The sequence below is a fragment of the Sinohyriopsis cumingii genome, chromosome 8, assembly GCF_028554795.1.
Source record: "Sinohyriopsis cumingii isolate HCF-2022 chromosome 8, ASM2855479v2, whole genome shotgun sequence".
NCBI lineage: Eukaryota > Metazoa > Mollusca > Bivalvia > Unionida > Unionidae > Sinohyriopsis > Sinohyriopsis cumingii.
This window is the reverse complement of record NC_142968.1, coordinates 93,995,469-94,101,021: the sequence shown is the minus strand read 5'-3', so window position 1 is coordinate 94,101,021 and position 105,553 is coordinate 93,995,469. Positions and strand designations below refer to the sequence as shown.

The following is a 105,553-nucleotide window of genomic DNA, read 5'->3' as shown; positions in this document are numbered from 1 at the left end:
TACCAAGAAGAATTACTTGAGATCGTACTTGTCCCTGTACGAAGCCACCGGACAGTTAGGAACCAATACCAGTCACGGTATTACGTACGAGGATTATGCAGGAGGCTACGCTTTGTGGGCTTTCGATTTCACTCCAGACCAAGGCAGCGACGAGGGACATTTCCACCCTATAAAATCCGGCCAGATTCGTGTGGAAATTCAGTTTAAAGACCGAGACCCTGATGAAACGGTGAACGTCATCCTGTATGCAGAATTCGATAATACCATAGAAATCAACAGTTTGAGAGAAGTCATCCAAGATTACTAGAAACCATGGAAGACTGTTATCCCTCTTTACCTAGTGGAGAAACTTTTAGTGTTGGATTATTGTTAAAAATGTTAGAGTTCTTGTTGTTTAGTGTTAAGTGATTTTTGAATAAAAAATGTTGTCTTTTGAAAAAAATTGTTTGATGTTATATTGTTGGATTATTGTTAAAAATGTTAGAGTTGTTGTTTAGTGTTAAGTGCTTTTTGAATAAAAAATGTTGTGTTTTGAAAAAAAATGCCTTTGTCTTTTGTTTAGCTATAAGAATGTTGGATTGATGCTCTTTCATTTCTTACTATCCCTTTCATGACACTCACTAAACGTTGCGACTCAAAAACCGTGTGGGGGATGTTTTCCTTCACGTCCGCGCTTTAACTTTAAGAACCGGGTTGTTTCCAGTCTAACCATCCATTGTCGACTCATCCTCCTAAGAAGATGTGCTCCAAACTAGCTAAACTCAACGAAGCCTACGTGAATTTGCATAGGGTCAGACACAGTCTGATGCCGAAGCCAGAAGAAATAGAGAATGTGAGAATGTTAAAAATCACTGAAGACCTGATAGAAGGGCTCTTCAGAGAAGAAATGAACAGGGAAAAAGAAGAATGGACAGAGAAGTACAGACTTCAGAGACAGCAGCAACAACAACAACAAGAGCAGCAGCAACAGCAACCTGAACCTGACAGAGGCTTTGTCGATTGCCGTATCGACACCAAAGAGTTCTTCTTTTCTTTCCGAAGAAGCAGACCTATCGCCAGAAAGTCTATCCTCAGAGGACATCGCATTCTTAGAAACTAAAAAAAGAATGCCATAGCAAACAAAAAAAAACAGCCCTTTTCTTGGCTTCTCCAATACTCTAGAAAAGAAATAACGATCGATTTGCCAATGTGTGTAGGTAGAGTAGTGTGAAAATAAACACTAACTCTTTTTTTAAAAAATGTGAGGGTATGTGTTTGTGTGTTAGTAAGTGCTTAAGTAAGTTGGTATGAATAGTAGATTAAAATCATGGTTTTTTTTGGTGTTTGAGGTGTATATTTGGAGTTAGATTGGATTGCTTTGCGTATGTGGATAGTCTAATGAAGTGATTTATAAAAAAATTTAAAATAGTGATGGGTAGCATAAAAAAGTGAGTGAGTGTTTCTTTTAGGTCCGCGCGTTGTTGGTTTTGGTCATGATGTAGGTAACATCAATTTTATGTTTTTTAGGGGGATGTTTTCCTTCACGTCCGCGCTTTCACTATAAATTGAAACTCGCTGGGCAGTCTAGCTACCCTTGTTGATTGATCAACACCAAAAATGAACACGAGACTGTCTAAACTGTTGGAACTTCATGTGCATCTGGAATATGCCAGGCGCCTGTTGAATGAACTGGCCGCGGAAGCCATTGGGAGGAGGGAAGGATAAGAGAGGAGGAGGAAAGAAGAAAAAAAGAAGAGGAGGAGAGAAGATATAAAGAAGAAGAAGAAGAGGAAAGAAGATACAAAGAGGAGGAGAGAAGAAACAAAGAAGAGGAGGAGGAGAAGGAAAAGAAGAGAAGAAGAATAAATTTCAGAATCCCAGAGAGCGAAAATTGGGATTCTGAAGCGACATATCCTGCCTCTGCTCTCTCCCCCAAAAAAGTAAAAAGTAACTGGGGGATAAGATGTGTATGTGGCGCCAGGCCTGGAAGGTGCCACCATTAACCATGTGTCCATGAAGTTCCAAAAAAACAGCCCTTTTCAGGGCTACCCAATACTCTAGAAAAGAAATAACCATCCATTTGCCAATGTGTAGGTAGAGTAGTGTGAATATAAACACTAACTCTTTTCTAAGATAGTGTGAGGGTATGTGTTTGTGTGTTGGTGCTTGTAAGAGCTAAGGTATGTTTGTGTGAATAGTAGATTATGGGTTTCTTTATTGTTTCTTAGCGTATGTGGAGAGTATAGTTTGGGTTTTGTAACCGCTCACGTACGATTGTGTGGATAGTAGATTATGGATTTTGTTTATTGTTTCTTAGCGTATGTGGAGAGTATAGTTTGGGTTTTGTAACCGCTCACGTAGGATTGTGTGGATAGTAGATTATGGATTTTGTTTATTGTTTCTTAGCGTATGTGTTTGTGTGTTTGTGTTTGTACCCGCTCACGTACGATTGTGTGGATAGTAGATTATGGATTTGTTTATTGTTTCTTAGCGTATGTGGAGAGTATAGTTTGGGTTTTATTATATGAAATGAAAAAGTAGGGGATGTTTTCCTTCACGTCCGCGCGTTGTTTGGTCATGATCTAGGTAAGATCAATTTTACGTTTTAGGGGGATGTTTTCCTTCACGTACGCGCTTTAAGTATAAGAACCCACAGTATTCGTCCTTCAAACCATTCTGCAAAGAATAAAAAAGAAGATGGCTTCTAACCAAATGGACAAAATACAAACATTACAAGACGTTTTAGACAACTTAGGAATGATGGAGCAGATGTTGATAAGACTGGTTGAAGACCATTATTCCTATAGTCCCCATCGTGTAAAGATGGAAATTAATAACTTAAAAAAGGTAAAGGACAAGATTAGTGGTGTCATGAAAGAGATAAAGGAGGAGAAGGAGGATGAAGAGGAAAGAATAAGAATAAGCAAATGGAACGAAAAGATTGAAAAAGATGAAGAAAATGAGAAGAGGAAGAAAGAAGAGGAGGAAGAGAAGAAGAAAGAAGAGCAGGAGAAAAAAAAGAAAGAAAAGAAGAGAAAGAGTGTTGGAGATAAAAAAAGAACTTGGTGGAGAAAAAGAAGAAACTAGAAGCAGAAGAAAACCCAAAGGCCCTTTTCAGGGCCAGCCATATTTCTCGAAAAGAGATAGCCTTTCCATTGCCTACCCCTTTTCTAAATTTAAATTTAAATTTAAATTTTAAAAAAACTTTTTTAAAAAAAAAATTAAAAAAAATCCCATATTCAATTCCCCTTGTCCCTAGACAAACCCAAACTCTATTCCCATGTTAATTTCCCATTGTCCCTAGACAGTCCCAAACTCTATGTTAAATTCCCATTGTCCCTAGAGTGACCCACGATTTTTCTCCATGTTAAATTTCCATTGTCCCTAGAGTGTCCCAGGGGTCTTTTTAATGCTAAGTCCCATTGTCCCTAGGGTATCCCACTTAACTACTTATATTACAATTTAAGGTTGTCTATCAAGCGGCCAGTCGTATTTCTGTGTTACAATAATTCGAATTATAAATTATAATTTAAGGTTGTCTATCAATCGACCAGTCATATTTCTGTGTTACATTAATTCGAATTATATATTACAATTTAAGGTTGTCTATCAAGCGATCAGTCATATTTCTGTGTTACAATAATTCGAATTATATATTACAATTTAAGGTTGTCTATCAATCGACCAATTATATTTTTGTGTTACAATAATACGAATTATATATTACAATTTAAGGTTGTCTATCAATTGACCAGTTATATTTTTGTGTTACAATAATACAAATTATATATTACAATTTAAGGTTGGTTGTCTCTCAATCGACCAATTATAGTTTGTGTTACAATAATACGAATTATATATTACAATTTTAAGGAGTCTATCAAGCGACCAGTCATATTTTGTGTGTGATAATAATACGAATTTGTAGACGATCCAGTGGTGTAGCCATAACTGTAAAAACGTACACCAGCTGCACTTTGTCCATGATGAAACATTTGTGTTTTTTTATATATAAAATGATTGAATGTTAAATTCAATATGCACATTGCGGAAGTTGTACGTATTAAATTAGCCTCTAACGTGTTAAATTTGTAAACTAACTTTCACGTCAATTCAATCCAATGATATTGCCAAAGTGCACTGACCATGCTATAAGTACGTATCGGCACTGCATATCCACTTTTTTCCTGACGTTCTCTAAGTACGTACATATGTATCGTCACCACATATGCACTTTTATGCGGATGTTCTCTTAGTACGTATGTGTGTATCGGCACTACATTTACACTTTTTTGCTGACGTACTCATAAGGCTTATACATCGATATTCAAATGTAGAAAGATAAGAATGTACATGTATCAAGAAATTCAGGTCGTCGAAACGATATGATGTATACGTGTCCTATCAAAGCCATGCAACAGTGTGGGAATCAAAAGACGTGTCTCATCTGAATGTTTACATATCAAACCTTTGTTCAACAAGTTGCGATCGGTAATGGAGAAATCATTAAAGCCAACGTCTTCCTCTCAACATTCAGCAACGTCTCCGTCGTGGTTCACTGTACTAGCCGTTTTTACCTTCATCCACACGTCAGCATTTATTACGGTGACTGTGTTACAGTTCAATGAGTTGATGACGATTGATACAGAGGGAAATGACTTGAGACAGACGATTTTACATTTAGCCGCACAGTTCAATCCTAGAAGTTCTGCCAGAGAAAACATTATCCCCAGAGAAGTGGTATGTTGATTATTATGTTGATTATTTTGAAGTAGAATCTAATCTCATAAACGAAATAAGCATATATATATATATATATATATATATATATATATATATATATATATATATATATATATATATATATATATATATATATATATATATATATATTCAAAATTGGAGATATGGGTGGCTGAACAGATCAAAATATTCGGTCCAAATAAGGCTTATAACAAGGTTGGAATTACAAGGATAGGGGAGGGGCTTAAAGCGAGGGAGGCTGAACATGACAAACATTCGAGACCTTATTTCGTATAAAAAGTGATATGGTTGCAAAAGTACTTGCTAAAATATTCCTAAAGGTGAATCGACGTTTTAACGATTTAAAAAACCGAACCTCACTGGGGTAGAGAAAAAAACCACAGCGGTATTGACAGGTTGATCAAACAATGATTGTATCAAGGCCAATGCGATATCGTGTTCTTGGATCGTGTTAATGTATTGTAAGAAATCCAAATGGGGTCTTCTGAGGATTAGCAAAGACATTGTTAAACCTAATCACATCCATGTCACCGGACACAAAGTCTGATGATTATTTCACATCGTATGTGTAACAACGCCATTAAAGACAACAAAAAGATTGAAGTAATCTCTTATTACTTTAGTGATCCGAATATTTCGTTGCGCGACGTAAATGACGTCCGTTTTTTAATGCCTACCTCGTGAGAATATTATGGCTGGATTCTTCTGTTTGTCGATCATAACATCATCTTACACCAATAGATTTGTAATACTACAGTCAAGATCATCGACTGATGGTGTATCGTCGACGTCAGCGATAAATTCAACAACGTCTCCGTCACCATCATTATTGTTTTCCAGACCTTTTGCATCTTCATTGAATTACATCAGCGTTGGTCATCCACGGATGGTGCGACTAAACAAAGTTTGTCCCACTTGAGCCATCTCATTACCAGGTTAAGTAACAACTGAATTTTATCAGACCCTGATGGGTCAGTGATAATGACATGAATCGAGTTGGCAATACTTGACTGGCTCCTGTTCTCGTGTTGCTGCAAAGTCAATCACATTGATGTTCTAAGAATATGATAAGTATATGAGTTTATATCGTTTTCGATCCTAAAAAGTCACTGATATCGGTTGATTGAAAACAACAACGACACAGAATCGTCGACTAGAACTAACAGTTACGTGCGTGAAAAGTGGCACAAAAATACAAATTTGTGGCGTCTCGTGAGACGTTAATCGGTGGAGATATCGCCGCGACACTCGGAAAATTACCAGGAATTCTAAGGGCTAAATATCCTGGTGAGACACTTGATATTAGACTCGATGAAAAAATCAACCAAAAGCTGGTGATTTGCAAGTAAATGCGATTGATCAAGCGTGTCATGCTCATGACGTAGCTTATAACAACCACATTATTTCACACGCTAATGTCTATACAAAAATAAAAATATTTTGGAGTCACTTGCCATCTTGTTGATAAGATCGGTGATGAGTGGTAAATTAGCGGAGGATGGCAGGCAATTAATTGTTGGATAATTATTATAATGGAACCAATTTAGTATAGTCCAAGAGGAAACTGGAAAGGCAGATCAGCGATCAGCAAACTCGCTGAAGTTTCAGCAGACTGGTTGTCCATACAAGCAATATAGCTAATTTATCTGCCGCCAACTAAAGCGGTTCAATATGGACGGTATGATGTTAGCACTCCCAGAAAAGGTCATGAGGCAGATATTTTGTTTTTACAACATGACACTATTATAACTGGTACATAACATAAACAACAGGTAAGGAAATACGTATAGGCGTTGACGGTCGTATATGTTGTGAGAAGATACAAAGAACCGGAACCATTACCAACTAAAACAGCAACTGAAGTTTCGGCCGCGTTTAAACGAATTTATTAACGTGGATATTTACGATGGCCGCAATTGCTACCGGTTGATCATGGCAAAGAATTTCTTGGTGCAGTATCTTTGCTGTTGCATCAAAATCAGACGTGGACACACCGCAATATTTCGTGATCAGGTAACCGTTGAGTGATTTGATCAAACTCTTCCTGAGCGATTGTTTCGATATCAATATGCTAAGGAATTACTTCCCACTAGTACTTGATCTCGTGAGTGGGTTGCAAGAATACCATGCGTAATACTCGCAATGAAACCCATCGAATCAATCGAAGAAACACGTCCAGGTTAAGCGGCGCTAATCTCCCCAACATAAACCATTACTCGGTAATGTGACGCTAAGGTATTTAAATTTTCCAGCTGAACTTGTAGGTAGTAAAACAATGAACAACTGATCCTATTTGGAGTGTAACAACACAAAATTTCCAGTGTAGTAAGATCTACGGGTAGGCGTGCAATCTACAGAGTAGATGCAACGGCTTCCCAGCGTGGAATTGTCCGTGAACAATTACAAGTAATTCCTGCACTGGCATGGATTCACTAGCAAATCAAGCCACTAGTGTCACTACGTCTGTTACAGTCAAGACAGATAAGCATCACATTCACAAGTGTATGGCCCAAACTACTATTGATTCTGTCCACCGTAAATTGTTGAGGGTCATTAGGAAAATATTGCCATGACATTATAGCGCTACAAATCGCGCAATGACTGTTTTGTTGTTGTTTCAACTACATGATGAATTCAGGATCAAGATCAAACTCATTAGGGCTGCACATATCCAGAAATCACTACGCATTACCTCACATTAAATCTTTTTGGATTTAAGTTTCATCCTTGCTTTTAGCTTCTCCAATGATTCATCCTTGGTTCTATGGTCCTCTAACATTTCCTCCTAAGCGTCGACATATTTTGTAGCCATGGTTATTCTCTTGTGAACGGGCGAGGTTGACGTGATCGACGCAGATGATAATCACTGTTGATTTTGTCGATAAAATAATTAAGAAACATTTTAAAATTATCTTTAGATGATGATCTTAAGAGTATGTTTCTCGCCCATTCGTTTTGGAGTCTATGCATCACCACGCCGTCGAAAGAAATTGTGATAAGTATGAGATTTATCACCTCTTTCTCTCATTTCACAATCAAGTATGTCCGTTTGGGTTAGCACCACCATGTCGGTGGTGTTTCTAGGGATCGACATAACAATCTTAATGCACGAGTAGTTTTACCAGAACCGCCAGTAACATTAAGATCAACCGTTTAACGCCTCGATACAGGGTCATTAAATGATGATGCTGGTAACAGCTACGACAATGGTTCATTTTTGTACTAATGAGAAAGAGGTTTATAATCTGATGACTCAGAATAATTACATATTATCTCAGTTTTACTCGCAAGTACCCCCATAGAACTTCGTCTACACATGTTAGCAGTTCATCTAGCAGGCTATGTTTGACTCGCTGTTTTAAAGTTAATATGTGGAGACTCTAACAGTGTTCTTAGTAAATCGATTAATCATCGATAACAGGTTTACTGATGTGCAAGCGAGCATTGAAGATCTCAAATGAGCAAACTGTGGCCAATCACCATCACCAGAGCTGAAAATAATACATAGCATACGTCCATTTGGTATGTTGGCACACTCCCTAGTTGCTAATACACTTTTTGCCCTATAAGCAATTTTACAATCGAGTTCTAACTCGTGTTTGATAAATCTTGAACAACAGAGATAATTGTCAGATGTGTAAATTTACCGGTAATTTTTTTCAGTCAGACCTCGTACTGAGGTCTATATAAAATAATTGCTTCACTCACAGTAAGCGATGACAATATCATCTTGTCGTGCATATATATCAATAGCACTATTTGAGACTAAACCCAGTTTATTGTTTACGCAGTTGTCCATGAGATTTATCTCCGGATTTGGTTTGTTAAAATGACGACCAAACCAAGCATGAATTACCGTATGAACATTCTCAGCAAATTACAATCATTCAGTACTGGCATTTCCTGATCAAAATCCGGTCTTTTAACGCAACTCGAGTAATTTCATCTGTCGGATGCCCCAGTCTCTCAAAATAAGGCTGATATTCATCCATTCTCAGAAAGCTCACTGAATACCATGCAACCATGTCAGTCAAAATAACGTCCTTGGAATCATATTTATTATTCCAGGGACCTCCATGTCCATATTCAGCATCTTTAAGAAAGTATTTGGGGATTGGTCGTAATAAATTTTTCTGCTGTCAAAAGTGAGCAACAAAAGATGAGATATTAAAACTATTATTCAGTAATTCATTTACTAGATCTTTATCATTTGTGAATTTAGTGCAACGTGCGTCATTTTCTCATGAAAAGATTCCGTATGATAAAGTTCACCAGACGGTAACACAAATTGATCCAATATATGTCCCTCTCTCCCTGGCGAGACCTCACGAGATTCGTCATCTGGTTCACTCTGAAACAACCAGGCCGACACTGTTTCTTCTTTACTGATATTATTTTCTTCAAAAATATCACGGTAGTAAAATCTAACATTTTTTCTGGGTGGAAACTTTACTATGTTCTTGGTCTATGCGTGGGTGTTGTGGTCAATTACTACTACTGGGGAACCTTACGTTTGACAATTGGCTGTACACAAGATCTCACTGATTATTGTCTTTACTTATATCAAGAATTTTTCAAAAACGTAACTCAGCAATATCTTTAATTCTAACTCCATTCTCTCTGACATCTTCGGCCCAGTTGTGTATTGTTCAGCCCGGCAGATCTGTAGGGCCGTTTCCTAGTAATGTGTTCAAGAAATGTGTGATTCTTTGGGCTACACAATTTGGAATAGCATAATCGATGGTACTGTTCGCAGTCCGCAACGGTGATAGACCATCAATATTAGGTTCATTTAACTGATAAATCGCGAAAACAACGGCTGTCACAGGATATAATCTTTCATAATGTGGCTTGTCGATACCCGTCGTCTCCCCAGGTCTAGAAATTTTACCTAACGTGACAACATGCTGATTTTGTTGTGATTCCCGAATAGGTTGCATTTATCACATAATATCAATATTGTGTCATCGTCACCGATGTCTGCAACGATAAATTTGATTATAGAAAAGTATACTCGTTCGTCAAGATAATCAATGATCGTCCTTGCTCTCTGGTCGTTCATTGTAGTATTGGCGGGAATATCGTCTTGATAAATCCGAAACGTTGAACAAATGTGCACTGCTTCATCGTCTTTAAACTCCTACTTGGCCTCATGGATACAATTGCGTAATTGCAAATTTAATTGTGTGGGGTGTTTTTCTTTATCGATTATTCTGTTAAAATCGAACCTAGCCTGGGAAGGTTTGATCTTAGCTAATCTTGCAAACTCCTCCACTGATAAAGTGCTCCCTTCTGTCATTATATAATTAAGGCAAATTTATCTTCTAATTAAAGATCATCATAGATTAATATATGATGAGCAAAATATAGCTCCAAATGGCTGATGATTGTGACAAAACCTTTCGTAAATCGCGATATTGGAGTTAAATGTAAGTCTGAGCTTTGTGTTTCATGCGGTGGCCAAACAAATTCAGAGCTTTGAAACGGTACTATGATAAAAAGAACGATGGCCAGGCTAAAGATGCTGATGGTTATATCGATAGCAAGCCCGTGATTAGAAATCAATGGAGCAAGGAAACGTTGATGAATTCAGAAGATATCCAATATCCGATACTTAAGAGACAGCTCGCCTTGGTGTAATAAGACACTGTAGACTGCGAATACCTCTCATCGCTGTCATTAATACCGGTTATCTCATGACCTGTGCTGGGATAACAAAGTATCTATGTCACAGATTTGTTTATGAGTGTTTTAATTGCTTCATCAATAATGGTTTTGTTATTGATCACATCAGCGGCGATAAAATGGACAATCGTATAGAAAATCGTCAGGCCATTGCACAAAGCGGAATAACAAACGGAGAGGTACTGTAAGTTACAAATAATTTGCGCGATTCAATAAATTCAGAAACCAATGAAAGACAAGAATTTCCAACAATATCCGCAGCTGGAAAATATTTTGATATTTTTTCCAGTTTCAGATGACAAAACCAATTCAGCGCTATCGAAGCGATATGATAAGAAAAATAAGATTTCAGTAATACCAAAAATCATGGAATCCTTCGATTCCAAAGAATCCTCTTAGTGCAAGCACTCAAAATGTGAATCACTCCATCGCTAGCGTTCCATGCAAGCATATCCCTATCGTCAGTAACGGATTTTTTCCTGCTGAAATCTATATACCGGGACCAGCCCTGAATGCGTGTTGCAATCCAATCATATTTAAAAATAGCACAGATCAAAAGTTTAGTCGGGTTGATGAATGAAGAGGAATAAAGACGTTTGATTTTTGTGTGTCTGTGTGTGGTGGTTTTCACACACGCACACTCGGGAGATAATCCAGTGCTGGGTTGTTTTACGAATTTGTGCTTGTAAAACGTTTAATTTCTGTGTGCCTGTCTTTTGCGATTTTCACGCACTCCCAGGAGGAAATTAAACTCAGAAGGCAGCGCACTTCGTGGTCATAAAAGAACCCTATTTTCACATTCATTATTCTGATTGTTTGGCTTTAATAGCCATGAAAGCAATATCCAAGCACATATTGGATAAACACAACATAAATATATATTAAGCCCGGGCTAGCTAAACGTCGGTAGCTGATCTCTGGTGATCTTAAAGTGATCGAAAAATAACTCCGAATATGACTTGACTTGAATTAACCGAAGTAGCCTGTGTCGCGACGGTGAATTACGATATATACGATACATTGACGTATATATTCAGCGTCGGATCTTACGTGGCTCGGGTTTTAAATTGCTGCTATGATTTGATCGGTTAGATAATCCTTCGTATAAACATTTAAATGGATGGAGAACCAGTCGCAGATTGTCACATAAACTATTGTATTTGGAAGTGACGTCATCTAAAATTGGTTTCATGTTTGCTTCGTCAAAGGTAACAATACTATGTTTCAGCGACTACGGCGAATATGGCGTATACAACATTGTCGATGACGACGATGCGTCTACCATATTTGAGTTTTGTTTTGTAGTGTACTTATCTATGGTATTGTCTATGGTATTTCAGCGATGCCTGTCACACACATGATTGATCATACCTGAAGGACTATGTGAGAGTATGAACGGTATTGTGGCGATTCATTATTTGAATACTAAGTAATCAGTTGAGGCGTTCTTGCGACGAATTCCAAACACCTCCAGTAGGTCGTTTCGATTAATTCTTTGTCTTCGGTATCCAAAATGAATATTTCCTCGGTATTTTAATTTAGAATACTGACACGGTTCCACAAAATCTGTCGGTTGAATGACGCCATAGATACCTTCGTAAATATTCTAAATTTCGCAGAGCTGAACAGTGAGAGCCTTTATACTTTGGGTACCTCAGAAGTATGTTTGATTTTGTTATTTTGTTTTGACCATGTTGCTGATCCAGAATAAACCGAGTTGATGAAAGAGGTCGTATGAATTACACACGATTCAATGTTTCTGAATCTATGTTGGTGTTTGGACCGAGACAAGGAAATCACAGTCAAGTGGTTACATTATTTGGGAGAAATATTCACTAGTATAATATAGTTCACGTCTAAACGTTTACATTCAGCTCATTAATACAGATAGGTTAATGAGGGCTGTGGTGTGACCGTTGCAGTCGATGTACACAGTTTATACGGGTGAGCAAAGAAAAATAACAACATGAAACGTCTCAAAGTAATGAGGTATGATCACGTTTAATATATCAATGATATATGAAATTAACAATAAATAATTAATATTTATTACAAGAAAATGTTTCATTTTCATCAGTTTCAATTTTGAAAAGTTATGTTGTTAATATTAAATCGATACTGTGTACACATCTCTACTAAAGTTACACTTAGTACAAATTGTAACGAAGAGTAACATGTTACATTAGATTATTCATGTGTAATTAGAGATCTGTGTCACTATCGTCTATAGCTCTCCTTTTCTTTGGAGGAAGTGAAACTGTTTGTGACATACGTGCGCTAATTAATATCAATTGTAAAATCACCCCGTGTATGAAAGACACACCCAATACGGACCCTACCGGAAAAACATGTGCTGAACTATCACTGACTCTTTGAAAGTTTATTTTTCTGTCTTGGAAATATGGCAAGTACTACAGTGAAATTTGCGTATGGATTAATGTGTGGAAGGATAAATGATTCTTTCTGGCTGGTAAGTGCATTATTTGTCATTAAAGATTGTAGGTATATTTTGGATTCAGCAGGGGCACCATGGAGATGCTTAACAAAATTAGAAGAAAGCATGCTTGACATGACACATTTCTGTCTCTTACTAAGGTTTATGTAGTTGATGAGAGAGTTGGGATTTTTGTGGCCGATAATGTGTATAGCCTGAGTGTCCCTTTATGAATAGAATCTTTGTTTAGATTTTGGACCAAGACAAGGAAATTTCAGTCATGGGTGTTATATTATTTGTCTCTCCGCGAGGCTATGAAGTGTATAGCTAAGTCTATGTGCATAGATCACTCCACACAGCATTGAAAAGTTTATCCTATCTGTAGCGCAGTCAATTTTCAGGTCAGCGTCATTAAATGTAGCTATGAATATATAATTTGTTTCACACGAAGTATTTATAACTAGTTAGGTAGCTTTAGCTACATTTAATATCGCTGACCTAAAAATGTACTAAGTTACACCTGCATATGGAATAAAATTGACCATGCTGTGTGAAACTAACTAGCAAAATACCAAAGAGTTCGACATCGTGTGCGTGTGTATGTGTCTCTCGAAAAATGTTTTGTATGGTGTGCTCTCAAGGATAGATTGACCTTAAGCAACTATGATTTTTTGTTATATATTTGATGTTGTTATTATTATTTTTTTAAAACAACTATGTCATGCCACATGAGCCTGACGTTTTCTCAATAAAGAACGACAAAATCTCTGACAACATGAAATTAAATAGTATCGATAAGGGGATTTCATGATGTCAGAAATTTCGTCGTACTTTATTGGTCAAACGTCAGACTCCTGTGGTCAGGCATAACAGAAGACAAGAAGGTTTTCTTCTTTTAAAAGTAGTCCTGAGCGCGTGGACACCTTGACTGAGACGACTGGTCTGATATAACTAGACTGAGATAAGAAAAGTAAGGCAAAAACACAACAGCTAGATTTCTCTGTCGCATGGGTGAGAAAAGTTGTTATCAGTCGTGGTGTCGCTGTTGCTCACGCATTTCTACTGTACAGCCGTCATCGTCAGACGCTGATTCGCTCAGAAGAACAATTATAATTCCGTTCATGTTGAGTTCACCGGTCATTGTTTCGCCGGATTTAGAAAACACGTCTATTGATCTCATTTCTGATCGTTGCGAGTGATACGTTTGATTCCCTGATTTTCACTGTTTCAGTAAATACATTAAAACTCGACGGATAATATCAATCAACCTAATTTTGCTTGCCTTTAGCCGTCCATAGTGCTTTTAAAAAACATAAACTTCATTCTAGTCAACCCCGGCAAGGTTCACAAGATCAGCAAACTCATCTAGTGTCGCATATTTTGACAAATCAATGTCACCAGGACCAGCTTTGGTAACTCTAGATATTCCATAAATGTCTACCATTATAAACTCGGAAGATGTTTAAAACGACGGACGTTACGACGTCGGATCGTTATAGCATCCACTGGTATATTCATGAACGACTTTATGCGGTGGTGTGGTACAAGTGGTTTCCTTTTATTCATTTGGAGGTGCTGATCCATACGAAGCAAAAGTGGTTGGAACCCGGCAGAGTCATACCAAAGACTTAAAATAAGTACTAACACCTTCCTTGCTAGGCGCTCAGCATTAAGAGGTTAAAGTTCGGGCTGGTCGGCCTGGTGTCAGGATAATGTGACTGGGTTGGATATCATACTACATGTCTGCGGCATGATGCCCCAGCGCTAGATATTCTATTAACTACCACACTGCAGACATCGTAGCGATATGACTGAATTTTTTAAAGCTACTTAAAAATCCAAATCACAAGCACACACAAACATACGCGCACACACACGCGCACACACACAATCACACACGCAAACACACACACACACACACACACACACACACACACACACACACACACACACAACAGGGCGAGAACTTCCATCGAAATTAATGATACCAGTTTCGACGTGATTTTGTTGTATTGGGTTTCAGTAATTGATCGCGCATGAAAACCCCTCTTTTGTTTCTAAAGCTTAATTAACGAGCAGCATCAAGTATATCAAAATTTGACAGGGTATGCTTGCTTAGCGAAATGTTCCACGTAGTTCTAGACCCTGACAGTACTTTGAAGGGATTATTCCTGGCAGTCGTAGACCCCGTACCCTTTCTTCTTTTCAATTTGAGGTTCCTAGACCCTGCTCCCTCGCTTTTTCAATGCCATCCCGGCAGCAGTTCCAACGGCACCAAGTACGATTACCTTTGCAACTGAAGCGACAAATAATGCTGATATAGCTGCAAGAAGTGGAAATATACCACTATTCTTTGCTATATCATTAATGGGAACCGCAGAACGATTAAGTCTAATACCGGTCGGTCTTTGATTTCCTGGCGTCATTGAAGTGCCTGAGCTGACGTTCTGTCAGTGGTAATCAATTTGGGCCCTGCGACGCTGTTGATTTCAGTAATATTTGCTATTCCAGAGTTCTTTTCCAACGCTGATTTCAGCGTTTTAATCTGACCAGGTGTCAAAGTAATATTGACGTGCTGATATGAAATTTATACAACGTTATGTATGACTTAATTGCGAATTGATGGTGATCAAATTACATGTTTTCCACAGGTGCATCAACGAACCTCATTCGTTCACCAACATCTTCAAGCTGCATTGTTTTATCTGATAATATCACACATATAGTTCTGTAATTAGAATTAACAGCTGGTACAATAGCTCGAAAATGTATGTCGGCGACGGACTATCTAAACGCATCTATGTATTCCAGTGTGAAATACAAATCAGATATAATATTTTTAAATCTTGCTGAGATATCTGCATACCATAATAAAATTTCTGATCACTCCTATTGAAAGTCATCAAACGATGATACAGACATGCAACATGATGGTTATCAAACGCAACAATTTTAAGTACGTTTTCGTTCCTGATATATGCAATACCTTGCTCAGTAAATTTATCAATAATATCAGTTTTAGCTTTTGGTGGTTGCGCTGGTTGAGCTTCAGGCTGTGGTTGAACTTCAGGCTGTGGTTGAACTTCAGGTTGTGGTTGAACTTCAGGTTGTGGTTGAACTTCAGGTTGTGGTTGAGCTTCAGGTTGTGGTTGAGCTTCAGGCTGTGGTTGAACTTCAGGCTGTGGTTGAACTTCAGGCTGTGGTTGAGCTTCAGGCTGTGGTTGAACTTCAGGCTGTGGTTGAACTTCAGGCTGTGGTTGAACTTCAGGCTGTGGTTGAACTTCAGGCTGTGGTTGAACTTCAGGTTATGGTTGAGGAGGTTGCCGGAGTGGTGTTCGAGTGGATCGAATACGACTAGCAATAACAGCGTGTAATATCTCAAGAACTTTTTGTGTTGCCTCAGTTGTCGGAACAATCTTTTTGACTGGTTCGACAAATGGCTTTCATAACTGGCATGTTCCTTCTGTAAATTCCACTCGAGCTTCCTGACGATGAAGTTGCTGTTTGACAGAATCAACAAAGGGGAGATATTTCTTAATGGCCTCTAGTCGTTGTCGTGCTAGTTTAGCTGAATGAGATTCGGTAGTTAACGCAGAATCATTCATTGTTATATGTCACTGCCGTGGATACCTTTTCTTTCCCCCGTGAATTATTCTGTGTTTATAATCGTCAGAACATCAATTAACCTCACATTTTTGTCTGCCATTTTTTGCAAGCGCTTTCGCAACCATATAGCGAAGTGGTCTGCGCCAACCAACCCCCACCCCGATTTTGTTATAAGCTTTATTGTTACGAAGAAAGGTCTGAAAAATTTAGCCTGTTCAGCCCTCTCCCCCACCACCTTGTATGGCCAACAGGCCAAACTTTGTTATAAACCTCATTTTTATCGAATATGTATATATATATATATATATATATATATATATATATATATATATATATATATATATATATATATATATATATATATATATATATGCATACATCCATCCATACATACATACATACATACATACATACATACATACATACATACATACATACATACATATATGACGGAATAATGCACATAATTACATGTTTTATATAGTCATACTATAAATAAGCAGTGCATTGAAAAGAAAACATTAAAATAGAAGAATTATGAGTCACCCAGAAACATCAGTTTACAATTACAAATTCATGTAATAAAATTCTTTTCGCAATATTTCTTTCTGGCAGGAAGAAACATTATCCAGCCGAGAAAGGAGCGTATATTCTAATCATTTTGGAGTCCACAAGTCAATGAGAGCCGCTAGTATATTCGCAGACATTTTAAAGGCACAGGTACGATATAAATTGATATAATACGTTTTGACACAACGGTTTTCTCGTCCAGGTTATTTTGTTGTTGACGTGTACACTTGTTCACCAGAGATGAATACACAGTTATTAGTGTGGATGCAGTCATCAGGATGGCAATAATTATGTGTGATACTCAATGTATCATGCAACAAAATACTTTGCTTAACGTTTTAAATAAAACGACAGCTTTCATAATTTTGAATATCACTGTATAACTAGTGATGTCAATGGCTTCTTTATTTGGTCTAAGTCACAGTGAACATAACCGAAAAAAACAAGTCTTTGAACGCATCGAATATGACAATTTTCTCTAGGGAAAGAAACAACATATCAGTGCTGAATTACAGAATCAAGATATGACATGTAGAAAGTTACAGGTTGCAAATTTGCCATACTGTCATCATATACTCCAACCAATCAATTCGCTTGCACATCTAAGGAATTTATCTTCTCCATGTTTATCCCGTTAGATCTTTTACTTTTCAAGACGTATATAGTACTTCCAAATTACTATTATTATATTTGACCCAACCATGCAAGGCAGATTGTGTGTTAGCTTTCTCTCGCAAGATTTTCCAGAGTTATTTCTGACAAATTATATGTAGCATTAAAGGGCGAATTTCCGTTTGTAGTCCTGCGCATTTCCTGGCTATCCACACTCACCTTTATATATTGAGAGCTGATTGCTTTCTTTTTTGAGTTTCCATTTTTATTTACACTGATTAAATCGTCATAAGACACTTACAATTTAAACATGAAAGATGGTTTTAATGAGGAACGTAGAGCACTACACACACTGAACGCTCAGCCATTCACGTACAGGCGCATGGAATAAAGTGTGGCGTTGAAACTAAGCGAAATGACGAACCAGTAAGAGGTGATTGAAATATTTAATATTTACAGTCGATCTAAGTCATTATTCGGCTTCAAATAACATTACTAGCGACCATAATCTTCTCTACGCTCGTATTTCATGGATTTTCGCCCAGAAGGGGGGGGGGGGGCTTTGGACATTCATATTTAATAAATAATAAAATAATAATCGGTTTTTACAACATTATAATAGGTTTAAGACAATAAAACATTAAATAAATTACAGTATGTGTGCCTTGTAACCAAAAATATTATCGTATTTTGTCGACAGGCTATTGCAACTTTGTATTATTGATTATATAAACGCAGTAGATTAATCCCAAGGAAAGTGTTCATATTGATATATCAACTGTGCCATATTGATATGTGTTATGAACATTTAATTTAATTCGTTTGTTCGTTTTTAATATTCTTTAAAATTTTTGTTATTTGCGTTATATGTTATGGGTAATGAAAACACTGTACCTAGTCGCTGACCTTGTTCCAAAGTCTGTGACAGTTTTGCTAAATATTAATTTAAAAAAAACAACAAAAATGTAATATCTTTCTCAGAGTAAGACTCATTAAGTTGAGTCAAGGTCATACTTGGACTATGTGATATTTATCTTGTAACCAACTTATATTTGTTCTTTTCTCCATACAAATGAACTTTTTACCTTCGTCCGGGAATCTGGTTTGCGTCTTAGTCGTAAATCATGTTATGATAAAGGATTGTCAGTTGGGCTTAAACACTTGACACTTTAAGTTGTATTATGTTGTGACCAGTTTGGGCTGAATTTTACTTTTCTTCAAATAATTGAATTAATGTGCTCTGATATTTTTTGGACAAAGACATTCATTGGATTTTATACTGAATTCAAACCGGGAATAATATTTTCTGTGATTCAACAAGAGATTGTTGATACATCTTCACTTTGTAGGTTATTACAGATGTCATCGCCTTCCATATGACTTTTCAACAGGATCTGAACTGAGGTTCACTTAGAACTTTTCATTGATAGGACTTGTGTTTTTAAATCTTGGATTAATTTTGGATTTAATTCGTAAAATTGTATATAAAAAATTTGTTCATTTTTCACTTCGTATTCTAGGGAAAAAAAATTATTTGTTAAAATTTTACAAAGATTGTTGTCTTCACTCTTTTTTAAGAGCAAAGACTCGTAACATATGGCACAATAATGACGTAATTATATCGATACAGATGAAGGACAACGACCTCTGACGCAATAATAAAATAGAGACGTATGAGGGTCAACGGCCTCTAACGCAATGTCATTATCGAGACAAGAAAAACGTTTAATTAATTACATAAGATATAGTCTGTTTATAAACAATATAAGGATTCCTCGAACCTGTGCAAGCAAACCCATATCAAAGTAGACCAAAAGATTAAAATGCAAAAATGTTCCATTTTACTTTCATGCAACGTCGGATTGGAGGCGGGTGGGATAAAATTGCCAGGTTGTTCAGCAGTTCCATAAATGGTACTAAACAATATTTCTGGATCCGCTCCCGACATTCATTCCCATGAAACTAACCCTATTCCATTTAATATTCACCAAACTCATCTGATTTAATTTTCTTCATTGACATATCGAAATACAGCTAGTGTATGGAGATTGCGTCATCTTTACATATCATTTAAGGAAAGAGTCATAGAAGATCACTGCAATCAAAGGAACAAGACATGCGTGAAAGGTAAATATAGCAAATAATCAATCTGGATATATATATATATATATATATATATATATATATATATATATATATATATATATATATATATATATATATATATATCAGTCAGATTACAATGTACAGTTGTGCATTTTATTCGTACTAAATAAAAAATTCAAAGATTCTATTATGTCGTATTTGTTTTGCTAATTTATTTGGAACCTAACGTACTGCTGACTACTTTAAATCTTGACTTCTTTTCATTTCATATCTAGCTTTCTCTCTTTAGCCCCCCCCCCCCATTACTTCATTAATTACACCGTCCATTTTATTAAATACATCAAGCTTGTTCATTCTGTAGATAGATGTAAAATATATGGCGCTATAATTCATGTTGAAAGTTTCATCGATATTAAATCTCTCTGCAGTATGCAGCGTATATAGCTCGTACATGGGCGTCATCTTGTGTGAGTTCTTTTTATATTCTTAAAAGTCCATATATTTGTTGGTGTTTATTTTTTTTAGGTGCTAAAGGTGATATGGGACATACTGGGGACCAAGGTAAATCGAAGTGTCAATTTCTTCTTTGTATTTTATCGTGTAACCAGTATTATGTTTAAGAAAGTTTATGCGAAACTTCAAAATTTGTAATGTTTCAAAACCTATTTAATTATTTATTACTCTCATCAATATTTAATATATTCAAAGAACAAATGCTCAATGGCAGATGAACTGACCGTGCACACTAAATTTGACGTCAAAACAATGGACAAAAATAAAACTGCACATAAAATCTAGTCCCAGATAATATAATCTAAAGTACGATCAAAACTTCATATCTCTTTTTATCACATAGTGGGTACAGTTTTCCTATAGTACGAGCAGCTTCATATTTTTGATATTAACACACGTTAAAATATTACATTATGTGATTCTGATTGGTCAAAATAAGCCAGTGAAGTTACTGAGCGGTATTTTCTCTATTGATGGGCTAAAGAAAACATTTTAAACACCGCCTTCAGGAATTTTTGATTTCAATGAACATTTTTGTCCGTCATTGTTCGAATTGAGTCGCGAAAGGAAATTGGGGACAATTTATCTCGTCTGCTTCAACATCACTAATTTGACCCCTCAGGTGTTTTTTATGTCATGTATAACATACCATAACATGACTGAGGACTAAAACCACAAGACGAAAACAATGAAAACCAGAAGTTAACTAGTATTGATTGTCGGGTTCATAAGCTGGTATATCTGTAGCATGGAATCCACTTTATATACAAGCGTGGTTTAAATATTAGCTTGGAGAGCTAAATAAACTCATCTTAGTTCACATAAGTATGGGGACATATACCCAACTACTGCATATTTTATTACGCGGTAAATATGTGATGCAATTTCGAGTCAAAATGAAATTTGCTTGCATTTTCTGTAGTCTACTGTTCCAAGTCAAATAGTGCAAATATATGGTCACAAATACATTACAGTAAATATAATTTCTGCATCTAGTAAACCTTCTTTCACGCGAGTATCGCATTATCAGTGTAATGTTTAGTTGTGCAAGTGACACGGGTTATGTACATATAGATTGTTAATTGTTTGTACTGATTTCCACTGAAATAAATTCTATGTAATAAAAAAAAAATCTCTAATGTGTATTGATTAAATATTGAATTAATGAAAATCATTGAATAATGTCCAAGACTCGCAAAAGCTGGACATTAAAGGCGCCTTGAACTATTCACCTCCCCCCATTGTTCCAAATAGATGTCATTTGTTTTACAAAACGATAATTTTTCCAAGCATCCTTTCACAAAAGTATAAGCTTAAGAAATAACAAATTAAACAATACCAATATATATATATATATATATATATATATATATATATATATATATATATATATATATATATATATATAGATAGATAGATAGATAGATATAGATATATAGTGAGCGTTTTCCCTATGATTATTCAATTAACTCAAAAGCAGTCAAGAAGATCGAGCTTCTGATCAGAGCTTTGCGAGATGTCATACAAAGGTTTATTTTAGAGAAGGCGACGGACTACTTCTCCTCCTTTCGAGATTAAATCAAGATACTTACTATATCTGCCAGAAGAAAAGACATTGGGCTACAGAATGTCCACAACGTCAAAGTAAGCCAGAAATAAGGAGAAGAGAGGGCCCCCCAAAATGATAAAACGTCCATCCGAAAAGAATGAAGAGCCCATCCCAGTCCAGAAGGGTAATAAAAGAAGACGAGAAAAACGTAAAGACTAAGAACAAATCTGTGACTGTGAAGAAGTTCAAAAAAATGTAAAAAGAGCAAAAGAAGAACCAAATGGACGTTTGGTGATGTGCTGTGAAATTTCTCTCGCTCACATACGTACATCATCATGTAATCATCATGGGAGAAATGAGAATTAAGTTTATACTTGATTTGGCAAACTTTGAGTAGTAGTACTTTTAAAGAGGTGGATGTTTAAAAATAAAGTGAACTGGAGGCAGTGAGCTTTCTGTGCCTTATGCCCTTGCCACAGCTAAGTCCTACTTCTTCATCTGCTACTGTGGATGATTTGGTAGTGATTGCTTCTGCTGCTAGTATCGCATAGGTAGTCAGCGTAGAGGCAGTGATGACTAGTTTGGCTCTGGAAGATCTTTGCTCGTTTGGTCATGTTAAAGAAGTCTGATACATTTGTCTCAGACACCTTAGCGCTGCCAAAATGTCTTGTAGTACCGTTACCGTTTGACTTTCACCTTCCGTTTTCTCTCCTTGGCACTTTCTCTTATCTGCTTTTTCCTCTCGTTTCCTTCTTTCCTCTTTTTCACTCTGTTGTTGTTGAATGACAAAGGCTTGCTCTGCTTATTTGTTCTGTTGTACAAATTTCTCCAATTCTTCTTTCTACATCTGTCTAAAATCCTTTACTTGATGGAAGGAAGAAGAAGGCGGTGAAGGTGTTTGTCCTAGTAAAAATTCTTGCAAAGAGGAGGAAAAATTGACTAAATCCCAATTAAAATATTTCTCTAGTGAAAGTATCACTATGTTTTCTCTGGTAATTGATAAAATTTGTCAATCCATTTCGACCCCCCCCCCCACTTAGACTATAAATACCCCTAGCTTGCCTCCTTCATTTTAATCTCTTCTCGTGACAAGATGTGGATAATGTGGAGTCGTCCACTCTCATTTAAGGGATGCTGTTCAACCTTGACGATCCTATATATGCGAAAACATCATGGGTTATCAAGAAGTTAACAGATCCAGATGTTTGGCAAAGACGCATTTACGTGAAGAGGCATAGCAATATGGAGAGAGTATTTATGTATGGTCCCGCTGTCAGACGAAGTTAGAGGAAGAGAAGAAGACCGTGCGAATGTTCCTAATGTTAATTCAATGATCATAAGAAAAGTCTCACGACCCTTTTCAGGGCCACACCATTGCCTTGAAAATATCTCCTTCCTGCCATGTTGGTTTGTTTGTTTATTTGTTGTTTTTTGGGGGTTTTTTTGTGTGTGCATGTCTGTGTTTGTCCCGATCAACCCCTTGTATACCTATAAATCCATTTCACATACCTACCTACCTAATGTAGCGGATATTGAGATCAACTCGAACACTGTTACTAAAAGCCCACCCGACTAAGGTTAGCCACTTGCAACCCTGTTGCCATTTTCCCCCTAGTGTCCAGTAACGTTGACGTCACCCATGTCCATTTCTTGTTTTGAGGCTATAGTACCCTTTTCATTTTCGTTTGAAGCAATACATTTTTGTGAGTCTCTAAATTTCCTTGCGGCTATAAATTTGTCCGCACTTTTCTCTATATAAAACCATATTAGTCCCAGTCATCCCCATCAACTACTTACAACTCATGATAACGGTTTCTTTACCCAGATTTGAAATTATACCTCGTATCACCATAAGGAAACTTTCTCATTGAGGCTGGTATGAAACTTTGTATCATGATGAAGGAAACTGAGGCTGATATGAAAACATATATCATGATAACGGCACTTTTTCACCGAGACTGATCTGAAACCTTGTATCAGATGCGCATCTGATAAAGATTTAGACTCCGCACCGTTAATGATGACGTCACCTAACAACTGTCGCGTGAAAGGTCAACTTGCTGGTAGATAGACTGAATGAAAGTTGTTGTTGTTTGTGGTTAAACTACACGAGAATAAAGTAAAAGACTAAAATCGACACAAAACTGGCCCGTTTATTATGTAATGAAGTTGTTAAGGATAATAAACACATCATCAGTTTAGTAAATTGACCTGGATTATTTGTGTGGAGTTCGATAGCAAAAGGGCATTTTATGACACTCGACCAGTCAGATCTCATGAGAAGTAATGTCCTTTCGCATTCATACTCGATATGATGCACGCACCAGATCAAATTACCGTGCTGATAACGTATATCTATTACAGTGTTTTCCTTTCCTCGTCAATAGCAGTATCTATAATTGCTTCAGATCGCATAATGAATAGTTGACTAAAACACGCATCGTGTCTAAACACCATTTGTCTCTTTAATGACTCCGAAGTGAATACAAAAATAAATTGGGTTGTTTAACGGCGTATTAGTTTCGATGTGAATATTGCAATACGCTTTCAATCAAGAGTATTAATGTCAGTAGTTACATATATTTATTTATATGTATATCATGGAACTCCCCCCCCCCACGAATTTTACCTCGAAGCATGATTCTCCCTACATCAGTAAAACTTAATAGCTGACCACTATGCGTTTGTCCCCCAGACCCGAAAATAACTTTTGCGGGCGACCCTGAACATCGCACACTCAAACATTTTATTATATCGTTAAATGATTCCACATATTTTTTATTGATGAATAGTTACACAAGTCTTTGAAGATAAACGTAAATAAACTATAAACATGGCATTGGAGGCAATGAAACTCCAATGAACATTCAATCATGTTAGTACACTGAGATCCTAACGAGAACAAAATCTGTATGTACAGTTTCAATGAATAAAATATGATAAATTATCGATCGTCACGTGTTTTAAATGGTGGTTATATTAGTTTGCAAAGGCATGATTGGACAGTGCTAGAAGCGATGGAGTTTTGGGCGTGTTTTGTAACGAAATATCCCTTTGCAATCATATTGTAATATCTGCACCGTGTTAAGTATCGTCCTTGGGTATTCATGGTGTAAAAAGTATCGCCCTTGTGTAGTCATGGTGTAAAAAGTATCGCCCTTGGGTATTCATGATGTAAAACGTATCGCCCTTGTGTATCCATGGTGTAAAAAGTATCGCCCTTGTGTATTCATTTGTAAAAAGTATCGCCCTTGTATATTTATGGTGTAAAAAGTATCGCCCTTATGTATTCATTTTTTAATAAGTATCGTCTTTATGTATTCATTTTGTAATAAGTATTGTCATTATGTATTCATTTTGTAACTAGTATCGTCATTATGTATTCATGTTGTAAAATGTATCGTCCTTATGTATTCATTTTGTAAACAGTATCGTCCTTATGCTTTCATGGTGTAAAAAGTATCGTCATTATGTATTCATTTTGTAATAAGTATCGTCATCATGTATTCATTTTGTAATAAGTATCGCCATTATGTATTCATTTTGTAATAAGTATCGTCATTATGCATTCATTTTGTAATAAGTATCGTCATTATGTATTCATTTTGTAATAAGTATCATCATTATGTATTCATTTTGTAATAAGTATCGTCCTTATGTATTCATTTTGTAATAAGTATCGTCATTATGTATTCATTTTGTAATAAGTATCGTCATCATGTATTCATTTTGTAATAAGTATCGTCATTATGTATTCATTTTGTAATAAGTATCATCATTATGTATTCATTTTGTAATAAGTATCGTCCTTATGTATTCATGTTATAATGAATATCGTCCTTATGTATTCATTTTGTAATAAGTATCGTCTTTATGTATTCATGGTGTAATAAGTATCGTCCTTATGTATTAATGTTGTAATAAGTATCGTCATTATGTATTCATGTTATGATAAGTATCGTCATTATGTATTCATGTTGAAAAAAGTATCGTCATTATGTATTCATGGTGTAAAAAGTATCGTCTTTATGTATTCATGGTGTAAAAAGTATCGTCCTTATGTACTCATTTTGTAATAAGTATCGTCATCGTGTATTCATGTTGCAAAACGTATCGTCATTATGTATTCATGTTGCAAAACGTATCGTCATTATGTATTCATGGTGTAATAAGTATCGTCATAATGTATTCATGTTGTAATAAGTATCGTCTTTTTGTATTCATGATATAATGAGTATCGTCCTTATGTATTCATTTTGTAATAAGTATCGTCTTTATGTATTCATTTTGTAATAAGTATCGTCATTATGTATTCATGTTTTAATAAGTATCTTCCTCATGTATTCATTTTATAATAAGCATTGTCATTATGTATTCATGGTTTAATAAGTATCGTCTTTATGTATTCATGTTATGATAAGTATCGTCATTATGTACTCATCTTGTAAAGTATCGTCATTGTGTATTCATGGTGTAGTAAGTATCGTCTTTATGTATTCATGTTGTAATAAGTATCGTCATTATGTATTCATGTTATGATAAGTATCGTCATTATGTATTCATGTTGAAAAAGTATCGTCATTATGTATTCATGGTTTAATAAGTATCGTCTTTATGTATTCATGATATAATAAGTATTGTCCTTATGTATTCATGTTGTAATAAGTATCGTCATTATGTATTCATGTTATGATAAGTATCGTCATTATGTATTCATGTTGAAAAAGTATCGTCTTTATGTATTCATGGTGTAATAAGTATCGTCTTTATACATTCATGGTGTAAAAAGTATCGTCCTTATGTACTCATCTTGTAAAGTATCGTCATTGTGTATTCATGGTGTAGTAAGTATCGTCTTTATGTATTCATGATATAATGAGTATCGTCCTTATGTATTCATTTTGTAATAAGTATCGTCTTTATGTATTCATGTTGTAATAAGTCTCGTCATTATGTATTCATGTTATGATAAGTATCGTCATTATGTATTCATGCTGTAAAAAGTATCGTCCTTATTTATTCATGTTGCAAAACGTACCGTCCTTATGTATTCATGGTGTAATAATTATCGTCATATTGTATTCATGGTGTAAAATGTATCGTCCTTATGTACCCATTTTGTAATAAGTATCGTCATTTTGTATTCATGTTGTAAAACGTATCGTCCTTATGTATTCATGGTGTAAAACGTATCGTCATTATGTATTCATGTTATTATGTATTCATGGTGTAATAAGTATCGTCTTTATGTATTCATGGTGTAAAAAGTATCGTCCTTATTTATTCATGTTGCAAAACGTATCGTCCTTATGTATTCATTTTGTAATAAGCATCGTCATTTTGTATTCATGTTGTAAAACGTATCGTCATTATGTATTCATTTTGTAAAACGTATCGTCATTATGTATTCATGTTGTAATGAGTATCGTCCTTATGTATTCATTTTGTAATAAGTATCGTCTTTATGTATTCATTTTGTAATAAGTATCGTCATTATGTATTCATGTTTTAATAAGTATCGTCCTCATGTATTCATTTTATAATAAGCATTGTCATTATGTATTCATGGTTTAATAAGTATCGTCTTTATGTATTCATGTTATGATAAGTATCGTCATTATGTATTCATGTTGAAAAAGTATCGTCATTATGTATTCATGGTTTAATAAGTATCGTCTTTATGTATTCATGATATAATAAGTATTGTCCTTATGTATTCATGTTGTAATAAGTATCGTCATTATGTATTCATGTTATGATAAGTATCGTCATTATGTATTCATGTTGAAAAAGTATCGTCTTTATGTATTCATGGTGTAATAAGTATCGTCTTTATACATTCATGGTGTAAAAAGTATCGTCCTTATGTACTCATCTTGTAAAGTATCGTCATTGTGTATTCATGGTGTAGTAAGTATCGTCTTTATGTATTCATGATATAATGAGTATCGTCCTTATGTATTCATTTTGTAATAAGTATCGTCTTTATGTATTCATGTTGTAATAAGTCTCGTCATTATGTATTCATGTTATGATAAGTATCGTCATTATGTATTCATGCTGTAAAAAGTATCGTCCTTATTTATTCATGTTGCAAAACGTACCGTCCTTATGTATTCATGGTGTAATAATTATCGTCATATTGTATTCATGGTGTAAAATGTATCGTCCTTATGTACCCATTTTGTAATAAGTATCGTCATTTTTTATTCATGTTGTAAAACGTATCGTCCTTATGTATTCATGGTGTAAAACGTATCGTCATTATGTATTCATGTTATTATGTATTCATGGTGTAATAAGTATCGTCTTTATGTATTCATGGTGTAAAAAGTATCGTCCTTATTTATTCATGTTGCAAAACGTATCGTCCTTATGTATTCATTTTGTAATAAGCATCGTCATTTTGTATTCATGTTGTAAAACGTATCGTCATTATGTATTCATGGTGTAAAACGTATCGTCATTATGTATTCATGTTGTAATAAGTATCGTCTTTATGTATTCATGTTGTAATAAGTATCGTCTTTATGTATTCATGTTGTAATAAGTATCGTCTTTATGTATTCATGTTGTAATAAGTATCGTCTTTATGTATTCATGTTGTAATAAGTATCGTCTTTATGTATTCATGTTGTAATAAGTATCGTCTTTATGTATTCATGGTTTAATAAGTATCGTCTTTATGTATTCATGTTGTAATAAGTATCGTCTTTATGTATTCATGTTGTAATAAGTATCGTCTTTATGTATTCATGTTGTAATAAGTATCGTCTTTATGTATTCATGTTGAAAAAAGTATCGTCATTATGTATTCATGTTATGATAAGTATCGTCATTGTGTATTCATGGTGTAATGAGTCTCGTCATTACGTATTCATGGTGTAATAGTTATCGCCCTTATGCATTCATGTTGTAATGAGTATTGTCATTATGGATTCATGTTGTAATGAGTATCGAGGAATTCAATTAGCAGCATCGGTTATATAAGGCCCGCTTGGTCAACACAAGTGGAATGAAATTGCATTGTTGGATGTTAAAATGCAATATTCATTTCCTAATTGGACCATGTGTGCCTCATGCCAGACATTCTCATGTATTACTTGAGAAAAAAATTATGTTCTCTTTCTAAAATAGGGTATGCCAAGGCCTGAGATGTAGTTTTAATATATAATTTAGTAATTTCATCCATTTGGTGCAGTGTTTTTATAGAAGCAATGTGATACAGGACCGTAAAAGAATCAATGTGCCAAACCGAAGAATGACATTTCGTCAGTCTTTTGTTACAATACTAAGTTGTATGCTCTTTTACCATGCAGAATTTGTTATTTTATTTGATATGCGAAATAGTGGAAATTTGCTAGGCATTATTTTGAACCGCATTGCGAAACATTGCATCATCATTAGGTTGCCCTGCTGCTCGATTGAAAAGGCAGATAACTCTCAGAGCGACAAATCATGAATACCGTTCTGAGCAGAAAAGAATTTCGGCATTAATATTCAATTGCAAATAATATATTTTTATAACCATAAAATCAATATTTAGTCTTGTTTAACAAAAATTTCAAAAACAAATCAACTTATTCACATGCATTTAAATAGATTTACTTCATGACTGCAAATGAATGCGACTTCCTTATTAATATTCTAACATTTTCCTCTTCAAGCACTTTCTATCTTCCACACCACCGTCCCAATACACTTTACGTTTTCATTGAGAGATGACGCTACTATGTAAAAAGTATCTAAGTCGATCGAATAAATGAACCTGATATTGTTCATTGTAAGAGCCTAACTCAGTTTAATGCCACATTTCATATTATAATGTTGACGTTTAGATAAACAATTGTATTTCTTTATTTTCAGCGGTTCATAGTGTTGTGACAAACAATGTATTAATGTAACTCACTATGCTATATTGAAATGCATGTTTATCTCTCCTTTATTATTTTATTACGTTTTAGAATCTTAAACTCTTTAACGATAAAACATAAACATTTCCAGGCGAAAAGGGACAAAAGGGGTTGAGAGGTGAAAATGGATTGAAAGGTTTGTACGGTTCTCTTGGATTGCCTGGCCTAATAGGTGACCCCGGGGAAAAGGGGCAGAAAGGGGATACCGGCTTAAGAGGCCCCATAGGTCCTCCTGGTTTAAAGGGAACACACGGTGAAGATGGACTAAAAGGACTTAAAGGGTCTCAAGGAAATAAGGGGTCAAAGGTATTAATGATAGTGTATTATGCTAGCTTTTCTATCTGAGATGCTATTTGAAAAATAACCTTTAAATCAAGGAAACGAATATCGGAATAGAGAACAGTAGTATTTTATTAGTTTTTCGGTTCAAGAACTACACGTTTTGTTCAGATCTAACATGAAGTTAGAGTGAGAAGACCTCATTCTGACATATTTCACTAAAAATGTATTTAAAATATCACAAAAAAAACCATCTAGGTTATAATACTTGAAGTAAAAGCATGCCAGTGTCTTGCCTCTCGGCAGTTAAGGCAGTACTTCGTGTCATTTACAAAGAACTTGTGGAATGATTTGTTATACCTTCATGTGACCGCGAGGGCATGCCGATTCCCTTTCTTCTTCATAATAGAACAGTCACGTAACGCTTTATTTCTTTCTCCAAGTTATGAATGAAAATTAGATTTACACAGGAAGACATAAAAAAAATCCTTGCTTTTGGAGAGGTTTCGTTACGATTCCACCGATAAATCATTATTACCACCTTAATCATTATCATCATCACTACCACTACCACCGTCACCACTTCCATCACCACCACCACCATCATCATCATCCTAATCATCAGTATCAGCAACAAAAACGACGCCAAACATTGGAAGAAGACTATTAGTGTTGAATGTAATTTCGTGCAAATGACTTGACCTTGCGTTTTGTAATGATTTGTTGAGCCTGTACAAATAATGAGCTCATTTTCTTTACTTAAGGGAGAACATGGCAATAAAGGATTAATGGGTGAAAAAGGAGCAGTTGGGAATACAGGTGACCCAGGACTGCAAGGAGTCAAAGGGGACAGAGGGGAAACTGGTTCTATGGGACATAAAGGGGCAACCGGCGAACAGGGCAGGAAAGGACTGGATGTCAAACCCATAAATGGCGATTGCGTTTGTTTACGTAATGTCACAAAGGATTTTTTATAGTGTTGAGACTTAAACACTTTGACATATGGAAATTCACTTCAACACTTGAATTAGTCTCTCTTGATTTTATTCTAAATATTACAGAATACAGAAAATATTTGGAATAACCCTAAATTTACATATAATTGTCTCAGTTGTCTCCAATGGCTCACAAGCTACGTTTACTCCGAATCACATTTAAATTTGTACCTGCAGCAACACAGCTATATAAGATTCAGCAGTTCTTTGTTCTCGTCATTGCCGTGAATCTTGCTAATTCGGGTTTTGATCAAGACATACGAAAGGGAATGAGGTGGTAGGAGGGTGCGCGTAGCCATCGTATGAAATCGTTCCCACGATTTTGGGCTTTAGATGTCAACTCTTACGGGGAAAGAAATTAATCCAGTTGTCGTAATTTTGTGCCCAAATGACAGCAATACAATGTTTCACACTTCGTTGCATAATAAAATAAAAATGGCAGACAGTGACTGCTTTCAGTACAGTTCATACATTTCTTCTTTGCTTAATACAGCCTTACTAATCTGATTACATACACTCGGACCTTATTATTGATGATCCTTCCTTCTGCCAATGTCATATATCCATCGATCCATCATCAATCAATTTGACACGCAATATCTATTTCCGCCCGAATACCCATATCCACCTTTGTGTGTTAATGATCTGTTTTTATATATTTTTGTTTTCCTCAGAAAAACCAGCTTTCGATGCCCCAAGCGCATCTGATTACGTAGTTTCACCTCTATCTCAGTCGGCCGAGTTTCCATGTAATGCGACCGGATTTCCTACCCCTTTAGTCACAATAACAAAGACTGCTTCCGCAGGAAAACATCGTGTCCAAAATGTTACGGGGTATATTTTCATCCAGAGCGAAGCTGATTATGGGACGTATACTTGTGCAGCTGAAAATGTCTTTGGAAGAGCATTGAAACAGGTCACTGTTATAAAAACTGGCGGTATGTATGTATATCTGTCTTATGTATGTATGTATGTATGTATGTATGTATGCATGCATGCATGCATGCATGTATGGATGTATATCTGTCACCTGTATGTATGTATGTATGTATGCATGTGCGCGTGTGCGCGTGCATGCGTAAGTATGTATGAATATATGTGTGTACGTCACCCGCTTGTATGTCTGATCAAGTGTCGCAGTTATGTTAAAGCACATATATGTGAGCTGCAGCGCATTACTATTGTACTAATTTATGCAGTTTATAAAACAACGAGTTAGAACCTGTGTTGTATGTGTTAGTTAAAGCTTTCTAAGATACGATTGCTACAAAACCTGATTTCCTGTAAATCCTACCATTGTATCGTTAGCATAGACTGACAACCATGGTGCGTCATATGCAAGACAATGTACATCAATTACCACGGCACTAAATAACCAACTTGTCCTGATGTGGCTTAAAACACAAAACCCAACCAAGTCAATAGTAGGACATTTTTGTTACCGGCAACAGGTAAAGGCAAGTGCCAGTGATGGGACAATTTGTCGTAACAAAAATAGACTTTTTCACTTTTTCGTTTCTGATACAATTACTGGTTGTTCTCTCCAAATAACATCTATTACAAATCCTTCTTATTTATTCCCAAATTGTGTTTTTCCAAGTGTGAAAAAATATGTGATAAACTTGAATGTAACATCTTAGCCAGTATTTGGGAATGTGAAATCATCAAATGGTCTACGGTTCTGTCACAAATAAACTACGCACATGTTACCAAAACTGACAAAGTAGAGCTTGGAAACATATGTATGGGGAAAAAAGAAAATGAAACACTCATAATATAAAATCTCAGCACTGTTTTCTTACAGCGAAACCAGTCTTCTTACGCATCCCATTCGATAACGAGTATCAACTAGGAAATAACGTGACCTATGTGTGCGATGCATCTGGCATACCTACTCCAGAAGTACACTTTTTGAAAGATGGACAGGAAGTTAATTCGACATCAAGGCTGAGCTTGATAAAAACCATCAGGCTGAATGGAACTTCCGTCACTCTGCTTTTCCAGAATCTGGACGTGTCTGATATTGGAACGTATGTCTGTACGGCAAATAACGCATTAGGAGAAATTACGTCGCAACCTTTTCATCTAAATGCGACTACAAACATGTATGGGTGATGTAATTCGAGTACAAGCTGACATTTAAGCGGCTGCGGTTGACGTGATCAATATAATTATCTTAGGTCTACTGGCCAGTCGTTGTGTAATTAAATTAACATCTCACTCGTATTTTGTTAATTCTGTATTTGTAAACTGTTGTAATCGGTCTTGTTTCACAGTTTGTACCTATTCATTAACAATCTGTAGCAATAACACCCACCTGAATCTCCTAACTGATCTTAAAAGACTCAGTAAAACATGTTAATGCACAGATATATAATGTTAAATTGAAGAGAGGTCGCTTATATTTAACGGGAAAGAATGCTGATACACTTCCTAATAATTGACACGAAGCAGACTTACCCTCAATAGTTACAAAATGTAGCGATTTTCCACTGCATGATAAGTCGGCCGTTTTGATGGGTATCACGTATTGAAAACGTGATGGTCCACATAGGAATAGACACGTCTGAGTAACGTGATAGGTCACGTGGTACCAGTGTGTGTGTGTGTGTGTGTGTGTGTGTGTGTGTGTGTGTGTGTGTACAATGTCCTCATTCGGGATCCTCATGTGTATGGTCCTCAGAGAAAGATGCCTAGAGAAGCGGTTAATCAAGAAGATAATCATTCCAAGATTCTAGACTCTAACAGTATTAAAGACGGTAACGATACTCGTATTTATCTTCTTCGCATAGGCAAGTGCAATGGCTCGACAAGATTCATCAGGCGCCGATACCAATCTCTGATAAAAACAGAGTACGAACAGCAATGGGGAAATTTCTTTACCCACATCACCTTTCACGTCACGAAACTAAAATCGAAATTAGTATGTTTTCTACCTATTCCGTTTTGTCTTACCTTTGTCTTTTTGTTAATTATTTTAGGACCAACTCAAGACAGATGGTAGAGATTTAACTGATGTCTAAGAAATTCCATTATTATAAAAGCTAATATTTTGCAGGGAAAAAAACATAAAGACACCTTCACCATAAATAGAACACTTGAGCGTCCCTTGACTATTTTCCTATCTCACCGTTTTATTAAAAACCGATTTCCCCTGGTATTTTCCCTTTATACGTCATATTTAAGAATCCCTTCAATATTGTGTCCTTTGTAGTGACTCTTCGTTCAAAACGGCAAAAGTGAACACTAACAAATACGTGAAATATTCCCGAATCCTAATCTGACAAACAAATCTCATTAACATTCGCTTTTTTTTTCCCCATCTCGATCAGGTAGTCACGGTATCTAAGTTGATAGAGTGTTGGACACTAAATGGAAATGGTGATGCGTTCGATACGTGCCTAGGCCGGTCTGATCGGCTGCTGTTCTTTGTCCTTTGCATTTAACGTCCATTTACTCGGCATATCATTGCCAATAATTGTTAAAGTACCATCAAAATCCAACGAACCAAACAACTCATCAATTATAATTCACTTAGGTTTTATCAACATCGAACGATCGAGTAATTGTTAGATATCGGATGCACGTCGACCGTGTCATGCCTTGTCAGTAGTAATCAATAGGTATGTCATCACGAATTTTGTTTTAAGAATACATGAACACGGATGAAAATACGTGACTCGGAGACAAAAGAAGAATTACTTAATTAGTCTTGTAGATCAATTACTATATTTTACCAACACTATTTCTCATGTTATCTCTCTACGCATTTTAGGCTACACCAGACAAAAATAGATTAAATCGAGGTAAAAAGTACGCTTTTATATTTCCCAACAACCGTAAACATTTTGCATGCTTTCGTTACTTTTTTTTAGAAAACATAGTATGCATCTCTATACCGACTGTCCTACCTACCAATCAACCAACAACTACTGAGGGGCCCCGAGTGGCCGAGTGGTCTAAAGCACTCTCCGTTACGGATCACTGCCATCTCACCTCTGTCTGCGTGGGTTCGAGTCTAGGATTCGGCTAAGGTGGGTATGTGAGAAAGCTTGCCAGTAGCTTCTCGTGGGTCGGTGGTTCTTTCCGAGAGTTTTCCGGGTTCTTCCTCCACCATTAAAACTGGCCGCCATGTATAGCCTATCGTGTGCTGAAAAATGGCGTTAAACCCTACAACAACAACAACTACTGACCCATCTATCTACCAACCTACTCTCTTACTTGCGTATGTACGTAGCTATCTACTTAGCTACCAATTTACCTAGCGACAATGTCACATTTAATTTAGGGCGTTCGAACTGTTGCCGCATTCAGTATTCTTTGAAAATTTAGCGAAAATTGAATGTTATGTATTTTCAGTATCTGCTGGAGATATAATAAAAAAAAGAAAAAAAAGAACGATATTGGATCTCGCTAAAAATCTCTTATCAGCGGGTGCCATGATAAATGTTCTGTGTCACATGGCTCCTACTTCCAGAAATATAAATTAGATCGTATTGTGATATTGTATAAATTAGATATCAATACTACAAAAACAAAATAGAAAGTAATAAGTTCTGATGAGCTAATACATTTTAAATCATTTATGAGCAATGTACGATATTGCAAGCGAAGCTAGTGATATATTCGTTCATCCTCTTATTTTCCCAAATGTGGAGATCTGTCTAGAAAGGAATAATAACGTTGTTTTCAGGTTTTCATGCCTAAGTTGATGGAAAAATAGGTGGGTCAAGAGTTAAATTAGTTGGTTGGTAGGTAAGTAATTCGTGTGATGATAGGTAGATCGGTAGGTAAGCTGGCAGGTAAAACGGTAGGTAGGTGGATACGTAGGGATGTGGATAGATCGGTTGGGAGAGAGAGAGAGAGAGAGAGAGAGAGAGAGAGAGAGAGAGAGAGAGAGAATAATAATCTTGTAAATAAATGTTCCATCTGTCTAACTCAAGTAAATTTTGTTGGATTATTCAAGTAATGCTGTGTCGACAATTTGTTTGCAATTAAATCTGATCTTTTCTTGTAATCGTGTTCGCATCGTGCATTGAAGTAAGTGAGATATAATGAAAGAATGTTTTCTTTTTATCGAAGGTTTTGACTCATTGCCTAATGTTTCACGAACTAATTACTCTTATGTGTGTGTGTGTGTGTGTGTGTGTGTGTGTGTAAACTCACGACTTTCTGTTTCCGAGGGATATCACTGTATATGTCTTAGCCACAGGAGTTTTAAATTAAGAGAGTAGAACATCACGGTAATACTAATGCTGTCAAAGGTACGGTACAAAATGTGTGCATAAGAAATTGGTTTTCTTCCTTCTTTTCCCCAGCTGCTATTCTCGACGTAGGCTTGTGCATGGGATTTAGGGTGGAGCTTTGTCCTTATGACATCTATAATACTAAATATGAAGGCTTCATTTATGCGTATGACTCTCCCATTACACAAATACCACAAATCGAATTGAGGGGGAAGGGGAACAATACGAGTCAATTATTTGTACCAAAGTATTTATTCTTTTTAATTAAAGAACTCTTACACGAGAGAATCCAGAGTACCCGCATAGTGCTTTCCACCTGATCCGCTACCGCTCTTTCCGCTTCGAATATAATACTATAGTTTTATGTTCAAAATATTATATGTTAGTTCTATGTTCGATCAAAGCACAGGAAATCATATCCGGTTCCGGACCAGAGTTTTGGACTTCTGTACAAATGTTAGAATTGAAAGAAAATCTATACTCCACACTTTAACCGCTGGTAATATATTATAAAAAATGGAATGTGAATATCCTAGAGACTTTCAAAAAGCACACGTTCTGCTTTTGTTTCATATTAAAGGACTGATTTGAGTTTGAGAGTACACTTCTCTAATTTCACTTCCTGAACTACAGAGGTATGTTTGATTCCTACCATCAGTCTGAGTCGCCGGCATGGTATATTCATGGATAAAGCACTTTACTCCATGTAATTCGGTGCAAAATAACTTATCTCCAATGCCGTAAAACAACACGCCAAGCCTTCAGCCCATGGAAAAACATCTGGAAGCACTTGCCATAATGGAACCACTAAACTCACATGATTATAATATGGACCTGTCCAGTGGAAGATGCAATCAGTGACGTACTGAGGGTAAATGACGCCCGGGGCGACAAAGATGGTCCGGCCAACGATTTTCATGCAATTTAATTCTTTTCAGCTGTTGGCGCCGCAACACTTCTGGCGTATGACCCCCCCCCCTCCCCGTTCCAGATTTCCGATGAATTTACAAAATCCTGAATATATTTTTCCACTGAATTACATTCAATAGGTTTTTTTATTTTAGTGTCTTGTTGCGTTTTCAGTCTGTTTCAGATGGTGATTTTTTTTTATTCACGAAGAAATGAATGTTTAGCCGAATGTTTACGTTAATATTAAATGATATACCAAGATCAAAAACTTCACAGAAACCTTCAATATTAGGGAGCGGGTAATAATTACTGCAATACTTCAAACACGATGTTCATGTTTCTCTGCTTTGAAGTAAAATGAACGATAATTATCTGATCAAATTTACCTACCTGATCGACTCATAAGCAATAGAGTGCAGATATAGGAAGTTACTTTTAGAGCATACAAATTTCTAATGTATCAATCTTTGATTTGAGTAACGAATAAGAATATGATATCATTGAGTAGCGTATAAGAGCATGATATAATTGAGTACCATATATAGTATGATGTCATTGAGTACCGTATAAGACCATGATATTATTGAGTACAATATGAGTATGATATCATAGAGTACAGTATAAGAGCATGACATCATTGAGTACCGTATAAGAGTATGACCTCAGTGAGTACCATATAAGACTATGATATCATTGAGTACCGTATAAAAGTATATCACCGAGTACCGTATAAGAGCATGATATAATTGAGTACCATATAGGAGTATGATATCACTGATTACCGTATAAGAGTATGCTAGCATTGAGTACCGTATAAGAGCATGATATAATTGAGTGCCATATAAGAGTATGATATCACTGAGTACCGTATAAGAGTATATAATTGAGTATTGTATAAGATTATGATATCACTGAATACCGTATAAGAGTATGATAGCACTGCGTATCATATATGAGTATGATATCAATGCGTACTGTATAAGAGTATGATATCACTGAGTACTGTATAAGAGTATAATAGCATTGCGTACCGTATAAGGACATGATAGCATTGCGTACCATATAATATATGATTGCTCTGAGTACCGTATAAAAGTACCATAGCACTGATTACCGTATAACAGTATCATATTACTGAGTACCGTATAACAGTATCATATCATTGATTACCGTATATAAATATCGTAGCAGTGAGAACATTTTTAATAGTATCATAAACCTTTGAGGGAGAATAATGTTAAAGGCGAACTTTACATTAAATACGTTATTTCATTGTAGATGGTCACTCTCAACCCATTTTTGTATAGTTGTTATTTCAATTCTTTGCATCATCTAATCTATTAAAAAAACTTGGATTTTACTGTATATATACATAGATACATACATAGATACATAGATACATACATACATACATACATACATACATACATACATACATGCATGCATGCATGCATACATACATACATACGTACGTACGTACATACATACATATATACATACATATTGTACCACGAAATAAATGTAGCTAAAGAAATGAATAACCATATATTTCATTACGAGAGGAAATATCATTTGCATTAGCAGTTTATTTCTAAGATTAGCTAATTCTGTTCATGGTAAATGTATGTATCATTTATTAATACACTGATGGTAATGGACAAATTTCAGACGATTGTCACATCAGAAATATGTAGTAAAATTTGTTAAATGACGAGAAGCGTATTCATTTAATAAATCAAAACACGTAACAGTTCAATACGTAAAGGTAGTCAAGTTCTACAAATCGCAGGTAAGGTGTTATGAGGACACTTTATTGAATGGAAAGATCACAGCTGATGAGAAACAAGTCTTTCAGCAACGATCAGCAAGTCAACTGCTAATAATTTTCAGACGATAATTTTGTTTCACATTAAAGAAATAAACGATGATATAAACTTGGAAAATGTAGTAATTTCCTTAATGTACAGTATCTTGTATCTGGGAATGAAATGCACTAAAAATATTTTCAACGTCAGGCGTCATCACCAGTTGCTATAGAAACCAGAGAGGTCTTCTCTTTCTCTTGCTCTTTTCTCCGGCACCTCATCTGACACTCTTTCAATGGCATCTTTGGAATTAAGGTCTTTTGGTAGTTTGTCATACCTTAATAATAATAATAATAATAATAATAATAATAATAATAATAATAATACAATAAGAGACTTCTAATTTATGTCATAATACAAAATTCGTCACATACGAAAGACATCTTCCTGTTATGATTATATTATGTATTAAGTTTGGTCAAAAATTATTTGAAACTTTTTTTATATTTGATATTTAACCATTCACAGCAACTCCATGGGTGGGAGAACAGGATGAGGCATATTACGACATAACTGAAAAGTTTCCTAAATAACCAGCCATCAGTTTTGATAGTGTGTTCGAAAGCGTATTAGTGATGATGATAATAATAATAGTAATGATGATGATTATGATGATGATGATGATGATGATGATGATGATGATAATAATAATAATAATAATAATAATGATAGCGTTTATTTGTAATATAGGCCACTGACCCATGGTACATCACGCGGTACAAAAGATCTCATAGTGCGTAACAAAAGAATATCGTATCTATTGGAAGTAATATACATGAAAGTACTAATTATTGCTTTTTCGGACATCGTTGAGGTACAAATATATACTGCAGAGTAATCAAACAAACGGATTTAAGGGTAACCCTAAAAATTTTTGTGTGGAGCAAGTTTTGTGATATTGATCTAATGTCTTGTGTAGCAGGAGTCGTTTATACAACGGTTTTTCTAACCTTTACGGATTTTATAGTAAATATTGCTAAATTAGTCATTAGAATTTTACTAGTATCACTGTGTATAAAGGACATATATTTTTTCTGAAGTTGGATTTTATTAACAAAAAATGGGTAAGTAATTTCTTCGTATCTTCCATGTAGCCGATATGCAGTAATAAAATGGAATTCTTTTTCGAAGTTAACGTTACAAATTTGACACAATCTTTCTTCATACCAAGAATATATTTACAAAAGAGTTTTTTGAAGAAAACATGAATCCTAGATACCAATAATATGATTCAATCTTTACATCTGTATTGGCATAGTACAACTTTTCGTAACTTCTGATATAGCCACCTCTGCGAAATACAATTCTTGGTTCTTTTCCTCCATATTCACCTATAGTGTAAACTTTAGGCAATATGTTTGCAACTTGTTGAGCATATTTTGCAACTGGTGATCAGTGTCAGCAGACAATTAAATCGTCTGCATACAACAGTGAAAAAAGTTCTATGGTTTCTACAGACGCTCCCCTTTTTCCTTCAGCTAAAAAGGGATTCGTATCATTGAAAAAAAGAATAATGGCGATAAAACATAACCTCGACGCACGCCCAAAGGGCAAATAAACACACTGGTAATAAGACTGTTGGATTTAGCACATGCGTTTACAACAACATAAATTACTTTAATAATTCTTAATATTTTTCCACTAATAATTTTACTAACTGGCTTTTGGTAGAGTAAACGTCTCTCTATCCTATCGAAAGCTTTTTTATAGTCAATAAATACTGCATGGAATCTATCCGTACGTTTTCTTAAATATATACAAATTAATGTAAATAATATAAATATAGTATCTGCTGTGGAATACCCCGCTCTAAATCATGCTTGCTCTTCGTCCAGTAATTAGTTTTTCTCCACCTACTCATTTATTCTGTTATTTAACATCGACGTAAACACTTGGATAGTTTATATGCACCCTCTTTCTTTAAGATTGGTATGATGATAGCCAACAATCTGGATAATACCCAATATCCAAATCGAATAGTTTATTAAATAATATTGTTAATATTGGTACCAGTATGTTGTTCGTACACATAAAGAAGTCGCTGGATAAAGCATCTATTACCCCAGCTGTGTTATGTTTCAGTTTACTCAATGTCATGCGTACCTCTTCTACAATGATTGTTCTATCTATATAAAGTCTCGGGAATTACTTGACTGTATTCAGTTTCCTGTATCTGGTCAAGAAAACTGGAAAAATTAAATAATTCCGAAAAATATTCATAATAAATGGTTGCAGACGTAATATTGTTTTGCATACCTGTTCTTGGGCTCCTTACAAGACGCCAGAAAAGTTGTGTATCTTTAGAGTATAATACAGATTAAAGGCTATTTACTTTTGTTTTAATTTATATTGATTTTGCTTGCTTCTTGTAAGAGATTTATACATATTTCTATAAAATGTCTAATCTTCAAGTAATTCACTTGTACGTTTTAATCAAATCTGTTTTATATCTATTCAGGCTTTGCTTTTCGCGTTTGTGCAATCTTTATCAAACCAAGGCTGACATTTACCAATTCTTCTTGGAAATGTCTCAGCTAGAATTTTCTTTCTATTGATTGTTTTCATTGTGCTTGCTGCACCATGGCAAATATCAGTAATTTCTTCGACGCGTTCATTAAGTTTGTTATTGTTTATATAAAATCTTGTCTATATTTTGAGATAATATATATTTGCAATTTTGGATAAAAGATAGACCTTCTTCTTTGTTCCTTATGTATTTATTTATTTCGGTACCCCCTTCCCCCAGAGACACTTATAGCTTTTTGCTCTAGTTTATCCATGTAGGCAAGTGGAAATACAATGGTCATGTGTATTGATTTTAATCTATTATCTATGCCAAAAGATGGTATATTTTTTAAAACACATACGTCGGCTAAGACATAATATGTTGTTGAGGCCTAATTGCCATGCATACATGTAAGTTTTCCTATCCCTTTATCCGATCCACATCTTCCATTGGCGATTTTCAATCCAGTCATTTGGCATAGTTGTAGAAGTTTACTCCATCGTGATTTGTCTCCCTTACGTCTTGATTAGCCCGATCTTAATTGTTTCGTCTTCTATATAATTAAAGTCTTGAAGTTGGTCAATAATACTTTATATTTGATAAAAAAATTGGCTCCTTTCCGGTATAGACATTAAAATCATCTGTAATTATTATTTTATAGTCAGCATTTTTCCTATTTAGGTGGGCTAACTCATTTTCTACCACGGTATATACATCATTTCCTTCTGAATGAAAAGAGGAGTATTCAGGTGACAAATAGACAAAACCAAAAGTTAAGTTCCACTTCAGCATGCTAAACTTAGACGAAACGACTAACCAAATAACATTTTTGAGGCACTTTTTTCTCTAGATATATTAAAATGCTTGAAGAGAGCTTCACGAACAAAAGCATAGATTCCCATCCCCCAATTTCTTTTAAATGAGTGTGATTTAATTCGTATGCTATCAAAATCTTTGTAGCCGTTAATATTAAACTGATAGATCGTTTCTGCCAATGTTTCAACAAAGCCTAGTATATCAAATGTTTCAACATAATAATAATAATAATAATAATAATAATAATAATATTAATAATAATAATGATAATAATAATAATAATAATAATAATAATAATTATTATTATTATTATTATTATTATTATTATATATTATTTTTCCATTTATGCAGTCATTTGAATACGTATTGCAGTATCCAAGGAAAAATTCGTCTCTGATATTGTGCTACTTAGTTTGCTTTAGAGAGCAGTATTAAAGCCCCAAAACGTTTTCTTAATTCAGTCTTTTCGTTTTGTATCCAGGATGACAAAGGGCATACAAATGTTTCTTAAGTCTTTTCGCTTTTCATCCAGGATGACAAAGGGCATAACAATGTTTTTGATTCTGCATTTTCGCTTTCCATCCAAGGTGACAAAAGCCATACAAATGTTTGTTATTTCAGTCTCGTCTCGTATCATTCATGATGGCAAAGGTAAAAAAATATGTTTTTAAAACAGTCTTTTCTTTTATAATCCGAAATGACAAATGTCATAAAATGTTTCTAAATGCAGTGTTTTCGCTTTTTATCCATGATGGCAAATGCCAACAAATGTTTCCTAACTCAGTCTTTTTGTTTAACATGCATTATGACAAAGGCCATTGAAATGTTTCCTAACACAGTCTCTTAGCTTCGAATGCATGATGACAAAACTGATAGGTGTGGATAAAATGGAACATTCCAAAAGCTTCATTAAATTGTGTCTAATTACAGAATGTACCACACAACTCCTATCCTGATTTTGTTTAAAACCCCAGTTATTGTTAAATTGCTGAATTGGTTTAGTCAAGTGATTGCTAAACAAATGAGTGTGCTTTGATTTAGGTCAACTTGCAGCTAATAAACTGGAGCTGGAGAATTTTTTAAAAATCTATAAGGTAATTATTTTGTTGTAGTAATACGTTAATCATGTACTAATTCTACTCGCTTACCTTTCCTCTTTATTAAGTTGATCGAGCAATTTGTCAATAAAATTCTGTATAGACACGGATGAGATATCTGAAAAGAAAACCAGAATACATGAATCATAACCTGAAGTACGTAATGTCCCACAAACCTGTAGTTGCGAGGCCCTGCTTTCAAGTTATTATCAGTTATTTTCAGTGTAACATTTCAATTCAACCTAAGCTTGAGCATATATTTTTGTCTATTTGATGTTCTTGGCAAGGGAATGTTTGGGGCTGTCTATATTCAACTTGTGTGAAGTAGATATCAAATTTAGTGTTCACTAAATTGAGTACTCTTTCGGATAAATCTTCTTCTATTTTTAAATTGTAACTGTGTGGTTCTTCTCAATGCCGGATTAAGACCTTCCAGTGCCCTATGTATTATATGTACTGAAAATAGCATGGTGCCCCCGCCCCCATGTGAAACTTTAAAAAAACCACCAATGTTTATAGCTAAAAAGGTGGGAAAATACCAGTGTTGCCATATTCCAAATCACTATACTCGTACATGCAGTAGAAAAGGTCATATAAAACTCATTCAATTTTATCATGAACAATTAGTCTGAACTTTTTTTGCTGGTGCCACAAACACGTGCATAATGTGTAACCAGGCACCGGTTCTTCTCAATATTTGTCATTTCTGTTATTGGAGATGAAAGATTATCTGTTTGGCACAAATACCTAAGAGGCTATACTAGTTTTGACTCTCAAAGACTCTTCAAGAAGAGAGTAGCTACAATATGTATGTATGTATGTATGTATGTGTGTGTGTGTGTGTGTGTGTGTGTGTGTGTTTTATGTTGACAAATCTGTTCATGTATCTTTGTCATTTATTGATTTATTTATTTACTTATTTCAAAATAACGATATTGAGTTTGGGATGCATGCATCACAAAGGGATATACATAGTAATAAATCACAATCACTATTATAGTCGTGTAAAGAAAAATAGAGTTTCCTACAAGTCATTGATGCACTGACTTTTTCCATGGACTATGTCTTAAATTAGCTGGAATTATTTCGCGTGAAATATGCATGGCACAAATAGGGAGAAATACGAAATTAGTATTGGAAATAATTAAATAATCTATACAAGAGAAGAGATCGAAAATAATTAGGATCATATTCAGTATACAATACCCTATTGAGCGGCACACATACACACACGCACACACGCGCACACACACACACACACACAGAGTGGCGCAGTAATTGTAGATAGAACTTTAAAGATCTAAAATGGCAAAGTATTTAAAATTTAATATGGTGCCATTAAAAGCTCTTAGAGCTGCTACAAATTGGTACAATATCAGAGCGTAGGAAATATCTTTGTTGGGGAAATTTGAAACAGACTGGACAAATTATTTAACCATTTCTTTTTTTAATTTTTTTTATCGCCCCTCTGCATAACATAAAGATGTTCTACAAAAAGCGCCCCGTTTAGCTATGGTGTTTTTTTAAAACTAATTTTGGGGACATTCAATGCTATATTGGAAGACCTGATTATTGATTGTAGCTATTCTGATTTAAAATCAATGCCACCTATGGAAAAGAAGGAAAGTAATAACGCACTATTTCCTAACAGATACATATTTGGCTGCTTAAGAGCATTTGTAAGTGGTGCAAATAAAGTGGAGTACGCTTGTAGTCATGATTTTATCTTTTGCAGGCTTTGGCTGATTCCAGATGTGTTCTATTTGCAGTCAAGCAATCTCTTTTGACAAACTTACAATAAACCTGGTATTCAGAAGCTCACCCTTTGCTGACACGTTTGGTAGGATTTTCATTCATAGAATTTGGTTCATATTCTAAGACAGACTAGTTTCAAAACATAAATAGACTTCATTCAACCAAACAAAAGTCATAATTGTTCTGTCTCGTGAAATGGCGGGTTAAAATATGTTGTCTGCGTTTATCGCCATCATTTTGATATTACCGCATCGAAATAAATGCACTACACATTTGTTTTGTATGCATTAATTGGTTTTAAAAATGTATTTATTATAATACTAAATGTGAACCTGCAGAAAAAAAGAATCATGATCAGTGACTTAAAGTGTGCATCGAAGGCACAATAAAAAGACCCACGGGAGTTCTACACCTAAATAACACCCATATATTCAATCAGCAACTCTATCAGACGGAAAGATGTAAAAATCGTTGCATTTTAAAATGCTAATACTGAGTCTCCAAAGAGGCCTTGAATAAGGTCAGACATTTTTATGGCCCCGGTATGTGGATACGGATCCTTTCGAACATGACTGGGATAATCAATATATGTTTATGTTTGTTCTTCTCTCAAGCGAAGGTACATACCAGCGGCTACAAATCATACAACGTTTCTGTAGATTACAGTTCGTATCGTGATGAACATGCTTAATAGTTTCTGGCAGTAGTGATTCTTTGACAAGCATAATGCGTGTCCATGTCCCATGTCAAAAATCAGGCGAGTATCATGATTGGCATGTTACGCTAAGTTTAGTATCATGGCATAATCGATATAGTCCGAGAGCATAATTTAATTTAGTCAAATAGTATAATCGAGATGACACGGAACGTTTAGTCTATTAGTGAGATACTTGAGCTGAAAATTGTCTAATAGTATTGCATGATATAACAAAAAATTCACCGCGTATCACTAGTGAAGTAACTGTAACAGATGCTTGGTGGGGTGGACACAAGGTTTAACATATTTTATAAATTGTTTGTTGTTGTTTTGGAGTTTAACGTTATTTCTACGGGCAAGATAGGCTATTTAAGGCGAACAGTATAACTGATGGAGGAAGAACCCTGGAAAACTCCTGCAAGGCCCACCGACCCACGGGAAACTACTGGCAGCTTTCTCATATACCCACACTGGCCGAATCCGAGACTCGAACTTGGACAAAGGTGACATGACAGTGATCAGTAAAGGTGTGCGCTTTAGATCACTCGCCCCCCCCCCCCCCCCCGGGACCTTTATAAATTGGTTGATGCCTACGTGATGCGGAATTTCAGTGGAACAAACGAATGTGAGAATATACTCGAAAGTTGTCGCTACATGCCCTATTAAAATCCATCACATGCTAATTAGTCAACTTTTCTTCATGCTAATTAGTCAACTTTATGTCGTTCAAATATCTGAGATAAGCAGTTTAGGCTTATACATATTGAACAACGTTATGGGTTGATAAATGCGTTATTAAAACCATGATAATGCTAGTTATCCAATAGTCTTCGATATTGATAATAAGCAGATGTTAGTCGTCTTAATTGTATACTCTAAATTAGGTTTGCGCAAATGAATCTCATATTATAGAATTATATTAAGGGCATAGTTAGCGGTTAAAAACGCGCTGTTAAAATAATCGCCGTACTATGCTTTCAGAAATTTAGATTGGTTTCATCTGTCTTTCAAAATAATTGTGAAAGGTCAACAATAACTGTAAACTGGTCTAAGTTTCCGCCATTTTTCAATTCTGTTTCAAAAATAAACCTTGCTGAAAAATTGATTGACAAAGGAATTGTTCACGAATAAATACCAAGAGAGGACAAAAGACTCCTTAAAAGTTGATAATTTTAATTACTTCCTCGTGCGTTTTGTTCGCGAAATAAGTATTAGACGCTGTAAGTTTATAATGACAATTACACTTAAGTTGCAGTTAGAGTAAAATAACAATGGCAATAGAATTGCAATTAGAGTAAAATGGCAAATGACTAAACTTGCAATAAGAATAGAATGGCAATTACAATATAATAACAATCACAATAGAGTTTCAATTAGAGTAGAATGACAGTTGCACTAGAATTGCAATTAGAGTAGAATGGCGATTACAATAGAATAAAAATTACAATAGAATTGCAATTATAGTAGAATTGCAATTACAATAGAATAACAATTGCAAAAGAATAACAATTACAATAGAAAGACAATTACAATAGAATTGCAATTAGAATAGAATGACAATTACAACTGACATCTATATAACAGAGCAGCAGTTTCCTGCCAAGTAAAAACAAAGCATTTGGTTATTTCTACATCAAAAGGACAGTTGTTTAGGAATTTTTACTTTTAAAATTGTAATACATTTTATTTCGATGCATCTGATTTATTTTCCCCAATGTTACACAGATTTGTTTACGCAGCTTAGTTTCAAACATTATATTTAATCTTCATGTGGCTGAACTACATACTAAACAAGACAGCAGGTGCTACATGAAAAATATAACATTCCTTAACATTTACTACTGAGAATCATTTGGCTTTTCTTGGCATTATATATTAAACAAGTGTATGCAAAACTATACCTAAATGTTTTATATAACTTGATGATGATATTGATTTCAAATTCCCCCAAATTGGCATAATTATGTCAAGAGAAAGACGATTCTAAAACAATTTTAAACTAAATTCAACATTTTCAAAATCGTTTGCGCTTTTGTTAATACGCTGTTCAACTATCTTGATATTTATCAGCATTATTCTAATATTTGTTTGTGAGTCCGTCGAATATTTTCAGTATCACTATACTGGAAACCAGTATTCATTCTTTCGTAATATTAGTAGCAATTTTGTTACGGTTACATTTATATATAATTTTGGACGTTCGTCAATTAGCTCTGTAGAATTATCACCCTTCGATAATCCTAATTTCTCTCTAAAGATTAAATTACACAAGATGGTTAGGTTTATGTCGGTTTCACGGTATTTGTCAGCTCATGGTAGGTATTGCCTGGGCTAGTGGGTAGGCATTGTAAGTTTGGTTGAGGAAAAACCCGAGAAGAACCACTGACTCACAGGGAGCTACTGGCAAGCTTTCTCATATCCAATTTGGCCGTACCGAGACTCGAACCTACGCGGGTAGAGATGAGATATCAGTAATTTGTAAAGACCGTAAACCAATCGATCAAAGGAGTCCCCTACACCAATTGGAGAAAGAGCATCAAATAAAGGGTGGGATTGTGAATCTATTTATACATTAGCATAGTGATTGATATGCATGACCAGCTACAAACAAATCTTCATTTAATCGATCACAAGAAAGAAAGAAAATAATATTTCGAACTGTGTATAAGCGACCACTCTGAATGCTATAAGAACAGGTTTGAAATGCAAGATTGAAACTACACACTCTTTATATCAAAGTATACATTTCAAGTTATAACATTTGGCCTATTCACAACCCCTAGAGTGGCTCAAGTGTCCCAAGATACTGATGTTATAGGTAGATTAACGTTTAGCATGTTCACTACCCACAAGAGTGGATCAGGTGTCCCAATATACTGATTTTATATATAGATTAACGTTTAGCATGTTTACTACACACAATAGTGGATCAGGTGTCCCAAGATACTGATTTTATATATAGATTAACGTTTAGCATGTGCACTACCCACCAAAGTGGATCAGGTGTCACAAGATACTGATGTGTTATATATATATATATATATATATATATATATATATATATATATATATATATATATATATATATATATATATATATATATATATATATATATATATATATATTAAAAGAGAGACAGAGAGAAATGTTAACGTTTAGCATGTTCACTACCCACCAGACTGGATCAGGTGTCCCAACATACTGATGTTTTTAGACATCGAAGAGTAGCTGCCTGCCAAATGTATGCTGAAAAGTCTCTTCATGGCGCCCCCTCTCCACTACACCCCCACCACCGTCTTGATCTTTTGGGTTTAAATACGTTACAAAAATGTGGAGAGTATTTTGTCTGCAATTCTCCTGGCTGCATGATGTTTACAGTGATGGGTTAATTTATTCCTAACCGATGTGTCATCAATGCTTGTTCTTCCGCATATATTGCCATAAGCATTTATATCATATCAGTACGGACAACATGGTATAACACGAACGATTATGCTAATCTTAAATGCATATCTACCAATAATATGTTCATATTGTCGCTGAAAACATGGGTTTTAAGTACAAAAGTGACATGCTATTGATCACGTATTATTATTTATTTGCGTAATTGTATTCATGTCCTGTCCATATTTAGCAGTGACATTTTAAAACCCTGGTTGTAACTTTTTCAGTTCCCCAAGGGATTATGTGCATTTTGTAATAAGAATCCATTTTCACAGGGTAAATACCAATTTGCGGTCTTCGCAGATACGATAACAGCTAAAATGCGAGACGGTGCGGGTTGTATCGCATTTGACTGATTAAGGCATGCCCTGTCGCAATCGACCGCACCATCGGTAGAAACGTCATATGGTCCTTCGTCGAGTGCTCGACAGCGCCTAACTTCATGGTCTAATATGAACACTTTCTGCTGCAATCTTGGCCCGAAAAGCAAATACAACTGTCACAACTCATGGCTTTTTAAATTAGTTCAAACTTCATAAATGTTTTTGCTGTTTTGTTTTTTTTAACAAAAAAAGTGTAATCAAGCTTTTTATAAGAGAAGTTACAGCTGCCAGGCAACTGTATCAAATCTTTTTCAAATAATTTTGAGAAAACGGTCTAAACTTTCGATGATGTCAAAATATTACTTAATGCCCAAGATATCTAATTATTGCTGAAACGTTATCATTGTCAAAAGAACAATTTAATTAACTGAGTAAAAGAATGTTCTAAGTACACTGACTTTTCAGAACTCAAATACTTTTCCCTGCTATGGTCAAGCCTGTCCTTTAAGAAAATGTTGAACTGCGATACATTAATAGAATCTATGTTGGGGTTTGACCTAGTCAAGGAAATACCAGGGATGGTGTTATATTATTTATCGTAGCCTCTTGGGGAGACAAATAATGTAACCCCGTGACTGTGATTTCATTGTCTTGGTTAAAAAAAACTCAACTCCTACATAGATTATTTGTATAACGCTATTTTTCCCAACTAAATAAAAATACCTTGCACCCCTGGAAATTAGTTAGCAGATTCAAAATGCAGTATTCATCAGGTACCATTATTATTTCTCACTCTATATACAGGTCATCATGTTTTGTACTCTTTTATGAAAATCTAAGTAATTATCTAAGTATAATCTAGTTATATATGCCGCTGTTAGACAAGAAAAAAATTATAATCGCAATGAGTGTATCGAGCCATGTGCTTTTGTTCATCCAAATACTCGCATTAAGACGAATATGTTAATGACGGTAATAGGATGACCTGTCGACCCGAAGTAGACAAGTTCTACGCACGAGAAAATAGAAACATAAAATCATTATATATTATTTTTGTATTATCACATTTAATCGATGGCTGTCATATGAAATGGACAATAAATAAAAAATATCTTTTTGTACGGTTAAATTTTAACTTTAATCAGTTCCAATTTGGAAAATGTTCTACAGTAAGCAATGCTACGATACCATGCAACACAGTATGCCTACTGTGTACAGTTCCAACGGAGTTTGTTGTGTAGTGACATCAGGAAATTTATAATTCATGACTTTCTTGGAAATTTATATTTTCTGTCCTGGAAATATGGCAAATGTTGATATCACTAATGCAATGATACGCTACATGGAAATCTTTTTGTAGAATGAACCATTCTGGTTGGTAAGTGCAGGATTTTTCATTTAAAATCCCGTTATTATATTTGATTCAAATGGGGCAGATTGTGGCGTTCGAAAAAGTTAGAAGAAACCAGTTTGACATTACACATTTCTGGTTTTTGCCGGCTGTGCACTTGCATTTAAGAGAGTTTGGTTTTGTGTGGCTAGTGATGTGTATTGCATGTGTGTCTGGAGTTCTACCAAATAGCTCTACTTGTGTGTGTGTGTGTGTGTGTGTGAAAATGTTTTGTATGACGTTATCAAAGTTGGGGAGACTTTACGTTGCTTTATGAGTGAATTTCCTTTTGTTATATACCTGTTGTTGTTGTTGTTGTCTTTTATAACAACTCCGTCAGGCACAGCAGAAGACACAAAGGGTTTATTTTTAGTAGTTCCTATCGCGTGGACAACATGATTGCGAAGACTGGTCTGAGATAACCAGACTGAGATAGGAAAAGTACGGTTAACAAAACAGGTAAATTTCTCTGTGGCATGGGTTAGAATACACTGTATCAGCTTCTCTAGAGCTCTTATGTGGAATAACTCTTGCAAGAATTAACTATTAATGCACCATATTTAAGTCCGAAAGGAAAATAAATTAATTCATTGATTTTACTGAAGATTTGCTTACCAGTGAAAACTATTAATTGCATTATATAGATAAAAAGAATAAAGCCTTAACAGAAACTGAAATGTATTTTTAATTCAACCTTTGAGCTGGTGACAAAAGAAAAAGAAAAGACCCCCCCCCTCCCATAACAACAAAAAGAAAACCTCTGTGTGTTTCAACCCGGTTCCAAAGAAGTCATTTGCGCTAAAACGTCCAGTCATTTCTTTTCATTCACTTCATTCAAATGCAACTATTTTCAGAAAATGCAGCAAAAATTATGTTGATTTGTGTAATACGTTGTGTCCTTCTTAGCATCTGAATTCATAATGCGTAAGAGTTTATCAAAAGTGCATATAAATTAAGGAAACATGTAAGGAACTGAATAACTGCATTGATAGACTGACATCAATAAGATACTTGTATATTATTTTGACGGTAAATTCAACTGAACTTGTTGGGCTGTGCCTAAAATATGATTCCTAAAGATTTTTTACACGCTTTCAATTCTTACCTTCTAAGCAGGTTTCTCTAATATTTCCATCTTCAATGCAGAGTGCGGACAATAGCAGGCCGACGTTACGGTTCCGCATGTCTCTGGCGAACACCATCTGAACTGCAAATATAAAAAATAAATATTTGCTATGACATGGTCCTTGTGACAAATTTTCTGTATATATTCCAATCTTCTTGTTTCTGTCCGTTTATCTTCTCTCTCTCTCTCTCTCTCTCTCTCTCTCAGAAGCCTATATAAATTAGCCCCGAACGCCTGGCATTTCTCACTTGTCAAATTAGGCGAAAGACAAGTAGAACTGAGTCATAAAGTAGATTTCTCTCTCTCTCTCTCTCTCTCTCTCTCTTTTATAGGGGACACAAATTCAGGGGAAATTTGTGGAGTGACAGAGAAAATGAATTTGAGCTGGATGAAACCATTGAACTTGAGTTCATGCGTTTTGGTTTGTCATTTCGTTTAGTCTCTATTCCCAACTGGATTCGAGGCCCGGCCGAGTCATACCAAAGACTTATAAAAATGGTACTAACAGCTTCCTCGCTATATGCACAGCATTAGGAAGTTAGTGTTAAAAGTGGTCGGCCTGGTGTCAGGATAATGTGACTTGATGGGACATCATGCTACGTGTCTGTGGCATGATGCCCCTGTGATAGACATCACTATAAACTGACACACTGCAGAAATCATAGCGATATGACTGAATAATTGTTAAAGCTACTTTAAAAATCAAAATTCACATTCAAACGCATATTCTTAACGCGTTTCAATAAAATCGCTGATGCTTGAACTGCTGCGTAGCAAGAAGCTAACAATGCAGTGTTTGTAATGTTAATCTTTCCTCGTTTAAATCAACTTTAATGTTTCAGTCATAAGTGTCTGTTTTATTTAATTTATATGAATAAAAAATAGAAGCTCAAAAAGAAAAGCAGCAGATTGTAAATTTCCAAAGAGGACTGAATTGCTGCAATAAGAGCAAACTTACAATTTCTTGCGGACACACTAGGCAGGGATGTGAAAAGTTTACTTCCACCGTCAATACACAGCTTCCTATAGTTAATCTTAACTTTGTCGGAAAGGCAAGTATGTGTATTTCTATGTGATATAAATAAAATGTATGCACAGTATGTACGTTGTATCTCTGAAAACCGACTTGTTGTATACAGTTTTAATATATTTCAGTGATACAGAATATATATATATATATATATATATATATATATATATATATATATATATATATATATATATATATATATATATAGAGAGAGAGAGAGAGAGAGAGAGAGAGAGAGAGAGAGAGAGATGACTTATGAGCTTATTGCAATCTAGACTGAGCTAGAACAACCACATTTATAATAAACTGCATCAATACGTATGTAGTGTCTGGTGGTTGAATGTAGTCTTCGACTATTGAAATAACTACAACTTTATTCTATTCTTAAGCGCATCTTTTAAAATCAGCCAGCTTCTCGTGAATAAGAGAATGAGTGAGTTCAGATATCATTTATACTGGCACGATATAAATGACGTCAGAATAGTGTGACTGTGTTCAGATATCATTTATTCTGGCACGATGTAAATGACGTCAGAATAGTCTGACTGAGTTCAGATATAATTTATACAGGCACGATGTAAATAAGTCAAATTAGTGTGACTGAGTTCAGATATCATTTATTCTGGCACGATGTAAATGACGTTAAAATAGTCTGACTGAGTTCAGATATCATTTATTCTGGCACGATGTAAATGACGTCAGAATAGTCTGACTGAGTTCAGATATCATTTATACTGGCACGATGTAAATGACGTCAGAATAGTCTGACTGAGTTCAGATATCATTTATACTGGCACGATGTAAATGACGTCAAAATAGTCTGACTGAGTTCAGATATCATTTATTCTGGCACGATGTAAATGACGTCAAAATAGTCTGACTGAGTTCAGATATCATTTATTCTGGCACGATGTAAATGACGTTAAAATAGTCTGAAGCCATCTTTGAGACTATTCAACTTAATTTCGAATTTTTGTTATTGTATGTGTGTGTGCGTATGTATGTGTGTTTGTGTGTGTGTGTGTGTGTGTGTGTGTGTGTGTTTTCTTACGAATTTAATTTCTGACATAAAAGCTGCACTCTATGCATATTTGTTCATGAAAGGATCATATAACATTGACTTTTATTTTGCACACGAAAAGATCATATAGTGTTGACTTGCATTGTGCACTGAAAAGTCAGTTATGAAATATCTGACACTGCCTTGATTCCCGTTCATCTTTGTTTAGAAAGTGCCTGATACGAATTAAGGTTTTCAACCTTCTTATTTTTAAGGACAATCAGATCTTTAGATTCTTCCTGGAAGAAAAAAAACCATACCAAATCGCACCTCACATATCTTTTCCTATCCGGCTAACATCTTCCACAATTTGCCTATTGACCTTTTGCCCCTTAGTGATAAGGATTGTTGCGTCGAAATAAACTACAAATTGTTGAACAAAGCGAGAAACCTTGCTTCTACAAACATCCATCTGCCGAAGATGTTGGGTCAGTAATGCGTGTAACTAATTCAGCGCTGCTGTTAGCAAGCGCATCGTTGTGCTAAGGTGTCCGGTTTAATGTTAGGGCAAAAGAAATTAATCAGAATTAAGTTCCCTCTCGGTACTAAGACACAACGTCTGAATGATTTTCGACGAAGTCGTTTTTTTCCCCGTCGTCTTTTGTGTTTTTGTTTGTTGGGTGATTTTAAAATCCTAATTAAGGAGACGCTTTACTATCGGCACAGCTAATAGCGGACGATGCAAACCTTATTTGTTTGGGTGAGTCTATTGGGCTGTGGTGGGTGGGGGTGGATGAAATCGGACTGAAATCTCATAACCGACTACACCTTGTCAGATTTTAGACCAGGCGCAGGTTCTATAGACTTACGAAGGGGACTGTTACTGTTTATAGTAACTTTAAATACAACATTTTTAGTTCAATGTATTTCACTATTCATTTATTCTGAAATTCCTTGCATTATATGTTTTTAATGAATAAGGTTTATGGGTTGCAGCATGCCACTAAGTTGGGTTTGTAATGTCATTCACATCCCATGGAAAATTTTGAACACAAAGCCAGCTCACAACACCACCTTCTCCGACGGTTTTTCATGCCAGATATGTACATACACACAATTATTAATGACGCAAAACACTAAACTCAAACGTCGAAGCAACATCTAGCCCAATACGTTTTTGAATAGCGGAACAGGGGAATCAACAAACAATATTTAAATAATGGAAGATATAAAGGGAAACGACGTTAAAATGGGTAAACCATGTGTCTTTTATTCGATGCCGTTAGACCAACATAGTTCTATTAAACAAATGTATGATGATCGTAAAAAGAACCAAAATAGTTTGGCCTAATTCCAGAATGGGAACAAGGGACGGAGATAGTGTGCAACGAAAATCAATGCCATGAACAAAATGTACTTTAACAAAAACGATATCCTGGTAAAGTTATGCGTGGAGGTAGTAAAGAAAATGTGTCATGAGAACGTCGCAGCCGCATACCAAAATAACGCCAGACTTGAAGTTTGATAAGATTGCATTCGGAAGGTTAGACGATTGTATTTAAGGCAAATGGACCATGTGTTTTCAATTGCAGTATAAAGTATAATTTGTTTGTGTGTTTCTACATCAGCTCACTTCAGGTAGGATTCAGTCGGTAGCGTCTCGATGGATGAATGAATACCCATTTTTATTGTAGTGATTGGCGATTTTCTCATTGATTTTGTGGCTAATGTTGCTTTTGTGATCATTCATTCGTTTTCTGAAATCATCGGTTTCGTTCACATATTGAGTGGTATAGATCTTGCATGTCAGGAGATGGATTACACTTTTGGTTCGACATCCTAAATTATGACTGATATTAAAGCTAACGTCTGTGGTTGAACTTCTGAATAATTTGCTCTCGGGTATATATCTGCAGATTAATTAACGTATGTCTTTGCAGTAGTGTGTGTCTCAATCTGTGGTGTTGTTTGAAGTTACCTTGATGCATACCAGATGACCCATGGAAGTATTGAGTCTACGGTACCAAGCCACAGAAACGTCCTGAAATGTGTTCAGAAGATTCGATCTAGTGCCAATACGTCCAAATGATTTGTTGTAAGTTGGGGGCCATGATGTGGAAAGTAAATTCAAGGAGACGAGTTTGTTTGCTTTCAAGATGGAGCCTCTGTTGAGGAGTCTAGTTGGTATAGTCTCGCCAAGGTATCGCCTTCTGTGTCTTCTTTGTCTAAGGTGCCCCTTAGCTCTCCGATTTTCTTTTTAAAGGTCCACGTAGCTGGATTGGAGTATATGCATTTGGTCCCAACGCACGGACCGTAAGGATGATTTTTTTTACGTGGTTGGGGTGCAGATCCTGGTTGAGTCAACTGGCTTAGAATCCAGGCCAGTTTCTTTTTCTCTTCCGAAGGGTAGACGGAATAAACAACACGCTTGACATGTTTCGTGACTCCGACGTAAATTTGAAATTGAGAATTCAAAATATATTTTGAAATTGTCATCCATTTCGATCTATTTCGATTACTTATCATCAAAGAACCAGCCTAGAGGTCTGTAGGGTGCCTCACTGAATAGCTTTTGCTCGAAACTTTGTGTGAAATATTGGCACACGATGGTGACATTGTATTGCCAATTACAGTTCCAATACTTTGTAGGAATGTTTGGTTGTTGAATACATAATTTGTAAACTAAAGAACATGGTTTAAAAGCTTGACCAAAGAATAGGTGGGTGGGGAGGATCAGGTCGGCCATCTCATATTTCCTCGTAGGCTATGATTCCTTCGGCATGATGTACGTTACTATATAAGGAACATACCTCTATAATGACCAGGAGAGTGTGAACCGGAAGATCTTCGGTGTCATGTTAAGGTAGACAGTGTACACCATCTTGGATGCATGAAAGCAGTTTTTCGTTGGAATGCTGAAGGAGATAATCAACGAATTCGGGGTTTGTTTTTCAGTGTATAGTTGTATAGAAAACACGGTTTCTCTTCATATTATATCTGCTTTAAAAAAAAGAATGGCTAAATTCAGTTTTCATTCCAACGCCGGGTAGGTCGTATAAAGAATACTTGCGACACTTTTTCAGATCACTTCATGATACCGTCATAGCTAATTATTATGCTGAAGTTATTTATTTTCGCCGATAATATCATGACCTCGAAATAACATACAACCTGTAGTTATACTTCGTATGATCCAGAGCGCGTAGCTATCAGATTATAAAAGCAAAGGACTTAATTGTAATTGACCATTTCCATTTTCTTCCCCCGTCTGATGCACCATTTTTTTCAAAGTGCTGGCTCTTCATCAAATTTTTCCTTAAAGATGATTTCAAAGGAGACTGTAAAGAGAACGGCCAGATAAATGACAATTTCATGTCCATAATATTACAAGCAGATACGAAATCTATCAGAGAAGGTCAAACTGAAGTCTCATAAGGTACTTGTCTACCCCCTGTCTCGGAGTAAATTTAACTACATACCGAATCCTGTTGAGACTAATCGCTCCATCATTCCCTCGCTCAAAACACCATGGAACAATGACGATGAAGTGATGCATGAACCGACGTCAACATAGCGATCACGCTATGACTCAGTTCATCACTCAGTCAAGTCATCGAAATCGCCTCATAGACATTGCTCCATCGCGATTGTTCCATCGGTGGCTATTTAAGAAATTAATACATAAATTACAGCAGGATTTTTATTTGTAATCTACTAAATAATTGTAAAACTAATCTAAGGCAAGCTATCCGTGAATTCAATTTTAATTTTGAATAGCTTCAGAGGCGAGGAAGACAATTATCTTTTGCGTTATCGCTCCATCACCATCATAGCATCATCGACATCACTCTTTTGTGTTTTTGGATATGGTGAAAGGGCGCAATTGGTGATATTTAAATGTACATATCAAAATATTCCACTTGATCATTTGCAACTTCATGAGTTTCTGTGACTCTTGTCAGTTGTACGTCAAAAAGGAGTGGGAGGGGGGCATGCGCGTCACCATTGTTCTACCATTTATGAGGGGAATGTATCTGCTGTTTTCTGAATCTGTGTATTATTCTGCATGGGAAAGAGCCGTGTCTTGGATGAATGTAACACAACGAGTATGTCATCGTCATCTCAACATCAAGAAAAATTGAATATCATAAACTTGCGACTTCGCTCAACGTGAACTGAATATACATATATGAAATCGTGACTTTTTGGAGTGAGGGAAAGAGAGGGTTGGCTTCCGAACTCCTGTTGTTACAATACGTACATTTATTCCACAAAGAAAGAGAAAGAAAAGGGGGGGGGGGAAACATGCGAACAATACTCTACATTCAGTGAGGAAGTTTTATATGAAACCGTTATATTAAAGCAATGCGTGATGAAATTCTTTTATTAAAATGTGGTAATTCTGATGAAAATGTCTTGGTAAAACATGGTTTTCTACACAAGCATGTCTGTCTGAAGTAGTATATGCATCTATAGAAAAATTCTTTGTTGGAGAAGATGCTCTTAGCTACACATATACAAATATATTTACATGTATATTAATATATTTACAAGGATATTAATATATTTACATGGATATTAATATATTTACATGGATATTAATATATTTACACGGATATTAATATATTTACATGGATATTAATATATTTACACGGATATTAATATATTTACACGGATATTAATATATTTACATGGATATTAATATCTTTACACGGATATTAATATATTTACACGTATATTAATATATTTACACGGATAATAAAAAGTAGAACAAGCCATTGCTTCAAATCAAAAACATGGAGAGACAGACAGACAGAGAGAGGGATAATAGGTTGTGAGCGTTCGCATGAGCGTTGATAATTATAAGAGAAATATTGATACAGTTGGTGTTGTTGATGATTATAATATAAATATTGATACGGCTGGTGTTGTTGATGATTATAAGAGAAATATTGATACGGCTGGTGTTGTTGATGATTATAAGAGAAATAATTATACAGTTGGTGTTGTTGATGATTATAATATAAATATTGATACGGCTGGTGTTGTTGATGATTATAAGAGAAATATTAATACGGTTGGTGTTGTTGATGATCATAAGATAAATATTGATACGGCTGGTGTTGTTGATGATTATAAGAGAAATAGTGATACGGCTGGTGTTGTTGATGATTATAAGAGAAATAATTATACAGTTGGTGTTGTTGATGATTATAATATAAATATTGATACGGCTGGTGTTGTTGATGATTATAAGAGAAATATTAATACGGTTGGTGTTGTTGATGATCATAAGATAAATATTGATACGGCTGGTGTTGTTGATGATTATAAGAGAAATAGTGATACGGCTGGTGTTGTTGATGATTATAAGAGAAATAATTATACAGTTGGTGTTGTTGATGATTATAATATAAATATTGATACGGCTGGTGTTGTTGATGATTATAAGAGAAATATTAATACGGTTGGTGTTGTTGATGATCATAAGATAAATATTGATACGGCTGGTGTTGTTGATGATTATAAGAGAAATAGTGATACGGCTGGTGTTGTTGATGATTATAAGAGAAATAATTATACAGTTGGTGTTGTTGATGATTATAATATAAATATTGATACGGCTGGTGTTGTTGATGATTATAAGAGAAATAGTGATACGGCTGGTGTTGTTGATGATTATAAGAGAAATATTGATACAGTTGGTGTTGTTGATGATTATAATATAAATATTGATACGGCTGGTGTTGTTGATGATTATAAGAGAAATATTAATACGGTTGGTGTTGTTGATGATTATAAGATAAATATTGATACGGCTGGTGTTGTTAATGATTATAAAAAATATTGATACGGCTGCTATTGTTGATGATCATAAGATAATTATTGATACGGCTGGTGTTGTTGATGATTATAAGAGAAATATTAACACGGCTGGTGTTGTTGATGATTATAAGAAAAATATTGATAGGCTGCTATTGTTGATCATAAGATAAATATTGATATGGCTGGTGTTGTTGATGATTATAAGAGAAATATTGATAGGCTGCTATTGTTGATCATAAGATAAATATTGATACGGCTGGTGTTGCTGATGATTAGAAGAGAAATATTGATACGGCTGGTGTTGTTGATGATTATAAGAGAAATATTGATACGGCTGGTGTTGTTGATGATTATAAGAGAAATATTGATAGGCTGCTATTGTTGATCATAAGATAAATATTGATACGGCTGGTGTTGTTGATGATTATAACAGAAATATTGATATGCTGCTATTGTTGTTGATGAGTATAAGAGAAATATTGATACGGCTGGTGTTGTTGATGATTATAAGAGAAATATTGATACGGTTGGTGACGTTGTTGATACCCATTATAGCTGCTCAGTAAAGCACGTGAACCAAGATCAATCATATGAAAAGTACTAGTGTATTTTGTGTATCTAAACATGAATTCTATTTACATTGTAGTTACTATGGTAATGAAGGGAACACTTAATCTCTAACAGTGTTCGAAAACCACCAAAAAAAATGCTTAGCTAGAGCTTTCAGTTCGTCATAGAAACACTGGGAGTTTTCCCCTTAAGATCCTATCTTTTGCCATGAAATATGTCAAACGCCATATAAATTTGGATATAAAACCCTAAATATTAACACACCATATTGAACGTAAAAGTATCACTATAACAATCTACACTGAAACAAATTAGGATGATATGAAGCTGTATGTAATACAAATATAATTCCCATCACCTTTAATGGCCGCAACCAACCTTTTATGAGATAATACAAAGTGTAAATATTTCCTTAACACGATAAGTTCATATTATTCAAAGTCATTGTCCAAATCTGTAATATGAGCTTCAATATATCCAAGTAGCATACAAAATAAATTTTGTGTCAAGAATTCAAGCGGTCTAAAATAATATATATAATGTTCCAGTAGAGATTCCAGTAATGAAAAAAAACATGTTCTACTAACGGCCATGATACCTCCGAAAACAAGTCTTAAGAACAAGTTCTGTTTAATTTAACAAAGCTTCGTGTTTTCAAAAGATAAATACAATCACGATAAGTTCCGTTGTCTTCTTTGAATAACCTCTTAAAGAAAAACAAATTATAAAAACTCGTAATATAACACTGCAGTTCTAAGGTTCTAAGATAAAATAAACCAAAGTAACAATAAGCAAAAAAAAAAAAAGAAAAAAAAGGAAAAGATAAAATCTGTCTTCGACTTTGTTTATGATGTAAATGAATCATTTCTTCATTGCTGCACAGGGGCATCTCAAAGAGGGTCTGAATGTGATGCCGGGAAAGGAATTTCCAATCCCACACAAGCCAAATACATCACACATTTAATATGAAAACTGACGAGAAATTTATGATCATACAAAACTGAAAACTGAAGACACATTTATAAAGATAGAAAACTGAAGACGGGAGACAAATATAATGATAGAAAACTTAAGACGGAAGACAACGTTATAAAATATATAACTGAAGACTGAAGGCAAAAACAATTATGTAAACGTGAAAACTCTTCGCTAAAATCGTGTAAGGTGTACGATTGTAACGCCACAATCATGACTTAATTCAACATTAGCGAGATAGCAGAACTTTTTTTACACACAAAGCCACAGTTTTACGACTCATTGCAGATAACCTTATTAGCCCCCTTTATAGCTTTTCGAAATTTGATTTTCACAACAAAACTACGTATAACGTCTAGAGAATTAGTGTATACCACAAAACTCGTTATAAAGTCTCGATAATTGGTTTTTACCGTAAAAATTATGTATAACTTCTCGAGAATTCGTTTCAAATTATTTTGGATAGAAATTTCATATTGACTGATCCCAAAATAGATTAGTGATAAAAATAGCAGTTTTCGTTGCGCTTATTTGATTTCCTTTCTGAACGTTTGGGTTTGGGGGGATTAGAATTTATTGAAGTGTCTAACTCAATATTCATTTGATTAAAAAAAAATAATTCACTGTTATTAATAGTAGTCTAGTTTTGTTCCAGTTACTCTGCTTGTCGTTTTACTTATTTGACTTACATTGATTGGACGTCATCGTAACAATTTATTTATTGGATTACACGTATTTCAATTGTTATTGATATTTAACAATTTGTTCGTGTATACAAAAGGTTTTATCTTAATATAGAAGGGTACATAATTTCACTAAATATGCACAAATTCTTCAAGTCCTTCATTGTGCATGAAATTGTTTCTTTCAGACAAAAATTTCAAATTTCTGAATAATAAAACTTGCAAGATAAAAAAGAACACAAATTAATGCTGATAAAATCTTACAGACTCTAAATAATAAATCATGCACTTTAACAAACAACACGAACTACCTCTTACAAAAATGTCTAACTTCTAAATAATAAAGTATATAAGATAATACATAATACAAAACAGATGTGAATTGTTAATAATAAGGCTGAAACTGGGTTATATTCATAAGATTTTCTATCATTAAAACAAACTTCATAATGTGGCATATTCCTAATATTTCCTATCCTTATAACACACTTCATACTGTGTTATATTCCTAACATTGAGTATCATTATAACACACTTCATACTGTGGTATATTCCTACCATTTCCTATCATTATAATCACACTTCATCAGTTTGTAGCTAACATTTCCTATCATTATAAAACATTTCATCCATCTGTAACATATTAATCAGACATTTTACTTCGAAATACCCACCTCCTCAAAATTATCCATATAACCTAAAACATTGTTTTAATGGCATATAACTGTGAAAAACTGTGAGGCATAAGTTCAGATTCATAAGTCATGGTCATTTTTAGTTGCCACAACAATAATTCAAACAGTGTTTGATAATTCTACTTAATTTATGAATACATGCAATCAGACAAGACGCATCATTACTTCTCTTCACAATAAGTGGGACGTCATAGGGTAATAAAGCTTCCTAAACACGCCAATGTCTCGTTTCGACTTAGTCAGTATAATACTTTTTCAAACTGAAATGCTTGGATTTCTGTAATTATTAGAAGTATGTCTGCTGGTCATAATTATCGAGAATATTATCAGCCCATGCAAAATTGTAATTACTCTTGCACGCTAGAGGTGTTTTTTTTGTTGCCTCGTGCTTCCTGCGAGGCCTCTCTCTTTGAGACGTATTGAAAAATGAGCGATTCTTATTCGATTGCAAACAAGTATACAATATGCTAATTAAAAAGTAATTATTATTGCTTTCGCTTCGAGTTATGTCTTGATTTACAGACAAACTTCGTGGAGTTTTCAAAAAAACATGTTTTTTTCTTCTACGCAATTTTCCGCCGACTTTATGTTATTAACAAACAATTTTACAAATGGTCGGATTTGATAATGTTCAGTTATGTTGGTGGTTTGAAGATATTAAGAATAACAACAATGGGGGAATGGAGCATAGTTAAAACTTCTAAGACGAGGTGATAAACAGGTCAAAGAAGTTTATGAATACTAAAACATGTTTAAAAAGAACTGAAGTTTACTTGTAAAGAAATTCACAAAATTCAGTATATTTTAAAATATTCACTGTAAACTTTTCTTCAGCATTTTGATGACACTCCACCCCAACTTCCAAGAAAAGTGGTTTTATCATTCACTTTTCATATCGATTCGTAACTTTCGAATTTTCCAATTTATAATTTGAGAGCGACTGCCAAATTTGTTTTTATTGATGATATGGGGACTGGCATTATTTGAAAATTTTGGGATTGTTTTGTTCGTTTTAAGTCAGACATATATTCCTGGTCCCTAATTAAAAATACGGATATGAACCCTATATCCGGTGCAAAAAAAAAAAACAAAAAAAAAAAACAAACATTAGTTTACTTGGATCGTATTGATATATATGTTTGAATTCTCAACATCTTTAGCTTCTTATTTATTTGAAAGAAAGACGAGAAAATGTGGAAAATAAATGTTAACTTGCCTCTAATTATATTTTTGGGCAGTCAAAAGAAAACTAGCGATATGTGGCTGCTGATTGTCATGTAAGTTAACAAATCTGCATGGATAACTACAAAGTAAATCATCTCTTCAAGCAAACTAATGCCAAGTTTTGATTGGATGATACCGGTGATGCCGTTAATGATATCATTATAGATTTACAACAACAACAAAAATTGTATTGCCGGGAAAAGAAAATATTGTGGGGGGGGGAATGTTTTATTCACCAATTCTTTCATGACAAAGGCGTGTTAGAAAGGAACCGATCGGCTGTTATCACGATCATCTTCTGATACGCGCATATGCTACTCACATAGATCGTGGCAGAGAGAAACTTATTTTTCACAACCTTTGATGATAGAAAAATCATACAAAAAGGTTTTTAATTGAAAGTTGAAAACTGAAAAATGAATTTGGAATTTGAAGGTACATGATCTACTATCGCTAATAACGGAAAAGAAAAGGAACATAAAAAAAAGTCTTCACCGTCAAGAAACCGATTTAAATAATTCAGTATGGAAGGTGCATAATTCGAGACATATTTTGCAGGTGAATTTTGCATCTTTCAATTATAGAATGTCCGTGTTTAATTATACGATATTGATGCTTATAGATAAGGTCACTAGCAGTTGGCATTAGGCCCATTTTTATCTGGACAGTGGGCATCCTGGAAGTTTCTCCAATATGTGACCACTAAAACTGACCATTTTGAAAACGGTACATTGACACAAAATCAGCTAATAAATTACAAATATAGATACTAACAGAAAACCTGATTTGGGTTATGTTTATGTAGATATGTTTTGTAACAGTATCTTGAGATTCAATGAATTTATATCAACTTCCAAACACCATACAAACTCAACGGTAACTGAAAGCATACCACAATCATTCGGGAACTATCTATTAGGCGTGCAACGATATACCCGTTTACCGGTGTATCTTGCTTTTCTGGTAATACATACCGCAATACGCATTTCTGTATCGCGATTTTTTCACGATCTTGCTTTCATCCGACAAAGCCTTGTAAACAGCAGAATTTTCCCAGATTAATTCACGAATCAATTTGTCTTTTTCTTTGAAACACGTCTAGCACGCGATTGCAAGAAAATATAAAACGAGATACCAGTACCCTTTTTCGGGCAAAGTTTAAATGGGTGGTGACAATTCAAGACCAGGGATATTTTTCCAGTTTATAAATAATACTTTATAAACTTCACTTTGCCTCAGATATTTATATCCTGTTCGTAATGACACTAAATGAATAGTACTCGAGAGTCCGTGTTCGGAATGACACTAAATGAACTGTACTCAAGAGTCAGTGTTCATAAACATATCAATTCCTCTGAAATAATTTATTTTGGTATCCAATGTGCAGAATGTATATACAACAAAGCATGCAACATCTGTTGTTATGATTGATAGTTTCGCATCAAAGAATAAATGGTAATCAAAACACTTAACAAACAGCGGCTGCATGTGATGCTTTCCTTGTTAAAAGCATGGTCGGTCAGATCAAAGTTTTTTCGTCACGTTAACTTCCCTTTCTTGTCTCCAACGATTAACGTCGACTCATTTTTCAAGTCAGCTGACATGCGTGTAGACCTCAATTTTTATTTTTAGAAATTTATTTTATTTAAAAATGGATTCTGAAATTATTCCCAACAAAGAAGCAAACAGTGCAGTGTGGGAGTTTTTCAGTTTAAAGAAAATGAAGACTAGTGGCAAGGTTGAAGAAGGTATTGCAAGAAGTGCAATACTGAAGTACGTTATAGTGGTGGAATGAGCAATATAAGTACCCATCTAACTTGACACCACAATACAACAGGGTTGACAGCATGAACATCTGGGTCAACCAGCGGAACTCTATGACCATGGTGAAAAGTTGCAACTACTTGTTTATATAAAGACACAAGTGTTCGACATAACAACATAACAAATGCCAGCGTTAGATTTATTATAAAATATCTGCAAGCTTTCAGTGTTGTTGCGAACGATTGTTTCAAAGAAATAGTTAGGGCTTTGGATCATCAATATTCTTAGCGTCGCGCACGCACTTCTCCAAAATCGCAGAGACTTGAGTAAAACAAGTTTCGTGAATGTGCCTGTAGCACTTACCACATACAGCTAGTAGAACCATCGAATATTATGTGACTATTACTTCTTCGATCTTAAATGAGGGATGTGAACTGCAGTATTTCGTTCTATAGACCAGGGAGATTCCTGAGAGTCATGCTAGCTTGAATATCGCTAAAGTATTGGTGGATGCAATGGAGGTATGGAGTCTCTTGTAATAATTCTCCCTTATTGAGGTACAATGCCATTAATATGGCCGTTGCTGCTACGTCGTATGGATGCAACCCTCGTATAGGCTGTTATGCTCACGCTCTAAACAGAGCAATGCGCAAAGCGTAAAACCTAGCAATGCGCAAAGCGTAAAACCTAGCAATGCGCAAAACGTAAAACCTAGCGATGCGCAAAACGCGTTAAATATCAACGACGTGCCAACAATTCTTGATCTTATTAGAAGGATTGTATCATTTTTTTAAATAAGCTGCTGTACTTTAAGGCAAAACTAAATTACTTTGACTTAATAAAGTAACACCGACTCACGACGTGAACATCAGGAGGAACTCCGCTTAGACATGACTGAAAGGTTCCTGGAATTGCAGCCTGCTGTTTAAGCTGCTTATGTCACTAAGGAAGAAACATGCAACGCCATCAACATCAGTTCATTGTCGGAGGAAGATATTATTATTGCCGATGGCATTATGAATGCTGCTTCCGCTTCAAGAAATTACTAAAACTGTGAACTTGGAGATGACACCTACGGTATCACTCATACTTCCATTCCAGAAAAGCTACTGTTCATTTCTTTAGTTGCCCAGGAAAATGACTCTAATATTGTCAGACAAACGAAAAAAAGTTATTTTTGGTGATTTTTTATACCAGGTAAATATACTAGAAATAACTATAATAACGATGACTTTTTAGTCGATCTAGAGATTTTACTGCACATACAGTTATAAACGGAACAAAAGAATCAAAATAGCAATTCAAATACAATTTTGTACAAAATAATTCAAATTAATTTGACTATTTTTATAAGCGACTTCAGTGATAGAGAGGAATAGTCTCGACTCCACAATGATGCTCTTCCGTCCGTTCGTATGTCATAGAATGTTAAAATTTACCCATCGGTGTAATTACCTTGACATGGACGGCATAACAAGTTGACAGTAGTCGCTGGCCACTAGAATTTCTTTTACATTTGTCATGCTGAATGCGACAAGATTTAACTGAATTAAGTATTGATACCGAGCTATATTATTGTTATGCATAGGAAGTACCAGGAGTTCTGTAGAAATGCACACTTTGAAATTCTCGATTCATGTCAGTGTGTTTGTCTGAACATGTAGCATTCAACACATGCAACCTACATGCTTTGGAATCATCTCTGGTTAACTAAGCTGCAACAAGCATGAACCTGGGATATCTTCTCAGCCACAGCTGCCTGTAGATCCATCCCTGCCAGAAATCATTGAACTTGTAAGTTATTGTATTCTGTTACTTTGTTGTTATATGTTCTGGTCCTTTTGGAATTATTTAGCCCAGATAATTCCACTGAAAATGTATTTCTAACTAGGGCACTGCTTGAGGGCGTGGTAGGCGTTGCAACTTATATTACCTCAACAGAACACGTCAATTACAATTGAATATGCCATGTTTGTTTTTTCGCTTGTGTTCTGTACTTCTGATAGAATTCAGTAGTGATATTTCAGCAGATGAGGTTACATCAAATGAACCAGTTCTTTCTGAAAGTAACAGCCCTCTCGTAACTGGACTTGCGTCGATTTTGGTGACGTTATGTTAGTCAGGGAGGACAAGCCGACCGAATCCGGCAGAGTGAACAATGGGACTGACTTGTTCAGGAATGAATATCTAATAAGGTTGGACGATGATTCTTTTAAATGGTGGAAAGCTCAACAGTACGAGTTTCCACTCCATACACAGTTAGCTAGGAAAAGGCTATGCATTCCTGGCACTTCCGTGCCCTCAGAGAGAAAGCTTTTATTACGGCAAGAGACTGTTGTCGATATGTTAAATTTTCCTGAAGTAAAATATACAGAGACTTATTTAGCGTCTTGGTAAAAAAAAATAATATAGTTCAAGTGTGTGGAGACATTTACATAAAGATCCTGTGAAGTTTAAATTAAAACACAGACAACAAACGGCGATTTGACTGCTTTCAGGTTTTGGTAGACTTGTTTCATTTTTATGTTAATTTTACGTGTTCATTTGACCACCATTTGATGTCTAACAAGGTAACATCTCTTAGACATGTATGTTTCAAGTAGTAAATGTTATAGTGATTATTTTATTGTTTTCATTAAGTGGTAACGTATCGCAATATGGGTTTGGTATAAGCAAATATATATCGCAATATGTTTTGGGGTGTATCGTTGCACCCCTTATGGCGTGGCGTATATCCTTGGACACGCCAAGGTTGATGATTCGGGCCAGTTAATTGGTAGGAATTGAATTTGCACCCTGGTCATGAGTCTGATGCCATAACCACTCAGCCACTTCAGCTTTGGACAAACGGATATTTGTTAAATTAAATATTTAAATTTTTGTCAAATTAAAAATCTTTTCCCGACGAACTGAGTTTTCTTAATCATAAAATGCAAAAATACATAGTTATAACCAAACGAACTCCTCAAGACTCTGTTGAAACTGGCTAAAATACTCAACAAATGATCAAAACTTTCAGTGTCTTTTGGAGGATGGTTTGCCTTAAAATAAATTATATTGAATCTCAATGTTTCAAATTACGAAACTAACCTCTCGATATAACACCTATCACGAATCACGTGTATGTAATAATATTGGGTCTTTGATCTCATATGTATTTTGAAGCTTTTGTGTTGCAATGATTTACTGAGCTTAACGGTATTTTAATTTCAAGATATAGATTATTTTATTATACAATAAAACTGAGCATGCTTTATGACAACTAATCTGCCGTAATTAATTTTGGTGTTGTGTTACTTTAATATCATAGATACAATTATGGATTTTAATGTGATTTGTGTTACTGGTACGTAGATTTGAAAACATGTGGTAAAACAATAAAATAACAGTGCTTTTGAAATTGTTGGGTTCTAATCAATTCTGAAATCATTTGGCGTGTTTTTCCCTTCTTCGGCTTTTAAACATAAAAATAAATCTTAGTTCGTCTGCTCCACCTATCCACACACAAACACGCGAGAGCGCGCGGCGGCATTTTTTTTGTCCCTTTTCTTGTTATACTCTTCGTTTATTGAATTGCGTTTTATAAATTGATCTTTCGAAATATTTATGATTCGAATATTATCGAAGTGGCAAAACTTTCAAGAACTTTAAATAGCATATTTTACAGTAAACGCAAAAATGCTATAATGGAATTGTATATCTGGTCCCGAATGTTAAAAAAATAATCCAGAAATGAACAAAAGACTCCAAATTAAATAAAATATAATTTAAATGTTCCATGATTGAATACTGACATGCGTACCGTTCAAAGGAATTTAAAATTCTTCTTGTCTTAAATGAACTCCACGCGACACAGGTAATTTTCTATTCTCGTTGAATATTGCATTTTTCGAGAATGAATGTGCTTAGCATATATGGAGTATATCTTAAATATTCAGCTTATCATACATGAACTATCATATACATATCGTACATGGCATATCATATACATATCGTACAAGGCATATCGTATACATATCGTACATGACATATCGTATACATACCGTACATGGCATATCGTATACATATCGTACATGACATATCATATACATATCGTACATGGCATATCGTATACATATCGTACATGGCATATCATATACATATCGTACATGGCATATCGTATACATATCGTACATGACATATCATATACATATCGTACATGGCATATCGTATACATATCGTACATGGCATATCATATACATATCGTACATGACATATCGTATACATACCGTACATGGCATATCGTATACATATCGTACATGACATATCGTATACATATCATGCATGACATATCATATACATATCGTACATGACATATCATACATGACCTATCATACGGATATCGTACATGACATATCATATATTTTTCGTACATGACCTATCATACACATATCGTACATGACCTATCACACACATATCGTACATGACCTATCATATACATATCGTACATGACATATCATACATGACCTATCATATATATATCGTACATGACATAGCATACACATATCGTACATGACCTATCATATACATATCGTACATGACATATCATACACATATCGTACATGACATATCATATACATATCGTACATGACCTATTATACACATATCGTACATGACCTATCATATACATATCGTACATGACCTGTCATACACAGATCGTACATGACATATCATATACATTTCGTACATGACCTATCATATACATATCATACACATATCGTTTCGCGAAATCACTGGCGATACACGACCATTATTTGTACGTGTCTTGAAATGACTGTCATAAATAACAAACTTTTAAAAAAATATTTTTGTGTATCACTTATAACAAGCTTTCTGAAGGGCACTCCAAATCGAAAGAGCGCTTCCTTCAAATAGGATTTCTGAACTTGTGTTACCCGTATTTATACCCATGATTCTGAAGTAGCCATGTTGTATCCTGTGTTTTATTCTGAAATAGATATCTAAGTGGTCACTTGGGACACCCGCCTTATCGCCTATTACATGAGTAGTCATACCATATAGTCCATTACCTGAGTAGCCATACTATATAGTCCATTACATGAGTAGCCATACCATATAGTCCATTACCTGAGTAGCAATACTATATAGTCCATTACCTGAGTAGCCATACTATATAGTCCATTACCTGAGTAGCCATACCATACAGTCCATTACCTGAGTAGCCAGCCATACCATATAGTCCATTACCGGAGTAGCCATACCTGGCATACCATATAGTCCATTACATGAGTAGCCATACCATATAGTCCATCACCTGAGTAGTCATATCATATAGTCCACTACCTGAGTAGCCATACAGTATAGTCCATTACATGAGTAGCCATACCATATAGTCCATTACCTGAGTAACCATATCATATAGTCCATTACCTGAGTAGCCATACCATATAGTCCATTACCTGAGTAGCCATACCATATAGTCCATTACATGAATAGCCATACCATATAGTCCATTACATGAGTAGCCATACTATGTGGTCCATTACCTGAGTAGCCATACCATATAGTCCACTACCTGAGTAGCCATACCATATAGTCCATTACATGAGTAGCCATACTATATAGTCCATTACCTGGGTAGCCATACCATATAGTCCATTACCTGAGTGGCCATACTATATAGTCCATTACCTGAGTAGCCATACCATATAGTCCATTATATGCGTAGCCAGACTATATAGTCCATCACCTGAGTAGCCCATGCTATATAGTCCATTACCTGAGTAGCCATACCATATAGTCCACTACGCGAGTAGCCATACCATAAGGTCCATTACATGAGTAGCCATACCATATAGTCCATTACTCGAGTAGCCATATCATACAGTCCATTACCTGAGTAGCCATACCATATAGTCCATCACATGAGTAGCCATACCATATAGTCTATTACATGAGTAGCCATACCATATAGTCCATTACCTGAGTAGCCATACCATATAGTCCATTACATGCGTAGCCATACTATATAGTCCATTACCTGAGTAGCCCATGCTATATAGTCCATTACATGAGTAGCCATACCATATAGTCCACTACCTGAGTAGCCATACCATATAGTCCATTACCTGAGTAGCCATACCATATAGTCCATTACCTGAGTAGCCAGCCATACCATATAGTCCATTACCTGAGTAGCCATACCATATAGTCCATTACATGAATAGCCATACCATATAGTCCATTACATGAGTAGCCATACTATATGGTCCATTACCTGAGTAGCCATACCATATAGTCCACTACCTGAGTAGCCATACCATATAGTCCATTACCTGAGTAGCCATACCATATAGTCCATTACCTGAGTAGCCAGCCGTACCATATAGTCCATTACCTGAGTAACCATACCTGGCATACCATATAGTCCATTGCATGAGTAGCCATACCATATAGTCCATCACCTGAGTAGTCATATCATATAGTCCACTACCTGAGTAGCCATACAATATAGTCCATTACATGAGTAGCCATACCATATAGTCCATTACCTGAGTAACCATATCATATAGTCCATTACCTGAGTAGCCATACCATATAGTCCATTACCTGAGTAGCCATACCATATAGTCCATTACATGAATAGCCATACCATATAGTCCATTACATGAGTAGCCATACTATGTGGTCCATTACCTGAGAAGCCATACCATATAGTCCACTACCTGAGTAGCCATACCATATAGTCCATTACTTGAGTAGCCATACCATATAGTCCATTACCTGAGTAGCCATACTTATAGTCCATTACCTGAGTAGCCATACCATATAGTCCACTACCTGAGTAGCCATACCATATAGTCCATTACATGAGTAGCCATACTATATAGTCCATTACCTGGGTAGCCATACCATATAGTCCATTACCAGAGTAGCCATAGTATATAGTCCATTACATGAACAGCAATACCATATAGTCCATTACCTGAGTAACCATACCATATAGTTCATTATATGAGTAGCCATACCATATAGTCCATTGCCTGAGTAGCCATGCCATAAATTCAGCTGTTATTAATACACAACTGCACTTTAAGAATATGGTATACAAGGCCAATTGATATAAGTATTTGCACACAACCATCCCACACTATGCTTTCCTTTTCAAAATTAGAAAGCTCTTCTCCCCAAAGTGTACTAGAGTTAGAGAAAGACATACACATATTGTATAGTTGACTGTTGTTCGTGTAACTGGAGATTAAATAAACAACCGCAACTAGATCCTTTTTCCCACTTTTGCCAACGTTTATGTGTTTGCTAAGGACTTAAGTACTGCTAATATAAAGATATCAAACACCTGCTCCCAATGGTATTGTAGAGTGACGTCTAAGCCACAAATGGCCAACACAAAGCAAGGACTATATCTTGTTGCCTTTACTTTCATCCAGAACATGTATAGAACATTATTTGGTCAATCTATAATGAATATTTTTATTCACTGGAATGAACAGGAGTGTGTTCTGACTTTTGTTTCTAGTTAGGGTGTCTTGCTAACACTGGTTATACTGAAATGAAATGGAAGTTGTGTATATAATTCACATGAACAGAGGTCAATAAAACTTCTAAATGGTGATTAATGTTGAACATTATTTATGGTCATAAAGCGCCAAAACGTATCAAAGGAGAAACATTTTTATTAGCTTTTGAAAAACATGCTGGAAAGTGGTACAGTCAGACGATTTATATTACGCCTTCCTTAATCGTCCATCTTACCGTGATTGCTATGTGTAAGTATTCATAATCGTCCATCTTACCGTGATTGCTGTGTGTAAGCATTCATAATCGTCCATCTTACCGTGATTGCTATGTGTAAGCATTCATAATCGTCAGTAGTGAATGGGGTCACCCTAGGGACAATGAGAATTACCATTAAAAACAGCCTTGGGTCACTCTGGGGACTATGTAAATTTAACATTAACCACCCTGGGTCACTCTAGGGACAATGGAAATTTAACATGGGCAAAAAAACCTGGGTCACTCTGGGGACAAGGGAATTTAACATTGGAGAAAGGAAAAACAATGTCTAGGGACATTCTAGGGACAAAGGCATTCGAACAATGGAAATTTAACATGGGAGATATTGCTGGGTCACTCTAGGGACAATGGGAATTGAACATGGGGAATAGAGTTTGGGCCTGTCTAGGGACAAGTGGAACTGAACATGGGATTTTTTTTTTTTAAATTTTTAAAAAAGGGGTAGGCAATGGAAAGTCAATCTCTTTTCGAGAAATGTGGGTGGCCCTGAAAAGGGCCTTTGGTTTTATGTTAATATTAACACAGACGGCATCTGTCACATCTTCTTCTTCTTAAACTCCTTCTAACTGCAGGTCCATACACAAGTACCCTCTTGAGGCATCCTTGTCTTTCTATGTAAACTCTTCTCATCCATAGACTAGTATATGTCCTATCGACAACAGTCCACTTGGACCGGACATACATGGGTATGTCCGTCCTGAACATCATTGTTGACACAAGGGTGGAAGATTGAACGTCGGTCCACATCTTGAGGCTCCGAGAACAGGTGAGTGATTGCGCTGAACCGCGCTTATTTATAGGGAGAGGAAGGATTGAAACGGATTGAGTTCATTGACCAATCCAAACACGCGTGACAAACTTCAGTCAGCCCGCATCCAATCCGAAGAGAGCAGTCTGTGACGTCACGTGGTCTATATAGATTCGCTAGCGCCTGTGTGCAGTCAATCTATGCGACAGTGATTCAACATGACGGAAACTCAGAAAACGATTCACTGGGGTGCACCAGCAGTGGAGACCACCCAAGGGAACCCGGACTTACCTTCAGAAGAGGTACATTGGGATTTTGTGGATTTTCTTACCTCGCAAGAATTTGTTCCGGAACCTTCGTCTCATTCTTCATTACCGCAAGTGGAGAATTTTAGACAGAGACAGAAAGAAGAATTGGAGAAATTTATGCAACGACAAAAGGAAGCGGAACAAGCTTTTCTCCTACAGCAACAGCAACAGCAACAAGAAGAGGTAAGAAAAAAACAAGAAGAAGAAGAAGTAGCAGCAAAGAAACAAGAGGGTGAAAATCAAACGGCCACGGTACTGTTGGACATTTTAGCGGAGTTAAGAAGTCTGAAACAAATGTATCAGACTTCTTTATCACGACCGAAGAGAATACGACCTTCCCGAGCTAAACACACCAACCCTGTGACTAAGCCTACCGTACCACCCTTAGTGATTTCAACCCAATCATCATCATCAGAAGTAGGCCTCGGCCGTGGCAAAGGCTTAAGGCAGTTAAAGTTAATTGCTTAAACTCACCCCTACACCAAAAATAAGGCCCTTTTCAGGGCCACCCACTTCTCTCGAAAAGAGATAGCCTTTCAATTTTTTTTTTGCCAATAACTCAAAAATCAACCAAAAAAAACATTTTACCCTTATAGTACGTGTTTGTGTATGAGTGCGTGAGTGTAGCTTCTTATTTAAAATCAAAACTCAAAGACACTTACCTTATATAATTAATGTATTCTTTTCTCCATAGTTACAATCCAATTCACAATTCACAACAGAACACTTTATAAATTACATTCACTTCTTCTGTTTTTTTTTTTTTCTCTCTCTTTTTTTTCAATTTCTTCACCGTCATAGTCTTTTCCTCCTCTTCCTCCTCACTTTCTTCCCTTCTTCTTTTCTTCTCCTGTTTCTTTTTCTTCACCTGGCTGCTTTCTTCCTCTGAAGAATCTCTCTCTTCTTCTGAAGAATCCCTCTTTTCTTCTGACTCCTCTTGTTTCTTTTTTGGGCAATCTGGAGACCAATGTCCTTTTTCTTGACAATAATAACAGGTATCTTGACTTTTGTCTTTTCTAGCCCCTGTTTTTTTTCTTTTTTGACGGTCTGGACACTCTGAAGACCAATGCCCTTTCTTCTGACAGATATAGCAAGTATCTTGACTTTTATCTCGAAAGGAAGGAGAGTAGTCCGTCGGCTGGTCTGAAGAGAATTTTCTAATGACCCCTCGCAAAGCTCTGATGAAACGTTCGATTTGGCTAGTCTCTTCCATCGTTGTGCTCGGTTAGAGAGTGAAATGAATAGTGAAAGGACAAGACACACACCCTTTTATATACGCTGGTTTGCCATGACTATAAATTAGTCTATGGTGTTTAAACTTGAGTCATTTGACGTTTTTCACTCAAGATGAAACGATCCTATTCATTCGAGAAGAAAGAAGAAGAAAGTAAGAGGCAGAAACGTGATCTATCGCCTCGTACCAGAGCTGAAGTCTTGGCACAAATTCATGCCAGTGATTTTGAAGAGGACATGAGTGAACCAGAATCTGAACCCTCTAAACAAAGTTCACCACCCTTAGTCAACCCTGAAAAGTACTATTCCATTCGAGAGACGGAAAAGCGCTCCTCTAGAAAATTTAGAACCACGGCTTACACCTACACAGTGAAGTTTAAAGATTTCAATTCCGACGTACCATTGGAGAAAGCAGAAGGGTTTATCACCGAGATGTGGGATTCTTTGCTCACCGCACTCAAGCGACAATGTCAACCCAAAGAAGACGATCGCTTGACACTATCCATAGATCACGACAGCTTGAAATCCCCTGTTTGGATCGAGTTTAGCAGACCCGCAGAACTAACCCCTTCCAAAGTCATGGACAAGATTCAACACGTACAACAATCTAATGACCAGTTTGACATCACCGATGGTAAAGCCACACTGAAAATGGCCCACGTCTCTCCTCCTCAAGGGACTGGACGCAAAAAGGTCTTATTGGTGGACGATCTTCGCAACACCAAAACAAGTCTCGTCCGAATTCACAATTCACAAGACCAGATGTGTTTAGCCCGAGCCATCGTGGTGGGACGAACCTATGCGAACAAGAACGACACGGTAGAATGGAAAAGAACCTGGGAGAATATTCGAAAATCGGACCGAGCCAAACAACGAAATGAAACAGAACTCCTGTTACAACAAGCCGGACTGTCCAAAGACACACCCTGTGGCATTCCTGAGATGCAAAAATTGCAAGATGTCCTAGCTCCATTCTACACCTTGAAAGTGCACCCTCAAGAAATGCGCGGACCTCTGTTGTTTCGAGGGAAAGACTTTAAGGACGGAAAATACATTCATGTCTATTATCACGATGACCATTTCGATACCATTACCAGTATCACCGGATTCCTGGGATACGTTTATTATTGTGAGAAATGTGACCATGGCCACAAAAATCGAGAACAACACAAACATTGTGGATGGAAATGCTCAGGATGTTTGGCCTCTCCACCCTGTCTGAGCGAAGGACAAGAAAGAGTACATTGTCTTGCTTGTCTGCGCACGTTTGTCAGCCCTGCCCGTTACCAACAACATCTGAAGACGCAAGGTTCACAGCAGAAATGTGCTTGTCAACTGCTGCGATTGTGCCCTACGTGTGGACAAGGCCTACGTACCAACAGTACCAAGACACACGTATGTTCAGGGAAAAAAAATGTCACATTTGTCACCACATCGTGGACTTGGAACACGAATGCTACGTGCAAAAATACCAACCCCCACCAGAGAAAGAGGACGGTCACAAGAAGAAAGGGAATTTCATCTTTTTCGATTTCGAATGCATGCACGAGACCGGCATTCACATTCCTAATTTCTGCGTGGCTCATCGAGCGTGCGAGAAGTGCATTCAGTCATTACCCTCACTACAGTAAGATTCCTGGAGGGCGTGAAAAAATCTTTCGAGGACCGAACACGTTAGCCGACTTTGCCCAATGGGTCTTAGACCCCATCGACAAGACGTGGAGCCAAGAGGACATCGAACGTTACGGAGATTGTCATCGTCATGCCACAGTGATGGCTCACAATTTCTCCGGATACGATGGGCAGTTTCTTTTGAGGTATTATACGGAACAAGGCACCGAGCGTCCTAAAGTTACTTTGAACGGAGCCAAAATCATTTTCATGCAAGTGGGACAAGTACAGTTTAAAGATTCGATGAGCTATTTGGCCATGCCTTTGAGTCGAATGCCTAAAACGTTTGGAATGACAGAAATGGCTAAAGGGTACTTTCCACACTTTTTCAATACGGAAGCCAATCAGCACGCCGTTCTACCCCATTTACCTGAGGCTCACTATTACGACCCTGACAACATACGTACCGAACAACGAGAAGCTTTCTACGCTTGGTACCAGGCTCACGCCTCCGACCCTTTCGACTTTCAGGAAGAAATGTTAAAGTATTGTCGTTCCGACGTGGACATTTTACGACGTTGCTGTGGAAAATTTCGAGAACTGTTCATGGAACACGGAGGGGTCGATCCTTTGAAAGAAGCTTGCACCATTGCCAAAGCGTGTTCCTTAGTGTACCGCCAACGATTCATGCCTGAAAACACCGTAGCTGTCATCAGTCCTCAAACGACCAACTTTGTCAAACGTCAATACTCGGTCAAAGCCCTACGTTGGTTACATTACTTGTGCGACAAGGAAGACAAATGGATTCAGCATGCCCGCAACGGAGGGGGTGAAAAGACCATCGGAACGTATTCGTTCGATGGTTGGGACTTAGAAAACCCCAAGATCGTAACCGAGTTTAACGGTTGCTTATTTCACGGATGTCCCGTCTGTTATCCTGACCGTGGAACTAAAAATCAGTTTTTATAACGAACCATGGAAGACTTGTACCAGGCCACTTGTCAGCGACGCCTAAAGTTGGAACAGGAAGGATACCAAGTGGTGGAAATGTGGGAACACGAGTACGATCACCGTATGAAAACCGATCCCGAATTTAAACGCCTCGTGGAAAGTTACCAGTTCATGGACCCGCTGAACCCGAGGGATAGTTTGTACGGAGGAAGGACCAATGCCACCTGTTTGCTGTACCAAGCCGATGAAGAGAAAGGAGAAGAAATCAAATACTTGGACGTGTGTTCACTGTATCCCTACGTGTGCAAATATTGTCACTTTTCTGTAGGGCACCCGCAATTGCTGACGGAACACATCGACCTGAAAAACATTCGACAATACGAAGGCTTGATCAAGTGTAAAGTTTTGCCTCCCACGAACCTATACCATCCCGTGCTACCTCACCATTGAGAAAGGTAAACTGATGTTTCCTTTGTGCCGTACTTGTGCCGAAACGTGCAGCCAAGACCAACCTTGTCAGCACACCCAGGAAGAACGGGCCTTGACGGGGACGTGGGTCAGCGTAGAATTGTTCAAAGCTCTGGACATGGGATACCAACTGTTAGAAGTGTACGAAATTTGTCACTTTCCCAAGAAACAACAATACCACAAAGGTGACCCCAGTCAGAAAGGCATTTTCGCAGACTACGTGGATGCCTTTTTGAAACTGAAACAAGAAGCCAGCGGCTATCTGTCCTGCTGTCACACTTTCGAAGACGAAAAGACATTCAAAGAGAAATACTATGAACAAGAAGGCATCTCTTTAGACCACATCGAGAAAAACGAAGGCAGGCGATCGTTTGCCAAAGTGATGTTAAATTGCTTGTGGGGTAAAATGGCACAACGACCGTGTTTACCCAAGACGGAATATTTGACAGAACCTTCCCGCTACTTTCAGATGATTCACGACAAAACCAAATACATGAAGCACGTGGACGTCGTTCGTGAGGATTTGATCTTGGTCAATTACGAAGAAGATCTGGACTTTGTACAAGACGACCCCTTTGGAAATGTCATCATTGCGGCTTACGTGACAGCTCATGCTCGCTTAAAATTGTACGAAGCTTTAGAACTGTTAGAGGAACGTGTCCTGTACTTTGACACGGACAGTTGCATTTACATCCATCACCCGAGTCAACAGCACCCTGACATCGAAGGAGACCGTTTAGGAGCCTGGACAGACGAGCATCCCGACGACAAGATTCTAAGTTTCGTCAGTGGCGGTCCAAACAATTACGGCTACGAATACCGGGACCCACAAGGAGAAGTGCACACGACGTGCAAAGTGAAAGGATTGACTCTGAATTATCGTACCAGTCGTGTGGTCAACTTTGGGGTATTGAAAGAAGCCTTGCAATCCGGAGACGATGAACTCTTTAAAGTGACCACCTATCAACCGAACAAGATTGTACGTTTACCCACTCACCACATCGTCAGTCGACCCTTGGAAAAAGTCTATCAAATCGTGTACCAAAAGCGAGTGCGACTCCCCAATCATTTCACCTTACCGTATGGACACGTCGGTATTGGTCTGTATATAAAAAGGAACCCTAGGCAAGATCGATAGTTCATTGTGACTACCAAGACCAAGTGAACAAGATGAATACTTTCAGAGAAACACAAAACAAGTTTAGAAAGGCACAATTCAAGTGTGGGGCTTCTGAAGTGGAATGCGATTGTGAGCCTTGCGACTTTTCAACCCGTGTTAGTGACGGTGCCAGAAGAACCCGTCACCCAGGACAGGACTGTCGTGGACATCCCTGAAAGACCCTTTCGGGAGGACACTTGTGTGACCTTACCCCCTATAGAACTGGTCAGAACATTACCCAAAACATGTTGTACAGACACTTGTGTTTATTCCACGTTGATGGTTATCATGTGCCTTTTATCGTTGTACTTAAGCCTATGGCTTTTATGTATTTTTGTCTTTCGTATTCATGTTTAAAACATTCAATAAACGTGTTCTGAATAAAAGTATATAAACTCTCGTCTTGTTTGTTTTTGTGTCACAAGTGACATTCCTCACACTATGGCTACCTCTGCTTTCTCGGCTCCCTCTTCCTCCACTGTCAAAGTCATCGACGAACACTTAGATCGTGCCAGTTGGGAGGCTTTGTATCTTCGTCATCCCTTTAACATGCTCATTGCCGGACCTAACGGTTCAGGCAGAACCGAATTCGTCAAACGTTTGATCGAACATAAACATCATTTGATCGATCGACTACCTCAGCGGATCGTGTGGTGTTACAAAGAGTGGCAATCGGCGTACAGCCTCTTGCGAGAAAGTCAAGGCGATTCCATCGTGTTTGTGGAAGGCATTCCTAAAGAAGACGATGGCATCGTCTCTGACTCCCGTCAAACCCATTTGGTCATTTTTGACGACATGTTAGGAGAAGACGAAGAAGAAATTAAACTGTGGTTCACGCGCAAAGGGCATCACCGTAATGCCAGTGTCGTTTACATCACCCAAAATTTGTTTCAACAAAGTAAAGCCCATCGCACCATCAGTCTCAATGCGCATTACATGGTCTTGTTTAAAAGCCCTCGAGATAAATCGCAAGTGCAAGTCTTAGCCAAACAGTTAGGGACACCTTGGCTGACTCAGGCGTACGACGATGCCACTCAAACTCCACACGCCTATTTACTCGTCGATTTGAAACCTACGACCCCCGAGGATTTGCGATTTCGTACCCACTTGTTTCACCACTGGGGCCAAGACGGAGGGCCTGTCCTGTACACGTCTCCGTCCTCGATTTAATTTCACTCCACAAAAATTTTTATAAAAACCTCAGACCCTTTTCGTCTGTCTCACACACATTTTGAACATGACGTCCCTTCAGTCTCATCTTCCCGTCAAATTGATTCGTGCCTTGTATGGCATCAGTCGAGAAAAAAATCCACAAACACGAGCTCGTGTCTTAGAAGCTAGTCTCAAAGAAGTATTACGATGGTTCACGGTGACGGCACGTCAATTACTCCAAGGAATCATTCAGATTCCTCATCAAACCAAACGCTTTTTTGATCGAAACAAAGTCGCTTTGACCCAACTGGCCGATCCCCGCATCGACACTCAAACCAAAAAACAAATCATTTTGAAACCTGGAGGGAGCGGTACTCTAGGAGGGGTCATCATTCGCTCTCTCTTAAGATGGGATCCTAATGCCCCCAAACTTCTCCCCAAGAAAAAAGTCAAACGAAGCTCCAAGAAGAAAAAGACCAGGTCCCCAAGGAGAACTTCTCCAGTGGCGGGACCCTCCTCTTACCAGACGTCACACCGGAAAAAGAAAAGAAGCCCCCAGAAAAAGAAAAGTCCACAGAAGAGAACTAGTCGCAAGAGAGGCACTTCGGCCAGGACGCAACTTTACACTCGCAAACCACGACCTGCCACGGCGGTGACTGCGTCTCCGGCAGCCTCAAGTTCATCCACTTCTCCGTTGATGACACCAAGAACTGAAGAGTACTTGGAGACGTTGATCACACCAAGAACATCTCCGTTCATGACCCCAAGAAGAACTTCCCCAGTGGCAGGACCCTCCAATTTAGTGGCAGTGGCTGCTGCTCACAAAGTACCTTCTCCCAAAATCAAAGTCCAAGAAAGGTCGGGCATGTTACAAAGTTTACTGGATTACCCCTGCACGACGTGTCATGCCTGTCCTCAAACTGATACGACGTAAAGACAATCAGTGGCGACGCGTTCCAGTATAAAAAAGGTCTGTGACCAAGTCGGGGTATCAGTGTTTTTGGTGCTCCTGAAGACTCAAAGATGTCACCCTCCAGAAAACATCCCTCTTCTAAACAACCCCAAGGAAAGAAAAGGAAAGGACTGCCTCCTCGTTTAGTCAAACATGGGGACATGTTATCTGTCCTGTCCAAAGCTTCTCCACCTCTACGAAAAAAAAACTCATTCAATCAGCCTCCAAAGAGGTCATCGATACCGTGTGCGAATGCTGTTTGAACGTCTTGAAAGGCACGATCGTTTGTCCAAACACCAGAAACAATGCTTAGGCAAACATCGTCACGTTCTTCGCCAAATGGTTCAAAAGAAAATTCCCATTCGTCAAAAGAAGAAGATGTTGGTCCAACGTGGAGGCATTTTACCCCTCTTGTTAGGTCCCTTACTGAAAGGAGCCTTGGGAACCATGTTGGGAGGACTGGTGGGAGCAAGATAAAAGGCCCTCGGAAGTCCCAAGATCTCAGAATCGACCCCTGACAACCCCATGGAAGGACGAAAACTAGCTTTAGTGCCTTACAAACGATGGATGGAATACCATCGGTGGCAACAACAACGCACCCCGCATTTACCTCCAAATCCCCATTTGAGCGAGATGTCCCAGTTACAACACGAATTGCAGTCCTTGATGGATCGCTAAGATTTGTCCGAAACAGAAAAATCGCAAAAGTACGGTCAACTCTTGCAACGACTGCAACTCTTTCACCAGAAAGCTTTAGACGAAACAGCTCTACCCACTCTGAAAGATTTTAAGACCTTGATGAAAAGTCCAGCACCATCACCAGTACCACCACCACTACCAGTGACCAAGACAGAAAAAGGAGAAGAAGAAGAAGAAGGGTTTCAAACTCCACCAGAAAAAGTACGCAAGTTAACAACACCACCTACCTCCAGAATTGGATGGATTAAAAAGATGATGGCCACCCCTTCTTCATCACAAGAGAAAAAGAAAGTGAAGACAGAAGTGAAGACAGAAGTGAAACAAGAACCGATATCCCCCGCTCAGACATCCTCCTCTTCAACACCTATTGCCGGTCGCACACGCAAAGCATTGCAATCCAAGAAAATACCCCAAGAGAAAAAGAGTAGCATCCTCCAAGAGTGGGTGTCTTATTAACACACAAACACAAAAAAATGGAAAAAGTCTTAGCCAGCATTTACTACGATCCCTCCCATCCTGCAGGTTACGCAGGAGTTCAAAAATTGTATCGTGCTGCCAAAACGCAACTGAAAAGTCTCCGTTTACCTCAAGTGCAACAATGGTTACAAGAACAAGCTACCTACACTTTACACAAACCCATTCGACGCAAGTTTTCCAGAAGTCGCACCCGAGTGGAAGGCATCGATCATCAATGGCAAGCCGATTTAGCCGATGTCTCTCATTTGGCCAGCTACAATCGTGACTACAAATATTTGTTTTGTGTCATCGACGTCTTTTCCAAATTTGCCTGGGACGTACCCTTGACTTCCAAATCGAGCAGCGAGTTAGTGCGAGCCCTGCAACGAGTGTTGAAACAAAGCGGTCGTCACCCTCCTCGATGGCAAACGGACAAAGGCACTGAATTTCTGAACCAAGCTTTCCAAAAAGAATTAAAGAAACGTGACATTCATTTTTTTACCACCGAGAATCCCGAAACCAAAGCCAGCATCGTGAAACGTTTTCAACGCACTTTGAAAGAAGCATGTGGAAATATTTTACGCATCACCACACTCTGAAGTACATCGACATCTTACCGCACCTGGTGCAAGCGTACAACCAATCTTACCATCGAAGCATCGGACGTGCCCCGCAAGAAGTGACTCCCGAGAACGAAGTGTTGGTGTTTGAGCGCCTGTTTGGTACGTCCCCAACGAGGGCTGTCCCCAAGAAAAGTGGAGAGTTGACCGTAGGAGATTGGGTGCGCATTGGCAAAACCAAACGCACTTTCGACAAAGGTTACTTACCTAACTGGACGACCGAATTGTTTCGTGTCACTGGACGAGTGCATGGCCGTCATCCTGCCGTCTATAAATTGGAAGACATGAACGGAGAAGTGCTCAAAGGAACGTTTTATTTGCCCGAGTTACAACGTGTCACCAAAAAAGAAGACGACGTGTACGACATCGAAAGCATTCTCGAACGTAGAACCCGTAAAGTGGGCAAACGACGTGTCAAAGAAGTCAAAGTACGTTGGAAAGGATATCCACCCAGTTTTGATTCTTGGATCGACGCTTCGCAAGTCATCGACTATAAAAAGAAGTGACCATCATGCCCTTTCACACAGACGCAGCTACGTTGACCACTCCTTCACCTAGTTCTTCTGTGCAAGATTTACAAAAACAACCTTTGTGGGTGTGGTGTGGAGAACGTGTGCCTAAAACGCAAATCGTCTTTTTCTGTCAAATCTTCGTGGTGTATTGTGTCATCGGGGCAGCCATTGCCAATTTGAGTTTGCAACAAGGAGACAAACAATTGTGGACCATTTTATTGAGCAGTTGCATCGGTTACCTGCTTCCCAATCCCTCCCTCAAATTCTCTTCCAACGGGAACCACGGGAACCTTGTGTCCAGTGCCAGTGCCAGTCACCACTCCAACAACAACCAGAACCCCATTTTGGGCGGAGACACGCCTCTGACGTCCAGTAACCCCTTGGACAGCTTCAGAACTCTGGAATTATGACTCACCAAAACCAATTTTACTTAACCTTACCCAGTGACAGTTCCATGGAGGTGTTTCCCAACAACACGTTGTGCTGTTACACGGCCAAATTACCTCAGACCATCCCCTTAGATCACGAAGCCCATTGGGAAGTGGCTTTAGTGGAAATCATTCACGCAACCCAAGTCCTCAATGTCCTTCCCAATCAAAATGTTTTTGATGTAAAGTTCATGACGAACAATTGCAACAGTACTTGGATACCTATGGCAAATATGACAAGAAAACCCCTGGCACAAAAAATCAAAAGTACACCACCTATCACTTGTTCATTCCCCCAGGCTATTATTTTAGTGGTCAACATTTGGTGAGCACCATAGCCTCCAAATTTAATGTCGTGTTTCTGAAAGCTTTGGAGAGTGTCAAAAAAAGTGTCACCATGGAATACCACAAAGCAGCTCCTCGCTTCTTGATGAAGTTTGACGGGAGTAAAATCCTGTCCATTTTATTTTGTCCTGAATTGTTTGACATCTTGGGCGGAGACATGGACATGAGAATGGCCATGATCAAGAAAAACGAGTTACCAATCGTTTACGACAACGAGTCTTTTAGCAAATTATTTCGTGCCCCGGTAGAACTGAACCAAGGACTGAATTTGATGTTTGTGTACTCCGATGTGGTGGAGTATAACGTGGTGGGACACACCTCCGTACCGTTACTGCGTGTCATTCCTTTCAAAGTGGATTCTGCCACGGTCACTGACGAGGAAGGTGGAAACACTTATCACGTTCACCGCGAATTTGTCCATCCTCACTATTTGCCTGTCAGCAAGTCGTATTTGGACACGGTCAACATTGCTATAAAAGGAGATCTGGGACAAAATATTCCATTCACCAAAGGAAAAGTCACGGTGAAACTCCATTTTCGAAAACGGTTCTCTCACGACTCGTAAGTCATGTATCCAGTGTACCGAGGGGTTGCTCGACAGCGAGGACACGGTTTAGGAGATATGTTAAAATCGGCCTTTCGTTCGGTGGCCCCGGTGTTGAAACCGATGGTGACACGCGGATTGCGCGCCTTGAAAGATGCGGCACTGACGCAAGGCAAAGAATTTCTCCAAAATGTCATCATCGACAAACAAAACCCTAAAGAAGCCTTCATAAGGGCAGGCAAAAAGGTCTTGCTGCAAACAGGCAAAGATCTTTTGGACCGCCGAGTCACACCTATAAATGCTCTGCACGCTACCGAGTCAAGCATTCAGCAAGGACAAGGCAGAAAGAGACGACGAAGAAAACACCCTGTCACCAGACTTCACACGTCTAAACCGAGAAAGGCAAAGAAAAGAAGAACCGTTCGAGACTTAGACGTTTTCGATTATTGAGACACAGAACAAAATGATGCACCGAGAGTCTTGCGCTTGTTCCAAGTCGGAACTGGATCTATTTGCCATGCCCCCTACCATGATGACGATGCAAGAATCTCAGTGGGTGGAATTTCATCCCGTCTCCTCTTTGACGGATTCGGCTCCCATCGAGTTTGAAATCAAAGGACAACCCGAAGATTACATCGATCTGAATAGCAGTTACCTGTATTTGAAAGTGAAAGTGATCAAAACGGACAACACCAATCCAGGAGGCGATGCTAGAGTAGCTCCTGTCAACAATTTCATGCATTCCTTGTTCAGCGAAGTGGACTTGTACTTGAATAACAAACTGGTCAGTAGCAGCATGGATACTTACCCATATCGTGCCTACTTGGAAAATCTCTTGACGTACGGAAAAGAAGCCAAGAATACTCATCTGGATGATTGCGTGGTATGGAAACCTGACACGGCAGGTGTAGGCATATTTAGCGACACAGTCCTGACAGAAGATGACAATCCTCACAATGTGGGGTTTAACGACCGTCGTAAGAAATTTCTGCAAGGGCGAAGTTTAGAACTGATGGATCGTTTGCATTTGGACATGTGGTTACAAGAAAAGTATTTGCTGAACGGCGTGGATATCCGTCTGAGACTGAATCGTAGCAGTGCCGCTTTCCATTTCATGGCCCATGCCAACGAATACAAAACTATCATTCAAGAAGCCCGACTTTACGTGCGTCGTGTGGAAGTGTCACCTAAAGTGGGAAACGACGTCAGTCAGACGTTGAGCAGAACGACCGCCAAGTATCCGATACGACGCGTAGAAGTGAAAACGTTCACTATTCCCGCTGGACAGCGATCTATGATCGAAGATCATCTGTTCCAAGGACAGTTACCCAAGCGTTTGATTGTTGGTATCGTCAAGAATTCAGCCTTCAACGGAACCCACGATCAAAATCCTTTTGAGTTTCAACATTACAATGTGTCCAAGATCGAAGTCAGTCGCGACGGCAAGACCTTGTGTACCCGACCCTTTGAGCCCAACTTTGGTGTCGCAAAGAATTATTTGAGATCGTACTTGTCCCTGTACGAAGCCACGGGACAGTTAGGAACCAACACCAGTCACGGTATTTCGTACGACGATTATGCAGGAGGCTATGCTTTGTGGGGTTTTGATTTCACTCCAGACCAAGGCAGCGACGAGGGACATTTCCACCCTATAAAATCGGGTCAGATTCGTGTGGAACTTCAGTTTGCAAATCCACCTCCAGATCACACAGTGAACGTCCTCCTGTATGCAGAATTCGACAATACCATAGAAATCAACAGTTTGAGAGAAGTCATTCTAGACTATTAGAAGCCATGGAAGACTGTTATCCCTCTTTACCTAGTGGAGAAACTTTAGACATGAAATGTGAGGAGACTGTGGAAGAAGTTATCATGATGAAGTCGAGATGGCCAGAACAAGAAGCCCATTTAGTCTCCTGTTTTGCCAAACACTTGGTCGAAAAAATGACGGAATTGATCAAGAAAAATTGATATGGATGTCAAAACGATCATCCCAGTCAAATTCAACACGATAAATGCCTGATGTTGAGTCAAGAAGAAAAATTGGACGAGTATCTGGACGAAGCTTGGAGTCTCATCTCGGAAGAAGTCGTGTGACATCAGTGGTATAAAGACTTGCGTGAACATTCTTGTCCACCATTAACCACTCAAGAGATCCATCGTATCGAAGCTCTCCTGAATCAGAGTGAGGAGACGAAACGAAGAAACGGTTATTTGTCAGACATTTTCAAGCAAAAGTCAGGATCGAATTGATGACATATTATTACCTGTGAAGAAGAAAAAAACATGGATACCTGGGAACTTTATTACCTTTTGAACCACAGTTCGTATACGGCTTCTTGGAATCCTGTCGTCTGTGCTAAAGATGAACTCCCTCATCGCAAACCTCAAGACCATCAAGCTTATGTCATCAACACGGACGACAGTCATCTCCCAGGAACCCACTGGGTAGCCGTTTACTTTCCTCAAGAAGGATGTGTGGAATATTTTGATTCGTACGGATTGCCCCCTTTGGAAGACGATATCATCGACTTTATGAGAAGAAATGCTCAGACCACCCGATTCAATAATGTGAAATTACAAGGCACAGATTCCTTGGTGTGTGGACAATATTGTGTGTATTTTCTGCATCATCGCAGCCTGGGCTATTCCTTAGAACATTTAGTAACTCATTTTGATCCTCGTTCTTCTTCAAGAAACGATGTGAAAGTAGATCGATGGTTTTGTGACCATTATGCTTATCTTTTGTCTCAAGCTAGGAAACGTAGTGTCCATCAATGGCCTAATGACTTCCAACAGTGGAAATCACAATTTCATTCACAACGTTGTGAGCCCTGTTTAAAGTAGAGTGTGAATTGAAAAAAAAATGTCATTTGAAAAAAATGTTTGATGTTATATGGTTGGATTATTGTTAAAAAATGTTAGAGTTGTTGGTTAGTGTTAAGTGATTTTGAATAAAAAATGTTGTGTTTTGAAAAAAAAATGCCTTTGTGGTTTGTTTGGCTATAAGAATGTTGGTTTATGGTCTTTGACTTCTTACTATCCCTCTCATGACACTCATTGAACGTTTCGGCTCGAAAAACCGTGGAGGAATGTTTTCCTTCACGTCCGCGCTTTGACTTTAAGAACCGGGGCAGTTTCCAGTCTAACCATCCATTGTCGACTCATCCTCCTACGGAGATGTGCTCCAAACTAGCTAAGCTAAACGAAGCCTACGTGAATTTGCATAGGGTCAGACACAGTCTGATACCGAAGCCAGAAGAAATAGAGAATGTGAGAATGCTAAAAGTCACTGAAGACCTGATAGAAGAGCTCTTCAGAGAAGAAGTGAACAGGGAGAAAGAAGAATGGACAGAGAAGTACAGACTTCAGAGACAGCAGCAACAGCAACAACAACAACAGCAGCAGCAGCAGCAGGAACCTGAACCTGAGAGAGGCTTTGTCGATTGTCGTATCGACACCAAAGAGTTCTTCTTCTCTTTCCGAAGAAGCAGACCTATCGTCAGAAAGTCTATCCTCAGAGGACGTCGCATTCTTAGAAACTAAAAGATTGCCATAGCAAACAAAAAAAAAAAAAACAAAAAAAAAACCCCAGCCCTTTTCAGGGCTACCCCAATACTCTAGAAAAGAAATAACAATCGATTTGCCAATGTGTGTAGGTAGAGTAGTGTGAATATAAACACTAACTCTTTTTTATAGTGAGAGGGTATGCGTTTGTGTATAGGATTGTGTGTTTGTAAGTGCTCACGTACGTTGGTGTGGATAGTAGATTAAGATCATGTTTTTGGCTGTTTGAGGTGTGGGGAGAGTAGATTTGGGGGTTTGATTGGATTGCTTTGCGTATGTGGATAGTATATTGAAGTGATTAATGAAATTTTTTTAGAATAGTAATGGGTAGTATAAAAAAGTGAGTGAGTGTTTCTTTTAGGTCCGCGCGTTTTTTTGGTCATGATCTAGGTAAGATCAATTTTATGTTTTTAGGGGGGATGTTTTCCATCACGTCCGCGCTTTCAGTATAAATTGAAACACGCTGGGCAGTCTAGCTACCCTTGTTGATTGATGAAGAGAATGAATACCAGAATTGTAAAGCTTCTAGAACTCCAGATGCACCTGGAATATGCCAGGCGCCTGTTAAACGAACTGGCCGCGGAGGCCATTGTCGAAGATGATGATGAAACCAAATGCCCTTTTCAGGGCCACCCACATTTCTCGAAAAGAGATTGACTTTCCATTGCCTACCCCTTTTTTACAAATTTTTTTTAAAAAAAAAAATCCCATGTTCAATTCCCCTTGTCCCTAGACAGGCCCAAACTCTATTCCCCATGTTCAATTCCCATTGTCCCTAGAGTGACCCAGCAATATCTCCCATATTAAATTTCCATTGTTCGAATGCCTTTGTCCCTAGAATGTCCCTAGACATTTTTTTTCCTTTCTCCAATGTTAAATTCCCTTGTCCCCAGAGTGACCCAGGTTTTTTTGCCCATGTTAAATTTCCATTGTCCCTAGAGTGACCCAGGGTGGTTAATGTTAAATTTACATAGTCCCCAGAGTGACCCAAGGGTGTTTTTAATGGTAATTCCCATTGTCCCTAGGGTGACCCCATTCATTACTTTCGTCCATCTTACCGTGATTGCTATGTATAAGCATTCATAATCGTCAATCTTACCGTGATTGCTATGTGTAAGCATTCGTAATCGTCCATCTTACCGTGATTGCTATGTGTACGCATTCATAATATGATATAACAGACTGGCATACCAGATTGGCATAGCCCATAGGCACGACCGATCAGAATAACGAATTCTTGCAACGGAATGATATAACAGATTGGTATAACAAATTGACATCAATGATTGCGATGACGAACTGGTGTAAGACTAAACAGACTGGTACAAACATTGCTTAAACGGATTGGTATAACAAATTGGTAAAATTGACAGATATTAAAGATTGATATAATGGAATGGTATAAAGATTGTTGTAACCGATCGGTACAAATGGATTGGCACAGCAGATTGGAAGCAACACTGTGTGGTATAACATATTAGAAAAGCACAACATCATGTTTTAAAAACGGACAAAATTACAGAAATTCAGTTAAATTTCGTGCTCAACCAAACCTGCCATCGCAACACTCTACGCCCCCCCCCCCAATAAAACGCAGTTACAACAAATAAACTATAAACATTTTGTCAATTGAACTTTTAATTATATTCAATAAATTCTTCTGTTGACGGTATTTGTTAAACCAAAATATATATGTGATGGTATTTCTTTTTATGATGGCGTCTATTTTATAAAGAATAACGTTATATTGCTTCAGATGAAAATTCTATACAAAAATTTTCAACTTTTTTTTGTGCGTTTTTATTTGGAATCTGTGGTAACGAAACGGTCTCATAAGTGCAAAGAAACAATTGAGATGGTAAAACCCTGATTTCTATGAATCAGTTCCTACAGAATCATAGGAGCATCGTCCCTTTACAGTATAAAATTTGTAAAATACTTTTGTTTTAAATGTAATGTGGTGATATTAACACAAAATCTTCAGATAACAACGAAAAACTATCGTCTACTTTCGTGCGGCAATTAAGACTCTAAACAAGGGGTACACAGTCTGCTAGTGATTTATATTCGCTTCCAAGGGGCCCCTTGTGGCCGAGTGGTATAAAGCGTTCGCCTTTACAAAGAAATGACAATCTCACCTCTGTTCGTGTGGGTTTTAGTTTCGGGCTCTGCAAACGTGGGTATGTGCGAAAGCTTTCCAGTAGTTTTAGTTGTTCGTCCCAGGGATATCCGGGGTTATTCCTCCACTAAATGTATTGGCCGCTACAAACTCTAAATACTCTTTTCTACAATGCATTAGGAAGAATGCCAATTCAATAATAAGATATGATATAAGTCTTAATTACTGGTTCAAATTATTAAATGACGGAAGAGAGATTCCGAAAACAAATCTATAACTTAAAATTGACATGAGGCTAGTACAGGGATATTTACTATTTTCATATGGAAAGGATACCATTGGGCTGATCAAGGAGTGAGTGACGAGAAACATATTCATCATTATTTTCAAACAAAGCTGTAAAGATTGATTTTCTTCAAGAAGTAAATGAATATTTATATTCAATGGATAGATGACAATTACATAATAATATCAGAAACGATCTGAGTTATCAGTACCATATAGATTGTTCGAACTCTTCGCACAGTGTTCGCTTTCAATGTATGTTCAGAAAGGGAACCTTTCTTATGATGGTCACTGTGGGTAGGTTTAATAATACCCCTTATGTTGAAAGATTGTGCCTTATTTTGCAGATATAGAACATGAGTTTCACTTTACTGTTATACGTCCCATGTAGGGAAGTTGAGTCTCGGGCTCGGCCAATGGGGGTGTGTCTGAGAAAGTTTGCCAGTAGCTTCCTGTAGGTCAGTGGTTCTTACAGGGGTTTCCCCGGGTTCTTCGTCCACCAGTTATACTGGCCGCCATGTATAGCCTGTCTTGCACTAGAAAATGGCATTAACCCGCTCCAACCCAACCCACCCCCCCAAAAACCCAACCAAAACATCAGCCAAACAAGAAAATAACAATACAACATAATTTGAGAAACGCCTGTTTACCTACATGTGTTTAAAATTGTAGCGCAAATCACTAATATTTGATAACTTTATGCAGAAAATTAACAATAATATTGATATCCTTCATAATTTTGATCTTAATCAAGCAAATCTATGAAAATGAGAGAGCCAGGATCTTAATCCTAGAATTGTTATGTTTCGTGGTCGTATCATGTATTTATTCATACATGTACGTATTTTGGCCGGGTGGCCTATGTCAAAAAATTATTATTATTATTATTATTATTATCATCATCATCAGTGCGCTGCTACTTACTGTCCCGTTTCAACTCCATTTTGTGATTTAGTACATGCGGTAGTATAAGTGATATTTAATGTATAATGTTTTAATGATATTGATAAGAATATTATTTGGAATACTGTTTATATATTGACGACCTCGTGTTTTCTGAAATAACGTGCAAACCGTCCAATTTTAGTGTCTTTTGAAGGTCACATACTAACATATACTGTATATATACTTGTTTTTTATGAAGTTATCGTTCTCTCTCTATCTCTGTCTCTGTCTCTTTCTGTCATCTCTCTCTATCTCTCCCTGTCTCTGTTTCTCTGTCATCTCTCTCTGTATCTCTCTCCCTGTCTCTTTCTGTCCTCTCACTCTATACATTTATATATATATATATATATATATATATATATATATATATATATATATATATATATATATATATATATATATATATATATATATGTGTGTGTGTGTGTGTGTGTGTGTGTGTGTGTGTCTGACAGAGAACCGTGCAAAACTAGTTTTAGCAAGCCTAATTCTATTGGAGTCTTTTGTTAAAGTAAAAATCACATCGGAGGAACAAACAGTAAACACAAAGAATACAGTGGATTTGCAACACATTATATAATTATGGATCAAACAGAAGTATTATTTCAAAATCAAAGATATCTTGCCTTATTGGTTTGATAAAATGCTAATATGGATGGTTCTGACTTGCAAAAGGAGGGACCCAAAAGCGCCATCTATTTCTTAATAAAAAGTGATCATCCCGTAGATTATATCCCGCATAATGCAGTCTCTTTTTAACAGCAACCGCAACAACAATAATACTAATATCAATAAGAACTGCAAAAAGTTGTAACTATATGTAAATTGAATGATGAACCGAATCAAGCAATATTTTATTGAAATGTATGGGTTCTAACAGATAATGTCTTTGTCGTATTGTATTTGCATGTGGATACTCGATTGCAGTAGTTTTACTTTAATCCGCTTGGTTTGTGTTCTCATGCGAAACATCAAGTAAGATTCCTTTTCTTTCCTAGATTCGGAACTTCAGTTGTGGCTAAGGGTAATTGCAATTAGTATAAAGTCACCGAACGTAGGGTCAAAGGAGAAGTATTCTTGCTTCTGGGCTTATGTCCAACTTCGTCATACTATGATATATGTGTCGATTAATCTATTTGTGAAGTTTTGGTGTTTCTCCGGCATACTGAATGAAACAGAACGTGCACGTGCACGTAAGATAAATTACATTCTATGTTTTGTCTGGACCACGTGTGTTGCATGTTTCGCTCGTTACTTGCTAGCAAATGCGCTGGACTCTATCACGTGTTGATATGTTAACATGTTTTACAACTTTTATCACCGTGGGGACCAGATGTACCATTATGAGCTTGGAGTGTGATTGGCGTTAGCTCTACTCTAACAAGGATATCACTGAGATTTTTCGGACTGCGCAGACTTTTTTTTTTTTTTTTTTTGGGGGGGGGGATCATTAAGTTTAACATATCACTAGATTCCACCTATTTATCTAAAGTCTTCCTATTGTTTGATTTTATCGAAAAGACAAAAATACTAAAGGGGGCGCTCACCAGTTAATATGTACTTTTGAGAGAGAGTGACGTATATAAGGTGAAGTAGTTCGCATTTAAAACATGCATATTGGAGAGAATGTTTGCATACCTATATGCTACATTAATGTAATATGGATGATATTTGTTTGGATATTGTACTTTTGGAAATTTTACGTGATTTAAATACACTGCTAACTAAAATGACTGCTCCCTTGTGTTAAAAATTCAGCCTGAATTAGTCTAAAGTACATTATACATAGCAGCTATTAAAATAGGGAAAATGAATTTTGCCAGACTAGACATACCAGCTTCTGAAAGTGCAATGAATGAATTACCAAATATATAAAATGTAAAAAAAATGTTATCGGCTCTTTTTTATACAATTTACCTTTGAAGTTCAGGAAGAGAAAATGACCAAGTAGAGCTAGCACTTTTTTGAAAGATGCACATCTGAAGTAAGGCCAAGCTGTATACTCTATAACCCATAGTACACCCGTCAATCATACACCAAAAATAAAGGGAATTAAAGGTTCTTTGAATTATACCTAAGATATACAAGGTCTTTTTTAAATAGCCAGTATAACCAGTGAGGAAAGCCGGGGAAATTCTTTTTCTTTAAAATCCTAAAATACGAAACTGTAGAGCGCCATCTAAAAAACCGGAACGTTTCCCAGAGTAAAGTTTACAGTTAGATCGTTAAAAGCATACTCTGGTAATGCATACAATTCGATGCGTTGCCCGCTGATTCCCAAACTGGGATTCCGTTCAACAGACCCTTCGTCTAAATGGTGATCACTGATATAAATTGCCGAAATCTGACGCCCGCAAATACTGACGCAATAAACGATTATTAAATAATGATACATGGAGCGTTCTTCTACGTTGAACGTAACTTCATGCGGTTTAGACCAAGAAGCACAACACGATATTTATATATTATGTGCATTTCCAGCATCAGTTTCCTGGCATATAGTTAACTACGTTGGACGAAAATAGTCCAAATTAAAGTCCTTAACCGGTATTTTTTCCACGGTGGACGAAAACAGTTCAAATTAAAGTCTTTAACCGGTATTTTTTCAACGGTGAACAGCTTATAGAAAGCAATTGTTCTCCTTTAGATAATGGTTCACTGCTATACAATAGTCTTATATAGCCATACTGTCTACAAGATATCTGCGAACCTTTATCTGTAATTCTGAGCATTTTCTACACTTTAATAAACGGAGGAAAGCACTGTGTATTATATACATATATCTTGGCCATGTAAATGTTCACATAACAATAATAATAATAATGATAATAATAATAATAATAATAATAATAATAATAATAACGGGGCCATTAAAATGTTCAATGTAGCAGATATGTGTGATTTACACCTGGCGCTTTTTCAGCATATTGTCAGAAATGTTTGAACATATTGCAAAGATATTCTTAAACAAATCAAATAGTATTATTATTCAATAATATTATTGCCGAATTTCACTGTAGAAATATGAGTAAAATAACGTGTATCTTCTTCATTCAAAAATTTTTTCGCTGGATGGTTCGCCACATTAGTTATCTAATAACTATTTCCTTTTTCAGTCTCGTTTATGGGTGTCCCATACAAATTCATTGCATCCTTCTTTGGAAATACACAGATCGTAGTAAAAAATATGGCGTACATTGAATGAACATTGTGGTTTATTTCTACTGTTTCTTGCTTATATTTTTTTCAGAAACGAAGTTTAGTGGAATTAGTTAATAAGCCGCAGTTGAGTTTAAATAATTAAAATTGATCAATAAATTTAAATATAGATTTAGGGCAAAATTACGAAATCTAATATAGATTTATTGTGAAAAATCCTTGATTACTCAAAACAAAAATTTCGCAAAATCAAAAATTTGGCTGCTATCGTTTGATGTGTAGGAGTTCAAAAATATTGTAGCATTGTCCAAATGAGTTTTAAAAATATTTCCTTACATCTTTTATATTCAGTGTTTACGAACTGAGGAAATAGATTTCCTTTTTTGTTCTGAAAAGGTCTTTTGAAAAATTATGTACATTTAGGTAATGTGCTTTCGATTGCTCCTGGAATGGTTGCATAACATTTTTGTATGCCGGTTTCGAAAAATCCGCGAAGTTTACTTTTCCCTATAAATCCGCTGTTGTTAAAATTGTGCAATATATATACAGGGATGACCGGTGACGTGGAATAATTGTGTTTCTGCAGCGTCTCTTTTAAACATAATATCTTGAGACTTTCATGATGCACAAAACATTACAATTAAAAGCAAAATAAAAATATATAAAAAATAAAACAGTACATACCTAATTTATTCGTGCTGATTTTGTATTTTCGTACCCTAGTTAATAGTATACTTTCCAAGCTTGCTCTTCACAAAAAATACAGTTTCGTGTTTGTTATACAGCTTTGCAATTACTTTTGATATTATAAAATGAGCACATTTATGATTAAACGCCGTTTAGCAGACCATAACCTTGCAATTTAGCGTCAAAATATGAATACAATTGGTCTCAAATGCATCCGGAGCTAAAATGCCACCCGGGTCTGAGGTCCGAGAAGCCGCCCTCTGTCGCTTATTTTATTTAGCGATACCCTTGTTAGTTATTTGAAAAACATAATCATTAACAAAAAAGATGTATTTTTTGCCCGCTTTCAACACTGCTAAGTAACGAATGATGTCATCAAAGTTATTTGTTTCAGCCGTATAACTTTCGACGGACAACATTGCCAAGATGGTTCGCCGTGCTTCGTTCATTGTGGACCGCATCTCCACCGCCACAGGTTGCGCATCATCAATAAGGGCGAGATCACCAAATTTTCAAAATATTATTCCCTCCTCAACCTGTAACATAATCTTTATTTTCTAGAAATCAGATTAAAAAAATGAGACATGGCGACTGAACATCTCATTCTTTCTCAAAACATATCATAGATAAAGCAGACAAGTTTTATTAAACTCTAAACGTGAAAAGAGAGTTATTCTGAAAGAAGATTATGGAGAAGATAAATAGAAAGTTTAGGATTTGAGTGTGCGCTGAAGGCGAACAGAGGAAAACTGATAAATATTTTGGATTTCTGTTATATACAAGTTACTACAAACGATGCAGAGTGCTTAGTGTCCCTATTTGAAGCATTTACCATATTCTTAGTCTTCACATTATCGCAGCATTTGACAATTTAGGAAATACAAAATGCATAAATGGAGGAAATATTAACAGACACGGAAGCCGCGTCGCTCTTAGCATGTCGGATTGACAATCAGTAGTTTGCGGATTCAGTTCCTCCCCGTTGTCGATGACTGTAATGAGTCACAGAGCAAGTCATTTTACTTCGCTCTTCTTCAATTTAAGCACTCAAAAAAAAAAAAAAAACTTGCTGAAAGGGGATAGAGTTGAGAACTATGCGTATGAAATTTATTGCTGGAGATTTGATAAAATTTGAATAGAATGACCCTGCGTTTTAAATAAATGTTTCCAATTTGTGCGCAATATCTTGCAAATCCCTGCTCGCATATATATATTCCCGAAATAAGTCTTACAAAATGTGTTTGCATTAAATTATTTTTTGAGTGATGTTTTTGTTATTTGCTAAAATAATCTTTACATTTGTATGAAACCAATTCTAATATTCTTTTGAAATAAATATAAAAAATGTACTTTATTCTAACCTATCAATCACCGTTTTCTTTCTTCTTTTTTGATAATATAATTTCATAGCGCTACCCTGCATTATCAACGCGCGCAATCGTAATGTGCCAATTCAATTTTCCATTGGTAAAAAGAATATAAAAATCTTCCAGTGTCACCAACCTCATCTAAATCGTATCAGTTTCTCTACAAACTAACAGAGCAAAACCAAACTCAGTAATATAATATAATATAATATAATATAATATAATATAATATAATATAATATAATATAATATAATATAATGTAATGTAACATAGAATAAATAAATGCATAAATAAATAAATAACCACTTACCTGTTAGGAAAACAAAAATTGGTCGAATAACCACTGAGAAAAACATCCTCATTATTTCGAATTAGAAGTTTCAATTTATCTGAAAAATAAAGTTGATAGGCTCTGTTGTCTTGGTTCTTATCAAAGCCAAAGTTGTTCTTCTTTCTCTCTTTTGGAAATTCGTTGACTGCGCTGTTTCAAACCGCAGCAAATCTTACACGACTCAAGTGATCAACGACAGAAAGCCAGTTTATGAGTATGAGTAAAGACACACTCGGGCATGATTGGAAGTGGGCAACATCTGCTATAATAGATGAGTACCAAAGTTATTCGAATGACAGTTAAAAATGTCTGGCTCCTTCTACTGATAACCCCGATGGCTTCTGTTTGCAACTTTACCTTCGATTAAATATGAGTGTAGTAACAGGATCAATTTATATTCACACGGCGAGGCCGTCATATTTAATTAGTTTTATCGTATCCAATAGGACGTGCATAAATAAATGACCTAATAATAAACAGATTCCCGCCTACGGCAGTACGGACGATAATTTGTTTCGAAGCGATGCACATTGCGTCAAACACAACGACCAGTGACAATTTTGGAGGGGGTTGTAAACGTTAATTAAAGGACGTAAAATATATGCTTTAGAACTTGAGGCATAGACGGATGCTGGATGAAAGGGGTTTGTCTTTTTTCTGAGCAAAAGTAGCTCGGTATGAGCAATGAAATACCACGCTAATACAGGGTCAAGAAGGGACATAAGTCCATAATTAACCACGTATAGCAGAGAAGGCACGACTTAATTAAATTACTAAGTGTTATACATAGATGACAGATAGTTTAACAGAAATTGCCTGACTCAAATATGAATATTCATGGAGCCTATCCTCTCTCCTCCGCAATCATCGATCGAGCCACATGTACTGATTATGTTCCTTGAACTGTGAATAATATCAGTTTTGGACTCCAAAGTAATTTTGTAGAATTCAGAAACTGTGTATAGAAAAATTTTATTCCTTTATGTTGTACTATGAAAGATCGATCTGCAGTTTATTTATGAACTGTCGAAATGTAATTTCCAACTTTGCTTAAGCCAGACAAGATCATGAGCAAATGAGTGGTAAAGCGCTACTGAAATTAAGCAGCGTTTGAGTGAAAAGAGTTATAGAGTCTCAGTCAGTTTCTTATCCCATCTATTGTATTTGTTTAATACCTTGAATTAGGAAAGAGAATTGTGTCACTACTCATACATTCTGTGCTAATATACACAACACATAACAGAACATAAACGTTACCGTTAAAATATGCTGCTTCAATCTGTCACTTTAGTTACCCAATACTTTTGAGTACAAAATAGAAAGAATTTTTTTCTTCTTCTCGAGTTAATAATATAATGGATCTATTTTATATCATTGGAGTAAAACTTATATTTACCAACTCGATGAAATATATTCGTTATTCATTCGATACAAGTAAAATTATTATCTTTATATTCCGAGTTCAATAGTATGAGAAGAAGAAAAAATTATTTCACATCAGTAAGAGTTGGAAAACTTTCTGTTTTTAAAAACGAAAGTTATTCATCCTTTTTAATATATACCTAAGTGTGATTTATAGAGACTTATTGGCGTAATTATTTCCATATTTATTTTATTTCGATATCCTTATATTTTCACACGAGAAAAATATATCCTTATATTATAACAAGTGAAAATAAAAGATTTCCCACGATGCAATGCGGAACTTGATTGTGAGTGTCTACATATAATGGGACCTGCAGTAATAGAAACATAAACTTTTTGAGCTAGAACAAATAAACAGAAGCTGCCTTACATTTCAGACATAGAAATTAATCTTTCATAAAGAAATTTGACCAGACGACGTATATCAGAAATTATTTCCCCTTAATTCACTGATAACGGCAAACCCGCTATGATGCATTGCTTAATTGGACTTGGCATAGTTTTCAGAAAGTGTCGAATAATAAACAAAATGACAAAATTATAATTTATTGCGACAAATTAGGTCAACTCAATCATATTTCTTTCTTAAGACACGTCTTTTTATATGATCAGCCTATGAAAGTAAGACTATTTTATTTACGAAAAGAGAGGGGGGTTGAGTGTGTTGTGCCAAAGAGTGAGTTTAATCAACTAAATGTCCATTCCAGAGCAAGTTTGGTAAATATATATATATATATATATATATATATATATATATATATATATATATATATATATATATTCTTTACATTAATACAGGATATATTTCTTCTTGAGGTATCAAAACACGACATATTTTAACTCGTGTATCGTGCCACTCGTTAAAATATCTTGTTATTGGTACATCACGATGGAGACGGCTCGTCTGGCCTACTGGTTAGAGAGTCTGCCTCGAATGCGAGAGGTCACGGGTTCGAATCCGAGTCATACCAAAGGTTATAAAAATGGTACTGAGCTGCCTCGCTAGGCGCTCATCATTAAAAGGTTAGTGCTAGGACTGGTCGGACAGGTTGTTGTTGTTGTTGTTGTAGGGTTTAACGCCATTTTTCAGCACGCGATAAGCTATACATGGTCGGACAGGTGTCAAGATATGTGACTCGATGCGACATCGTGCAACATATATGCGGCATGATGCCCTAGCACCTGGACTAAAATGTTTAGAAGTATAGTACTATAATAAGTTGTTTATTCTAACAAAGTATGTTCTAGATGGTACAAATTTATTCGCTTTCCCGAAAGTGATTTTGTAATTATTCCAAAGTCGTGAACTTAGACCCGTTTTCGCTTCCTGTGATCCATCTCAACAGCAATAAACCGTACCAAACTGCAATTTAAAAAATCTTCTAGCGTATATCATGTTTACCAGGGTAAATATATATTTTTTCCCACCTATAGCATGGAAATCATGAAATTTATGAGCTCGACATTTATTGTTAGCCAATCAAAAACTGGGCTACAAAAATGGTGTCGTTTGGGACTGGATGAGTACAGAGACTCATATTTGAGTTCGGTCTCTGCGTTATGAAAACGTCCTTGCCCCAAAAATTGAATCAGAGCGAGGGACTACAAAATTAGATATTATGTTCAGTCTCACAATATCTTGTGACTCAGCAAATATGTACGAACATACCTAATATTATAAGATACTGCCAAAAAAGATACTATTATAAGATACTGCCAAAAAATATACTATTATAAGATACTGCCACAATAATTAATTCAAGCCGCATTCAGGCGAAGGTCTTTAAAATTATTGCTGGAATTTTCTATTGTTGAAAATAGAAACCAGCAACCACTATATCATTATATACATGAAAATAAAACTGGATAGATACAATCAATACAGTTCAAACAAGTTTTAACCATCGTGAATATGTAGTAATCCAATGAACCTATTTTAGTTTGTGCATGCATTCAGGTTGAATAGTTGCGTGACTATTCCCTCCGTAGGTGTGCGGGATTATCTGTTTTTTCGCGTTTTTTTTTTCTTCCGATGGTATGTACCACAGTACTTTTTATTACTGTACCGCACTTCGGTAATTTCTTTAAGGAAGGAATGTATGAAAATTCCATAGTGATCTTGTTACGAATTTAACGATATTGACAACATGTTTTTATTTTCATGACAAAAAAGTTCAAACATTGTTATGGTTTTACAAAAGTTGTTTTGTCATTACAAATATAATGTTAAATATGATCATGTAATCACGTTGTACATGTACTACGTATGCCAACATAATTGCCAGTTGGGATGTTATGAAATATATTTGGACCAAATTGAAACTTTGGAAAGAGTTCGGAGGAGATAAAATGTGTTTTGTTAAGGTATTTATTGGCATATATTAACGTGTTAACTACATTCCTTTTAAAGAATGCGAACCATTATAAAATTTGCAGGAGAGTAGCTATTTAGTGTTGTAAATTTTACGTAATTTCTCAAGTTCACTAATTATGTTTTCTCGTTTGTGGGTAAATGTGTTTAATGTTTACTGACCCTCTCTGATTAATGTCTTTCCTGCGTGTTTGGCATCCCATTAGAAGTTTCCTTGCCTGATATATCAATAGTTTAGATAATAAATTGTAGGACTACGTGTCAACACTTTCTATTTTTATCAACAAGCTCTCTAATGTCAGTACAGTGTCTTTTATAGAGTGTCAGCAGCAGTGTCAGCTCACTTGTTACGACTATATGGTAATAAACCTAGTAAAAGCAAGAAGCAAAACTCATAAGGTTTATTTAAAGCTTAACGAATAATAAATTATAAAATGAACATTTAAGAGAAACTTACAGTATTGTGAACTAAATCCAAATAATTGTAAAAGTTCTATCACAAGTCCAAGAGAATAGACTGTTCCGAATTAATTCTAGGTCTTAAATGTGCTGATGTACCATAAGCCTTGAATGTGATGGAGTGCCAACAATCTTGATGTATCACAACGGCATTATTCAGAATGTTTTTGAGTGACATCTCCTCGACTCTATAACGACCCACTGTCACAATTCACCCCCACGTGACATTTTTCACAATGCATTCCGCCCCGACATCTCCATGTGACATATTTCAAAATGCATCGCACAACACATCCCCAGGTGACATATGTCGCAATACTCTATCATACCAGTGATAAAGTACTCCAAACTGTGGACATGTTTTTTATTTTTATCAAGGCTGTAAACAAAATATCCAAATAAAGAATCTACGATGATGGACGAAAAATATCTACGCAATATGTTGTTCATAGATGATCATTACAATCTACAATTATGAATAAAAGTCAAACCCATAATTTAGATATACATAAAATAATTATCCCACTTGTTACAGTTTTTAGATTACAACTAGTGCAACATTTGACATAAGCATACCGAATTCATATGCTATAAAGTACTGGCAATTAATTTTCGAAGAGGGAGGGCTGTTCTTTTAAGCTGGGATTTTTTATTTTCCTTTTTTATCCCAATAAAATAATGGATATACTATTGTGTCATTTTGCTGTAAATATGATATGTTTCCAGCGACTGACAGACGGAAATATAAAAACAAAGTGCCAGGCCACTGCCCCAGAACATTCGATAGTTGTTCTCTATATAATTGTGGCATAAAATGGCTCATGGCGGTATGTTCAGAAACATACCGGTATACCTCTGTACACATTTTTTCGTCGTTTCCAACTCGACTGAGGGTGCACTCAGGTTGAACAGCTTCATTACTATTGAAGTCTGGTCCAGTACTATCGAGCGTGCACTCAAACTGTAGAGTTGCGTGACTATTGGAGGCAGGCCATGTACTATTGAGTGAAGTTGAAGATAGCGTGACTACTCGGGGCCAGGCCATATTACATTCGCGTGTCCTTTTAAGTTCAAGAGTTGTATGACTGAGTGTGTACTCAATTGTAGAGCTGCGTGACTATTGGGGTCAGGCCCCCAACTATCGAGTATGCGCACAAGTTGTAGAGGTGAGTGACTACTGTGGCAAGACCCCATATCGTCGAGTGTGCACACTTAAATTCAAGAACTGTGTAGATATTGGGGTCAGGATCCATACCATCAAATGCGCACTCATATTGTAGACTATTGTGTCCAGAACCCATACTATCGTTTGTGCGCTCAAATTGTTGAGTGCCGTGACTGTTCGGGTCAGGCTCCATACTATCGAGTGTGCACACAGTTGTAGAGTTGCGTGCCTATTGAGGCCAGGCCCCGTACTGTTGAGTAGTTGAGTATGCACTTAAGTTACGCGACACTCATGTTGAAAACTGCATGATTACTTGGGCCATGCCCATACTATCGAGCGTTAACTCAAGTCGTTGATTTGCGTTCTTATTGGGGTCAGGCTTCGTACCATAAAAACTAGTTAAGCACACGAAACTCCAACTCGTGCTCAAAGTAAGAGCAATAGGGATTCTTTAATGGTTCTTTAATAATATCAAGAATATAAAAATAATCACGTGGCCTTTCCGGACAATTTTTAATAACATAAATTCTATGATATCATCTTCCAAAGGTGGCAATCCAAACGAATCAAAATAGTCCACAAAACCATAACGGGAAAAGCAGACGGCTACCCAGAGAGTTCAAGGGAGATGACTGTCGTCCGTGTTGATGACATAAGCTTGCAATGAGACAGTTCATCGTTAGCACACACCACAGGATTCCAAGAAGCAATGTACGAACTGTGGTTTTAAAGGTAACAAAGTTCTCAGGTATCCATTTTTTCTCTTGTTTTTTTCCCACATGTAATGATAAGCCATCAATTCAATCCTGACCTTTTGCCTGAAAATCTCTGACAAGTAAACGTCTTTTAGCTCCGTCTTCGTACTATGTGCCAAAAGAGATTCGATGTGACGGATCTCTAGAGCACTTAATGGAGGTGAGGAATGATCACGCAAGTTTTTATACCACTGATACAGCACGGCTTCTTCTGAGATAAGACCCCAAGCGTCATCCAGATACTCGTCCAGTTTTGCTTCTTGACTAATCATCAGACATTTATCGTGTTGAATTGCACTGAGGTGATCGTTTTGACATCGATAGCAATTTTTCGTGATCAGTTCTGTACTTTTTTTGCCAGGTGTTTGGCGAAACAGGAGACTAAATGTTGTTCTTGTTCGGGCTATCTGGACCTCATCACTATGCCCTCTTCGTCTTTGTCTTGAGGTTCTACTTCCACGGTACCATCCGATCCGATTTCCAAAGACTCTCCACCGTTCAAAGATGTATTACAGTCTTCCATAGATTCTAATAATCTAGACTGACATCTCTCAAACCGTTGATTTCTATCGTATTGTCGAAATCGGCATACAAGATGACGTTCACCGTGTGGGGTAGATGTGCTGCAAACTGAAGTTCCACACGAATCTGACCGGATATTGTAGGGTGGCAATGACCCTCGTCGCTGCTTTGGTCTGGAGTGAAATCAAAAGTCCACGAAGTGTAGCCTCCTGCATAATCATCGTACATAATACCGTGACTGGTGATGGTTTCTAACGGTCCGGTGGCTTCGTATAGGGACAAGTACAACCTGAAATAATTCTTGGGTCTGGTACACAATATCGTGCCGTCAAGACTGACTTCAATCTTGGATACCTCGTAGTGATAAAAGTGGAAATGAATTTGTTTGCCGACTCCGTTGAATATTGAATTGCTCACGATACCAAGGAATAAACGTTTGGGTAACTG

The 105,553-nt window shown here is 36.7% G+C and overlaps 2 protein-coding genes across 2 annotated transcripts; one reads left to right on the top strand and one right to left on the bottom strand.

Moving 5' to 3' along the window:
* Nucleotides 1–4,362: 4,362 nt before the first annotated feature.
* LOC149794162 (uncharacterized) lies at nucleotides 4,363–33,225 on the top strand. Its single transcript, XM_089966524.1, has 8 exons — nucleotides 4,363–4,719; nucleotides 17,084–17,188; nucleotides 19,726–19,777; nucleotides 20,282–20,317; nucleotides 29,823–30,037; nucleotides 30,775–30,961; nucleotides 31,680–31,943; nucleotides 32,810–33,225. The coding sequence occupies exons 1-8, from the start codon at nucleotides 4,474–4,476 to the stop codon at nucleotides 33,118–33,120; spliced, it is 1,416 nt and encodes a 471-aa protein (XP_089822650.1). The 5' UTR covers nucleotides 4,363–4,473; the 3' UTR covers nucleotides 33,121–33,225.
* Nucleotides 33,226–38,950: 5,725 nt separating this feature from the next.
* On the bottom strand, nucleotides 38,951–98,759 carry LOC149794161 (uncharacterized). Its single transcript, XM_089966523.1, has 4 exons — nucleotides 98,389–98,759; nucleotides 52,160–52,261; nucleotides 43,496–43,562; nucleotides 38,951–39,302 (listed from the first exon to the last, which is right to left on the bottom strand). The coding sequence occupies exons 1-4, from the start codon at nucleotides 98,438–98,440 to the stop codon at nucleotides 39,182–39,184; spliced, it is 342 nt and encodes a 113-aa protein (XP_089822649.1). The 5' UTR covers nucleotides 98,441–98,759; the 3' UTR covers nucleotides 38,951–39,181.
* Between the last annotated feature and the right edge of the window lie 6,794 nt (nucleotides 98,760–105,553).

What these genes read in the sequence shown, in the direction of transcription:
- LOC149794162 (XM_089966524.1), top strand. Translation starts at nt 4,474, where the DNA reads ATGGAGAAATCATTAAAGCCAACGTCTTCCTCTCAACATTCAGCAACG. An exon ending in CAGACATTTTAAAGGCACAG is followed by an intron (nt 17,189 to 19,725) that starts GTACGATATAAA and finishes ATATCATTTAAG; the next exon opens with GAAAGAGTCATAGAAGATCA. An exon ending in GAACAAGACATGCGTGAAAG is followed by an intron (nt 19,778 to 20,281) that starts GTAAATATAGCA and finishes TATTTTTTTTAG; the next exon opens with GTGCTAAAGGTGATATGGGA.
- LOC149794161 (XM_089966523.1), bottom strand. Translation starts at nt 98,440, where the DNA reads ATGAGGATGTTTTTCTCAGTGGTTATTCGACCAATTTTTGTTTTCCTA. An exon ending in AATTTTTGTTTTCCTAACAG is followed by an intron (nt 52,262 to 98,388) that starts GTAAGTGGTTAT and finishes TTATATTTGCAG; the next exon opens with TTCAGATGGTGTTCGCCAGA. An exon ending in CAACTTAATAAAGAGGAAAG is followed by an intron (nt 39,303 to 43,495) that starts GTAAGCGAGTAG and finishes ATTATTATTAAG; the next exon opens with GTATGACAAACTACCAAAAG.